Source organism: Mytilus edulis, chromosome 3 (assembly GCF_963676685.1).
Source record: "Mytilus edulis chromosome 3, xbMytEdul2.2, whole genome shotgun sequence".
In the NCBI taxonomy this organism is placed as follows: domain Eukaryota; kingdom Metazoa; phylum Mollusca; class Bivalvia; order Mytilida; family Mytilidae; genus Mytilus; species Mytilus edulis.
In genome coordinates, this window is record NC_092346.1 from 87,363,742 (window position 1) to 87,507,920 (window position 144,179).

The 144,179-nt window shown below is 31.7% G+C and overlaps 6 protein-coding genes and 1 long non-coding RNA gene across 14 annotated transcripts; 3 read left to right on the forward strand and 4 right to left on the reverse strand.

Annotated features, from left to right (window-relative positions):
* Positions 1-3,937: 3,937 nt before the first annotated feature.
* Positions 3,938-23,175, reverse strand: LOC139517701 (deoxyribodipyrimidine photo-lyase-like). 3 transcript variants are annotated; one of them, XM_071309009.1, is made up of 10 exons: positions 23,094-23,175; positions 20,582-21,124; positions 19,391-19,536; positions 18,247-18,429; positions 17,728-17,886; positions 14,715-14,913; positions 13,055-13,207; positions 10,365-10,486; positions 6,539-6,698; positions 3,938-5,999 (listed from the first exon to the last, which is right to left on the reverse strand). In XM_071309009.1, the coding sequence occupies exons 2-10, from the start codon at positions 21,105-21,107 to the stop codon at positions 5,851-5,853; spliced, it is 1,797 nt and encodes a 598-aa protein (XP_071165110.1). In that variant the 5' UTR covers positions 21,108-21,124; positions 23,094-23,175; the 3' UTR covers positions 3,938-5,850. The 3 variants fall into 3 exon arrangements, with proteins under 3 accessions (XP_071165110.1, XP_071165112.1, XP_071165111.1); XM_071309011.1 differs by having other exon boundaries at positions 23,059-23,142; XM_071309010.1 differs by lacking the exon at positions 23,094-23,175 and adding an exon at positions 22,847-22,866.
* LOC139517702 (integral membrane protein 2A-like) lies at positions 22,929-40,471 on the forward strand. 3 transcript variants are annotated; one of them, XR_011663186.1, is made up of 7 exons: positions 22,929-23,342; positions 25,819-25,980; positions 26,746-27,018; positions 30,403-30,513; positions 35,882-36,032; positions 37,682-38,603; positions 38,653-40,471. XR_011663186.1 is itself a non-coding variant. In XM_071309012.1 (6 exons), the coding sequence occupies exons 1-6, from the start codon at positions 23,268-23,270 to the stop codon at positions 37,771-37,773; spliced, it is 864 nt and encodes a 287-aa protein (XP_071165113.1). In that variant the 5' UTR covers positions 22,957-23,267; the 3' UTR covers positions 37,774-40,471. The 3 variants fall into 3 exon arrangements, 1 of the variants encoding a protein (XP_071165113.1); XR_011663187.1 differs by having other exon boundaries at positions 22,957-23,342; positions 37,682-39,180; positions 39,240-40,471; XM_071309012.1 differs by having other exon boundaries at positions 22,957-23,342; positions 37,682-40,471.
* A 3,185-nt stretch (positions 40,472-43,656) lies between these two features.
* LOC139517703 (methionine--tRNA ligase, mitochondrial-like) lies at positions 43,657-75,814 on the reverse strand. 2 transcript variants are annotated; one of them, XM_071309014.1, is made up of 13 exons: positions 75,790-75,814; positions 73,865-74,044; positions 55,333-55,448; positions 53,975-54,046; positions 51,442-51,528; positions 50,674-50,802; positions 49,915-50,020; positions 48,762-48,889; positions 47,986-48,095; positions 46,796-46,895; positions 45,832-45,943; positions 44,766-44,963; positions 43,657-44,034 (listed from the first exon to the last, which is right to left on the reverse strand). In XM_071309014.1, the coding sequence occupies exons 2-13, from the start codon at positions 73,992-73,994 to the stop codon at positions 43,664-43,666; spliced, it is 1,659 nt and encodes a 552-aa protein (XP_071165115.1). In that variant the 5' UTR covers positions 73,995-74,044; positions 75,790-75,814; the 3' UTR covers positions 43,657-43,663. The 2 variants fall into 2 exon arrangements, with proteins under 2 accessions (XP_071165115.1, XP_071165114.1); XM_071309013.1 differs by lacking the exon at positions 75,790-75,814 and having other exon boundaries at positions 73,865-74,047.
* A 3,201-nt stretch (positions 75,815-79,015) lies between these two features.
* LOC139517689 (m-AAA protease-interacting protein 1, mitochondrial-like) lies at positions 79,016-85,227 on the forward strand. The gene is made up of 5 exons (XM_071308985.1): positions 79,016-79,370; positions 82,014-82,085; positions 83,272-83,398; positions 84,089-84,239; positions 85,065-85,227. Exons 1-5 carry the CDS (start codon positions 79,074-79,076, stop codon positions 85,162-85,164), a joined length of 747 nt encoding a protein of 248 aa, XP_071165086.1. The 5' UTR covers positions 79,016-79,073; the 3' UTR covers positions 85,165-85,227.
* Positions 85,228-92,852: 7,625 nt separating this feature from the next.
* Positions 92,853-120,215, reverse strand: LOC139517690 (uncharacterized). Its single transcript, XM_071308986.1, has 3 exons — positions 119,762-120,215; positions 95,989-96,067; positions 92,853-94,681 (listed from the first exon to the last, which is right to left on the reverse strand). Exons 2-3 carry the CDS (start codon positions 96,036-96,038, stop codon positions 93,988-93,990), a joined length of 744 nt encoding a protein of 247 aa, XP_071165087.1. The 5' UTR covers positions 96,039-96,067; positions 119,762-120,215; the 3' UTR covers positions 92,853-93,987.
* A 4,208-nt stretch (positions 120,216-124,423) lies between these two features.
* LOC139514973 (uncharacterized) lies at positions 124,424-125,687 on the reverse strand. 3 transcript variants are annotated; one of them, XR_011662778.1, is made up of 3 exons: positions 125,541-125,687; positions 125,106-125,184; positions 124,424-124,542 (listed from the first exon to the last, which is right to left on the reverse strand). It is a non-coding gene; the product is annotated as an uncharacterized lncRNA (long non-coding RNA). The 3 variants fall into 3 exon arrangements; XR_011662779.1 differs by lacking the exon at positions 125,541-125,687 and adding an exon at positions 125,333-125,475; XR_011662777.1 differs by lacking the exon at positions 125,541-125,687 and having other exon boundaries at positions 125,106-125,326.
* A 16,180-nt stretch (positions 125,688-141,867) lies between these two features.
* LOC139514975 (keratin-associated protein 6-1-like) lies at positions 141,868-143,986 on the forward strand. Its single transcript, XM_071304548.1, has 2 exons — positions 141,868-141,921; positions 143,506-143,986. The coding sequence occupies exon 2, from the start codon at positions 143,512-143,514 to the stop codon at positions 143,887-143,889; it is 378 nt and encodes a 125-aa protein (XP_071160649.1). The 5' UTR covers positions 141,868-141,921; positions 143,506-143,511; the 3' UTR covers positions 143,890-143,986.
* The last annotated feature ends 193 nt before the right edge of the window (positions 143,987-144,179 follow it).

Sequence of the window (144,179 nt, forward strand, 5' to 3'; positions counted from 1 at the left end):
TTCACTATGAACAATGCTTGCTCTGTCCAGTCACTTTAACCAATTCTTGATTTTATCAGTCACTATAAACAATGCTTGCTCTGTCCAGTAACTTTAACCAATACTTGTTCTAACCAGTCACTATTACCATTGCTTGTCCTGACCACTCACTATAAACAATGCTTGTTTTGACCACTCACTATAAACTATGCTTGTTCTATCTAGTCACTCTAACAAATACTTGTTCTTTCCACTCACTATAAATAATGCTTGTTCTGTCTAGTCACTATAAACAAAGCTTGTTCTGACCAGCCAATATAAACAATGCTTGGTCTGTCTAGTCATTATAAACGATGCATGTTCTGCCAATCACTATAAACAATGCTTGTACTGTCAAGTCACTATAACAAATACTTGTTCTAACCAGTCACTATAAACAATAATTATTCTGTCTAGTCATTATAAACTATGTGTGTTCTTACCATGCACAACAAATAATACGTGTTCTTACCAGTCACTATGAACAATGCTTGTTCTATCTAGTCACTATAAACAATGATTGTTCTGAACACTCACTATAAACAATGCTTGCTCTGTCCAGTCACTTAAACCAATACTTGTTCTAACCATTCACTATAAACAATGCTTGCTCTGTCCAGTCACTTTCACCAATACTTGTTCTAACAAGTCACTATAAACAATGCTTATTTTGTCTAGTCCCTTTTACCAATGATTGTTCTGAACACACTATCCAATGCTTGTTCTGACTACTCACTCACTTTAAACAATACTTGTTCTAAACAGTCACTATAAACAATGCTCGTTCTGTCTAGCACTATAACCAATGCTTGTTCTGTCTAGTCACTATAAACAATGATTGTTCTAAACACTCACTTTAAACAATACTTGCTCTGTCCAGTCATAAACAATGATTGTTCTGAACACTCACTATAATCAATGCTTGCTCTGTCCAGTCACTTTAACCAATACTTGTTCTAACCAGTCACTATAAACAATGCTTGCTCTGTCCTGTCACTTTCACCAATACTTGTTCTAACAAGTCACTATAAACAATGCTTATTTTGTCTAGTCCCTTTTACCAATGATTGTTCTGAACACACTATCCAATGCTTGTTCTGACTACTCACTCACTTTAAACAATAGTTGTTCTAAACAGTCACTTTAAACAATGCTCGTTCTGTCAAGCACTATAACCAATGCTTGTTCTGTCTAGACACTATAAACAATGATTGTTCTTAACACTCACTCTAAACAATACTTGCTCTGTCCAGTCATAAACAATGATTGTTCTGAACACTCACTATAATCAATGCTTGCTCTTTCCAGTCACTTTAACCAATACTTGTTCTAACCAGTCACTATTAACAATGCTTGCTCTGTTCAGTCACTTTCACCAATACTTGTTCTAACAAGTCACTATAAACAATGCTTATTTTGTCTAGTCACTTTAACCAATGATTGTTCTGACAACACTATAACCAATGCTTGTTCTGTCTAGTCACTATAACCAATGATTGTTCTGACTACTCACTATAAACAATGCTTTTTCTAAACAGCCACTATAAACAATGCTTGTTCTGTCTAGTCACTTTAATCAATGATTGTTCTGATCAGTCACTATAAGACCTGGATGCTTCATACTTTGTTTATGAACGCCTCATGTTACGAAATTTCCGTTAGTCACATGTCCAATGTCCTTGACCTCATTTTCATGGTTCAATGACTACTTGAAATTTTTTTTTGTGTAATATTAAATTCTCTCTCATTATAAGTAAGATAACCATATGTGGTATGTGTGTAGCTTGCAAGGTCCTCATGCCCGTCAGACACTTGACCTCATTTCATGGATCAGTGAACAAGGTTAAGTTTTGGTGGTCAAGTCCATATCTCAGATACTATAAGCAATAGGTCTAGTATATTCGTTGTATGGAAGGATTGTAAGGTGTACATGTCCAACGGCAGGTGTCATCTGAACTTGACCTCATTTTCATGGCTCAGTGGTTATAGTTAAGTTTTTGTGTTTTGGTCTGTTTTTCCTATACTATATGCACTAGGTTTACTATATTTGGTGTATGGAATAATTGTAAGGTGTACATATCTAGCTGACAGGTGTCATGAGACCTTGACCTCATTTTCATTATTCAGTGGTCAAAGTTAAGTTTTTGAGTTTTGGTAGATTTTTCTGATAATATATGCAATAGGTCAATTATATTTTGTGTATGGAAATATATTATGATCTATATGTCAGTCGCACAGGTTTTATTTGACCTTGACCTCATTTTCATGGTTCATTGCTAAGTGTTAAGTATTTGTGTTTTGGTCTGTTTTTCTTAATTTATAAGCAATAGGTCAGCTTTATTTGTTGTATGGAAGTATTGTTAGCTGTACATGTCTACCTGGCATGGTTCATCTGACCTTGACCTCATTTTCATGGTTCATTGATCAATGTTTTTTCTTGGTTAATGTTGAGTTTATGTGACAGTTGTAATATTTTCTTAATGGCACATGCAACTCCATACGAGGATTGTCTTTTTGGAGGCATTGTCTGGAATATACTAATGTTAACTTAATACAATACTTTCAATCATAAATACTATTATAATAGGACTATTTTGTTTTATTGAAGTTGTCTATTTATTTTTCTTTGAATTTCAGCTTGATTATTCATGTTATTGTTAACCTGCGATACTCATCCGTTAAATTGTTTGTTTGTATTCCATAATGCAAGTTTCTGCTTTGTGTTGTTATCTTGTATTAATTTATGGTTAGTGCCACTTGAACAAGGATTATGCATCATTGTCATTTTGTTGCGATTATCCACCAGAAGTTTACAAAATATTACAAATTTTTCGAGTGCGGTTCAGATACATGTAAATTTTTGTTCTCTAATTTAATCTCTTTGCAGGCATTGATATAAACTGCTCCTCTTATTGACTTGTATAAATGGTATTGACCTTTCGTATGCAGATGAATTCCATCGGAAATAAATTTATGTTTGCATGAATATCTATGTGTCGTGTCATGATCCCGAAATATGAATTTCGATGATTTTTCAACCTCATTTTTTAACATTTTATTTATTTCTTGTGCTTTTCCGAAACACATATTCGTGTATGCCCAATCTCTGATACTTGTATTTTCTCGTTTGTATCCATCTTTCTTAAATCTGAAATTAAAATATTTTATGAAAATTGAATGTCACCAAATTTCTGTGTGTTCTTCCTTTGGCAGCAATTTGGAAAAGAGGCTGGATATTAAAACATGCACTTGAAGTAGTGCCCCCTTATCAATTGCAAAATTCCAATGAGTTTCAAGTTAGATAATCACATATTTACCATCCGTAACTATTTTCTACATATTTCTAAAATTTACAAAACATGATAAAACAAGACTGAATACAATTAAAATTTAGTCTTTCATTGTACCATAAAGTCACCTATGCTGCACATAAGTGTATATATTTAGAACTATCAACTTAATATCAATGATTAGTAAAGGAGGCGACACATTTCAGCATGTGCACTCTTGTTTAGGCTTTGGTCTGGTCAGGTTGTTGTCTCATTGACACATTTCCCATTACAATTCTCTAGCTTACTTTTCTGACAAGTCACTATAAACAATGCTTTTTATGCCCCACCTACGATAGTAGAGGGGCATTATGTTTTCTGGTCTGTGCGTCCGTCCGTCCGTCTGTCCGTTCGTTCGTCCGTCCGTCTGTCCGTTCGTCCGTCCGTCTGTCCCGCTTCAGGTTAAAGTTTTTGGTCAAGGTAGTTTTTGATGAAGTTTAAGTCCAATCGACTTCAAACTTAGTACACATGTCCCCTATGATATGATCTTTCTAATTTTAATGCCAAATTAGAGTTTTTACCCCAATTTCACGGTCCACTGAACATGGAAAATGATAGTGCGAGTGGGGCATTCGTGTACTGAGGACACATTCTTGTTATAACAAGTTTTTTTACTTTAATATTTCAATACAAAAATAGATTATTTACATTAAAAGTCACTAACATTAATAAAAATGCATCCTAGTTTAATCAATCATAACAGATATCATGTATGCAAACAACCTCCAGGGGCATATCAAGCTTTTTAGAAAAAAGGGGGAGGGGTGTTCCAACCATATGTCCACTTTCAAAAGCATTGATCTTCAAAACCATATCTGGACCCCCCTTGATCTCAATTCAGCTTTATTAACATATACCTTGCTATAACCAAAATTATTTTAAATCAAAAATATATAAAAATATGAAATGATCGAGTATGAAACTTTGTGAATTATTTGATAATATGAAGTGAGTGATATGTATTTAATACAGCCTTTTTCTGTTTTTAATGAAAGTTTATATGTATTCAAAACTCAATGAACTGCATTTGAACTATCAAATAAATTGATTTATGTAGAACTTATATTTTTAGAGATACAATCAATTAGAAGGTTATGAATTAGACCTATAATGCATTGAATGCATGTTACAATCAGCAAAAAATGCTGTTTTGTCACTTTTTATAGCAATTTCCCACATTTCTGTCTTCAGAATTTTCTATTAAACTGAAACATTACTTTTGTTTTAACAATATGAAAATGTAAGGTGATAACTATATTTGTTTTTTTCTGTCTTTTTAAAACATTAATGTTTCAATTATTTATGAATGGTTATTTTGACATTTTGACCAATTTTTCACCTTTATATATTATAAATCAGTTTTACTTAATGTTTTGAGACTATTTGATTTGTGTTGCAAAATAAAACCTGACGACTTCCTAATATTTTCATATCTTTAAACAAAAAAGTTCAATGCAATATCATTAAAAATAAATTTATCTTGGCATTTTGTTGGAATTGCTTGTGTTACAGTCTCAACAACATTTAACCCTTTCCTCAATAATAAAGCCTACATTTATACTATTCTGTAAATGTTTAACTAATGAATCAGTTTCTGGCTACAATTCCCTATTAATTTGAGAGAAATAATACAAAAACAATTAAACCAGTTCATCTAAATCTTAACCAAAATGTGAATAGATCAATCAAAACTCTATGTCTTTAGTTTATTCAGTTTTTCCATTCTAAATACAAAATCTCAGCTTAAAATATAAAAGGATATTTGTATACTTCAAAAAGAGGATACATTCTGAAACTACATACAATATTACCTAGATGGTAAGTACTGTAAATTCAGAAATGATTGCGATGTTTTTATTATTGCCAAAAATGCAAAGGAGTTAAAATCGCAATAAATTAAACTTACATTTTGCAATTTTTTATATGAATTTAAACAGGATTTTCTCAATATTGCATTTAAGTCTTAAATGAAATTGCAATAATAAAATGATAGTTCGGTTTGTGTTAAGAAAACTTAATACATTCAGACTTAACATATAAAACAAAAAAAAGTAAGAAACTATTTATGATGAATATCAACAATATAATATCATGAAAAAAAGGTATAATGAGTACCAGTGATTAAAACACATGCAAACAGGAAAAATAATTTTCTATCAAAGCTGCCATCATCTGAACAAAAATCAAAATGGTGTACTGAAAACATTTAACAAAATCATTGATACAATTTGTAAAATGAAATAAACCACTAAGTCAATTTCAAAATAGCAAGATTACAATCAAAGTGTTTTTTCCTTCTATTTCTTTAATAAGATACAACTAAAGTAATATCATGTGTAATGACAATACAATCTCCTAGCATTCTGACTTTAATTGAATGGCATCTGATACCAACTTGTTTGATATATAGATGAGACCAGCATGCATGACAGGATTGAAGCTAGTCTAAATTTACAGAAATATTTCCCTGAGATTCTCTTTCCTTCTGTCATTTGTTGAGAATTTACAACTTTTTTCCTCTATATTTTCTAACAAAAGCAGCAACATCAAATTTTCTTTTACAACCATCATAATTCATGTAGCGAATTTTTCCAAAAATGTCTCTTTCCTTCCATCCTTGATCATGGATACCACAAATTGACCACATACAGCCTATAAATAACAAATCAAATAAATAGAATAGATTTATATGTCAAAAATTTCATATTACTGTCTCTTCCACTGGTTATACTTTATCAAATAAGAAATTGAGTTATAAAATTATCCAATAATATATTGTCAGAATAGTATCTTAATTTAAACTTATACTTTTCAATTTGACATGAAGTTTAATATGGGATGAATGATACAAGCTGATTTTCTTTTGTTATCATGTTGCATGTAAAAATATCCTCATTAAATATGATCATTTTGTCAAATCATTAATTTCCAAGGTAAGTAAGGCAATAAAGAAGATAATTCACTTCTGTACTCATAGGGAGAAAAGAAGCGCTCAACTGTAGACTGTCATTATTATTTCCATTTTACACCTCTTTTTTTCATACTAGTATTTCTTACTTTGAAGGTTGTACTTTGACCTATAATGGTTTACTTCTACAAGTTGTGACTTGGAAAAGTAATTGTCTCATTGGCACTCATACCACATCTTCTTATATCTATAACAAATTAATGCATGTATGTATATGACTTACCAACATAGCCATTAGGATCTCTGCCATCTAGATTAAATCTGTCATTGAGATATATTGCCGTCTCTAAAGCTTCTGTTGGACTTCCTGTCCATTCTAAGATTTTCTTGGCCCAATACATTCTCAAGAATCCATGCATCTTTCCTTCTATTGTCATCTGAATCTATTAAAGGATTCAAGTTCCAAATAATACTATTAACTTTCACCCCAAACATTTCATAGATATTTTTGAAAAATTAAAATCAATTGAAATCAATTGTGAATAAAAGTACCAATTGGATTGACAAAGAGGAGCTGTGTCAATTTTCTATTACAAGTGACTGGCAACAGTCTGTTTTATTAGAAAGACCTCTTTCTTGATCCTCAGGTCTTGTTTTTATATGCACACATCTAAAAAAATGTATGATATGCATCAATTGCCAATGTGATGATCACTAATTAGAAAGTAGAAGAGTGTTGTCAGATCCTTGTTAGCAGACAATGGACAGCAAGACAGGAATTTTAATGGATTTGAAAACTAGAGGCTCTAAAGAGCCGGTGTCACTCACCTTGGTACATGTGAATATTAAACAAAGGACACAGATGGATTTATGACAAAATTGTGTTTTGGTGATGGTGGTGTGTTTGTACATCTTACTTTACTGAACATTCTTGCTGCTAACAATTATTTCTATCTATATTGAACTTGGCCCAGTAGTTTCAGTGGAAAATGTTTTATGAAAATTGTTAAAAATTGACTATAAAGGGCAATAACTCCTAAAGGGGTCAACTGACCATTTCGGTCATGTTGACTTATTTGTAAATCTTACTATGCTGAACATTATTGCAGTTTACAGTTTATCTCTATCTATAATAATATTCAAGGTAATAACCAAAAACAGCAAAATTTTCCTAAAATTACCAATTCAAGGGCAGCAACCCAACAACAGAATGTCCGATTCATCTGAAAATTTCAGGGCAGATAGATCTTGACCTGATAAACAATTTTACTCCATGTCAGATTTCTCTAAATGCTTTGGTTTTTGAGTTAAGCCAAAAACTGCATTTTACCCCTATGTTCTATTTTTAGCCATGGTGGCTATCTTGGTTGGTTGGCCGGATCAAGCCACACGTTTTTAAAATTAAATACCCCAATGATGATAGTGGCCAAGTTTGAATTAATTTGGCCCAGTAGTTTCAGAGGAGAAGATTTTTGTAAAAGATTACTAAGATTTACGAGGGCCAGGTGAGCTAAAAATCCTAAACTTCTAATATATATATTAAATGAAGAACTATATTTTTTTAATGAGAAAAACATCTTTTAATAGTTAATTTATATTTTGAACACTTTCAATCAATTCTAAGATCTGGTGTTGTTGAATAATTTAGCTCTCAAAGTGTCTGTTATTCTATTAAAGTTTTAAAACAGTAATATGAGGCACACATTACCTGTAAAAGGGGATGAAGTCTGTATAAATTATTAGAATTCAAACTTGACATTCAAACTTTGTAATCTGTTGAAAAGAAACCAAAATACTGAAACATTTTTGATGTTAGGGATTATAGTTGTCACATCATTTTCAATGTAAACAAAGGAACGCTATCATTAGGAATAAATTTTTGTTTTTCTTCAAGTATATGTTCATTAGTGAGGGGGGCAGGACCTTTTTCTGGACTACTGCAGTTTTAGAGGAGAAGCATTTGGTAAAAGTTTACAAAAAAATACAAATCAATTGTTATAATTGACTATGAAGGGCAGTAACTCCCTTAAAAGGTCAATTGAAAATTTTGGCTATATCCACTTATTTGTAGCTTGTACTTTGCTAAACATTATTGCCGTTTACACTTTATCTCTATCTATAACAATATTCAAGATAATAACCAAAACTCTAAAAGGAGTAAGTTCGGTAAGGGCCATATTTGGCCCCGATTATAAAATTGAATTGTAGAAGAAATATGTTTTAATTTGTCTTAAAGACAGGTTAGAAATTAAAATTGAACTATTAGAATCAAAGTTTTTATTATAAAGCGTTGATTTCTACATCCAAAAAAGGTAAAAAAATAAGAGATTTTGACGAAATTTGACAAAATTGGCCAGATTTGAACTAAATTTAGGACCCGGAAACATAAAGCGCAGGCGTCGACAAACTAAATATTCCAGTTAAACATGTAAAATGTCATTACAAACATCGTTAAAAAATCTTTTTTGTCGACGTATGTGCTCTATGTTTCCTGTCACATGATCAATGCAAAATTTACCAATTTTCATTGATTTTTCGTGGAAAATCAAAATGAGTACTTTTTGTGACGTCATCAGTAGAACGCAGGAACCTAAATTTTCAACAAATAGGTTTATTTCCTTTCTAGTCAATGTATTAGCTATGAATCACTGTGATATTGGTCAATAAATCCTAATTTGATATTTGAGGTAAAAAAGAGGGCCATTTTAGGGTCTTATCGAACTTACTCCTTTTTTGAAAATTACCAATTCTGGGGCAGCAACCAAACAACTTGTTGCCTGATTGGTCTGAAAATTTCAGGGCAGATAGACTTTGACCTATCAAACAAATTTATCCTTGTCAGATTTGCTTTAAATGCTTTGGGTTTCTGAGATTTTAGCCAAAAACTGCATTTTACCCTATGCATAATGACCCTATGTACCATCTTGGTTGGCAGACAGGGTCATCGAACACATTTATTAAACTAGATACCCCAATGATGATTGTGGACAAGTTTGATTAAATTTGTCTCAGTAATTGCAGAGGAGCAGATTTTTGTACAAGATAACATAACTTTACGAAAAATTGACAAAAAATGACTATAAAGGGCAATAACTCCTTAAGGGGTCAACTTACCATTTTAGTCATGTTGACTTTTTTGTAGATCTTACTTTGCTGAACATTATTGCTATTTACAGTTTATCTCTATCTATAATTATATTCAAGATAATAACCAAAAACGGTGAAATTTCCTTCAAATGACCAATTCTGGGGCAGCAACGGGTTGTCCGATTCATCTGAAAATTTCAGGGCAGATAGATGTTGACCTGATAAACAATTTTACTCCATGTCGGATTTGCTCTAAATGCTTTGATTTCAGAGATATGAGCCAAAATCTACATTTTACCCCTATGTTTCAATTTTTAGCCGTGGTGGCCATCTTGGTTGGTTGGCCGGGTCACGCCACACATTTTTTAAACTAGATACCCCAATGATGATTTTGGTCAAGTTTGGTTAAATTTGGCCCTGTAGTTTCAGAGGAGAAGATTTTTGTAAAAGTTAACGACGACGGACGACGCCGGATGCCGGATGCCAAGTGATGGGAAAAGCTCACTTGGCCCTTTGGGCCAGGTGAGCTAAAAACAACTTAGTCATACCTACTTATCATTTATTTCCAGAGCAGAAGGATTAAAATCATTGAAGTATATACATATATAAACTGTTTTGCTTTGGAAACTTGCTTGAGTATAATAAGCAGCTATACTTATTGATGGTGAAAAAAAGTTGCAAAAATAGGGTGTCACTATAAAAGTTTAATTCTTAAACACAAATAACATGAAAAGATCAGTCACTCTTATTGTTGTGATTCAGCCTTTTTGTGCTGATACTGTGTAAAGCAATCATCAATCAATCAATCAATCAATCAATCAGTCAGTCATTCTTAACTTTTATATTTAGTTAAATTGAAAGAGAAAACTGATGATTAATATAATAATTAATACTTGTCATACTCAGGAATAAGCGTTTGAACTTCTGAAATTCCTGCCAATATGATTAAAGAAACAATGTTTATCTGGTTATTGTTTTGAAAAAAAAACAGTATTCAGGAAAAATTTGTAGATGAAACTAACCTGAGCCGCATTCCAAAGGTCATCATGAGTTTGACCTTTTTCTAGCTTTTCTCTAGTATATAAATACTTCCGTTTATCTTTTTCGTGCAACTTCAGTGATGTTTTAGCCCAGTCATAAGCACCTGTGAAAGCAAACAATAATTTTTGATTAAAACAAAACCCAGATGCTCCGCAGGGCGCAGCTTTATACGACCGCATAGGTTGAACCCTGAACGGTTGGGGCAAGTATGGACGCAACATTCAAGCTGGATTCAGCTCTAAATTTGGATTGTGATTAAATAGTTGACACAGCATAGGTTTTGGACACAGAATGAATGTGGTCTAATGAACTTAAAATAATTTTTTTGCCTTTGAGCAAATCACTATGCTGTTGAATATTAATCCTCTCAAAAAAATGTTTGAAGAAATTTTCTTTTTATTTATGAAATCTGAAATGAGAAAAATTAAACCCCCCACCATTTTTTTTTCACATACCCCTTTCCCTTTTTTCAAAACTGATCTCAATTCAAATTTCTAATGGAGTTTGCAACAATAACTACTCATTTAAATACATCATACAATATTAAAATGTAACAAAAAGTGCTTGTTATCACTGAATGGTAAAAGTGTTTTAATTTATCAGTTGGTAGTAAAAGTGAATACACATTGTGCATTGTATAAAACAATGATTTAAGTTGATTCAACTACTATTCTGGACAAAGAAAGATAACTCCAATCAATTGAAAATTTCTTGCTATTGCACAATACAATACAAAATGTATTGTGCAAGTAGATATTTTTTGCTATTGCGCAATACTGTGCAATTGAAAATATTTGCTATTGCACAATACTGTGCAATTGAAGATTTCTTGCTATTGCACAATAGTGTGCAATTGAACATTTTTTGCTATTGCACAATACTGTGCAATTGAAGATTTCTTGCTATTGCTGAATACTGTGCAATTGAAAATTTCTTGCTATTGCACAATACTTAATAAAATAATTTTAGATCCTGATTTGAACCAACTTGAAAACTGGGCCCATAATCAAAAATCTAAGTACATGATTAAATTCAGCATATCAAAAAAGCCAAAGAATTCAATTTTTATTAAAATCAAACTTAGTTTAATTTTGGAACCTTTGGTATTTAATGTAGACCAATTTGAAAACGGGACTAAAAATTAAGAATCTACATACACAGTTAGATTTGGCATATCAAAGAACCCCAATTATTCAATTTTTGATGAAATCAAACAAAGTTTAATTTTGGACCCTGATTTGGACCAACTTGAAAACTGGGCCAATAATCAAAAATCTAAGTACATTTTTAGATTCAGCATATCAAAGAACCCCAAGGATTCAATTTTTGTTAAAATCAAACTAAGTTTAATTCTGGACCCTTTGGACCTTAATGTACACCAATTGGAAAACGGGACCAAAAATTAAGAATCTACATACACAGTTAGATCCAGGATATCAAAAAACCCCAAGTATTCAATTTTTGATGAAATCAAACAAAGTTCAATTTTGGACCCTTTGGACCCCTTATTCCTAAAAACCTGTTGGGACCAAAACTCCCAAAATCAAACCCAACCTTCCTTTTATGGTCATAAACCTTGTGTTTAAATTTCAAAGATTTCTATTTACTTATACTAAAGTTATTGTGCGAAAACCAAGAATAATGCTTACTTGGGCCCCTTTTTGGCCCTTAATTCCTAAACTGTTCAGACCTCAACTCCCAAAATCAATCCCAGCCTTCCTTTTGTGGTCATAAACCTTGTGTTTAAATTTCATTGATTTCTATTTACTTATACTAAAGTTATTGTGCGAAAACCAAGAATAATGCTTATTTGGGCCCTTTTTTGGCCCCTAATTCCTAAACTGTTTGAACTAAAACTCCCAAAATCAATCCCAACCTTCCTTTTGTGGTCATAAACCTTGTGTCAAAATTTCATAGATTTCTATTTACTTAAACTAAAGTTATAGTGCGAAAACCAAGAAAATGCTTATTTTGGCCCCTAATTCCTAAAATTTTGGGACCAAAACTCCCAAAATCAATCCCAACCTTCCTTTTGAGGTTATAAACCTTGTGTTAATATTTCATTGATTTCTATTCACTTTTACTAAAGTTAGAGTGCGAAAACTAAAAGTATTCGGACGACGACGACGATGCAGGACGACGACGCCAACGTGATAGCAATATACGACGAAAAATTAAAATGTTTGCGGTCGTATAAAAATAAATACAAGTATCTTTTATTCACCTGAATTGCTTAGTTTTACTATAGAACATATGTACATAGATTTTTTTTAATATAATCCTTTACTTTATCAAAATTCTTCTGTAACTTCATGAACTTACTGTTATTCAAATTTTGTCTTTACATACTTTAATTTACATACAGATTAACCATATGCAGTTAAATTAAGCATGACACCTGTTTAGAAAGCTAGCAATATTTCACAGAAAAAAGGACGACTTATTTCTGTAACTAAGAATAAAAGGAATATTAACAGTCATTTATTAGTCATTCTGATGTATCCATGATAATCACACTGTGAGCCAATCTGAAAATTAACAAGTCTACCACAATAGCAACTTATTTTCATCATTACAGAAAAATCCTAACAGTAATAGTACAATTATTTGTTCTACCTGTGAATCAAAGTATACATTTTGACTTTCTATAACGCTTACAACTAATATATACCTTCTATGGAATCATAGTTTTTATTGTAAAAACAGAAATTATCAGCTAGCTCTCTTCTAATGATAGCTTCTTCTATATAAGCCTCTACCCCCTCCTTGTATTTACTTCGGTACTGCTTAACAATTAGAATACTTCGCTGAACTGAGATTTGACCTGTAATATTAATAACCATCACATTTATAAAACATACACAAGGAGAAACAACAAAGGATTGGTTAACTTGAAGAAAAATAATAGAAAAAGAGGATTTTAAGGCTTTAATAAACAATAATGAGATGTAAGAAATTCAGTCATAGGATAGGTGATTGGCATTCAAAAACAGCAAGTGCATTTACTTCATAAGAAGTTTTACAAGTATTCAATGTAGTGTTGTTTGGTCTTGAGTTGAATATTTTTTATACTTGAAGGTGGATCATCATAATATATTTCCTCATATAAATTTTTTCTTATACTTTGCCAAAATGAAGATTTTACTAAGCTTTTAAAAAATTTATAATAAAAAGTATGGGTCACCAGTCATAAGTCGTGCAAAATTGCCCAAATTTGTATAGATTGTTCAGATTTTTGCAATTTAAAAGAAATCTTAGAGACAGGACTTTGAAATAAATAATGAGAAGATAAGTTTTATAATATGCTTTTACAAAAATAAAAAATAAATAAATTGCTTCGCCAAAAGCAGATGGATACGACTGAAGGGGTCCAACCCTGAACAGTTGGGGCAAAAATGGACACAATATTCGCACTTGATACAGGTCTGAATTTGGATTGTTATTAAAGGTTTCTGTCAAAGAGCTTGAAATAGTGACGTGATTTCAACTTATACTATTTTTTGCTTTTGAGCAATACTGTAAATTTAGAAATTATAACAAGGTTTTTATTATTGCAAATAATGCGACTGGGTGAGAATTGCAATAATAAGAACTAGCATTTTGATATATGGTACAATTGTCTTTATGTACACCTTCTTGAAATCGCAATAATTGATCTCTCATTTTTGTTCTTTCTTCAAAAATCGCAATAATAAATGCGCGCAATAATTTCTGAATTCACAGTTCACTATGCTGTTGCAAATTGACCCCCCATCCCTCCAAATTTTGTTTAAAAAAAATTACCCCACCCAACCCCTTTTTTTAGGCAAAAATAATAAAAATATTTGAAGAAATTTTCTTTTCAATTTCTGACATCTTGAGAACAAATTGTACCCACCCCAAGATTTTTTTTAACCTCCCCTCTCTTTTCCAGAAAAATATTGTTTCCTTAAGATATGGTCATAATCTCAATTCAAATTTCCAATGGAGTTTGCAACCATAATAACCAATTTAAATACATCATAAAAGTCTGAAAATAGAAAATGAAATTGACAGATATTCACCTCAAGACAAAACAACATTTCCCTATACATAATTTAAAAGCAGTGTACACCGTTCCACAAGTTATTTTCTGAAAACTAGAAAAATGCTTTTTTGGGCCCCTTTTTGGCCCCTAATTCCTAAACTGTTAAGACCATAACCGCCAAAATCTATCCCAACCTTCCTTATGTGATTATAAACCTTGTGTTTAAATTTCATGGATTTCTAATTACTTATACTTAAGTTATTGTCCGGAAATTGATGCTGATGGTGACATGATATCAATATATGACTTTAAAATACCATCTTACCAAAGTGAATCCAAGGAGATAAATTACTCAAAGCTATCTTATTTGGATTATTTCTATCTTTTGAAAAATACTTCAGTCTTTCTTTACAAAAAGATTCCAGCATTTGTAGACCAGCCGTTGAACCTGGTACTGCCCAATCTACTGGTCCAACCGTTCTGTCAACTGTCAAACTGGCCTCGATTTTGGCCCAATCAATGCTCTGTTAAATAAAACAGAAAATTCTTTAAAAAAGTTTACATTCATTTGGAATGTCTATATCATGTCAATTGTTTTATGTGATACAAATACATTGATAGTAATAATAGTGCATTATATATAATAAGCATATATTTTATTAGAACATAATAATTTTCCACAATATCTATTTCCCTAATCAAAGTAAATTTTGGTAAAAAAAACCAAGAGGCTTCTCAGAGCCTGAATGGATCACTTGGTTGACCAGTCAGGGGACTTACTGAAATAAGTGATTTTTAAATCACTTATTTGAGTAGCAAACTCCAAGTTTTGTCACAAATTGGGATTTTGTATTTTTTTCAAAATTTTAAACACATAGGTTTAAATAATATCTTTTAATTAGTAAAATTAAAAAAATATGAACTTTTTGCTTCTTTAAGTAGCAAGGTTTATGCCTTTGATGCTATCAATTAGCTGAAAATTCTATTTTAGTTGAAAAAATGCTATAATAATGGCTTTACATAATGCAGTGATACTTTCTTCAAAGATTTTTCACAGCAGTGGGAGTATTTTTCCTGTGAAGTTCAAGGTTTCATCTTTCAGATTATGTAATAAAATTCTACTGTTCGCGATAAAAATTTCACTGTTCGGGGGTGTTGAAATTAGTGGGGGTTATTAAAAGAATGATACTTAAAGAAGTGACTTTTGGGAAGGAAATTGAGGTCTGATACTTAAAGAAGTGATTTTTATGTCATTATCCTAGATTCAGTACAAGGTCATCACCTGAAATGACCTGGTCATCCTAGACAACACAGATGTTGGTTCTGATAAGTTTAGAAACATAATTAGTCCCTGGATCATTAGTATTCTATATTTAAAGCTACAATAAAATTAAATCACTTCTTCTAGTGGTTAATTTGTACTACTTAAATAGGTGATTATTAAAGAAAGACAACTCTAACTTCCAACCTTTATGGAAATAATGTTACTTGAATCTGACAGTGATTAAGAAAATCACTTGTTTAAGTAAGTCCCCTGACTGCATTGACATGTATATTGCAATCAAACATGTTTCCTTATTAGTAAATTTTATTTTTAGTGTCAAATATAAGTGGTATGATTGACAATGAGACAGCTACCCAACACAAGTCTTTATTATTGTATAATTGACATAAGTTTGTTATTATCATTTCTTTGTATTAAAATGTGTGTCATTCAGTACTGATATATGTATTTTCATCACTAGTTTAAAAAAAAACAATAGTTATCTATTAATTAAATGGGACAGTTAAATTTGCTAAAATTTTAATACAAAGAGAAACATAAACACATTCTATGGAAAAGTTAAATTTCCTTTGCAATATTTATGGACAGTGTTATACTTTTGCACGTTCCTTTAAATCAAGGTTTATTCTGAATACAATCAATTAAAATAACCTCATGTGGTTATTTCTACAGGCATGCCAGTATATAAGGCCAAAAATAAAATATTGTCTGTTTCCCCTCCCACCACCGACCCAGTATAATTCCGCGACTTGTCCAAAACTTTTTTTTTTGCTATGTTGGTTTTTGGTGATATCTTTCTGATGCTGTAGTAAACGTGCATTGTTTTTTTGTCATAACTTTCCGATGCTGTAATCAACAAGCGTTTTAAATCAAGGAAAACAAACTGCCTTGCTACACGATTTGTCTTGTGTGCAAGGGTGATATTTGAAAATAAAAAATCTGAAGCATCTTTCAATTCACTGAGTGCACCTTGATTGGCTTTTTCTTTTACCTCTGTTCCTGTTTAAAGGATAAAATATTTGAGTAAAAATGGTTTGAATAGTGCTTTGAAATCAATCTACTTTGTCTTTGACTTCCAACAGGTTGGGCACAAGTCAGAAAATGTTGGATATGTGAATTCCCTGCTTTCACCTCTTGTGTAAACAAGACCAGTATAAATGTGTTTTTATTATTTTTCAATTTATGGCATGAAATTTACAAAAGGGCACCTTCTACTTTATAACTGCATCCGTTGAATTTGTAAATACTTAAAGTATTCTAGGAACAACAAAACATATTAGTGAAGCCTTGTTATTTCTAGAACTCGAAAAACATACAAATCTTTTGTTTAGGAATTAATTGACCAAGCTGCATGATCCAGGTGCAACTGAACATAACTGAATTATGTTCACTTCTATTGAAAATTTTTATTCATTAAATTTTAATTTCCAAGTCATTAACATTTCTTTTTGTCATCTCATAATTGATGATCAAGGTAAGAATTGGTGTGAACACAGGAATTGTTTTGTTGCGAGTTATGCATCAAATTAGACTTGAAATAAGCTTGATTTTTAACTAATTAAAACACTTGCTTTCATTACACATTGTTATCACATGAAGGATGTGGGCTTTTGTAGATTTCATACCATAAAATGAATAGGAAAAAGGAGGTCCCTGTATACTGTTTTTAACAACAGAAAACTGGGGTGTACACTGAATACAGGGAATACCCCACTTTTCTTGACTTATCTTACCTGTTGAATACTGTAAAAATTTAATATAGAAAAATAATATAGAGAAATAAAATAAAATAATTTGCCTACCTACCTACCCATACCCTGATAACCTCAGTCGGGGAGGGGAAACAAAGATATTTTTAATGTTGGCTTAATTAATTAAAATAACCTCATATGGTTATTCCTACAGGTATGCCAGTATATAATTAATTTGTAAATTCTGATTTACGGGTTATTATAATTAATAACTTTACGAACTTGTACATGGTAAATATATGATGGTAAAATGTATTTCGACATTTATATTAATTTCTGTGATTATGAGACTGTGACTTTACCTGTGGTTTCTCTTTTCGAGTAAAAGGGTGAACACAAACAGGAGGGAACTCTGTTAAGTAACCAGACAGCTGATTATGGATTTTATTTCTGATTGTTCTAGCTCCATATTCTAGTTTTGGAGAAGCTTCCCAGCAAGGTACTATATTATGTGCATCTACCTAAATATCAAAAATTTTAAAAATCAACATGACTGTATGCATTAATAATGAACGTCTTATTTGGATTATTTCTATCTTTGGAAAAATACTTCAGCCTTTCTTTACAAAAAGATTCCAGCATTTTACGACCAGCCACTGAACCTGGTATTGCCGAATATATTGGTTTAAGTGTTCTGTCAACCGTCCAATTAATGTTCTTTTCAATAAAAAGAGGGAAATCAGGTAAACCTTACAAAATATATATTTACATTACATTAGCATGGACTGATCTTGTTGTAAATCAATGTATGTCACTTTCATGACTTTGGTTTATATTTTATAATTGCAATTATTCTTGTTGAAATACTCTAAATACTGTACCTGACAAATGGGTATATTTTTAGGTATGGCTGTTGTGACATCATCGACCCACTGCATTGGCATACGTAAGGGAGAGAAATCTGTTACTACACCACCAATATCATGATCTGTAACAAACTGTGGCAACACATCTTTGGCATAACCAATCAATAAATGGAAAGATATTTCCAACTTATTGCAATCCTGTAACACAAAAGAAATCTTGCTACAATGATGAATACATATTTTACATTTTTATATTGAGAAGGATTACAGTAGCTTACTTATAATATTCCATTCGTTTATAGGAATTAGAAGGTTTTTTTTTCATTTTTTTAAGGAGATGGTCTTGAAATCTACATTTTTTTTTACACTTGGCTTAAGGGCATACGATACAGTTTTGATCCCATATTTAAAGTTTGATGAAAATTCCATTTAGGCTATTTTTTGCCTGATTAAATCAAATATATAATAAAAAATTTACCTTCATGTGCTACTTTTTGAGTTAAATGGGGTCGAAATTTTGTGTATTTGCTCAAAATTCAAATTTGTGGCCGTATTTTTCCTTTCGAAAGAAAGACATAACTTTTTTGTTTTAAAAGATAAACACAAATTGTTTTTTGTTAAATAATTTGTAATTTATGTAGTTTATAAGTATCCTAAAAATTATTTTTTATTCAGAAATAACTCATATTTATCAAATGGTCATGAATTAAGAAAAAAACGTCACTGCTTGCTGTATATTTTTCAAAATTAAAAAAATTGGACTATTTACAGTTTTGTAAAATTTTGTCCAAATAATCTCCCTGCAAAATGAAACAAAATGTTGTTTTAAAAAATAGGGGTCCATGCACTCGTTTTCAAATGAAATCAGTTTGAATGATAAAAATCAGTCGAAAAATGCATCTTTTCCTGGTATGTCACAGTTTGACGTTGCGAAAATAACATTTTATGTTAGCAACGTCATTACCTCCCCTGTAACTGTATCCTATGCCCTTAAGCTCTCCACACAGCTCGAGTCAGATAAAAATGCTTGGTTTCAATCAAAAATAAAATCTGTAATGGTAAGGTACGTGTATTTATGATGCAACACACCACAAATAATTCACAGATTCCATATGCACATTTATAGTTGTAAGTACTTAAAAATGTATGAATAACTTACTTGTTCAACTTCTTTGAGACCCTCCATCATAAAATGATAATGTCTGATAGTTGCTTCTAAGAACTTTGGTACCAGACAGAAACAAACAATTAATGGTACTTCCATCTTCAATGCAAGTTTTTGTGCATACAGGAAAGCCCAATTATCTGAAAAATGTAGGATATACATCTGTATTATTAATTATTTAATATTTGATGACACTTAGTATGACAGGTATATATTGCTCTTCAGTAATTTTGCTATACTTTTTTATATTCTCCTTCTACTGCTGTGACTTGACAGTTAGTGTTGCTCTCCACCTATTGCAACTTTTTCAAATTTCTGACCAAATTGCAGTTTGTTTTATTCATAAAACCAAACTTGTCAATTCAACTGGTCAGAAATTTTAATAATCTGCTGAAGAAAACACCAAATTGCAATTTGTTTTATAATACCAAACTGTAGAAGTCAACTGGTCAGAAAATTAAATAAACTATTGTAGAAACCACAGTCAGGTAAAATATAAAAGTGCAAGGTGTTATAAAAAAGCATGGTTACAATACTATAAGACTTTAATTCCACTTTTTCAATGTTCTTATGAAAAATCAGTGTATATTGTACGAAATATTCGGCAAATTGAATTCTCAAAATTGACAATCAGCATTGCTATCAATAGGGAATTGTCATTAAGTACCTACAGAACAATCATTATTTCTAGTTTATCCTGCACAATGACGATCACTAAGACGCTTGATGAACATAAATAGTGCAGGGATACAGGCGACTCCCTCTATCTGGTAAATGACGTCATAAAGGCACGCATAATTGACAAGTTTTTTCCGGTGACGGATGAACTCGCAAGGGGTCTATTAAAACATCTTGCATTCAGTAAAATTTATGTGAAATTACATTACGTTGTTAATAAGTTTCCATGGTAGATCTATAACCAAAAACATTATTCTTTTAAATATCATGAATATAAAAGGTTGTTTTTTTGAAAGAAAAGTTAATAGCTCTCATGGAAACTTCCTTAAAATGTATTTTAATTTGTACTTTCTTTAAAACATTTGTGTAACTGTAACATGTATATTTCTTACAAATCAAAGGGACAACTTAAAAGAGAAATCAAAATACCTTTGTCAGGTTTCGGGAAGATTAGATTGATGTCTTTATATATGTTTAAAAATATTGACCTTCACCATCTGTAATTACCTTGAACTCTTTGATCCCTTGACATCCAGTATACAACTCCTTGACTGTCCTCAGGAAAATCTTTAGCCTTTGATAAAATACGCACTCTCTTCTTGTTAAATTTAAATTCAGATATCGATTTACAGACATTGCTCCTACTTGTAGAAATTTTTTCAATAAAGTTATCTGATTTGATGTCACTTGTTTCCAATTTTTGCTTCTTTTCTGTTAGAGGATTCTCGTCTGAATCAACTTTACGTTTTGCAGACAATGCTTTCTTTTCAGCCATTCTGTCTAAATTAGGTAAAGATGAAAAAAATCTGACTTGCGGTTGTCTTACACTTGCAATATGATGTGCAAATTTTAAATATATTTCACTATAAAACAACTGAGAGTTGAACAGAACTGATTTCAATTTTTTAGATGAGAGTTTAAATGGTGTTAATGACTGCTGTGTTGTTTGTAATTTAAAACAGGTCTCCTTTAAAGTTGTGCAGATAAGTGATGAATGGGTATGATCAAAAAGACGTTTAATATTTCTCAACATCAATCTGTATAACAAACCTAGAAAAAAAAGAAAACTTTATATAAAACTCTACAAACAATGACAAAGTTAACAGTGCCGAGACAGATAAAATCAATTTACCAAACTTTCCTATTATCTATGTCCCAGACCATAAGAGTATTTGGACCATATAAAGGGATGTGAGTGTTGAAGTTGGGGTACCTCCATGACTAATAATGGTAAAAAAATTGCAAAATGATGTTAACAGTAATTTTTGGGGCATGACAATAAATTGTACTCTTTCTTTAAGTCTAAGACTTTTAAAGAAATTATTCACTGATTTTGACGATTCACGTTTTTAACCAATTTGATGCTAACAGTTGCTGAAAATAACTGTATGACAGCAGACATTAAAGAATATTCCCGAATGCTAGTCAATTCGTTCCAAGTCCGATTCGTTCCAAGCCAGTTTGTTCCAGATTTGGACAATTCGTACCAAGTCAATTGTCAATTCGTTCCAACTGATTTATTTCATTATTAATCAGACTTAACAATGTGTTCCACCTGATTAAGTTCATTATTAAATCAGACTTAACAATTTGTTCCAACTTTTTTATAATGTATATGTCCGTATATCACTGTATTTGTGTAAATCAACCTACAGTGCACGGCAAAAATCGGCAATTCCTTGTCCATTTTTTCTGTATATTTCATATAAAAGATCATTATTCAATAACATATGTTCATCCTAACAGTTCATAGATAATTGTTCAATACTCTTTCAGTATTTCCATATTTCATTTTGCTGGTCAACGGATGGCACAATGATAAGTGCAACAGATGTCATCAGTTGGGTAACTGTAATTTGCTGTCTTCTATAGCTGTCCCAAAGCTCCATCATCTTGGACTGTGATCTGTTTGTGGCTGCTTACTTTTTTTTCGGTTTCGTATGTAAGAACACTGAGTAAATTTTTATATTGTAAAACATACACAACCAGTGCTAATGAGTAGTAACGATGCACGTAAGAAAAAACATAGCAAATGTGGTATGTCAGCCTTCAATTATTATTGAAAAGCGTTTATATTTTTTTAGATACGTATTTATATTCATTTTTTATAAGTACAGCATTAAAAATTTAAATAATGAGGCTATTTAAATGGTTAATATTGTTTAATACTGTTCTTAAATAAGTTGGAACGAACTGACCAGTTTTTGGAAAAGTTGGAACGAACTGACCAAGCAACTTGGGACGAATTTGTTGGTACGAATCAGAGTTGGAACGAATCATCCAGATACCATATTCCCACCCTCTGTTTTGTGTATGGTCATGACCATATAGTATAGTAGATTATACTCATATAGCAAATGTATGGTCTGTAATTATCACATCAAACATTTAACAGTTCTTGCATAAAGTGTCATAGAAATTTAAGAAATAATTCATGGAAGCCATAAATTTGTTGGAAATTTACACATGGCCTGCAGGACTGTGATATTAGAATTTTAAGCCGAGAGTTTAACGAGGGATAAAACAAATGAATATCACAGCTCGTGTTCATAACTTCATAGGGGGTGATAACGTTGTTTTAAAGAATAATGTTGGTGTTACCAACACAATTTTGTGTGTGAAAAATTTGAACCAACACCATGAACACCATCAGCTGATAAATAATGACCATTCCCTAACCAGGGGCTGATCTGGCATTTATGATTCATTTATCTTTCTGAAGATATTGTTTGCAAGGATATGTATAGAAAATTATCAAATCGTCAAACTAACTAAAATTATGTCACCGCACTCGCTCATTTTTTTTTATATGCTTGGTCGCTATTAGATTATACTTTGATGTTTGTATTTATTTATGAGTGGTTACGCAATCCAAATTTGGCGGGTAAACTTTAATTAGTTAATTGAGGTGTTTTGACAAGTGTTAGTCCGTGTACCGGTGTATTTCTGACAAGTAAGTTGTAACACATTCACATAAAACTGACAATACAATTGTTTTTGTAGACAGCAGCATCATTACCTAAGTAAGCACAACACGCAATCAGCTGTTATACAATATTAGGGGAGACAACTATTTCTGCTTTTTTTTTAGTACAACGCAGATGCGGAAGTTTGAAAGGTCAACAAGGAAATCCAAGGAGCTACATAATCAGACAAAAACTTTGTTGTAGAAAGACATTTTATAACAGTCAAGATGACAATCATCAAAGGTTCATCACTTAAACCAGATAAAACCATTCTTGAGAAGAAGCTACTACAGGATTCTTTGGTAATATGTCAATTTTTTTTATTGTCAACAGTCGGAAGAAAATTTTCCAGCATATTTTGTTTACAAAATAAAACTGTCAGCCATTACTCAAAAGTTTTAAAAATTATTTTGAAATCTGATACTTAAAAGCTTCCTTTTCAATTTTAAATATTTTGTTTTGTATAATTTGCCAGATGTCATTCATTTTTGTTTTTGTTTTGGAAAGTTCAGTCGGATGATAATTATATTTCTGTACTTTCAGTTTCACTGAGGGTGGTAAAGGGGGTGCTTGCACGAAAAAAACGTGAAATAAGACATCATTTCACGTTGAGCGTGAAATGATTTCTGTCATGAACGTTGCAGGAAAAATAAAGACTTTGATGTGAATCTTTTTTGACTATGTCACTGACCTCTTGAATATATAAACTCTCTGTTTCAGACTACACAAAATACGTCGGACTGTCGGACAAATCCATTGAATAATGGATTGGTTTGGTAAAATTTTGTTGAATTCCCGTCCGAATGTCCGGTGGTTTTTTTTCATGGATTTTTCTAACATTCTAGCAAAATTGCCAAACCATCTCAAATTCATTTTCATCTTTATTATTCATTACAGCGATGTTTATTTTGTTCAAACGCCAGCTTTATGCTGAACATTGCCAACCAGTAATGTGTAAATCCGGGTGAAAACATATCTGACTGTCAAAAACAACAATGGATATATATGTCATCATTGGCACAACCGGAAATGTAAATAAAACCGGATCAGATTCTGGGAACGGATAAGGATAATTCCGGGTTTGACGATTAAATACGAGAAATGAATACAAATCCAAGCAGATCACAAAATTTAGCTATGAAATGTAAACACTAGAATTGAAAACCAAAAGATTTATGAAAAAGAAAGAAGAAACAGGAAATAATATTTTATACAGAAACTCTAAATTATGTTTAGTTCACAAACATTGTCAAAATCCAGTAAAATGGGACATTACTCTTCACTGAAATGCATTCAAGCAATTGTGCACAACTTTCATAACAATATACCCTCTTGTTACATCATTTTGTTTTAATTTGTGCATTTTGAGGAGGAGTAGGGCACTACAAAGTCATACGTTTGTTGTTTTTTGTCGAATAATATACAATAAGATGTAAAAAAAAATTGGTCTGGTAAAATTTCATTCGGTCTGGTAAAGCTAGGATGCTTACCAGACCGAATGTCCTGTAAAAATAAAATTCATTCGTGTAGTCTGCTGTTTATATATTATTCCCTATTTAGTATACACTTTTATGCTAGAAATGATTTATGGCTTTTAAAAAAGTATTTATCAATATTCTGAACTTTTAAAATGCAAAATAAAGAACAACATAATAGGTCTTTCCACCTTAATGATGGGGCAATAGGGGGTCCGTTAACAGGTTAACAACACCTCGATTTTGGCAAAAACAGTTAAGAAAAAATGCAAAAAGGCTGATAACAGTTTTAACAAAGTCGGTTGAAAACAGTAAACAGCTTTAATTGATCTAAGATAACAAATAAAAACACCTAGAAAAGGGCCATAACAGGTTAACACAAAAAGGTATTGCCCCTCCCCCTTCCTTTATCATTTTTTTTCTTCACGATCGCTGTCTAGTGTTTGAAGTTTATTTGAAAATTACCGAGCATGCAAAATAAGCATTTGATAATCACGATGCACGTAAAATTAAATAAGAAGAACATGTTTAACAAGGCAACTGTCTTGCACGTCTGAACGTCAAATAAAAAACGGTGACCACGTTGCACGAAAATAACCCTTTACCACCCTCTTCACTCTCTGAATTTGTTTACAAATTGCAGTCATGGTACAATTGCACTAAATATGTAGGAAAAAAAAATGGTTCTTATAAAAAAAAAAAGGGAAGAGAAGAGAAAGTGTCATACAATGTATAGCAATAAAATTTAAATTAAAAAACTTTCTTTATCATGTCTATGAAATATTGTATATTGGTTCATGGTCCAGTTGTTTCTTTTTTTTCAAAATGAAATTTATTTTTAACAAAGTTATCTAACAAATAGTCTATTAATGCTTAGTTTCTCTTTAGGTATCATTGTTTCTGTCCTCTGTGCCATTTGTGCATATGTAGTTATTATCCTAAATTGCAGATTTTTGTCATATCTGGTCCGGTTCCAATCAGTAGTTTACACTAAAATAATATGAGGCAGGCATTACCTTTGAATGGGGACGAAGTCTGTATTATTTTTTTTTAAATTCAAACATGTTGATAAAAGAAACGGAAATACCGTAACGTTTCCAATATTGGTTCTGTTGTTAGGGATTTAGTTGTTACGTTATTTAAATTATGACGTCATATTTTTTTTTGAAGTGTTTAAAACACAAGTGTCATCACTAGTCATGCTAGTAATTCAGTCTACTTTGAACCTACAGTTTTAAATTTATTGTTGAATATGAAAAATGAGAGATGAAGACAGTAAAACTGACTTTCCTTTAAAATTTAGGAAGAAGGAGGAGAGCCAGCACCAGAGGTCCATGTTACACATTTTCATGTACAACAGAGAAGGAGATGTTGTTTCAACTTTTTCCTGATTTTACTTGCCTTGTTAGTACTGGCTGCTGGTATTGTGTCTGGTGTCTATCTATACAAACATCTGTCTAGGAAGGTAAGTCATAGAGTTCCTACATGTATCTGATTTGACTAGCCTTATAAGTTATAAAAAGTAAAATGTGGTACAATTGCCAACAAAGACAATTCTTCACACAAGACCAATGACAGAACCAAACAACTAAAGATCACTCTATGGCCTTTATCAATAATCAAAGCTTATACTGCACTGGCTCTAAAATGATTAAATTGTCTGCTGGTACGATGTATTGTGTCCAATGTATCTTTACTAACGTCTGTCTAGGAAGGTAAATTCTATTATTGAATGGTACAACTTTGTCATGTTTACTAAAGCATTGTTGTGACATGTTTTTGTATTGTACAATGAAGTCATTATTCCTAATATCTTGCATGATTAGATTGCCACAACAAAGTTGGGAATTTAGATAATTTTTGACAATTTATGCACAGATATGGATCCAGGATTCTGAAAAGGGGGCAGGGCTAAATAAAAAGGAAATCATTGAATTGCAAGTTTGTTTAAAAAAAATAAAATAATTCAGAAATTAAATTGTGTGACTTTGATCTATAAACGTATGATTCCATTACATAAAAAACTAAAAGTAACAACATGCTTGAGGAGACATAAACTGTCTTTTAAAAGCACTCCGACACCAGCTCACATTTTGATTTAATTGGTGATATTTGAATACATTTTTATTTTGCCTGTTTTAAACCAATATATATATTCCGAATTTCATCGTCATAAATATACATATATAATCAATTATCAAGTTCAACGTGAGATATATATGACTTTCAGCATTACAAAGGTTCAGTGACCTTTGAACCTACTGAACCACACTATTCAGCAGAACAACAGAAAATGATGGAACCACATCCAATGGACCATTTTGGAAAGGAAAGATCTCATATGAAGCATGTCCACATGAATTTAAATCGTTTGAAGATGAAACCTATGAAACCTTTCAGAGTTCAGCAAGATGTGGAAGTTGAGGACAATAGTTACGAAAAAATTCACATGCCAAAGTTTGGCATCTTTAAAGAGACTCTAGTACTTCATGATTTCACAAGGGTAGGTACTGAAAACATTTGATCAAGGTAGACATATTCGCAGATGCTTAAAATGTATATATGGATTTTTTTTTCAGGGATAACTACAGGTAAATTTTCAAGGGGGATGCTTTCAAAATAATCCTTTTTATTTTTAAATTTGTACCTTTTTGTCATACTTACATGTACATGTACATGGCTAATATCAAAAACCATAAAATATTCTTAGATTGGTATCAATGGTGTAGAGTGTTCCTGGAAATGTAATTGTTTGAAGTGAGAATACACTCAGATCAGAATTTAAAATTTTAAACCACTTCCAAATAAGAGAAAAAGAATAGACATTTCCCCAGTCTTAAAAATACATACACCAAGATAACTTCTTTTGAAAAAGGGAGTTCATGCAGATTTTTTTCTTTTGCATTTAGTAGAGCTCTGTTCCTGAAATTGTACATTTTGAATACAACAAAAAATGTCAATGAATTAAAAAAAAAAATCTCTGGGTACAAATTTATTTATTCTCAATAAACATGATAAAAGCTGGTTAATCTTTAATGTTTATTATTGATAAAAATTGCAACAACAAAAATGCCATTTTGTTTTCAATGTTGTAGTTCAAATTACACTAATTGACATTTGATGAAAATAGTCTGTGTATTAAAACTGACATTTACATTTAGACAAGCCTTGACTTCCTGAAAACTGCAAACAAATTTATTGATTTACATAAATAATAGCACTATCTGTATCATTTTAATATCATAGCATCTGGAAACTGTGAAATACAGAGAAGATAGGAAAACCCAATCAGAATCATGACTTATTCCGTTCTTAAGATTATATATATTTGTTTAACAGATTATTAAATGATATGAACAAATCAGCCCTAATACGGATAAATCAACATGTGTAATACTGAAAACGTTCCACTGTCGATATAAATCAAAAGTTAATATTGCTTTTCGAACAGGGCCTATACGGAAAAATTTGTATTGGCCCATTATACAAGATCACTTCCGGTTTCAATTTTTTTTGGCAATTACTTTGGTGGTATTGTTATTATGCATAAAACATTTGTTTTATATTTTTCAAAACTTAAAATCATAGAATAAACAGGTTAAATGATGTTCAATGTTTTGTAAAGTCTTTTAGTCTTGAAACAGAAAAAAACAGGACCATTACTGAAAAAAGCTGTATTGGCCGTTGGCAAATACAGTACGTTCACTTCTGGTTTTAATTTTCTTAAAATCATTTAATAAAAGTGTTATGAACTGGCTGCTTCTGTATTGCCCTATTATAGATACTCGATGAGCTGTATTGTCTTTTGACTCTTTGAGTCTCGGGTCCTATACAGCTAACCTCGAATCGATAACAGGGCCAATACAGAAACAGCCAGTTATTAACACTATATATTATAAAACATATCTTTAGTCTGGACGCTTGGTATTATTGTATGGAATAACCTCTGTACAAAGTATAAAAAGAAATTTTCATCACAAATTTTCATGAGATTTAAATATTCTACAGCAGCAGGTCTTACTCTAATTTTAAGGTTTTGTGGTCACAGCTATTACAGTTTATCTTGATGTGACTGTCTTGAACACAGATGTCCTTTTTATTTTTCGTTCAGTTTGAATACATTTTTTCATCAATTTTTCTTTGCCAAGGTATCATTTATAGCAAGTCAATCTTGTTTTATTGATCATTTTAGAATGATTTTTTTTTTCTGAAAGACCTTTTGGTTATGGTCCTGCATGGTTAAACATGTACTGTACATTTACATATGACATGTATGATATTAAGAATAATTCTATGGCCCTTTTTAACCATTTCTGAGAAACATTCAGTTATATATACACAGAAAATTAAAGTACAGAACTGATTTAACATTAAAAAAAATTGTATTTATAACTAATTCTACAGGATACATGTTTAAGAAAAATGACTAGGAAGGAAGGTCTCATAAATGAGTTACAAGTACTTTTTAAGTGGAAAGTGACAAATCTCTTAGAGATAAGATACATGCTAAAACTAACAACATCCTTTTGTGTCTAGTTATTAGTTTAAGTTATTGTACACTCTGTAAACTTTATACATTGGGGAAACAAATTTTGGTATACAGTGAAACCTATATTATCCAAAACCATTCAATTAGAATTAAGATGAGGTGTAATTGTCAATGTCCATCAGAGACCAAATTACTTAGAAATACAGTGTATACTATACTATTCCATCATTTACCAAGTATACAGAACATTTTTTACAAGATGGTGATGAGCCAAATCTGGGCCAAATCTGAAAGGAAGTAATTTGGAAGTGGTCTTATCTTTTTCACTTAATAAATGTAAATATAAATAGATTTCAATGTAACACACTTTTTTAGTTGGTTGACTATTAGATGCATTCCTGAAATTTGTCTCAAAAATGAAACTGTGGTACAAGTCTATCAGATAACATAATACATAGTACTCATGGTACTAGCTGTCATCTGTAAAATATTTGACTGTAAATTGATAGTTATCCACTAAACTTGATATTTTCAATGTTAAATATAAAAATAAGATGTGGTATGATTGCCAATGTAGTGTTTCCTACCACTTTTGAAAAGGGCAGGGTATTTTTTTTCAGAGAACACTGATCATACTTTAAGCGAGTATATCTTGCAAAAATACCTGTTTCATTTCAAAAAAGGCTTATATGATTTACAGCAAATTTATAAATTTGGACTCTTATTTCAAATAAAAAAACATAATATATATCCTTGTGTGTCTAGTTATAACACACATGGGATAAGGGATAAGATTGTGTGGAAGTGTAGTATAGAAAGTCTAAACTTTTTATATCTATATAAGTAATTCATCTTAAAACATTGAATACATTATTTTTTAACTCCAAAACTAGATAAAATTCTTTTATTATTTTTGATCAGGCAAACTCAAATGCCTGATAAACAGTTTATAATGTACTCTATGCTCTATTGTAAAACTTAATACTGTACAAACAATTTTATTTCTTTATACAGTGGGGGGGGGGGGGGGGGGTGGCAATTTTGCTATGGCTTTGATTCTATTAATTTACTCCTGATTTACTTAATGGATTCCTGACTTCAACCCCTGGGCTTGTAGTAATTTGGATGAATTTGCAAAAAATAATGACATTTCAGTTGCTGTACACAACCCTTACTTCTACAATTGAATTGAAACTTTAAAGATATATACTGTGATGCAAGACAGGTTGGATTGAATGATATACAATGTAGTTCTAAGGAAAATCTGGTTATAACGTCATCATAATGTGTACAATAGTTTCAGTGACCCGAATTTTTAAATATCTTTCTACTTATGCTTGTATATATCATACATTTGTAGATAGATGTAAAAATGCAATGTGTGTTTATTACTTTCAGAACTACTCTGGAATTGTTGACTTTGATGAAGGAGTATGCTATGTTATGAGGCTGAATAGAGACAAAATCACACCACCAAGAGATTGGTTTGACTTGATCAGAAAGTTTGCAGTATGTATATTTGCATGTTAGAATAATGATAGCATTATCATCCCATCAGTTTATTAGCCTTTGGATTCCTTTAGGACATGTTGGTTTACAGCAGATATTTCAAAGAAACAAATAAGAGAAATCTATTAATCTATTAAAAGTATAGTTAGGGAAATTTGTCAAATCTAAATACAAAAGAAATCATAAAAAGTATCAAAAACAGTAAGATACCATTGGGCAATGTAGTCATTTTGGTCAACTAGCTAGTGTAACACAAAAAACAATAAATTGAGATTTATCTATATCTATATATACACACTAAACATCAAAAGATATCTTGAGTACTTCTAAAGAAACCTACATATTATATTCTAACATTTGACACAAGTTTGTGATTTGATTTTCTTTCTGTACATTTCTTGATTCTCAAACCCAATTAAACAGCTCAGTTTACATTGTTAACCCAAATGTTTGGACAGATTGTGAACTTATCAATATACTGAGGGCTGGAGACATGTTTTTGTACAATAAAGTTGATATGAATTTTTTGGGAGTTAAGTTTCAGCAGTAAGGTTATTTTTAGCTCACCTGGCCCGAACTTTTACAAAAATCTTCTCCTCTGAAACTACTGGGCCAAATTAAACCAAACTTGGTTACAATCATCATTGGGGTATCTAGTTTAAAAATGTGTGGCGTAACCCGGCCAACCAACCAAGATGGCCGCCATGGCTAAAAATAGAACATATGGGGTAAAATGCAGTTTTTGGCTATTAACTCAAAAACCAAAGCATTTAGAGCAAATCTGACATGGGGTAAAATTGTTTATCAGGTCAAGATCTATCTGCCCTCAAATTTTCAAATGAATGCTACAACCCGATATTGGGTTGCTGCCCCTGAACTGGTAATTTTGGGGAATTTTTGCTGTTTTTGGCTATTATCTTGAATATTATTATAGATAGAGATAAACTGTAAACAGCAATACTGTTCAGCAAAATAAGATTTATAAATAAGTCAACATGACCAAAATGGTCAGTTGACCCCTTTTGGAGTTATTGACCTTTATAGTCAATTTTTAACCATTTTTCGTAAATCTTAGTAATCTTTTACAAAAATCTTCTCCTCTGAAACTACTGGGCCAAATTAAACCAAACTTAGCCATAATCATCTTTGGAATATCTAGTTTAAAAAATGTGCGGCGTAACCCGGCCAACCAACCAAGATGGCCGCCATGGCTAAAAATAGAACATAGGGGTAAAATGCAGTTTTTGGCTTATAACTCAAAAACCAAAGCATTTAGAGCAAATCTGACTGGGGTAAAATTGTTTATCAGGTCAAGATCTATCTGCCCTCAAATTTTCAAATGAATGCTACAACCCGATATTGGGTTGCTGCCCCTGAACTGGTAATTTTTGGGAATTTTTGCTGTTTTTGGCTATTATCTTGAATATTATTATAGATAGAGATAAACTGTAAACAGCAATACTGTTCAGCAAAATAAGATTTACAAATAAGTCAACATGACCAAAATGGTCAGTTGACCCCTTTTGGAGTTATTGACCTTTATAGTCAATTTTTAACCATTTTTCGTAAATCTTAGTAATCTTTTACAAAAATCTTCTCCTCTGAAACTACTGGGCCAAATTAAACCAAACTTGGCCATAATCATCTTTGGGATATCTAGTTTAAAAAATGTGCGGCGTGACCCTGCAAACCAACCAAGATGGCCGCCATGGCTAAAAATAGAACATAGGGGTAAAATGCAGTTTTTGGCTTATAATTCAAAAACCAAAGCATTTAGAGCAAATCTGACATGCGGTAAAAGTGTTTATAAGGTCAAGATCTATCTGTCCTGAAATTTTCAGATGAATCGGACAACCTGTTGTTGGGTTGCTGCCACTGAATTGGTAATTTTAAGGAAATTTTGCTGTTTTTGGTTATTATCTTGAATATTATTATAGATAGAGATAAACTGTAAACAGCAATAATGTTCAGCAAAGTAAGATTTACAAATAAGTCAGCATGACCAAAATGGTCAGTTGACCCCTGAAGGAGTTATTGCCCTTTATAGTCAATTTTTAACCATTTTTTCGTAAATCTTAGTAATCTTTTACAAAAATCTTCTTCTCTGAAACTACTGGGCCAAATTAAAATAAACTTGGCCACAATCATCATAGGGGTAACTTGTTTAAAAAATGTGTGGCGTGACCCGGCCAACCAACCAAGATGGCCGCCATGGCTAAAAATAGAACATAGGGGTAAAATGCAGTTTTTGGCTTATAACTCAAAAACCAAAGCATTTAGAGCAAATCTGACTGGGGTAAAATTGTTTATCAGGTCAAGATCTATCTGCCCTCAAATTTTCAAATGAATGCTACAACCCGATATTGGGTTGCTGCCCCTGAACTGGTAATTTTTGGGAATTTTTGCTGTTTTTGGCTATTATCTTGAATATTATTATAGATAGAGATAAACTGTAAACAGCAATACTGTTCAGCAAAATAAGATTTACAAATAAGTCAACATGACCAAAATGGTCAGTTGACCCCTTTTGGAGTTATTGACCTTTATAGTCAATTTTTAACCATTTTTCGTAAATCTTAGTAATCTTTTACAAAAATCTTCTCCTCTGAAACTACTGGGCCAAATTAAACCAAACTTGGCCATAATCATCTTTGGGATATCTAGTTTAAAAAATGTGCGGCGTGACCCTGCAAACCAACCAAGATGGCCGCCATGGCTAAAAATAGAACATAGGGGTAAAATGCAGTTTTTGGCTTATAATTCAAAAACCAAAGCATTTAGAGCAAATCTGACATGCGGTAAAAGTGTTTATTAGGTCAAGATCTATCTGTCCTGAAATTTTCAGATGAATCGGACAACCTGTTGTTGGGTTGCTGCCACTGAATTGGTAATTTTAAGGAAATTTTGCTGTTTTTGGTTATTATCTTGAATATTATTATAGATAGAGATAAACTGTAAACAGCAATAATGTTCAGCAAAGTAAGATTTACAAATAAGTCAGCATGACCAAAATGGTCAGTTGACCCCTGAAGGAGTTATTGCCCTTTATAGTCAATTTTTAACCATTTTTTCGTAAATCTTAGTAATCTTTTACAAAAATCTTCTTCTCTGAAACTACTGGGCCAAATTAAAATAAACTTGGCCACAATCATCATAGGGGTAACTTGTTTAAAAAATGTGTGGCGTGACCCGGCCAACCAACCAAGATGGCCGCCATGGTTAAAAATAGAACATAGGGGTGAAATGCAGTTTTTGGCTTATAACTCAAAAACCAAAGCATTTAGAGCAAATCTGACAATGGGTAAAATTGTTTATCTGGTCAAGATCTATCTGCCCTCAAATTTTCAGATGAATCCGACAACCCGTTGTTGGGTTGCTGCCCCTAAATTGGTAATTTTAAGGAAATTTTACTGTTTTTGGTTATTATCTTGAATATTATTATAGATAGAGATAAACTGTAAACAGCAATAATGTTCAGCAAAGTAAGATTTACAAATAAGTGAACTTGACCGAAATGGTCAGTTGACCCCTTTAGGAGTTATTGCCCTTTATAGTCAATTTTTAACCATTTTTCGTAAATCTTAGTTATCTTTTACAAAAATCTTCTTCTCTGAAACTACTGGGCCAAATTAATCCAAACTTGGCCACAATCATCTTTGGGGTATCTTGTTTAAAAAATGTGTCCGGTGACCTGGCCATCCAACCAAGATGGCTGCCATAGCTAAAAATAAAACATAGGGGTAAAATGCAGTTTTTGGCTTATAACTCAAAAACCAAAGCATTTAGAGCAAATCTGACATTGGGTTGAATTGTTTATCAGGTCAAAATCTATCTGCCCTGAAATTTTGGATGAATCGGACAACCCGTTGTTGGGTTGCTGCCCCTAAATTGGTAATTTTAAGGAAATTTTACTGTTTTGGGTTATTATCTTGAATATTATTATAGATAGAGATAAACTTTAAACAGCAATAATGTACAGCAAAGTAAGATTTACAAATAAGTCAACATGACTGAAATGGTCAATTGACCCCCTAAGGAGTTATTGTCCTTTATAGTCAATTTTTAACAATTTTCATAAAATTTGTAAATTTTTACAAACATTTTTTACTGAAACTACTGGGCCAAGTTCATTATAGATAGAGATAATTGTAAGCAGCAAGAATGTTCAGTAAAGTAAGATGTACAAACACATTATCATCACCAAAACACAATTTTGTCATGAATCCATCTTCTTCCTTTGTTTAATATTCACATAGACCAAGGTGAGCGACACAGGCTCTTTAGAGCCTCTAGCTTAAGATGATATAAGCAACAAGTCAACTACAATTGGTTGTATGGAAAGATTGTTAGATGAACATGTCTTTCCTTGCAGGGTTCATCTGACATTTTAACGTGTCAATCCTGTTCTTATCATCAACTTTTCAAAATTTATGAAATTGTTTAGTAGGAAAAACACCAACAATATGTTCCAATTCTGTTATCTTTTTTTATTTTTTTTTAATTGCACTTGATAAATGAAAACAGATATGTGAGTTGCACATTCCTAATTAATTTCTTTATTTAAATCATTTAGTCATGTTCATATAATTTTCCTTATTCAATTTTATATATTTAGTCATGTTTATATAATAATATCATACATGTGATGTTAGAAGTAATTACAGATAATAAGCATGGAATTTCCATAGATGTTCTTTGTGACATCATTTATACATGTTATATGTACATGTACTAACAAGGAAGTAAAACAAAAGGTGAAGTTATTGTTTGATGTTGAATGGGTTATTTATAGCTTTTTAAGTTCATTTAACCTCATGCTCATTCATTATTAGATTAGAAAGATAATTAAGAATAGGATATTATACAAATACCTGATTTTATGAAATATTAAAAGTGCAGTGTGTTTATTGATTTTTTCAGGACATTTACTTTTGTCATTATAATTATCAATTTGCTTAAATGTAATCATAATGTTGCATAAGGTGTTTCTATGTATTTTGACTTGAGAGCGGTTGTGTATCAAGAAAAGTATGTTTGATAAAATATAGAATTTGGCAAAAATATTTCTTTTGATAAAAATGTCTTTTGTATATGAGATGGGAGAACATTGTAAGCTGATTATTATATCATACTTAGATAATTCTTAATGAAGTTTTCCAATGGAAATCTGGTTATTGATTAAGGGTTGGCAATCATACCACATCTTCTTTTTTTATGACCAATGCTTTTCAAAAATGGTGGTCCTGCTGTACATATGCTATATTGACAAATTTCCTTTTCTTCTTATATCCTGTCATTGTGAGTTGCATAGAGTTTATCATTTTAGATTATCTGGTTGACTATATAATTTTGTATACATTGTTTACAGACTGGCTACTACATGCCCAAGGCATCAGTACTGAAGAGGAAATACAGAGTAGCAGAAGGACCTCTAGAAGATCTCTCCAGATTTGGGGTCTACATTGAAAAAGAATGCAGCAACTACCGTACCTTCTGGCTGGAAAAGAAAGTTGGAGATGGTAATTATTATACAAGGAGTCAACAAAACAAATTAAAGTTGGTTCTAGGTGGGCGTTAGGAAAATGGGTAGTAGGTTTTAACCCAATACCATAAAAACATGTACATAGTTATCTTCAGATATTTTAAATAGTGTAAATAGTTTAGACATATCCTTTCCTTTCTATAACTGATATTACTTTAGTATGAAATTTAACTATAGTCCAGAATTGTATACATCTAATCGGGGCGTAAAGGGGGGTATCTGCATGGAAGAACGCGAAATAAAAATGCCATTTCACGATGAACGAACAATTAAAAATGTCTTGTAGTTGATCTTTTTACCGATTTCACAAAACACGGTGAATAACGAACCTTTTTCATGGCTGCACGTGAAATAAAAATGGCAAAACACGTTGCACGAAAATAACCCTTTACCACCCTCAACTTAGTGGAAATTTAAATAAATCCTTTTCACTTCCTCCAAAAATTTTCAAATTGTAACATACTTAGAAAGACGGAATCAACTTATTTAATATTGTGAAGTAGAAACTACCTGGAAGAAGGAACTTGTGAAAATATCCTTATCTAAAGTATAACTTAAGTCTCCTAATCAAAATTTAGAAGTCTTGTTGTTTTCACTTGGTTAATCTTCTTGATATCCACAGCTTTCTCAAACTTTTTCTGCTAACTGCTAATAAGATTTTCTTAGGGTTCTTAACTATATTAGGCTAACATGTCAAGTGGTGCAATTAAGGTTTTGTTTATACAATGGGTCTATTTATGGGCACTTTGAGTGACATATAGAACCCTTTTGGATAATTATATATAAAGAACAATAACTTATAGTCATTCAAATGGGGAATTCAGTAATGATTATCAGTCGTGGATCCAGAACTTTTCCTAAGGAGGGCCCGCTGACTGACCTAAGGGGGGGGGGCTCGCTCCAGTCATGCTTCAATGATTCCCTATAAAATCAACCAAATTTTTCCCACAAAAGGGAGGGGCTGGCAAATGTCAATGTTCATGACCGTGACCTTTGGAACATTATTTTTCAACTTTCACTCAAAATTGCATTCAAATTGGAGACTCTTTAAACAAATCAAATGAAATAAAGAGTTAGTTCCCAACGGTCATCCCACCCTTGCCATTTGAGAATGTTCTGATATCTTGTAAAAAAATTGAAATTACCACACCTGAACCACATATATTCCTGTTGTTATGTTGAAATGATTTACAGGGTGTCTCCACAGTCACCCCGAGCCAATGTCATTTGAGAATGTTCAAATATTGTAAGATGTCAAGATCCCTTTCCATGAACCATATGTATCCCTGTTTCTCATGTTAAGATGATTTGAATGATTCTATAGAGCTAGTTCCAAGGAATCAGTCCCATCCCATGTCACTTGAGAATGTTTAAATATCTAATTAGTGGTCAAGATCCCCTCCCCTAAACCATACATTTTCTGGTTTGATATGAACATGATGAAAACATGCATGATTGATGTTTATGCACTTTGATATTTCTTGTTTCTTATCAAACTTTAAAAGATAAACAAACCCCAGCCCTGTCAATTATTCTCATTGTATGGATTTCATACTTAAACACAAAGAAATTAATATAAGTTGATAATACTTTAACTTGTTTAAAGGTTAATGAATATGATTACAGGTTTGATTGAGAAGAGAAGTGCCTCCAGTGAGAATTGTTACGGAAACTTCAATGGAATTGACACTGTTGTAGAATATTGTATCACACAGTAAATATGGAGCAGACAATTTGTTATTTGTTTTCTTGTTATAACGTATACAAACTTCATTGCAAAAGCTACATTATATACTGTTTCATACATTTATGTAAATTCATATTTGATAATTGGATAGAGGAGAATCTATAATGAATCGAAGTCCATACAATAACAGAGTAGTGTTCTGTGAGATTTGTTAATATGGATAGCATAATTTCGTTTATCTGTGGTTATATGTTTTGAACAACTGCACAAGTTTTACAATTGGTCAGATTTTTTTCAGAGTTAAAATTGTATATATTTTAAAGTAATTGTCAAATTTTCTCATTATAAATGATTATATTAATTATTATTCATGAAAATGAGAAAGAATCACAGAAAACATCGCATATAAAATCTTTTACAGCAGACATACAGCGATTCTCTACTGAAATAAGTATGAAGAACTTTGTGAAAGTTAAATGAGAAAATATGTTTTATACGTTTATTTCTGTCTATGTTATAACGGACCCTTTCTTCAGTGTTACCATTTGGACTGTTGTTAATGTTATTTTAGGGCTGTTCCAAAAATTAATTGTGATGGGGCATGGGAGGCAATCAAATAAATTTATTATGGGTAGTTAGTTGCATTATTCTACTGAATTTGTAAAAAATAATAGTTAAATAAAAATTGATGTTATGGTTTGTTTGGGTTAAAAAAAAATGCCTCCAATGCCACACGATTTTAATCCTGGAACAGCCCTTTGGTTTCAGTGATTAACACTTATAATTCTACCCGTTAATAGCCAATATGAGAAAACATTTTAGTACAGTATGGTTTTACCACTAAAACCATTTCCAAAAAAGGTTGCTATTTCTAAAGGACTAAAAAATTCAGTTTATTTAAGAAAAAAAGGTTGTTTTTCTGTAAAACTCTTATTAAATAAGAAATTGAAATTAATACCTGTACATACAAAAAATTCAGTACAATAGTTTATAATATCAAACACAGAAAAAGGAGGAAAATTCAATATTTTAGCGAAGAGCAGTACTTGTACTGAGAATGTTTCTTGTATTTATCATTTATTCCTTTTCCAAGGATATATTTCATTTCCTTCATTTTTAATTGTCAGATTCAAAATTTATCCTACAAGATTTGTATATATGAACAATGATATTTTGCTTTTTCATTTATTTTTTTCAAATCATAAATATTGATATTGTTTTTTGTTAACTTTCAACCCCTCTTTTTTTTTAAAGTCTTGTATTATCCTGCATTAAAATGCCTTCAGCTTGATATGCTACATAGCAAACCACATATTTTGCCTTGCATTGTATGTGTATTTTTATAATTATTTTATAATTTTATTTGCGTTATTTATTATTTAAATGTAATTTTGTGATAGTTTAAAAACACAATTACTAGAAAAAACACATTTTTTTTGTCTTTTACAGAATTTAGAAAACTTCTTTCTTTATTTTGCTTTGGAAATTATGGTACAGTTTTTTCTCCTGAGATAAACACTATCTGCATTGCAAACTACAAAATAAATTTGCTTTTTAAAAATTCCAATTTCCAATCTGTTTCCCAAATCCCTAAATTCCTTTTTTTGGGGTAGTTTCACTTCTTTTGTAAAGCTGTACTTTCTGGACAAAGGGGAACAAGTATTACCCAGACATGAAACTTATTACAGTTTTAGAAGGAAAAGCCTAGATTGTTTTGATAGCTGTATTCTCCCAATTTATGTTTAAATATGTTTATATTTTGTTTTGTATATTAAGTCGATGTTGTCTTTAAATTGTATGTTTAAAATAGTTACAAATAATTTTTTTCGGTTGATACATCTTTTCATGCTATATTGAACATTAAGTGAATTATTTTTTTTAAACAAAAACAAGATGTGTAAACAAGTTTACACTTTTTACTATTTAGTCCAGACAGCTAAAGAATTGTGTTAAATTCTAACTGACCTATTTTACTGATATCATGCCATATAAAAGTGAACAAATTTTGTATACAGCTTAATTAATATAGCTTAGTCCAAACAGATTTGTAATTATCACTTGTCACACCAAAAATAGGGAATGAAGTCACAAAACTTATAATAATTCAAAGACAAGTGATGTAGCAATCTTACACTGTTAATTTACAAACTGTAGAAAGAGATAAAATGAAACTCAACAAATCATTTTAAATTTATCAGTTAAACATTCAGTTTATTTTTATTTTATTTGACAAAAGACACCACAGTAGTGTCTTACGTTCATTGTATTATAGATATATATATATAAACTGTAAAGGCACAAATTACCATTGAGGTTTTAATTTAGTGAATGTCATTGATGGACATTATCCACAAAATGAAAACATGAACAAACTTGTTACCTATAAAGATTTTTTCTACTTTTACATACTGGGAAAAACAAAAATAAGTTCCCATGAAATCAAGTTTAGAGACAAAAATTCAAAACAATTTAAAACAAATAAATGTTTCTTCAGTATTATACACATATTAGGCTATGTTTAATACACATGATGTCTTCATTAAAGATATATTTCTATTAATTTCATGATCCATTGTTTAAAAAATAACAAGTTTTTTGTTTTATTTTATTGAAGCCTAACAGATTAATAAAGAAATCAGAATTTCTAAGATATAGAAAACTTTTTGAATTTTGTACATTTTTTAATGTTATTTGTTATCATCATATAAAAAATAAAAGTATTCATAAAACATGTATGTGACTTTATTCTGAGGTTCGGTAGTTGTTTACCGGTAAGTGGTGGTATTTAGCCATGAGTCAGGTGAACAGATAGTGTGATGTCTTGTTTTTATTTCACAGAATATATAAAAACAAGTGAAATTATCTCAATGTTTGTGTCTTGGTTAACTTTCCATATTGGTTGTTTGTATGATACTTGATGAAGGTTTCTGTGTTAAATTACTGCAAAAAAAATGGCATTGGAAGTTGTTATTTTCAAAAGCAGCAAAGAATAAAGTAAAAAGCGAATTGTAAAATTGCAAAAAAAATTATGTTTTTTATTGGCTTTTTTGTCTGTTGAGGACTTGTAGAATGCAAATTACAAAATGCACATTAGAGTACTGTTAATTCAGAAATTATTGCGATGTTTATATTATTGCAAAAAATGCGACAGGGTTATAATCGCAATAATTTAAACTTGCATTTTGGAATATTTTATATGAATTAAACAGGTTTTTTTCTCAATATCGCAAAAATAAATGCACACAATAATTTCGAAATTTACAGCAAAAAATACAGTTATAGTCGATCTTCATCACACTGGTAAACAAATTCTCATCCTTCATAGATTAGGTTTTGCCTTCTTATTGAAATTCTTAATGTGTAACTTGATTATTTCAAAGATAATTTAAAATAGTGATGCTATCAATAATGATTGAAAAAAAGATTAAACTAAGAATTAGGAGTTCCAGTATGAAAACCAGTTGATAGACAAGTATCCATTGAAATTAGAGCTGTCAAAGAACATTACATATTAGGTCTTCAAAGATGGAGAAAGGTCTGTTCTAAGTGGACACTGGCAAATCCTTTAAATATGAAATAACTAGATAGATAATGAAGAAAAAAAAACAAAATTCAATTCCCAAGATACTGTGGTTGGTTCAAAACAAACCATACTGCACATGAATACAGGATGTCATAAAAGCCCTCACAATATACAAATAAAAACGTCACTGGGCATTAGCATACAACAATCAACTTTAAACTAATACCTTTGATCCATAACATTTCTGTTACCATATTAAACAGCGGGGTTGGTTGTACTCCAATTTGCAATTTTATACACCTGCAATCAAAGTTTTGGAGATAAATAGGAAGCCCTATGCCTTTAGTTTGCCTCAACAAAAAAGTTTTAAAACTTACACACACTGCTTATTTATACCGCAAACATATCAACTTTGAATTTTAATGGTTCACTTTTACCATTCTAAGAGTTATGCCTCTTCACAAATGTAAAGATAGCTGAATTTGCCTCATACACATGTAATGAAACTTATACACAATGCTCATTACTTCAAAAAAAGATCAAGTTTGAATTTTTGTGGCCTCACTTTTACCGTTCTAGAGTTATGCCCCTTTAGTGTGTAAAAAATGCTGAAATTTTTGTTTCTGTTCTCTAAATTAAGTTTGCCTCAAGCAAATGTTATGAACTCATACACAATGCTCATAACGACAAAACACATCAAGTTTGTTGGCGTCACTTTTACTGTTCTAGAGTTATGCCCCTTTAAAATGGAAAAGTTTATGAATTTTTAGTTTCTTTAAAGTTTGCCTCAACTAGATGTTGTGAAACTTATACATAATGCTTATTACCACAAAATTAAAATTGAGGAAAAATTTAGGTAGCATCACATATATGCAAGTTGGGGCATTATCTGTGTCCGATGGACACATTCCCCTATCTATTTTTTTAAGCAGTAACTGAACCATGGAAATAAGGTCAAGGATAATTGACTTATGACAGATGGAAATTTCTAGACATCTGCATACGGTATGTAGCAACTTGTCTTTTACCTAAGGAAAAGAAGTCGTTATTATCGGTATTTATGTTGTGCGTCAATTTGTATCCATCTGGTCAACAATGCTCTTTTCAACTGATTTTTTGTTGAGCCTGCGACTTTTGTCGCAGAAAGCTTGACATAGGGATAGTGATCTGGTGGCAGCAGCTACGATGGCGGAGGCATTAGCTAACTTCTTAAATGCTTTATATTTTAGAAGGTGGAAGACCTGGATGCTTCATACTATGTATATGGATGCCTCATGTGACAAATTTCCGTCAGTCACATGTCCAATGTCCTTGACCTCATTTTCATGGTTCAGTGACTACTTAAAAAAGAGTGTTAAACTCTTATTATAAGTAATAGGATAACTATATTTGGTATGTGCCTACCTTGCAAGGTCTTCATGCCCATCAGCAGTTTTCACTTGACCTAGACCTCATTTCATAGATCAGTGAACAAGGTTAAGTTTTGGTCAAGTCCATATCTCAGATACTATAAGCAATAGGTCTAGTATATTCAGTGTATGAAAGGTGTACATGTCCAATTGGCAGGTGTCATCTGACCTTGACCTCATTTTCATGGTTCAGTGGTTATAATTAAGTTTTTGTGTTTTGGTCTGTTTTTCTTATACTTTATGCAATAGGTCTACTATATTTAGTGTATGGAATGATTTTAAGGTGTACATGTCTCATTGCTAAGTTTTTGTGTTTTGGTCTGTTTTTCTTTATTTATAAGCAATAGATCAACTATATTTGTTGTATGGAAGAATTGTTAGCTGTATATGCCTGCCTGGCATGGTTCATCTGACCTTAAACTCATTTTCATGGTTCACTGGTCAATGTTTAGTTTTCTTGGTTAATGTTAAGGTTGTGTGAATGTTCATAAACCTTTATATTTAGGACTATCAACATAATATCAATAGTTAGTAAAGAAGGCAAGACATTTCAGTGTGTGCACTCTTGCTATACTTTGTTCATATCTTTGTATACTCTTAGATAAGGATTGGCACCAGAAAAATCCTTTATGGCCCTCTTCCAAGTCCGGGATATTTTATCCAATGCTTTTGTTTTCGTTGCTGTATATGATATTTGTTTTTCATTAATTGTTTTGTCTTTAACTCAGGCTGTTAGTTTTTTTTCATTTGAATTGTTTTACATGTCAGTTCAGGGGATGATGTATTGGTATTGCCCATTGTTAAGGCTGTACTGTGACGTCTAGTTATTAACTTCAACATCCACTTGATCTCTGTTGGAGAGTTGCCTCATTTGCAATCATAGAACATCTTCTTATTTTTATACAAATAGAACTATAAATAAAAACAAACAAAACTATTCATAAAATTAATAAAAAGATCTTTTTTAAAATATACATAACACTCAATTTTCAAGATGGTTTATTAGATGTTACTATTTTTGGATACAAAACCCCATCAGATTCTCCTAATCTTCGTTCACTAATTTCTTTACTTCCAAAGTGAATATTTTTTACCATTCTTTCATTACTAGGAATTCCTAATCTTCCTAACAATTGATCAGTTAAATTAGGCACAATTGGTTGTAGAATGATTCCATTCACTCTTAATGTTTCCATCACTACATGTATGAGGCATTTTAAGAACTGGAGATCCTCCTCTTTTTTCTTAAGTTGCCATGGTTTATTGTCTGCTATAAGTTTATTGGCCCATTTTATATACATCATTACATATTCTATCACTTTGTATATGTTGTACTCATTATAATGTTCATCAACCAAATCTGAAAAAAAGAATGAATCTTTAATTAGTATATTTCTTTTTGTAGACCAAAACAAAATATAAATAGCACTGAAAAGTATTGTTTTGGTGCATCTAAATTTGAATTTTCGAAATCATTTACTATCAGCTAAACAGTTAGCCTTATATGATCATCTGGATGCTTATACACAATATTGATACATTGATATAATCTCTGATGACCAACTTCTTTTAGTCTTAACTTGCAAAAAGTAAAACTCTGACAGGGTAAAATTCAAACATAATATACACAAGTAACATACAATACTTGAAAAAGTGTTAAACAAGTCAAGTCGATACAACATGTACTAATAATACATTTAGTCAAAACAGGCAGCAAACAATTATGTGTGTGCTACCTGAAAACATGTCTAAGTCATATCAGTTGAAATAAGTTGTCATATAAATTGAGGGATCAAATCATCTCAGAGGAAGCCTCCCCGAGGATGACTGAGGCCAAGTAAGGTGCAGTTTGATATAGTGGTGTCAGTTTCTTGCTGTGTTGTAGACACATTGGTGGACTTTGGCTGTTTTCTGCTTTATGGTCTGGTTGTTGTCTCCTTGACACATTCCCCAATGCTATTCTCAATTTTATGTCAGTTATGAAATTTAAAAATAATAAACAGTTTATATATCAATGTATGTATAGCATTTATGTAAGCTTGAGTTGTGGTCAGCTATTACCTCAAATCGACTTCAGTTATTAAAGTTTACCTGGAAGTTGTTGTAATGATTTATACATTTTTATATCTTCAGGAGAAAACTTGCTTTCCAAAATTTCCTGATTGAGAGCTGGAAAAAGATCAGGAAAGTTTGTATTTATTTTCCTACTCGTACATCTATTCAACAGATTTCCTAGCTTATCTGCTAAGTCATTGTTCAGACAATCTAATGCCTTAAGATCACTGTAATCTAAAATGATAAAAAAAGATATATAAAGGCTTATATTCATACATATTTGCTTAACTTACTCCACTTTCAAAGTCACATATCCCAGCAAACTTGTAACTTTCAAAGTAGAATGTTTCAATATGCTTGTTACTTCCCAAGTTATATATTTCACTCAACTTGTAATTTTATAAGTTAAATAGTGATATTCATTTTGAATAACAAAATTACTAGGATTTAATATTGTGTTTTCTTTTTGTGCTTTTTTTCTAAAACTTTTTCAATGACTAAATGACTGCATACCTGCCAACTTTTCAAAATCCCCATGGGGTTTTTACGTGCAAGATGGCTCTTATAGTCCTACAAAACCTTCAAGTATATCAGTGTTCTCCCCAGAAATTTTGGATAGCATCACATTTGGCGTAAACAAAAAAATTGTATTTTTTCCAATGTAATTTGTCGCATCGTGGTAATGCTCTATTTCCTTTATGTTATATACGTTATTGTTTATTACAAAATGTATTATATTGTTTGTATGCTATAGGCCCTTATTTGGTGAATAAAATATTCTATTTCACCCTATTCTTTGTGTCTATATTGTTGAATTCATAACTGAGAATACAATTAAACTATAACCATAACAGTATTTTCAGTTTACTAAATGATTACTTGAGTGTACCTTACCTGATTTTAAAGAAACTCATACAGATGAAAGATAAAGGGACGGGGAAGAAGCCTTTTGATTATGGAGTCAATATGTCAAATGGCAGTCACTTTTACTTAGCACATGCAAATGTGTATGCCATATTTTTCATAGTGTTCAATAGTTCTTCAGCAATAAAACATCTTCTTGTACAATGCAGTGTTTGTGAAAGATTAACTCAGTACTTACTACAATCTGCATGTGGTACTCCAGTTTTCAATAAAAAATAACGTAGTCCATCTGCAGTGTATCTGTTTATTCTATCAAATGGATCTATGACATTCCCTCTACTTTTGGACATCTGCATAAGATAAGAATACAAATTTCATATACTATATATATCATTTTCATGGCATATTTAATTACATGTATTCTGTGGTAGGCATACAATTCAAATCTTTATACATATCCCAACTAAAATGGACAAAAAAATAGACATTTTTTAAGTAGCTTGGGTGACTTTCTCAATCTTTGATTTTGAAATAGCAGATAACAATTGGTCTAGATCTTTAATGAAATGTACAAAATTCAAGAGTAGAGTGTAATTCATGTATAAACTTGTATTGTTAATATGGAAAATTCAGTATCTTATTATATTTTGCAAAAAAACAGAATATTTTTGTTTGATTTTTTTTTTCTCTTCTAACTTCCCACATAAGGGGAGATAACTTAGATTCAGTTTTTTTTTAAAGAATGCAAATGCAAAACATCCTACTGATCTAAACCACTTAGCTTTCTACGCAGAAAAAGGTTGAATGACTGAATGTCACATTGTATATCCATTAGATATTCAGATATATATTGTTCATAGTGAGTAGATTCTAAACCTTATATATATATGTCCTGCTTCTTTTATTTAATAACCTTCACTTTTATAAAACCTCAAAGGTACAGAAATATGGCGATTCTATTTGATATTTCTCAGCAGTTAAACCGTTGCTACAGTTGGAAGTCTGTTTGACTGTGCAGGTTGTAAAAATAATCAGTTGGAATGGGCATGTTAAAACGTATATCTTGTGAGAATACCACTCTCTCTGTATGTTGAAGAACCATTGCAAAAACTCTCTCAGGAGTCTGTAGATGGATTGCAAACATTTACCAATTAATCACTTCTAAATAATGAATACCTCTGACACACACAAACAAAACCTACTTTAGTATTATCCACCAGGAAATGGGAATGACTTTGTATCCTTTTTGGAAGTGGGAGACCTGCTGCAAGTAAAAAGGCTGGCCAATATATGGCATGAAATCTGAAAGCATAAAATTCTCTAATACTGAATATATTGTAAAAAATATTTTTTTTATTAAGCTATGTAATGTACAATGATTTATGGTTTAATAACTTAAATGCAGAAAAAAAATAACATTGTGATTATTTTAACAGTAACCAATTGTTATTTGTCATTTCACTTGTGTGCATATTTCCTTTATTTAGACATTTGACTTTAATCTTTTATTGTATGTGCTGAACATTTATTCTTTTAACATACTTATTAAAAAATTTAAGGTCATCACATTTAGCCATTTCAAATAGCAAAATAAAAACCAAGACTGATTAAACTCATAAAAGGATAACCTCATTTTGCATGTTGGACCATACTTACTGGTATATTTCTTTTTGCAAATTCTCATTAAGTGTTTTACTGTTTTCATCAACATCTTTTGAGTCGTTTAGGAGAGGTTTGCTTTGCCAGGGTACATGAACAGACAAACAGTGATTCAAATGTAGCCTCCAAAAACTTTGTTCATAGGGTTAATGCAGTTGTCCATAGGGTTAATGAAGTATTTAAACCACAAAGTGTTACAAAGTAATGATATATGGGACAACATCCCTAATGCACCTCGAAATGAGGAACTCAAAAGTCACGTGTAAAGAAAAAATCTCTGTGTAGTGATATTGGACATGTTTCTATTTTTAACAAATGACTGAACTTAATTATTTTTGGTGATTAGGAAAGTAGAGGAACCTAGAATAAATGTGTAAAAACTATGGAGCTATTGAATGTGTTCAAAGTATTAAATTTTCAAAGAACTTATTGTGTTAAAAAGGGGATATTTTACCACAAGGAGCCGCATCACAAAAGGATGTTCGGGGTTTGCTAATTTACGGAAAAAGTAATCTCACTTCGTACCCCGAAAATTTAACCACATATGTGAAAATGTCACAGCTTCGAAACGAGCTATCATACATATCCAAGTTTACGATATGGACTGAGCTACAGGAAAACACGTTACCATTACCGCCTATGTAAAAACAATTAAAGATATTGAGCCATATGCCTAGTATATAAGGGGATTTAATGGAAATCAGTGAGTAAAAGCTTCTGCAACAATACTAACCTTAAAATGTCTTTTCCAACCACATGACAATCAGGTGGCCAGTCATGTGATTCATTTGGATAACCAGATACAGTTAGATAATTTACTAGAGCATCTAACCATACATAGATCTGTTGCAAATAGAAAATAAAATTCAAACCACATACTTTATCAACTGTATTATCAAGTACATAACTTTAAAAATGTCAGCTAAATTCCTTGTTCGCAGACTTATCTTTTTCATTCAGTATGGAAGCATTTTGTGTAGTTTCAAAGGTGTTGGTTAAAACTGGTGAAGGAATTGATTATACATAAATAACAATACTTCTTAATAAGTTCTTATATCTCAATTCTACATTTTTTTGTTATAGTACCTGCAACTTGGACAAATTCTTAAAGCATGACATTCCAATTTTTTCTTTTACATAATATAATATAAGTTCTGTTTTTTCTTCATTCTTCATTCAATGCATCAATATTTACTAGGGTTTTGGAAATTGTATAATGCATCAATAGGTACAATATCCTGGTAATGTGTACTGTGTTACACAGCACACACAGTACATGTTTTATACATAAATTAGGCTGTTAGTATTCTCGTTTGAACTGTTTTACATTTGTCATTTCGGGGCCTTTTATAGCTGAATATGCTGTATGGGCTTTGCTTATTGTTGAAGGCCAAACAGAGACCTATAGTTGTTAATTTCTGTGTCATTTGGTCTGTTGTGGAGAGTTGTCTCATTTGCAGTCATATCACATCTTCTTTTTTATACTATATACTAGTTTGGTTTGCCTACTGTTTGTGTATCATCACCAGGTACTGGTATACCCCATGTCAATCGATTCCTTTGTCGAGATACTGATAAATCCTCTAGGTCATCAATCCACTGTCTAACCAACACTTCAAATTTCTGTGGGTGGATCACTGAAATAGAATATCCAAAAGTAACATGAAAACTTGTTAATGATTTATGCTGATGTATAGATTCACCATAATTTTTTAAAAGACTGTTATTCAATAAAGGACTGTCAATTCACACCTTACATTTTCACACATTGTCTAATAACTAGGAAGTCATGGTGTGAATAATACTAAGCATTTATTATTGTGATTTGACTTGACCAACCAAAATTTGCTTACAGACATATGTATCTGATATCAAAATGAGAGTTCTAATTATTGTGATTCACAGCCAGAAGAATATCATGTGAATAAAAACCTCACTATAATTTCTGAAGCTACCATTTGCTACCATTTGATTTGATAGGGGGGGTGTTTTTGTAACAGCCACTATGTTCCGTCAGTTACTTTGTTCCGGCGGAACTTTTCAACTAGTTATTTCGTTCCGATGGAACTTTCCAACTAGTTGTTTTATTCCGAATGCAGTCGAAAAGTTCCGGAAAAAAGTAGCTAGTTGAAAAGTCTAGGAACAATGTAGCAAGTTGAATAGTTCTGGCTGATCAGAACAACTAGTTATCAAAACTTAAGTTGTATCTCTTAGCTCACATAGTGACTAGTTGATAAGTTTATTTTGACTTTTGTAATCATATCTTGGTTCCCCTTTGAAAGGTTCAAATATAATATGTTGCGCTTTTACTTTGCGTCAATTCTTCAAATGGAACTTTGTGACTGGTTGATAAGTTCCGTTGGAACTTTTGGGCTAGTTTGTTAGTTCCGGTTTTGACTAATTTGGCAAAAAGGAACTTTTTAACTAGTTGATATGTTCCGTTGGAACTTTTTAACTAGTTGATATGTTCCGTTGGAACTTTTCAACTACCGGGTAGTCACTTTGTTCCGGTGGAATTTTTAAACCAGAGGAAGAACAAAGTAACTAGTAAATAAGTTCCTCCGGAACTTTTCAGATAGTTAGTTCTTTCCGCCCGGAACTTTCCAACGTCGGAACAAAAGAGCATTTACATTTCTGTTCACCTGAATTTGCAAAAACATACCTCCCTGATCAAGCCATTCTGTCAAACCATCTTTAAATGCTGATAATTTAAACATATAATTATCTTCTTTGGTCCAAACTACAGGATGTTTACTGTCATAGGCAACCTACAAACATATTACCGTACATTATTTACTCCAATTAAAAAATTGAGTCTCATCAAATTGAGGCATGTTTTACACAAAGTAAACAGTATTGTAAAGTACACTCAAAATGTTGGTCAAGAGGTATCAAGGACAACATAATAATGGAATGCATGTAATTGACAATATAACGGCTACAACCTTTGTCCAGGTCAAAACAACTCCTGATGAACACACAGCCTACCAGAAAGGTTTATATGAATAAAGTAAAAACATCTTTGTGTTCTATTTTTAAAACAAAGTATATGAAGATTTACTATGTGACCCAACTTTAGGTATGTGGTAAATTATTAGAATTTGTTGTTGAATGGCATGGTAGTGTTTATATATATGGACCTTTTTAAGTCTGAAATAAAGATTATCTTATCTTAATATTGCATTGTCATGAACTTTCACCTGCTTTTAATCGAGATTATTTTTTATATGTATTGACAAGTCATTATTCTCTATGTAAATTGTATATACCTGTTAGGTATAATATTAAATATAATCACTATAGTATAATAATTACGCGTCCCGCTCGATTTTCATGCATCCAGGACATATATACATGTCTTAAGGAGAACCCTGCTACACTGTATATATATGTAAAACTTAACACTACAATACCATGTTACCTTAACTTTGTTCCCATCTTTATCATCTATTTCAATAACTTCATTTTCTGATAAATACGCTTCATCTGCCACAGAATACCATCCTTCATAAACACCTTTGTAAATATAACCATTCTTAATAAGGGTTTCCTGTAGAAAATAATAAAAACTTTAAGGGGTGTTCTCACATTTCAACTCATCCTTAGGTTAATTATTTGTTACTTTGTTGGTCTTACATTGCTTTCAGCTACATCTAGCCTTATTGCCGCTTTCAGTTTTAATGGTTGGAGGAAGTCAGAGTATCGAAATTGAACCATCAACCTTTGGAAAGTAAAAAGGCTCTCCTAAATATGTTTTCCTATCTCTAGACTCATGAAGTTTTATGCAGTATCACTGCTTTATTAAATCTATTGCTAGAATATTGGAAAAGAAATTTATAGTGCACATTAAAATAAATATATACTTCACAATCCTAAAGTGTTCATATTTTCTTTCTTTTTTTAGCTTGAAAATGTCCTGTACAGTCATTTGTGACAGTAACTTATAGTTGTTAAAACTTCTTCATTAAAGATCTCTGGTTGAGAGTTTTCTCATTGGCAATAATAACTCATTTTTTATTTCAAATTTTAGTTTTATGAACACTCTGAAATTAGCTGCAAAGAATATCAGTGGCCTTCCGTGGTTTGATGCTCTTTTGCCAGGTTCTTGTCTCTTTGCATTTACACATTCCCCATTTCCATTGTCAATTTTATTACCCAGACTACTGGTTCTAACTGTAAGTCTACCTACCCAGAAATGACTGACCACTTCTGTATGTCTATATTCTGTAGTTCTAACAAAGTCTGTATACTTAATATCTGTTACATTGAATAAATCCTAAAAAAAAAAGTATGCCACAGAATTTCAATACCTTGTCAGTTAAAAGTCAAATGAAACTTTTAAATAAAATAAGTTAAAAATGTTTTTTATTCTGACATGTACTTTCTTGTAAAATAACATTCTATATCTTATTAAAATCTTCATAAATGTACTACTATTGAATTATTGTCTTAGTTTAAACAGTATTTATTAATGAAAAATTACAAGATATTCATCATATACTTAGCATTGATATGATAGCTTTTGCATATGTGTAATGAGCGGAAGTACACAAGCCATAATTTCCCACCCGGGCTGATAACCCATATCAGGTGCATCTCGTGCACAAAACCCATAATTGTGCTTCTGTAGAAAAACATGCCTGAGGATACCTTTAGAATCAACAGCTTGTTATGTTCACCAATTCAATTAGTGTGTAAAGTGTCCACTAAATCATTCAAAGCAAACTCAAGTTTTGGTACAAAATGTGATCTAACAATTAAAGTCAATAACTCTGGAGCAACACAAAAAATAAAATTAGTCGAAAGCAAGCTTTCTTTTGTCTTTTCTAATGTAATGATAAAGTTATATAAGAATTAGTTTAGGTGTATTTGAAGTATCCTGCAAAGTTTTGACAGACAAATGGGTATACCATAACACATCACTTCTTTGACAGGTGTTTACAAATTATAATATAAATTAATCAGAAATAGCACTCACTGACTTACAATCTTGGGCCATATCTTCCAAAAGATTTTAAAAATAAGTTCCACAATTGAGTATTTGAAGGTCCTAATAGTATCTCAAGTGCCATAAAATATTCATTTTGCAAGTCTGATTTCAACATTTGAATTCATTATTTGGGTTAATTAGCAAAGAAAATGCATGTATTATCAGCAATTTGTACATTTTCCCTTTGATCCTTCTGACAAATATTTGTTCAATTCATGAACAGGACCTGATACCAACAACAATGACATCACGTAAAACTGTAGCACATTTTACATCCATCCAAATTATCTATCAAGAAATGCACACATCTTCATTCATTCAATTGCACAACTATCACAACCTATTGTACATGTAAAAATAGTTTCATTAAGTATTTCAATTTTCATTAAAAAAAATAAAAATCCATATTATTTAGAAAACTTTCCTATAAAAAGAATAATAGCATTACATTTTATACCAACTTTATCAGATCACATGTCAGTTTGCCCTAGCAGACATCTTTGATATTCTTGCAGATAAAGTCAGAATTAACAAGAATGTGTCCAAAGTACACGGATGCCCCACTCGCAATATCATTTTCCATGTTCAATGGACCGCAAAATTGGATAAACAAGAATGTGTCCAAAGTACACGGATGCCCCACTCCCACTATCATTTTCCATGTTCAATGGACCGTGAAATTGGATAAAAAATATAATTAGGCATTAAAATTAGAAAGATAATATCATAGGGAACATTTGTACTAAGTTTCAAGTTGATTGGACTTCAACTTCATCAAAAACTACCTTGACCAAAAACTTTAACCTGAAACATGCACTTTCATTTTCTATGTTCAGTGGACCGTGAAATTGGGGTCAAAAGTTTAATTTGGCTTTAAAATTAGAAAGATCATATCATAAGGAACATGTGTACTAAGTTTCAAGTTGATTGGACTTCAACTTCATCAAAAACTACCTTGACCAAAAACTTTAACCTGAAGCGGGACAGACGGACGAACGAACGGACGAACGAACGAACAGACGGACGGACGAACGAACGAACGGACGCACAGACCAGAAAACATAATGCCCCTCTACTATCGTAGGTGGGGCATAAAAATATAATTAGGCATTAAAATTAGAAAGACAATATCATAGGGAACATGTGTACTAAGTTTCAAGTTGATTGGACTTCAACTTCATCAAAAACTACCTTGACCAAAAACTTTAACCTGAAACATGCACTTTCATTTTCTATGTTCAGTGGACCATGAAATTGGGGTCAAAAGTTTAATTTGGCTTTAAAATTAGAAAGATCATATCATATAAGGAACATGTGTACTAAGTTTCAAGTTGATTGGACTTCAACTTCATCAAAAACTACCTTGACCAAAAACTTTAACCTGAAACATGCACTTTCATTTTCTATGTTCAGTGGACCGTGAAATTGGGGTCAAAAGTTTAATTTGGCTTTAAAATTAGAAAGATCATATCATAAGGAACATGTGTACTTAGTTTCAAGTTGATTGGATTTCAACTTCATCAAAAACTACCTTGACCAAAAACTTTAACCTGAAGCGGGACAGACGGACGAACGAACGGACAGACGCACGAACGAACGGACAGATGGACGAACGGACGGACGAACGGATGCACAGACCAGAAAACATAATGCCCCCCTACTATCGTAGGTGGGGCATAAAAACTGAAATGCTATTATTCTATAAATATAAATTATCTATGTGTATACAAACCCTGAATTTCTTTGAAATATTAGTGCAATGATGCTCGGGTGATAAACCAAATTTTTCAGCTGCCTGTTGTATCTGTAAAATAAAGGTTGGTATGTTTTACATGTACAACAAGTGAAACTGTGAGCTACTGCTCACTGATGATACCCCCGCAAGTGGATAATTTAAATAGTGTAAAAATATGCAAGTGTTTGGTAAACAGGAAGTTGTTGAGTGATGAATCTGAAAACGCATTACACCGTATAGCTGACTTGTATAAATCCTGAAACCAAATTTCAGAAATCCTTGTATAGTAATTCCTGAGAAAAATGTGACGAAAATTTTCAACTTGGCTATCATATGTAAAATCATACAAGTGTTCGGTAAACAGGAAGTTGTCAAGTGATGAATCTGAAAACGCATCACACGGTATAACTGACTTATATAAACCCTGAAACCAAATTTCAGAAATCCTTGTATTGTAGTTCCTGAGAAAAATGTGACGAAAATTTTCAACTTGGCTATCATGTGTAAAATAATACATGTGTTCAGTAAACAGGAAGTTGTCGAGTGATAAATCTGAAAACACATCACACGGTATAGCTGACTTATATCAAGTCTGAAACCAAATATCAGAAATCCTGGAAGTGCAGTTCCTGAGAAAAATGTGACGAAAAATTTTCAACTTGGCTATCAGGTGTAAAAATGATACAAGTGTTCGGTAAACAGGGAGTTGTCGAGTGATGAATCTGAAAACGTATCACACAGTATAGCTGACTTATATCAAGCCTGAAACCAAATTTCAGAAATCCTGGTAGTGTAGTTCCTGAGAAAAATGTGACGAAAAATATTCATGGGACGGACGGACTGACTGACAGACTGATGGACTGATGGACTGACGGACGGACAGACAGAGGTAAAACAGTATACCCCCCTTTTTTTCAAAGCGGGGGTATAATAACATGAAAATGAAGTTATCTTTTGTAACAGTTTATGACATTTTGAGGTAAATTGTTTATGATATTAGGTACAAGAATATCTTTATTACTTTTGAAGTTCCATTAAACCAAAAAATGTCAATAAGATATATATTTTCAAATCCAAGTCAAACCTTTTCATACAATGTTCCTCATAAAAAAGTGCAAATGTAGGTGGTTATTTAATAAGAATTTCATGACACATTATAAGAACTGAATAATTCTTTCCATTTGTTAAGTTTTTTTTTTTCATTTGTGAAAGTATTGACCATGTTCATATTTGTAGTATCACATGCACTTCCGTAAATGCTTTTACAAACCAATAAAATCATTAGAGAAGAAGCATTCAATTCTTAAATATACAGATTGTAAAACTGAAATTCTTTCAGTTTAATAGAAACTTACCTTTAATCCATGTTCATCTGTTCCTGTGGTAAAAATGACATTACCTCCCTTTAATTCATGCCACCTAGCAACAGAATCTGCTAAAACAGCTGTGTACAAATGTCCAATATGTGGGTCTAAAATATATTTATAAAAAATGGTATGAGCGATCAAATTAATTTCTTTGTAAATTGAACATGTTGGTGGTTTATGAAGGAGGAGACTAAATCCATTTTATCAGATAATCTTTACATGACTATAAAACTGTACTAGAAGATAAATATCTGAACAAAAAGTTTAACAAATTATAGGTGAACTGTACACTATGTTCATTTACATTTTATATTCATTGATATTGGACTCCTTCAATTTTTTTTTATTAAACTACTTTTCCACTTAGTTAAGCTCTTGCCACACTTTAACAGATAGCTCGAACCAATGCCTAACGGATAACTTTTTTTCAATCCGTTCATGTCCATTAGATGTCCATTCATATCTGTTAAACATCCGTTTTTATCCATTAGACGTCCGTTCATATCCATTTCATGTCCGTTTAGCGTACGTTTTATCTGTCAACGTACGTTCTGTCTGTTGCAAAAATTTTGAGCATGTTCAAAACTTTGAACAGACGTCCAACGGATGAAGTGTCCGTTTAAGCCCGGTAGGCGTCCGTTTTGTATTCGTTACTTGTCCTTTATACATCCGTTGGAGGTCCGGCAGGGTTTGACACTAACATTAGAGGTGATGTAGTCCACAGGTCTACCAAGGAAAAATTTTGGGAAGTCCTGGTAGTCCACCTCCATCACTGGTGAGGGCCGCAAAGCGGCCCAAACTAGCGAGGGGGGTTTGGGGGCATGCCCCCCCAAGAATTTTTTTCGAAATAAGTAGACAAATTCACCAACAGATTTCTGGCGGACGTTTAACGGATAAAACAGATGTTGAACTAATGTGAAACAGACTTCTACTGGACATATATAACAGATAAAACAGTTGATGAACGGATCTGAAACAGATAAATGCCAATTATTTGTATGTCAGATGTCTTGAGGTTCATGAATTCTTATTATTCATAATCGATCTTAGAGTAAGGGCATGTCTTCACATTCAAGCAGCTCTTATTCAGGCCAGACACTGCCGTTTGAACAAACCAAAACCAGTTACACAGAAATGTTTTGAATAGTTATATGATTTACATGTATTATTATTGTTGCCTTTAATTTTTCCATTCATCTTGTTCATTCATTTTAACCGGTACGCTTCCATTAGGTGTCTGTTTAATGCGGTATTCGTCAGTCGAATGTATGTTCGACATCCGTTCTGTTCGGTACGTTTCTGTTTTTCGTATGTTGCCTATCCAGTGTGTGTCTGTTATGCATTTTTTTTCCTGTTTTATTTGGTCAGTACATCAACAGATAACAATTTTGTCAACGGAAAACTTTTATTTTCATCTGTGAGGCGTCCGTTCGTGCTACCCAGTAAGGTGTGACCACAGCTTTACATATATTCCTTCTCTTTCATTTTTCTTATTATTCTAATTCTTCTTGATGTGGTTTAAAATTATTAAACAAGAGTGCACACACTAAAAAGTCTTGCCTGTTTTACTTAAAATCACGAAAATTAAGTTGAAAGTCTGTAAAATGAAGGTACAACTACAAGTATCACATAAACTAAACATTACCAATGTTCTATGGAAATGAATTCAAGGTCAGCTGAACCATGCCAGAAAGACATGTTTCCTTACCATTTCTCCATACACTAAACTTACATTTGTAGTTGACCTTTTGCTTAAAACCAGACCACAAAATCTAAATATTGGCAAATGAACAATGAAAATGAGATCAAGTTCAGATGAAACCGGCTAGACAGACATGTAAACTTTTCAATCATTTCATACACCAAATATAGTGGCCCTATTCAGCACTCGCACCCGCAAAGTGGAAAGGGATTAATATAAGTTGCAAAACTTGTTTCCCAATCCACTATAAATAAATATGTTTAAACTAAACTATTAATATATTGCTTACAGTATCTGTGAAAAAGATCAAACCACAAAAACTAAAACTTGTCTAATAAACCATGAAATTGAGGTCAAGGTCAGATGAAACCTCCCAGACTAACATGTACACCTTACAATCATTCCATAAACCTAATACCATACTTATTGCTTATAGTATCTGAGATACAGACTTGGCAATGTAACTTAACCTTGATCTCGTATAAATGGAATGAGGTCAATGTCAGGTGAACCTTACCTGACAGACATGTACAGTAGACATTGCAATGACCTATTTATCAAATATAGTTATCCTATAACTCATACATACATTTATATTGTCTATTTTATTAAGCATCCTTAGATATTGGATAACTTTAGAAAAATCTGAAGACATTTTACTAAAAGAAGCACTGGCACTTTATCTAAAAGCCTACATGAAAAAGGTCACACTTCATGGTATAGTTATATTATTAAAGTTTTGGAGCTTCTGGATCTCACTCCCAACAGTTAACTACATAAGAGTAAATATTGTATTAAAAAATAGTCATGGGAAAACTTAAAGGATTGTATATCATGTATATAAAAGAATGGAAAATTAACATTTTTAATGATGTAAGAAGTATTAAAAACCTAAAAAATAAACTTCGTACATTTCATTTACTCAAAACACATTTTAATTTTGAACCCTATGTCATGTATGTAAACCTGCTAAACTCTAAACAAAGGCAGGCATTAACAAAACTAAGAATTGGGGACTATCAACTTGCAATTGAAACAGGGAGGCACAAAAACATCCCAGCTCTTGAGCGTATTTGTAAACTTTGTGAGGAGGAGGTGGAAGATGGGATCCACTTTCTCCTATGATGCAAAAAATTAGAACATATAGAATAACATTTGTTAAGGGGGCTCATGGGTATAAATCAAATTTTTTTTCTAATATATATAGGATTTCGCTATATTTTTTTATAAATGAACTTTATCATATACTTAAAAGAAAAATGAAATAAAAAAAATGGGGTCACCGTTCATTTAAGCTCACAATCTGCCTCTGGAAGAAGCATACATTTTTGTTAATGTCCTTTTTTTCTGTTGAACTAATCTATATAGGAGAAATAAAGGTAATATCGAAATAAAAAAAAAAACCTAATTACAGAAATCACTTAAATTTTACAATTATTTAATTTATGTACAGCTTATTTGATAACAATAATAAAAAATATAGGTCACAGATGATTTAAAAAAGATATTTCAAATTTAAACCAAAGGGAGATAATTTGGAGCTTTTTCAGTGATACAATGTACAAACACTTTAAAAGTCATCTGGGGCAAAACCAGAACATTTTTGGGGGTTGATTTTTGTACCATATCATAAAGTAATAACTAATAATGTAATAAATAAAATTTGTAATAAAAAAATAAAGGTTTAATTTTTTGCTGAAATTTTTGTACCCCCCGAGCCACCTTAAAAAACTTTGTATTTCTTATCCTAATCTAAAGAAATGTAACAATGAAAATATGTTTATATGGCTAACGGGTTGTGTGAATCTAGAAGTTCTAAAACACCTATGTAATTTAATAATCAGTCTCTGGACTGAGAGGGATAATTTGTTAAAAAATGTAAATGATGCCAATTTACTGACTCAGTGAATCATTCATAGACCAAATTTAAATTTTATGGCACTAATGGTATCCATAAACAATTGAATAACATTTTTATATGTTTAATATATATAAATATCTGGGGTTTTAATTTTTCTTTTGTGTTTATTTTCTCTATTCTAATTCTATATTTTGTCAGTATATATCATTAAAAATTAAAAAAAATCATTGTAATAAATTTTTTTGTAATTATACTGCTCTCTTAAGGCGTCCTTGATTGACAATAAAAATATTGTATTGTATTATAAATAGTAATTGCATAGGCGGATCAGCGGAGGTCCTGCAGGGCCTGGGACCCCCTTTCAAAGGGAAAATTTGATTGATTATATAGGGAATCACTGAAGCATGACTCAAGCGAGGACCCCCCCCCTGGTTGGCCAGTCAGCGGGGCCCCCTTTTGAAAAGTACTGGATCTGCCACTGAACTGGTCATTGTATCCATGAAATTTCCAGCAGTAAAGAAAACAATAGTACCCCACTTTTCACTGTACATGTATACATATCTATATTATATACATTTGTAGAGATTAATACATGGCCTTTTTCATATCAGCCTGGGTATCATCCCGAGACCCCCATATCAGCCCGAGACGAAGTCGAGGTGCTGATATGGGTCGAGGGATGATACCCAGGCTGATATGGAAAAGGCCATGTATTAATCGCTTTATCACATACTTCCGACAATAGTTTTATGTAAATAAACTCATCATAGATACCAGGACTAAATAAGGCAAATAAACAAATGCAATAACTACAGCATCACTACATCCATATATATACATGTATATGGTAACATTTCCTATAGAGGCATTTTGAAACCTTGAAAATTTGGAAGAGTTTTATGATCATTATTACTCCATGTTTGTTGAACTATAAAATGATTCTTAAAATTGTCAAGGGCATTTGTTAGCAAGTACTAAACTGGGGACAAAAGTTCCTGTAAATTTTGACGTTGTCATAAAAAATATCTGACGTCACAATGGAAAAGTAAAAAATCGATACCAGAAACACCGGAAGTAACTTGCACGAAAAGCACTGTTATTGGTTTTTGCACGAGACGCCCCTGATATGGGTTATCAGCCTGGGCTGATATGGGTTATCAGACCGGTGTCATATGGTATTTTGAACCCCATGGTAAATTGACCCCGGGGTCAAAATACCGCTATGGTAAATTGAACCCCCCCTGTATGGAAAATTTTTTTTTTTAACTTTTGATTTTTTTATTTCCAACAAAAACAACATATACATGACATACATACAATATAATACATATAAGATAAATACAATGTCATTTTTATAAATAAATCTTAATTGGAAATATTTTACATTTTCTATGAAAAGATAAAGAAATAAAAAATTAAAAAATTAAAAATAAATAAATAAATAAATAACGAAGGAAAACAAAACACAAAAAACAAAAACAAAACACAAAAGGATTATCCAGTTACATCCCTATCTATATTTTAAATATCAAATAATTATGTTGAACAAAAATTGAAAATTTACGAGACATATTTCTTTCGTAACAGCCATCAACACTGATCAAGTACATAACACGACAATAATATTTTCTTTAAAAAAGATTATAATTAAGTAGTCATAATTTATTGTAACAACAACAAACTAGAGGCTCTAAAGAGCCTGTGTCGCTCACCTTGGTCTATGTGAATATTAAACAATGGACACAAATGGATTCATGACAAAATTGTGTTTTGGTGATGGTGATGTGTTTGTAGATCTTACTTTACTAAACATTGTTGCTGCTTACAATTATCTCTATCTATAACAGTATTTTCTGTGGAAAATGTTATTGAAAATCTTCAAATTTTAAGAAAATTGTTAAAAATTGACTATGAAGGGCAATAACTCCTTAGGGGGTCAATTGATTATTTTGGTCATACTGACTTATTTTTAGTTCTTACTTTGCTGTACATTATTGCTGTTTAAAGTTTATCTCTATCTATAATAATATTCAAGATAATAACAAAAAAACAGCAAAATTTCCTCAAAATTACCAATTCAGGGGAAGCAACCTAACAACCGATTATCCGATTCATCTGAAAATTCCAGGGCAGATAGATCGTGACCTGATCAACAATTTTACTTCCTGTCAGATTTGCTCTTAATGCTTTGGTTTTTGAGTTATAAGCCAAAAACTGCATTTTACCCCATGTTCTATTTTTAGCCATGGCGGCCATCTTGGTTTGTTGGTCGAGTTACCGGACACATTTTTTTAACTAAATACCCCAATGATGATTATGGCTAAGTTTTGTTAAATTTGGCCCAGTAGTTTCAGAGGAGAAGATTTTTCTAAAAGATTACTAAGATTTACGAAAAATGGTTAAAAATTGACTATAAAGGGCAATAACTCCTAAAGTGGTCAACTGACCATTTTGGTCATGTTGACTTATTTGTACATCTTACTTTGCTGAACATTATTGCTGTTTAAAGTGTATCTCTATCTATAATAATATTCAAGATAATAACCAAAAACAGCAAAATTTCCTTAAAATTACAATTTCAGGGGCAGCAACCCAACAACGGAATGTCCGATTCATCTGAAAATTTCAGGGCAGATAGATCTTGACCTGATGAACAATATTACCCCATGTCAGATTTGCTCTAAATGCTTTGGTTTTTGAGTTATAAGCCAAAAACTGCATTTTACCCCTATGTTCTATTTTTAGCCATGGCGGCCATCTTGGTTGGTTGGCCGGGTCACCGGACACATTTTTTAAACTAGATACCCCAATGATGATTATGGTTAAGTTTAGTTAAATTTGGCCCAGTAGTTTCAGAGGAGAAGATTTTTGTAAAAGTTAACGACGCCGGACGCCGGACGCCGGACGCCGGACGCCGGACGCCGGACGCCGGACGCCGGACGCCAAGTGATGAGAAAAGCTCACTTGGCCCTTCGGGCCAGGTGAGCTAAAAAGACATTAGCTGGTATTCAATAACAGTTTTTCAAAAACATTCCATACATTGTCAAATTCAGTTATCTTTTTATTTTTTACAGCTATCATACTCTCTAATTTATACATATCTTTCAGTTTTATTATAATTGCTTGCAATGAGAGATTCTTTTTAAAGCATCTAGAATTATACACATATTGTTTAATATAAAGAAAAATCATGTTATATGGGTTGTTGGGAAATATCTTGGATAAGTCTCCAAAAAGAAAGTTTAATTTATTCATTGGGAGACTTATTCCACCGGAAAGGAACCAGTTATCAACATCCTGTAGAAAATCTTGTACAGTATTGCAATTCCAAAATAGGTGTTCTATAGACTCATTATCTGATTTACAAATGTACATAAAGGATCATCAGTCAATTTTATTTTAACTAAATACTGATTTGTGGCAATAATGCTGTATGGAAAATTGAACCCCCATGGTAAATTGAACCCCCCTGTTTTTTTTCATCCTAGATGAATATTAGAACACTTTACATTATTCTAAAGATTATCATAGATTAAAAAATCATTCATACAAGAAGGGAAGGTACATTTTCCATGCTTAATTAAAGAAATATCTTTGCTTGGTATAAGTGCTCTGAAGTCTTTACCAACAAAATGTCATTCAAAATACTTATTGACACATTATAACTAGACCATATGTAGCTTGAATGCTTTAATTATTTGTAATTATAACATATGTATATATAAATATAAGGGTAGTTTTGATTTTCCATGGTAAAAAAGGGGGAGGGGGTCAAAATACCATGGCAAAGTAAAATTTTCAAAATATCTTTCCCAGCAAGTTAAATACATACAAACTACTTATTGGTGACTTGTAACTACATAAAAGAGTTAGAATTGCCAGATTTTTGGAAATTAAAGGTCTAGAGTAGGGGGTTCAATATACCACAAGGGGGGAGGGTCAAAATACCATGTCAAGTAAAATTTTCAAAACAACTTTTCCAGCAAGTTTGATAGATGCAAACAACTTATTGGTGTATTCATACAACATAAAAGAGTTAGATTTTCCAGATTTGTTTAAATTAAAGGTCTAGAGTAGTGATTCAATATACCGCAGGGGGGTCAAAATACCATGGCAAAGTATAATTTTCAAAATATCTTTTCCAGCAAGTTTAATAAATACAAACTACTTCTTGTTGTATTCTAACTTCATAAAAGAGTTCAAATTGCCACAATTTCTGAAATTAAAGGCCTAGAGAAGGGGGTTCAATATACCGCAGGGGGGTCAAAATACCATGGCAAAGTAAAATTTTCAAAATATCTTTTCCAGCAAGTTTAATACATACAAACTACTGATCGGTGTATTTTAACTACATAAAAGAGTTTAGAATTGCCAGAATTTTAAAATTAAAGGCCTAGAGTAGGGGGCTCAATATACCGCAGGAGAGTCATAATACCATGGCAAAGTAAATTTTTCAAAATATTTTTTCCAGCAAGTTTAATACATACAAAAAACTTATTGGTGTATTCCAACTACACCAAAGAGTAAAAATTGCCAATTTTTTTTTGAATTAAAGGTCTAGAGACTCAAGGGGGTTCAATATACCGCAGGGGGGTCAAAATACCATGGCATAGTAAAATTTTCAAAATATCTTTTCCAGCAAGTTAAATACATACAAACTACTTATTGGTGTATTCTAACTACATAAAACAGTTCGAATTGCCAGAATTTCTAAAATTAAAGGCCTAGAGTAGGGGTTCAATATACCGCAGGGGGGTCAAAATACCATGGCAAAGTAAAATTTTCAAAATAACTTTTCCAGCAAGTTTGATACATACAAACTACTTATTGGTGTATTCTAACTACATAAAAGAGTTAGAATTTCCAGATTTTTTTAAATGAAAGGTCTAGAGTAGGGGGTTCAATATACCGCAGGGGGGTCAAAATACCATGGCAAAGTAAAATTTTCAAAATATCTTTTCCAGCAAGTTAAATACATAGAAACTACTTATTTGTGTATTCTAACTACATAAAAGAGTTAGAATTGCCAGATTTTTGGAAATTAAAGGTCTAGAGTAGGGGGTTCAATATACCACAGGGGGGTCAAAATATCATGGAAAAGTAAAATTTTCAAAATTTCCTTTTCCAGCAAGTTTAGTACATACAAACTACTTATTGATGTATTCTAAATACATAAAAGAGTTAGATTTGCCAGATTTGTTTAAATTAAAGGTCTAGAGATAGAGTTCAATATACCGTAGGGGGGTCAAAATACCATGGCAAAGTAAAATTTTCAAAATATCTTTTCAAGCAAGTTTGATAAATACAAACTACTTATTGTTGTATTCTAACTTCATAAAAGAGTTCGAATTGCCAGAATTTCTAAAATTAAAGGCCTAGAGTAGGGGCTCAATATACCGCAGGGGGGTCAAAATACCATGGCAAAGTAAAATTTTCAAAATAACTTTTCCAGCAAGTTAAATACATACAAACTACAAATTGGTGTATTCTTACTACATAAAAGAGTTCAAATTGCCAGAATTTCTAAAAGTAAAGGCCTAGAGTAGGGGTTCAATATACCGCAGGGGGGTCAAAATACCATGGCAAAGTAAAATTTTCAAAATTTCTTTTCCAGCAAGTTTAGTACATACAAACTACTTATTGGTGTATTCTAAATACATAAAAGAGTTAGAATTGCCAGATTTGTTTAAATTAAAGGTCTAGAGTAGGGGTTCAATATACTGCAGTGGGGTCAAAATACCATGGCAAAGTAAAATTTTCAAAATATCTTTTCCAGCAAGTTTAATACATACAAACTACTGATTGGTGCATTCTAACTACATAAAAGAGTTTAGAATTATCAGAATTTTGAAATTAAAGGCTTAGAGTAGGGGGCTCAATATACCACAGGAGAGTCAAAATACCATGGCAAAGTAAATTTTTCAAAATATCTTTTCCAGCAAGTTAAATACATACAAACTACTTATTGGTGTATTCCAACTACACCAAAGAGTAAAAATTGCCAAATTTTTTTGAATTAAAGGTCTAGAGAAGGGGGTTCAATATACCGCAAGGGGTCAAAATACCATGGCAAAGTAAAATTTTCAAAATATCTTTTCCAGCAAGTTAAATACATACAAACTACTTATTGGTGTATTCTTACTACATAAAAGAGTTCAAATTGCCAGACATTTTAAAATTAAAGGCTTAGAGTAGGGGTTCAATATACCGCAGGGGGGTCAAAATACCATGGCAAAGTAAATTTTTCAAAATAACTTTTCCAGCAAGTTTGATACATATAAACTACTTATTGATGTATTCTAACTACATAAAAGAGTTAGAATTTACAGATTTTTTTAAATCAAAGGTCTAGAGTAGGGGGTTCAATATACCACAGGGGGGTCAAAATACCATGGCAAAGTAAAATTTTCAAAATATCTTTTCCAGCAAGTTAAATACATACAAACTACTTATTTTTGTATTCTAACTACATAAAAGAGTTAGAATTGCCAGATTTGTTTAAATTAAAGGTCTAGAGTAGGGGTTCAATATACTGCAGGGGGGGGTCAAAATACCATGGCAAAGTAAAATTTTCAAAATATCCTTTCCAGCAAGTTTAATACATACAAACTACTGATTGGTGTATTCTAACTACATAAAAGAGTTTAGAATTGCCAGAATTTTGAAATTAAAGGCCTAGAGTAGGGGGCTCAATATACCACAGGAGAGTCAAAATACCATGGCAAAGTAAATTTTTCAAAATATCTTTTCCAGTAAGTTTAATACATACAAATTACTTATTGGTGTATTCCAACTACACCAAAGAGTTAAAATTGCCAAATTTTTTTGAATTAAAGGTCTAGAGAAGGGGGTTCAATATACCGCAAGGGGGTCAAAATACCATGGCAAAGTATAATTTTCAAAATATCTTTTCCAGCAAGTTTAATAAATACAAACTACTTCTTGTTGTATTCTAACTTCATAAAAGAGTTCAAATTGCCACAATTTCTGAAATTAAAGGCCTAGAGAAGGGGGTTCAATATACCGCAGGGGGTCAAAATACCATGGCAAAGTAAAATTTTCAAAATATCTTTTCCAGCAAGTTTAATACATACAAACTACTGATCGGTGTATTTTAACTACATAAAAGAGTTTAGAATTGCCAGAATTTTAAAATTAAAGGCCTAGAGTAGGGGGCTCAATATACCGCAGGAGAGTCATAATACCATGGCAAAGTAAATTTTTCAAAATATTTTTTCCAGCAAGTTTAATACATACAAACTACTTATTGGTGTATTCCAACTACACCAAAGAGTAAAAATTGCCAAATTTTTTTGAATTAAAGGTCTAGAGACTCAAGGGGGTTCAATATACTGCAGGGGGGTCAAAATACCATGGCATAGTAAAATTTTCAAAATATCTTTTCCAGCAAGTTAAATACATACAAACTACTTATTGGTGTATTCTTACTACATAAAAGAGTTCAAATTGCCAGAATGTCTAAAATTAAAGGCTTAGAGTAGGGGTTCAATATACCGCAGGGGGGTCAAAATACCATGGCAAAGTAAAATTTTCAAAATTACTTTTCCAGCAAGTTTGATACATATCAACTACTTATTGATGTATTCTAACTACATAAAAGAGTTAGAATTTCCAGATTTTTTTAAATCAAAGGTCTAGAGTAGGGGGTTCAATATACCGCAGGGGGGTCAAAATACCATGGCAAAGTAAAATTTTCAAAATATCTTTTCCAGCAAGTTAAATACATACAAACTACTTATTTATGTATTCTAACTACATAAAAGAGTTCGAATTGCCAGAATTTCTAAAATTAGAGGCCTAGAGTAGGGGTTCAATATACCGCAGGGGGGTCAAAATACCATGGCAAAGTAAAATTTTCAAAATAACTTTTCCAGCAAGTTTGATACATACAAACTACTTATTGGTGTATTCTAACTACATAAAAGAGTTAGAATTGCCAGAATTTCTGAAATTAAAGGCCTAGAGAAGGGGGTTCAATATACCACAGGGGGGTCAAAATACCATGGCAAAGTAAAATTTTCAAAATATTTTTTCCAGCAAGTTTAATAAATAGAAACTACTTATATTTGTATTCCTACTACATAAAAGAGTTCGAATTGCCAGAATTTCTGAAATTAAAGGCCTAGAGTAGGGGGTTCAATATACCACAGGGGTGGGGAGTCAAAATACCATGGCAAAGTAAAATTTTCCAAATATCTTTTCCAGCATGTTAAATACATACAAACTACTTATTGGTGTATTCTTACTACATAAAAGAGTTTGAATTGCCATAATTTCTGAAATTAAAGGCCTAGAGTAGGGAGTTCAATATACCACAGGAGGGGGGGGGGTCAAAATCCCATGGCAAAGTAAAATTTTCAAAACAACTTTTCCAGCAAGTTTGATACCTGCAAACTACTTATTGGTGTATTCATACAACATAAAAGAGTTAGAATTGCCAGAATATTTTGAATTAAATGTCTATAGTAAGGGTTCCATATACCGCAGGAGAGTCAAAATACCATGGCAAAGTAAATTTTTCAAAATATCTTTTCCAGCATGTTTAGTACATACAAACTACTTATTGGAGTTTTATTACTATATTAAGGAGTAAGAAGGCTTGAATTTTTGCATATGGCATATGGGGGTATATTGAATCCCTACTATAGACCTTAAATTTCAAAAGTTCAAGCTATTCCAACTCCTTAACATAGTTATAATAATCCAATAAGTAGTTTGTATGTATTTAATATACTGGAAAAGATATTTTGAAAATTTTACTTAGCCATGGTATTTTGACCCCCCTGCGGTATATTGAACCCCCTACTTTAGACCTTGAATTTCAAAAATTGAAGCTATTCTAACTCCTTAACATAGTTATATTACTCCAATGAGTAGTTTGTATGTATTTAATATACTGGAAAAAATATTTTGAAAATTTTACTTAGCCATGGTATTTGACCCCCCTGCGGTATATTGAACCCCCTGCTATAGACCTTGAATTTCAAAAATTGAAGCTATTCTAACTCGTTAACATAGTTATAATACTCCAATAAGTAGTTTGTATGTATTTAATATACTGGAAAAGAAATTTTGAAAATTTAACTTAGCCATGGTATTTTGACCTCCCTACGGAATATTGAACCCCCTACTATAGACCTTGAATTTCAAAAGTTCAAGCTATTCTAACTCCTTAACATAGTTATAATACTCCAATAAGTAGTTTGTATGTATTTAATATACTGGAAAAGATATTTTGAAAATTTTACTTAGCCATGGTATTTTGACCCCCTTGCGGTATATTGAACCCCCTACTATAGACCTTAAATTTCAAAAGTTCAAGCTATTCCAACTCCTTAACATAGTTATAATACTCCAATAAGTAGTTTGTATGTATTTAATAAACTGGAAAAGATATTTAGAAAATTTTACTTAGCCACGGTATTTTGACCCCCCTGCAGTATATTAAACCCCCTACTATAGACCTTGAATTTCAAAAGTTCAAGCTATTCTAACTCCTTTAATAACATAGTTATAATACTCCAATAAGTAGTTTGTATGTATCTTATATACTGGAAAAAATAATTTGAAAATTTTACTTAGCCATGGTATTTGACCCCCCTGCGGTATATTGAACCCCCTACTATAGACCTTGAATTTCAAAAATTCAAGCTATTCTAACTCCTCAACATAGTTATAATACTCCAATTAGTAGTTTGTATATATTTAATATACTGGAAAAGATATTTTGAAAATTTTACTTAGCCATGGTATTTTGACCCCCCTGCGGTATATTGAACCCCCTACTATAGACCTTGAATTTCAAAAGTTCAAGCTATTCTAACTCCTTAACATAGTTATAATACTCCAATGAGTAGTTTGTATGTATTTAATATACTGGAAACGATATTTTGAAAATTTTACTTAGCCATGGTATTTTGACCCCCCTGCAGTATATTGAACCCCCTACTATAGACCTTGAATTTCAAAAGTTCAAGCTATTCTAACTCCTTAACATAGTTATAATACTCCAATGAGTAGTTTGTATGTATTTAATATACTGGAAAAGATATTTTGAAAATTTTACTTAGCCATGGTATTTTGACCCCCCTGCGGTATATTGAACCCCCTACTATAGACCTTGAATTTCAAAAGTTCAAGTTATTCTAACTCCTTAACATAGTTATAATACTCCAATGAGTAGTTTGTATGTATTTAATATACTGGAAATGATATTTTGAAAATTTTACTTAGCCATGGTATTTTGACCCCCCTGCAGTATATTGAACCCCCTACTTATAGACCTTAAATTTCAAAAGTTCAAGCTATTCTAACTCCTTAACATAGTTATAATACTCCAATGAGTAGTTTGTATGTATTTAATATACTGGAAAAGATATTTTGAAAATTTTACTTAGCCATGGTATTTTGACCCCCCTGCGGTATATTGAACCCCCTACTATAGACCTTGAATTTCAAAAGTTCAAGTTATTCTAACTCCTTAACATAGTTATAATGCTCCAATGAGTAGTTTGTATGTATTTAATATACTGGAAATGATATTTTGAAAATTTTACTTAGCCATGGTATTTTGACCCCCCTGCAGTATATTGAACCCCCTACTTATAGACCTTAAATTTCAAAAGTTCAAGCTATTCTAACTCCTTAACATAGTCAGTGCTCTAGCTAGAAATCAAAAGGGGCAGGGTGCCAGTGGAGGGCAGGGCACTTTTTATGATAAGAAAAGGCACTGCTCATTTTTTTGTCTACGTTTCCGCGTGTATCATGAGTTAACGAATCTCTTTTTTTTTTTACTGTATATGTTTGTTTTTTTTAAATAAAGATGCTTTTCAACTACAGTCTTTATTTCATTGTTTGTGTAGTTATGAATGATATAGTACATCTTCATCAACATATTATGTTTTTACAGTTTAACTTCACTCTACCCATTATCAAAGAATATGTGAGCTTTTTGGTTTTTTTTTTTATCTATATAGGAATTGTAGCTTTTAATACATCATATGAACTGAAACTGAGAGCATTTTAATGCTAATTTAATAATGTTTAGAACATGGATTGCTAAAAGTATAATTAATCAAGTAGAAATTGCAATATATATTTTTTAATATGTTCAACGACAGTTAATATCTTTAAGGTAACATTAATATGTTATTATATATTCAATTGGTAATTTATTCCTTTTTTTGATACTAGATAATATTTTTAGAGCACAAATTTGTAATAAGCTAAAACAGGGGAAGTAACTCCAAAATCAATTTCCACCACGTTTGGGTTAATTAAAAACTGTGCTTGTCGCTAACAAGTTGAGATGAAAGGCATTTCAGTAAAGGCATAGTTTTATTTTGATGACTTAAATTCAATTCTAAAGTCATGAAAGTCTTCATTTATATACCAGTGGCAGATCCAGAACTTTTCCTAAGGGGGGGCCCGCTGACTGACCTAAGAGGGGGCCCGCTCCAGTCATGCTTCAGTGATTCCCTATATAATCAACCAAATTTTTCCCACGAAAGGGGGGCCCGGGCCCCCCAGGGCCCCCCCCTGGATCCGCCTATGTATACGCTCTTCCATTGTGACTTGGAGATCGAAAATGCCGACCCAAGCTAAACACCTGACACATTCATCAAAAGTATGACAAAAAGATACATTGTCCTAATTAAATTACCTAGTTATTAACACCTTTGAAGTCTTTATCATTGTAATTGATTGTAATGACATGATTAACCTGGGGGCAATCACACAGGTGTCATATATATGTAATTAACTTGGAGATCAGAAATAGATGAAACAAAATTTTACCAAAACGGCACAAGATAATTTGGGAAAAAGACGTCAGGGCAGAAGGGCGCGGATGAAGGCACCCAGGGCGCGGCGCCCTTCTATTTTGGGCTAGCGAGACCACTGATAGTTATAATACTCCAATGAGTAGTTTGTATGTATTTAATATACTGGAAAAGATATTTTGAAAATTTTACTTAGCCATGGTATTTTGACCCCCTTGCGGTATATTGAACCCCCTACTATAGACCTTAAATTTCAAAAGTTCAAGCTATTCCAACTCCTTAACATAGTTATAATACTCCAATAAGTAGTTTATATGTATTTAATATACTGGAAAAGATATTTTGAAAATTTTACTTAGCCATGGTATTTTGACCCCCCTGCGGTATATTGAACCCCCTACTATAGACCTTAAATTTCAAAAGTTCAAGCTATTCTAACTCCTTAACATAGTTATAATGCTCCAATGAGTAGTTTGTATGTATTTAATATACTGGAAATGATATTTTGAAAATTTTACTTAGCCATGGTATTTTGACCCCCCTGCAGTATATTGAACCCCCTACTTATAGACCTTAAATTTCAAAAGTTCAAGCTATTCTAACTCCTTAACATAGTCAGTGCTCTAGCTAGAAATCAAAAGGGGCAGGGTGCCAGTGGAGGGCAGGGCACTTTTTATGATAAGAAAAGGCACTGCTCATTTTTTTGTCTACGTTTCCGCGTGTATCATGAGTTAACGAATCTCTTTTTTTTTTTACTGTATATGTTTGTTTTTTTTAAATAAAGATGCTTTTCAACTACAGTCTTTATTTCATTGTTTGTGTAGTTATGAATGATATAGTACATCTTCATCAACATATTATGTTTTTACAGTTTAACTTCACTCTACCCATTATCAAAGAATATGTGAGCTTTTTGGTTTTTTTTTTTATCTATATAGGAATTGTAGCTTTTAATACATCATATGAACTGAAACTGAGAGCATTTTAATGCTAATTTAATAATGTTTAGAACATGGATTGCTAAAAGTATAATTAATCAAGTAGAAATTGCAATATATATTTTTTAATATGTTCAACGACAGTTAATATCTTTAAGGTAACATTAATATGTTATTATATATTCAATTGGTAATTTATTCCTTTTTTTGATACTAGATAATATTTTTAGAGCACAAATTTGTAATAAGCTAAAACAGGGGAAGTAACTCCAAAATCAATTTCCACCACGTTTGGGTTAATTAAAAACTGTGCTTGTCGCTAACAAGTTGAGATGAAAGGCATTTCAGTAAAGGCATAGTTTTATTTTGATGACTTAAATTCAATTCTAAAGTCATGAAAGTCTTCATTTATATACCAGTGGCAGATCCAGAACTTTTCCTAAGGGGGGGCCCGCTGACTGACCTAAGAGGGGGCCCGCTCCAGTCATGCTTCAGTGATTCCCTATATAATCAACCAAATTTTTCCCACGAAAGGGGGGCCCGGGCCCCCCAGGCCCCCCCCTGGATCCGCCTATGTATACGCTCTTCCATTGTGACTTGGAGATCGAAAATGCCGACCCAAGCTAAACACCTGACACATTCATCAAAAGTATGACAAAAAGATACATTGTCCTAATTAAATTACCTAGTTATTAACACCTTTGAAGTCTTTATCATTGTAATTGATTGTAATGACATGATTAACCTGGGGGCAATCACACAGGTGTCATATATATGTAATTAACTTGGAGATCAGAAATAGATGAAACAAAATTTTACCAAAACGGCACAAGATAATTTGGGAAAAAGACGTCAGGGCAGAAGGGCGCGGATGAAGGCACCCAGGGCGCGGCGCCCTTCTATTTTGGGCTAGCGAGACCACTGATAGTTATAATACTCCAATGAGTAGTTTGTATGTATTTAATATACTGGAAAAGATATTTTGAAAATTTTACTTAGCCATGGTATTTTGACCCCCTTGCGGTATATTGAACCCCCTACTATAGACCTTAAATTTCAAAAGTTCAAGCTATTCCAACTCCTTAACATAGTTATAATACTCCAATAAGTAGTTTATATGTATTTAATATACTGGAAAAGATATTTTGAAAATTTTACTTAGCCATGGTATTTTGACCCCTCTGCGGTATATTGAACCCCCTACTATAGACCTTAAATTTCAAAAGTTCAAGCTATTCCAACTCCTTAACATAGTTATAATACTCCAATGAGTAGTTTGTATGTATTTAATATACTGGAAACGATATTTTGAAAATTTTACTTAGCCATGGTATTTTGACCCCCCTGCGGTATATTGAACCCCCTCCTATAGACCTTGAATTTCAAAAATTCAAGCTATTCTAACTCCTTAACATAGTTATAATACTCCAATGAGTAGTTTGTATGTATTTAATATACTGGAAAAGATATTTTGAAAATTTTACTTAGCATGGTATTTTGACCCCCCTGCGGTATATTGAACCCCCTACTATAGACCTTGAATTTCAAAAATTCAAGCTATTCTAACTCCTTAACATAGTTATAATACTCCAATAAGTAGTTTGTATGTATTTAATATACTGGAAAAGATATTTTGAAAATTTTACTTAGCCATGGTATTTTGACCCCCCTGCGGTATATTGAACCCCCTACTTAAAAACACAAATTAAAAAAAATGATAGCCAATAAATTGTAAATTAGATTATCTGCAATACTATTTATCAAAAACAGGGGGGTTCAATATACCGCAGGGGGTTCAGAATACCATATGTGAAAAATGACCCCGGGGTCATTTTACCGCATGGTATTTTGACCCCGGGTTCACTTTTTAGGGGGTTCAAAATACCATATGACACCGGGTGGGAAATTATGGCTTGTGTACTTCTGCCACGGGGGGGGGGGGGGGGGGGGGGGGGGGGGGGTCTCTTCCTATATAAAGGTATATACATATGTGCCGCTGGAATGGGTCCCTTTTTTGATCCGTCAAATATATCAATGGGCTGCACACCTGTACCCAAAATCCCATGTTGAGACCCCCCCCCCCCCCCCCCCCCGTGACTTCCGCTCATTACACATATGCAAAAGCTATCATATCAAATTATGCTAAGTATGCTAAGTATATGATAAATATATATAAAGACACATGTAATTGTTTTACATGTTAGTTTTGTTACTATACCTGCATTTACGTAGAAAATTGGTGTTGTCACAAAATAGTTATTACACGTATAAAACCTTATTTGCTTGAATACTCTCCCACATCTTGTAAGTACAATTTTCTTTCGGAATAACAATGATTTTGTCAGCATTATTTACAAAATTATACAGCTTTAGTTTTGAGAAGACGAAATATCAGGGCCTATCTGTAATCTGTAATCTGTATAATAAATTCTGCCAGTCAAGGCACACCTCCAATTATAGCTGGAGTGACATCCACCACCACGAATATATATATAATTATCACACAAATAATGATTCCATCCACCGGAATATTATATACACAAATGTCAATTTATACTATACGCAATAGGCAATTTTAAAATCTAAAATTATCTAAATAAGAAGTGATAATTTGGACTGTCTTATGCTGAGTCACTTACATAACACTTTAATTATATACAATTATATATAATTTTAAAACTAATAGTAATAGTCTTAAACTTTCCTCCTCCTTTTGAGTTGTTTAGTATCCAGACCGAGAATTAAGTCTATATCTTGTTGTATGGAGTAGGTGTAACATTTTCCTACATTGAGGTTCAAGAATTTTTGATATATTATCAAATATTTGATCACTGTTATTTTTGCAATAGTTGTAAGGATCGCAAATCAATCGGAGTAGTTCAATGTTATTGAGTCTGTTGCTCTCAGAGAAAATTCTACCAGCAGTTCTCACTATTTTTTCCAATATGGGTTTTCTTACAGCATCTAGAGTTACACAAGTAAGCAGGAAATGGGATAATGTTTCTTCTCCATTTTTGCATAATTGACATGTTGGGTCCACTGCATTAGAGTTATATTTGGCTCTTTGTGATTGTAGGATGTATACCCCTGTTGCAATTTTCACTCGTGGTGGCAATTTTTGTATTATTTTTGGGTCAGAAGTAGATATACTGATCAACGGATGACAATGACCAAGGCTGTATATTGGAGATAAATATTGTAGGCTATTGAAATGTTCTTTCTCATCCAAGATCTTTCTATGCCAGTATGTTTTAATTTTATTCACCATGCTTCTTTTCCATGTTTCTTTTGTTGTTATTGTATCCAAAAATTCTACTGGGTCTGTTAGTTGATATTTAAAACAAATTTTCTTTGCATCTATGAACCAACTGTTGCTTTTGCACGATTTAATTTTCAATTGACGGTTTGCTATTTTCCATTCAACAGTTGATTTGTCAGAACATAGAATATTTCCAAGTAAAGTTATAATTTTTATATCAATTTCAGCATTTATGGGTAGTAATCCAGATAATAAATATATAGCCGGGTCTGCAGTTGATATTGGTAAAGATAATATTTGCTTTATCGTTTTCTTGTAGAAGGATTGTAATATTTTCAAAGATTTGCTGTTGGTCATTACAACATCTAGTCCATATAGTAGGATAGGCATAACATATGTTCTGAAGGTGGATATAGATGTGGATGGGTCTAGTCCATTTTCTCCATGCAAGCCACTTGCCATTAAACTGTATAAAGCTCTTCTTGCCTTCTTAATGTTTTCCTCCGCAGTTACTAGTTGTGTGTTACAGTTCGATCTTTGTATCCCAACATGTGTGGTTTTATCAACTGTAGGCATTTCCCTATCATCCATAAGAAGTGTCATATCATTATGGGCATTGGTGTTGGTTTGGATAGGTAGTACAACGCTTTTAGTAGGTTGTATTATATATGACTCTCTTTTGCTGTAATCGTTAGCTATGTTGACTAGTATTTGTGCTTCAAACTGAGAATTACTAGTTATGGTAAGATCATCAGCACAAGTAGGCGCACTACAGTTGATCGTTCCAATATGTCCTCCAAACCCAGTGTTACATATTTCGTTTAATAGATCGTTTACATAAACTTTGTAAAGGTCGGCACTAAGAGTACCTCCTTGTCGGACACCTTGTTTAAGGACGGGGAATGAAACGAAAGATTAATTTCATTTTTCCCTTCCAGATTCTGGTCCTTTTCTGGAGCACTACCTATAGTGAGTTTATCAGTGAATTGAATTAGTTCATCTTTATAAAAAAAAGTATTTCAATTAGGTACAACAAGGAATAAATATCATGATTAGAAAATAAATTTATCATAACTGCTTCAAGACCTTCAAGTTGAAAGCCTTTGTTTCGCAAATTTTGCCTAATGTATAGTAAAGACTTGTACCCAGTTTACACTATGTTTCTTCTTAAATTTTAGCACATCTCCTTCCTTATTATACAGCTGATAATCCTTCTGCAATTTATTAAACTTATTTTGTTGTTCAAAATTCACATGTGGCACTAGGTGCGTTCAACTGCTGTCTTTTTATGCTAATGTCAGTGGTCAGTCACTCCTGTCAACCCGGCATCGTCTACCAATAAAAATCAACCCTGGTAGCCATGATATAGCAAATACAGAGAGCCAGTGAATTCGATGGTAAACAAAAACAAAAACTATCCTTTTCTTTTTTTTTGTTACAGAAAACCTTTTTTTTTTTCATTAATTTAAGTGAAATGATGAAATAACAATTAATTTTAGCAACCAACTTGGTTCCATTCTTTTTTATTCTCATTGCGCTATTAAAACTGTAATTATGTGTGCATGAGTTATCAAATTTTAAACAATGCCTTAGTTTAAAATATTTAATGAATGGCTTGTACCAGGGGCTGATCCAGAATTTTCAGTCATATAAGTGGGGGCCCACTGACTGCCTAAGAGGGGGCCCGCTTCCGTCACGCTTCATCAGTGATTCCCTATGTAACCAAAAAAAAAATTCCCACAAAAGGGGGACCCGGGCCCCTGGCCCCCACTAGATCTGCCTCTGTGTACCAACTGTCAGCTTAAAGATAATAAGTTACGTTGTTTTTTTAACTTCATTCTTAGGAAGACGGAGTTTTCTAAAGCATAAATGAGATGGTTTTAACACATAACTGTATGATAGTCTTAGAGCATAGAATTATTTAGTTTTAAAGCGAATATCCTCATCCTGATCTTAAGGTCAACATATATACTTGTCTCTTTGTGTTTGCTTGTTTCATCTTATATATATACTATAATAGTTTCTCTGAGTAATGTCACGCTATACTTAGGTTAATTTGTTTAGGCGCAAGATATGGATTCTTGTGGGATAAGCGTGTCTTGAAATCGTCACGAACTCTTTAAATATTCTCCTATAGTATCTACTGTTCTCTCGTATATCTTTTTTTAAGATTGGATGTGACCTTGAGAGATCATACCGGTGTTATGTTGCCGCAGAAATTTCTGCACACATCCCTTACGCTTTTGACTGATAACCTTACCGAATGTATAAGTACGCGAATACTATTGAGTACAAAATAACATTCCTAATGGCTGTTGTTATTCATAAACTCATTTCTTCAATGAATACCCATGCACACATTATTAAAGGGGTACTAGCTATGCGATATACTAGTATGAAAAAAATAGAATATGATTTTGTTTGGTTCAATCATTAATGATCATTAATATATGTGAAATGATGAAATAATAATTAGTTTTAGCAACCAAATTGGTTCCATTTTGTCAAAATAAGCATAGAAACATTGCTGATGAATTAAAATTTATACACTTGCAAGTGAATAATTCAGTCAACATAATTGAATCCGTATGCATGTGACCTTCAATTTAACCCAAAAGCTAAAGGTTACGCATGTATGGTAATCGGTATAAATCGTGGTCATCCATTGAAAGGAAAAGAGTGTCAACAATGAAAGTGAACAAACTGAGGTGAACCATTTGTTGACGGATTCGATTAAAACGGTAAAAACGATAATTAACTTTTTTATTTAACCTATAAGTCCTATAACATGAGATCAAACAGAAATATCCAATTGCACGTTTTTATGTTTATATCGGGTTATATGAGAATCGATAATCTCTGGTGGTCATCTCGAAAATTAATTAGATGACGTCTAAACTAAAATACACACGAAATTCTGATATATATTTATAGATTATCGTTTCTTATCTCAACGAGATTGATTTTATCACTTAAGCCGGTACGGCGAAAATGAAAAAAAGCAATCGAGTTGAGATGACCAATGATAATCTGTTTATCGCTATTTTACCTATATGACGACGTTGTTAATTTCACTGACAATAAAACGCGCCTCTTTAGTTTCTAGCGAGAATTTTTTATTTCACCAGTCTTTTGTGCTGAGAAAGAAAATTATCAGTCAGTCAACTGAAAGATTAAAGGAAAATTTCGTTAAATATCGATAATATCGGGTACATGAAGTGTTAACTATTTTATTTCAGACTTATTCAAATTTTAATTAACGTTTTAGTATGTTATAAATCAAATATGCGAATATGAGTCAATCAAATCGTTGAACATGAATTTGACAGCTAGTGCCAATTTAAGAACTTAATAAAAATAAATATGAAAAATGTTTGTCGTGAGAAATATATACAGTGAGTAACAAATCATGAATACCGAAAATGTGAAAAAATTTGAATGCCTATTCAAATGAAACCTATAAGAAAAATAAATATTTAAAGAAGAATGTCCACCAAGCACTTGCACTAGACTTTCATTAGAATGCGTTGAATTCCACGTCATTTATTCATCATCCACACTAGAACTTGTCTCAGAAAAAAAATGTATATCTTTTAACATAACTTTCAGGTATAGAGATATAATTTTCCCTAGGCAAGTGCCTGTGACTATCGACGTCACTATCCACTAGAACTTGCGCTCATCCGATGTTCAGTACCTCAGTACTTTAATTTTTCTTGTGCTGCCGGGTAGGGTAATATAATAATTTTATAAAATAGCTATTTCTAAGTTACTAGTATTTGGTAACCTTTTTGGTAACCTTTTTGGTGTTTTGGGGCTGGGAACACAGTCAACATATATATGTTCCTGTCTGGGGTGACTATATGATGCTTCGTTTTAACTTAAAGTAGGAAATGTGTTTTATAGACAGAATGCTAAGACTCAAGATTTCATAATTTGGCACTGGTCATTGTTGGTATTAGTAATTGGAACCAAGTGTGTGCGCATCAGTTGTGTATAAACCCTTTTTTACTTTAATTTTACAGGACAGTTGATATTCCGTACTATGACACAAAAGTAATGGTACTCCAGATAATGGAGGGAATAATCAAAAGAAGAACATAGAATACTTTCACTAGTTTCTCTCCTATTCCGAAAATGTCTCCTTGAACTTGGCCGAAGTTACAAAATGAAACTAACATTGCCATTACGGCTGCTGTTGACAAAGCCGTCTTACAAATCAGTAATTCCAATCTGCTCTTCATTTAAAAAATGTCCTTCACACATATCAGAGAAATTTCGTGCATTTTCTACGAACAAATCTCTATTGATGTCCAATGAACGACCTTTAAAATTAATGAAATTGCCAAAAATAGTTCAACCTAATGTTATATTATGGCTAAAAAATAAATATTTTGAATTTTTAATAAGGAACTACTATGATGCATCGTTTTCACAGTCAGAATTCCTAGCAGGAGCAACACAAGTAAGTTTATATAATCCGTTTTAATTTATTATGTAACTTGCTAATTTAATTAAACCTATCCAGATATATATATATATATGTCAATGTGTTTGTATTTACAGATATCAGGTATGCTCATGTCCAATACACTTTTGCACCCTTTACATTCACACGTTCACCCCTGAGGTCAGTTTGCACCCTACGCGTTCGCACCCAATTTTAAATCAAATTCCAGTTGAATTATTAGAAAATCCTGATTGATTAATTAACTTGCTGATATGTTAATAATGCATACATTTAGCTCAGTTTGAGTAAAAGTTTAAAGATTTTAACTGAATAGCATGAAAGATAATTGTTTTTAACAGCTTGGTCCCTCAGCATGCTCAGTGTGATCACACTTTATATTGAAACAATGAAAACAAAAATTTACATTGTATATGTAATAGCAAGGACGTATATGTTAGTTATACGTCCTTGGTAATAGCAATACCTTTTACAAAAACATGACAATACTGTCCTGATAACGATTTATTCAACACAATAAAAATGTTGTTAGAATCTCACTTTATTTTGAAACAATGAAAAAAAAATGTTTTAACAGCAATATACTCTATTACAAAATTATTAAACACAAAACCAATAAATAGGGTGCAAAAGTGTAGGGTGAGAATGGACTTTGGGTGGGAAGATGTAGGTTGCGAAAGTAAAAGAGGCGAACGAGAATGGGCGTAAACTTTTTTTTTTTTTTGGAAAAGACCCAGATTGGTATTTAAATGAGCAACATTACAGGTGCTACTAGTGGTGTAGGTTTATTTATGTTAGTTGAATTGTGTGTTTTGTGCAGATCTGATGAGTCGAACCCTTTTCAACTTATTTTTACATCATGTTGTTTTTTTTGTTTGTTTATATTTAACAGTCCCAGATTACACTTAGGGTAGGGCCGAGTGTTTTTACCCTGCTTTATAACCCAGCCACATCAGACATTGCCTGTCCTTTGTCCTTTCACATTACTGAAAGTCTACATTTTAAAAGGAAGTGGATTTGAAGATAGGTTTAAAGATTTGAGTGTCATGAGAACACAGAACTGAGGAACAGACACAGATTTGAGGCTTGACAAAGGGCAACAAATTTTATTGTCATGACATCAAGGGACATAGATCTAAGTCCTAACATTCTGGATATTCATAAAATGTTTTAAAAAAACATTGAAAAGCAATAACAATAATAGTAGACATGATGTTATGATACTCCTATTAAATCTACTAACTCTTACAGATTCATAGGCAGTCAACAAGTGACAGGGATAAACCAATCATATCGTCACTATTTTACCCAAGGTGGGATAATATTAGTTACACAGTGTTCAATTGTCCTAATACGAGAATTTATCGGGTCAATAAAATTCATATCGGGTGAGGCGAAGCCAAACCCGATATGAATTTTATTGACCCGATAAATTCTGTATTAGGACAATTGAACACTATGTAACGAATTTATCCTGATTTTGTTTATTAAATATTATTATATTCAAATTCAATTTTTGGACAATATCAACAGTCAGGGGACTTACTGAAATAAGTGATTTTTAAATCACTTATTTGAGTAGCAAATTCAAAGTTTTGTCACAAATTGGGATTATGTATTTTTTTCAAAATTTTAAACACATAGGTTTAAATAATATCTTTTAATTAGTAAAATTTAAAAAAAAATTAACTTTTTGCTTCTTTTAAGTAGCAAGGTTTATGCCTTTGATGCTATCATTTAGCTGAAAATTCTATTTTAGTTGAAAACATGCTATAATAATGGCTTTACATAATGAACTGATACTTTCTTAAAAGATTTCCCCCAGCAGTGGGAGTATTTTTCCTGTGAAGTTCAAGGTTTCATCTTTCAGATTATGTAATAAAATTCTACTGTTCGCGATAAAAATTTCACTGTTCGGGGGTGTTGAAATTAGTGGGGGTTATTAAAAGAATGATACTTAAAGAAGTGATTTTTGGGAAGGAAATTGAGGTCTGATACTTAAACAAGTGATTTTTATGTCATTATCCTAGATTCAGTACAAGGTCATCACCTGAAATGACCTGGTCATCCTAGACAACATAGATGTTGGTTCTGATAAGTTTAGAAACATAATTAGTCTCTGGATCATTAGTATTCTATATTTAAAGCTACAATAAAATTAAATCACTTCTTCTAGTGATTAATTTGTACTACTTAAATAGGTGATTATTAAAGAAAGACAACTCTAACTTCCAACCTTTATGGAAATAATGTTACTTGAATCAGTGATTTCGAAAATCACTTATTTAAGTAAGTCCCCTGACTGATCAATAATATATTTTAGATATTTAATATAAAACTGTGAAAAATTAAAAATATTATGACTATAGCAACTCAATTTTTTATTTTTTTAAATTTTTGTCAATGGTATAAGGGAGATAATTCCAATTGACGTAATAAATAAGGGAGATAATTCCAATTGACGTAATAAATAAGGGAGATAATTCCAATTGACGTGATAAAAAATTTATTAGGACAATATCAGCCAATCAAAATGCGAGAAATTACTCTAAATCAGGATAATAACCATGAATAACATATATATATATCATTTGATCATTAGACATGTTGCAAGACACTTGTTTATTATTTTAATTTTAGGCTATCACTCATGTGTCTAGTCTTATATCAAGTGGACAGTTTGAAGATTTAGAAGAGTTAGTTGATCCTGATGTAAGTTAGATATCTCTATAGAATAATTGTACTGTATTCATAACATGTTTGGGATTTCATTGATACTAATGCAGGAGATGATTTAGGGTATTTAACAAATCTAACAAGCATTGATACTATTGTTAACAAGTCTGTACACAAAACGGTGCAAAGTGATAGTGATTTATACTATATCAACAACAGAAACTTACCAATTTTGAACTTAATTTTCAGTTATAAGTGAAGTATGGAAATCTTATTTCATTTCTAGTTCATTTTTTCTTTAGCTCAAAGCCAAAATGTGGGTGAAAAACCAAAAGCCAAAAAGTGGGCGATCTGATCATAATTAATTAAAATGTATCGTCTTATATGCTTGATTCATTTTGATAACCTGACAAACTATACTATATATCCATCGATTTTTTTTCCATCATATCATTTACACATTTTAGTTACTGTACATGTCATTGCATGTAGGTCAACTGAATCCCTCTCATTTTTTGGACTGTCCAAGTCATTTTGTATGCTTGAAACTGCACATCAGGTTTTCATATGAACATAATTCAACACCACCCACAGAAGCATGTTAATTTTATCATGTATCACATTTAAGTCACATATAAGTCACATTTAAGTCACAATATATACATTAATGGTATTCCAATTAAGAAATGTATCCCTTTTCTTAACATACTGATGTAGATTTAAACCCAACTAATGTGCTAATTAGGTTAAATAACACTGTCAATTTAGACCAAATATTATGAAAGAATGATAATGATTAGAATCAAGCTTATTGTATTGCCCTTTTATTGTCTTACAGCGACTGTGAAGGTGAATGTCAGATCTTTTGTAGGTATGCATGCATTAGGCATAAAAAGAAACCTTTAATCATTGAAACTTTTACTGTTAGATTTAAGGCATTTTTTTCAAATGACTGTGCACTTACTCCAGTTCTGCTGGATTGATTTCATACAAACTTTACATTATTGCAGGGATTAATAATTTTAGGAAGTTACCTTTTGATTTATTAAATTTTTAGATATGTTATTCTAAAGTTATGAGACTTTAATTGCTGATTAAAGTAAATTTGTTTTTGTAACTTGAGTTTGCTTTGATTGCGTAAGTGAAGAACAAATATAAAAAATAGTTTGTTGCTTTGCTTATGATTTTATTCTGATGTTCACATTATAAATTTTGCTTGCAGTCTGTTGAAGAAATAAAGAGGAATTACAATCGCTTAAGTGACAAGCAACACAGAGACTTGAAAATAATGGAAGACCATATTATTAAAATGTTTGTCCATCAAATTGGTATGATGTTTGGAAACTCAGGTATGTATCAACAGATATATTGATTTTGCATGAACATAGCATGCTTGCAGTTACAGAAACCAAGCACAAAATACAATGTACTAATTTAAAAAAAAAAAAAAAAAAAAAAAATCAGGATTGTTTAGTTTGATGTATTTATAGAAAATCTGTCTATTGTTGAAGACTTTATTTTTACCATTTGGTTATGTGTGTGTCAATCATTACATTGCAGATGTTTTGACATATCTTTATATTTATATTGATGTCATCTGTTGATCATGAATAAATAAAGGCATACCGCTGTTCACAAGTTATAAATAGATTGAGAGAAAACAAATCCTGAGGCAAAACAACAAAAAGAAAAGCGAAGGCAACATACATAAAAATGAAGGATTTGATAAGAAATGTCACATTCCTGACTTGGTACATGACATTCAATAAAAATGGTGGTTTAAATTTGGTTTTATGGCCAGCCAAACCTCCTGCTTATATGACAATGTTAAAAAATATCACTAAATGACATCAATATGTAACAGAAATACAGCACAAACAATCTTAGAACTTCCAGCACAGATAAATGTACAAACAAACAATACAACAGTCACTACAAAAATGTAAAGAAGAAGTGTCTGTGTTTGGACTTAAATGTATTGTTTTACAAGGCATGATATATTTTTTTGTTATTCACATATTTTCTTTTTTGCCATACAGGGAATGTATTTGTTGAAATAACTGTTGTGCTTCATTATAATTCTCCTGATGATAAGTCACTAAAAGAAACCACTCATGAAATCAAGACAGCAGAGGATATAATTAAAGCCGCCTTGGAAATAACAAAGAAAGTTGTCAATGCTAATTACAGGTAAACAAGTGAACAGTCGAAGCAATAAGTTCATCTAAACAGCTTTCACATTTGTGCCTGTTTGACTGTGTGCTTTGTCAGACAGATTAAGGATTTACTAATAGAAAGGAACTTGTATTTTACATACTTACAGATATGTCTTCTGAGATGTTACATCCCATTTTTGTCTGGCCTTTTGTCAGGTCTTTACGACACAGATTTTTTTTTTAATCAACAAAAATATTTTGCTCTGATACATGCTTTTAAATTTCATAAAATTCTATCCTTGTTATAAAAAGTTTTTTATGTCTAAAAAATCAATTTAACCACAGACTGGAACTAAATGTTGAGGCCAAAAGAATGTAGGCTGTCTCCCTTCTTCCACAGTTTTCTTGTAGTAAGATACACAGGGGATATTATTTTATTCCCCTGCTGTAGTGGAGGGCACATTAACTTTTGTCTGTTAGACATCAGTAATTTTGTCAAGCCTGCTTTAAATGACCTTTACAGAAGCCATTTATGATTAAGAGTTAATATTTGAAGGAAAATTTCGAAAGATTTTTTTTTTCAATTTGTAGCATTTTACTGATAGATGGACTAAGTGTTTTTGTAGTTTACATTTACATACAGTATTGGAATAATTTTTTTTTGACATCAATTAATTTGTCTAACCTTCATGAAATGACATGATAATTGTCTGAATTTTTCTTTAAGATCAAGAAATAACTTCAGAAGTATAATTTAAATTTAAAAAAACTATTTTATAATTTTGTATTTCATTGATAAATGTTATTTTTCACATGTGCCAAATTAAATTTTTTATAAAACTTTTCTTTCTCTTTGCAGATTTATCAAAGAGTGTACAAAGGGTTCAGAGAGTGACTGGATCATCAATGGAGTGAACCATTTTTCTATATTTAGAAATGAAGAGGAAGAAGAAAACTGATATATGATTTTTTTTCTAAATGAAATGTATCTTTGTTTATAAAATATTAAAATTTGATATGTGTTTTAAAATATTCATTTGACAACAACATGTAATAAATACTGAAAATACATTTAAACAATTACACAAAAGATTTTTGTATTTGTAACAGTAATTTAATAATGATTGCTGCAACCCAAAAATCCTCATATATCACATTTAAGAAGGAAAAGCTGATATATTTCAAAAAATAAACTGACCAAATAAAGCAAGTAAAAAGCAATATGAGAAAGACAACCACTTATCTTTTACTTAACGAACTAGGAAAAAGGTTTGTTCAGCTTAAAGGTATTATATGAGGATAGCAAAATTAAAAAGAGAGATGCATGGTAGAAATACAAATTGAAGAAAGAAAACAATTAGAAACATGCAGTGTCCAGGCTGTTTAAAAATAATAAACATGTAAAGTATATAACCATAAAACAAGAAGAAAAAAAAACAAAGTGTTTCATGATATTTTGTTGAAATTTTTTTGTTGTTGTCATGTCCTAAAAAAACCAGGTGGTTTATCATCATATTTAAATTATACAACAAGACCTTCAAATTCTTCAGAGGATAATTTTAAGAGAGATAATGGTTTACAAACAGGTTTTTATTGCGTGAAGAAATTGTTGTAAACATAGTAGATTTTTTTGCACAACCTAATGTTGAGTTTGATTTAATTGACAAAGAAGGTGAAAAGTGTTTGTAGCAACTAGATAATATGCAAATAAAAAGTGCAAATAAAATAGTGAGAGTATTAATAATTTAATTAATAGCCCAGAACTCATGTGTAGATGAATTGGTATTTTATGCATGTTGGATATTTCAGATGCATTCATATACGATTTAAATTTGACTGTCAACCTAGTCAATACATAATTTTGGCCGTTTTTAAAGCTGTATGTTACATTGCAAAGAATTTCTATAAAGTCAACACTATTATTCATTAATGGGGATGTAAAGAGAACTATTTTATAGTAATATGACAAATTTGAAACGGTAAATTTTACCTTTAGCAAAACATAAGATTGAAGGCCTGCTACCTGTTTAAAATATTGATGAATTATTTTTGATACAACACAAACAAAATCTAGGCTACCTATAATAGATATGCAAATAATAAGTAAGATTATTTACAAAATATTGTAAAAATCCTCGGGTACAAAGAATACTGCAATTGTCGGGTCATTTGTACATTTAAGCAAATGGGTTGCAATTACTAGAAGCTTAAATATACTATTAAGATTGAGAGGAAGGAATATTGGTATATAATATATTTAAGGTCATTTTACAGCACAGTTCATGACTGAATTAAATTTTATGTCCATTTGAATGATTTTTCATAGATTATTTGTAATATTATTTTTAAGGAAATTTTCAGGCTTGCAATAAACATGTTTATTGATTTCATACAGCAACTTTGAACAGAAAGCGAGAGTTGTTCATCTTACGCCATTGCAAACTGCATATATTTAAATTTCTAGAATGTAATTGTACAAATAGTGCACGCCTGAAACACAAAAACAACAAATTGCATTACCTACTTGATAAATGAATTAGATATTGACAATTCACTTGGAAACTTAACATATATCTCCACGACACTTATTAAAGAGGAAATCATGGATAACCATGGGTCTGTTCTATGTTCCTTTGGAATTTAAACCAAAGATGAAGAACTGGATCTCCCATTAATGTATTGGATACCTAAACTACACGATTTTCCTTACAAACAACGGTATATTGCAGGGTCTTCCAAATGACACCTCTTTCTAAATTATATACATCAATTTTATCAGCCGGGCTTCATCTAGCTATAAATAGTTATCAAAGGTACCAGGATTGTAATTTAGTACGCCAGACACTCGTTTCGTCTACATAAAACTCATCATTGACGCCCATATCAAATGTTTATAAAGCCAAACAAGTACAAAGTTGAAGAGCATTGATGATCCAAAATTCCAAAAATTTGTGCAAAATACGGCTAAGGTAATCTATGCTAGGGATAAGAAAATCCTTATTTTTTCGAAAAAATCAAAGTTTTGTATACAGGAAATTTATAAGAATGACCACATTCTTGAAACCAGGTTTAAACCACCATTTTCTACATAGGAAATGCCTGTACCAAGTCAGGAATGCGACCGTTGATATCCATTCGTTTGATATTTCGTGTTGCCATTTAATTGGGGACTTCGTTTTGAATTTTTCTCGGAGTTTGATAATTTTGTTATATATTATTTTTTCAAAGTTATGATCTTTTAGAGTAAATACAATTTGAGAATTTTTCACCTTGCAATAGTATAAAACATTTGACTTTTCTACACCTTACACAAGTATTCACAACCTCCCCCAAAAATCGCAAGATTTGGTCTTGCTTTGCCTTGTAAAAAAAGAATGTTCAAAGTAGATACAAGTATCTTGTCTTAGGAAGGGATAAAACCTACTTGGCAAAACATCATTCTGATTCAGATTTTTTTTCTCTGAAACTGACATTATCGATATGCTTTATTGACAACATATTAGTTAAGTTTAGAGGACATGCTTTTCAACAAACACTCGGCATACCCATGGGAACCACCCGTGCCGCTCTTCTAGTCCTATTCCTGTATTCTTACAAGGCTAAGTTCTTCGGTAACTTTTAACGGAGAAAGAAAAGAAGTGTCCTTTAACTTTTCTTGCCACTATAAAGGTAATGTTCTCTCTCTCTCTTAATAATTCAAAATATACCGACAAATGTTGAACGCATCTTTCCCAACTCGATACAACAGATACAAGTTTAGCCTGCCTTATATATTTACTTATATATAGAAATTAACAATCAGGATCGGTTGAAAACAAAACTTTGAGATGATTTCAATTTCCAAATTGTGAACTTTCCATTTCTATGTAGCAATATTCCATCAGTAATATTAACTCCCCCCCACACAAAACAGTTTTCGTGACCTAGATAAGAACTTGCATCTACGATAGACGATGCGATTCTGTCAAACTTGCAGTATAGCATGGAGAATAGTACTGTTAAAATTTGATATTTTGCAAAAAAAGGATGGACGAAGCTTTAGGTTCTGAAGTCTTATTTGATTGAAAGTATTGATTTAGTATACATAATCACTATTGTGTAGGCAATATACTATTGAAGAAAGAATGATATTACTAATTTTAGAAGGATGTTTCGTTGAAAATCGAGACAAGCTGGGGATATATATTATACTTTTAAAAAGTTTTGGTATATTGTATTAAGGAATGATATTTTTTGTCATGTTTATGTAAAAAAAACCAAAGGATGAAAAGGCACTCTTTGGTGTTCTTTACTCGTTTCGAATGGTGTAGGTTAATTTCCCAGATTTTCGGTGAATTTGCTTTTCTTTTGTTTTGTGATATTTGAGCATCTGTACTACTGCTGTCTCAAGTTCTGGACAGTGACCAATGGAAACACTGTCAACATTGAAAGACAGAATATCACAAAAACAACACGTATAAATACAAGAAGACATCACAAATAAAAAGAAATGAACTTGACTTTAGTATAAAAAGAAGGGATAGTACAAATAGAAGATTAGATTAAAAGTTGCAACTGGTTGTGTAAACAAACAAAGTAGAAGAATAATACAATAAGCAAGAAATTAAAAAAACAAAACAAAATTAGAACCAGAGAAGACTGTGTTTGAATCAATAACATAATAAAATAATTTACTCTATGACGCTTGAAAATTTGAACCGCTTCCAAAACTGACAATTCATAGCAGGACTTTTTTTTTATCGATTGTAAGAAGTGGAATGAATTAATTAGAACAGAAAAAAACTATTGTAAATGTCTAACAGAGGATATTGTAACGAAAATTCATATGTGCCGCTTATGGGGTTTTATTACTTTCTTGGGGTTTTTTCCCCATTAGGACATCGCATGTGAAGTAGAACCTGTTATATTAAAACTGTATGTTGAAATGTCAATCCACCAAACTCAAATAAGTTGTTTATCCTGTAGTCCATCATTTTAATAATATTATATCTAATAACTTTGGTGTATTGTCGTGGTTCTTCGCAAAATGTGATGTTTTCCCTACTGAAAACGAGGAGCTAAAAGTACTTTTGGCACTGTTTTCCCTGTCGAAGTATTTCCAATTATTCCACGTCAGAACTTTATTGATATATATCACGCCTCGAAAGAAGAACGACGAGTATTGTCCGCGCGTTATCTATTTGTAAAAGCTTAAGATTATGTCAGTTTTACTCTATGACTCAGTTCATTAATAAGATTTGAGTTTGGGGCAACTTAAAAAAGAACGACATAGCTAGATAATACATTTGATTGTATAATTACTAACACAATTCTATATTGAAAAAATTGTAATTTTTATATTATACATCAAATACCATAATTACAAACATTGTTCAAAATATTTTGAAATATATCTGGGACGTCACTTTTACGTGGTGTATTAAATTATAAGAATGGTAACAATTAGCATGTCGAAATGTTCTATCGTAATGTTTATTTCTCTGTCCGTAATGTTCTTGTATTTATTTGTACTGTAGTCCTGTCATGTAATGTTATCATTTTAGTGTTATATTTAATACTGCCTTAAAAGCGAGAGGTTTGACTAGGCGCAAAACCAGGTTCAACCTACCAATTTTATTTTATTAAAATGTCCGGTACCTAGTCAGGAAAATGGCAGTTGTTATCTTATAGTTCGTTTCTGTGTGTGTTGCATTGTCGTTTTTTGTTGTTGTTGTAGTTCAGTGTTTCTGTTGTTTCATTGTTTTTCTCTTATAGTTGATGTGTTTACCTCAGTTTTAGTTTGTAACCCGGATTTGTTTTCCCTAAATCGATTTATGACTTTCGAACATCGGTATGCTACTGTTGCCTTTATTTAGGGAAACCCCGATGTATCTGGCTGACAATTCTGTTAGCATATATATAACATATCATTTCTATTGAGATCATTTGATTTCGCTACTCATTTAAAATGTTCCACTTACATTAAAACTTCTACACAGTTCACATGTGAAAGGTGAAATCACAAAAAAAACTCGGAGGAAAATTCAGAACAGAAAATTCCTAATCGAATGGAAACATCAAAAGCCCACACACATCAAACGAAATGATAACACCTGTCATATTCCTAAATTGGTACAGGCATTTTCATATGTAGAAAATGGTGGACTGAACCTAGTTTTATAGCTAGCTAAACCTCTTACGTGTGTGATAGTCTCATAAAATGCCATTATGTTGACAGTGATGTGTGAACGTTTGTTATTAAGTTAGTAAGAAGAGAACAGGTAATGGTATGTTAAATCTGTATATTGATAATGCCACTTTTAATGTGTAGGATATTCACTGACCCCCATGAATTTTTTTAAAAGTTTACATTGTCACTGTGCTACCCCATGGAATACATTACTTAGCTGAATTTGACAAAACCTTTCAAAATGTTGGGTCTTCAATGTTAATCCACTTCGTATTTTATTTGGCCATGTTAAAACATTTTTTTATTCGAGCATCATTAATGAGTCTGGCGTACAATTTTTTTTATAGAAGTATTCATTTAAATTACAACATAAGCATTGTAATTACTGACAGGTGAGCCATATGTCTGTGTCAACCTGACTACTTTGTATTTTCTTTTATATATATATATCTACACATTGTTGGGTTGATGTTTAGACGAGTTGTATATACATTATGTACACAGCCATGTATCACCATCATTGATGGCGATCCGATGGATACATCTGTTGTAGGGTTGTCACTGACTCAGACGTACTTATAAATATAATTATTTTCTGTGACTGTATCTTATATTAATTTGTAGGATCCTTTACTATAGATAATTTAGCTGATCTGTAACAATAACATCTTCATGCCTTATATATCATGTACTGCAGTACGCCGCTAGATTAAAACTGACGTGGAAAGGTAACACACGGCCAGCGAAAGCTCTTTTTTTGAGAGCCCAGGTGGTCGTGTGGTCTAGCGGGACGGCTGCAGTGCAGGCGATTTGGTGTCACGATATCACAGTTGCATGGGTTCGAATCCCGGCGAGGGAAGAACCAAAAATTTGCGAAAGCAAATTTACAGATCTAACATTGTTGGGTTGATGTTTAGACGAGTTGTATATATATATATATATATAATGAAATATATATATTCATTTCAGTTAGTCATTAAAGATACTACAGAGTTGAAATGCGTTTTGTATTTAGATACTTTCTTGAAAGTATCTAAAGTATTTACATACTTTCTTGAAATTCGGGTGCCACATGTGGAGCAGAATCTGCTTACCCTTCCGGAGCACCTAAGATCATCCCTAGTTTTTGATGGGGTTCGTGTTGCTTATTCGTTAGTTTTCTATGTTGTGTCATGTGTACTATTGTTTGTCTGTTTGTCCTTTCATTTTTGGTCATGGTGTTGTCAGTTTATTTTCGATTTATGTGTTTGATGTCCCTCTGGTATCTTTCTTCCCTCTTCTAAAAAGTGGGATCTATGACAAAGGATTTAGTTTTTTCTTTCCTTTCACAGACAACCCAATTCTTATAATAATATTCAATATGAAATAAAATGTGGCATGATTGCCAAACAGACAACTATCCACCAAATGAAGTAATTCAAGCAATTACTAATATATGTAATTGTAAGGCCTTTATCAATTAGCAAAACCCATACGTAATCATGACTAAACTATAAAAGGCTTCGACATAGCAAAATGTAAAACAATTCAAAAGAGAAAACCAATGCATGATTTATGCACAAAACAATACACAAAAAAAAACAATATAATAAACACCAACTAACGAACTTCAATGGATTACAATGTTCTGACAGTCAAATACAGGATGTGGCTGGGTTTAACATAATTGTGAGCTCTCAACCATCTCCTTACTTGGGACAATGATAAAACAGCACAACACAAGAACAAATCATCTATCTGCCACTGAGGAAAATATGAAATGTTACAATTGCATAAACCTGGGTATTAAATGTACATAAGACTTTAGCAATGTGTTCTACAATATCAATCAATACCCTTAAACAATGTTCATATTGTAATCATGAGTTGATGAGATCCCCTAGTTTTTGCCGGAATGTTTAATTTGCCTAATGGGATACCGATACTTGCTACAACTGACGGAATACTATATTAACTTTTGTTTTGCCTGCAAAAATCCGGAGGCAGCAGCGTTAACCTTTTGTATAAAGATTTTTATTTCAAAGGTTAGACATCCGGATGCTTCATACCTTGTATACAGATGCCTTATGTTACGAACTTGACATTGATCTCATGTTCATGGACCCGCGACTGCTTAAGTTAATGTGAATTTCTCACTTATTATGAGAGACCGGATACAAATATTTGGCATATGGAATCCTTGCGAGGTCGACATGTCCGTCAGGCAGGGTTTATTTGAGCTCGACTTTATTTCATGTTAAGTGATCAAGGTCATATCTTATAAGCAATAAACCAACTACATTTAGTGTATGTAATATTTGTAACTGTTGTTTGTAAGGAGACTCCTGTGAATACAACAAAAATAGATGAAGTTTAAAGTTGCCATTTGCATTATTGTAATAAGAAAATAGATAACTCTGACTCGAGGTTTTCTGTAGCATTTTTGGTTGATGTATTGGGCTTTTAAATGTTATGGTACAGATATCAAACAGACAGTGCTATAAATGTTATCAGAGATTTATTCTTTAAAAACATTATATTCACCAACAAGATGTAACACAATCAAAGTACGTGACGTCTTTATACTAAGGCTTTTGTAATTATTGAAACTTGAAGGACACAAACGTTGCCTTAACAGACGACTATAGTCTGAGAAGGTTGGAACATCTTCTATTATCATTTACAGAAATGTGTTTCACAATACCAATCAATAGTTTGAATTGTTTTAAGAGTTATTGCGTTAAGGCAAACCGTATTATAAGAGCCTTGAACTTTATGTATTACATATGTTTATATTGTAAAACTTGTTAAATTAGCAGTAATAATGTCGTCTTAAATACTACTAATAGACAAATTACTGGATGATATAGAATAGTCGAGTGGTTTCAACTTATATTCTTAGATTTCTAGATCTTTGATGTAATTGACAATGAGAAAATAAACATTTAACAAAGATTACAAAGTGAACGAAAAATTACAGGTCACCGTACGCCCGTCAAGAAGGAGCAACCAAGTCCATACCGTATAGTAGGCTATCAAAGAATAGAGAAAACGAACAGTTTAATTTGAAACTTACCACTGGATAACAAATTCGTAATATTGAACATAAAAATACGAAATGCAGTATAGTTAAACATGTTTTCGAGCGCTTAATCCTTCACGATTCGGAGATATTGCATGCCAAACATGATTTTAATCGAAATTCTGTCTTCGTTTGATTGCACTTTGGAAATATAAGATTTAAAGAAGTGTTATTGCAACGTTCTTTATTTCATTTTATTGAATATAAGAATAAGACTTCTGTATTTAACTTTTATTTTATGTTTATCAAAATTTTAACATTTTTGCATATTTATACGTTTAAGGTGGATGCTGAACTTTCGTTTTTCAGAAGAAAACATACATAATTTCATCCTCATGAACCTACACAAATCAATAAATCGACATTTTTCTCTTCTGAAGTATTTGTTTTAGACAAAAAAATTATAAAGTTTGTTTTCGAAAATGTCGTTCAAGATTACATTTAGAAACCAAATTCAATTTTGTTTCCAAGTATTAAACGTTGTAAAACTTTTATTTTATATATTCAACTAACTTAACCAGAAACGGGCTAGTTGTTACATTAATCGTATTTTCACTGACTGTCTCGCTTGCCAACAAGTGAAGAAGCTAATGGGTCCATGTATCGTTTTCCTACTAAACCGCTGGCTAATCTGTCGAAAGGCCTTTTACCAACAAGTCCACTAGCTAAACGATCGAAAGGTCTTTTGCCAACTAAACCACTTGCTAGTCGGTCAAATGGACGTTTTCCGACTAAACCACTTGCTAAACGGTCGAACGGCCTTTTACCAACTAAACCACTTGCTAATCGATCAAATGGACGTTTTCCAACTAAACCACTTGCTAAACGATCAAATGGTCTTTTACCAACTAAACCACTAGCTAAACGGTCGAACGGCCTTTTACCAACCAAACCACTTGCTAATCGATCAAATGGACGTTTTCCAACTAAACCACTAGCTAAACGGTCGAATGGCCTTTTACCAACTAAACCACTTGCTAGTCTATCAAATGGGCGTTTTCCAACTAAACCACTTGCTAAGCGATCGAATTCACGTTTTCCTACAAGCCCACTTGCTAATCTGTCAAATGGCCTTTTCCCTACGAGTCCACTAGCTAATCTATCAAAGGGTCGTTTTCCCACAAGTCCGCTTGCTAGTCTTTCAAATAAACGTTTATCTATGTCTCCTGTATCTATGATATCTTCGTCCATAAATTCGTCTCCCACATCGTTGTTAGATTCTGTGGAAGCAGTTAGTACTAGACATCTGAAAAGAATAAAAAAAAACTTATGTTATCTAATTCATGTGTCATTGTTACTGATAGCTTCTAAGATTTATATTTGTTAAGATAAAATGAATGATCAATTGTTCCGAATTTTCATGAATAACACGACAAGGAGGAACTGGTCATCCTTTCATACCATATCTTTATACTTAATTTTTTCGTTTTCCGTGTTTTGTTTTTATGACTGCTTGTTTTTTTTCGTGTATTTTTCTTTAAGGTACAGTATCATATGAGTCGTGTAAATAGTTCACAGGACCTAGTAAAGTAAATACACCTATATCCATAATTCGTGAATTATTTTAAAGATAGGCATTACATTTTGCACATTACTAATTTCTATATCGATTAGTCAAGAGGGATATCCAATATTCATTTATCGCGGGTTTCACTCACATTGTCACCATAAAAAAAGAAGTAGAATAAAGGCAACAGTAGTGTACCGCTGTTCAAAAGTCATAAATCGATTGAGAGAAAACAATCCGGGTTATAAACAAAAACTGAGGGCAACACATTACATATAATAAGAAAACAAAGGAAGAACAGAAACATTGAAGTGAACCAAAACCAAACGGCGATCCATTATACACAGACACGAATTATTTGATAACAAAATATGCCTGTAAAATCCAGATGTAAAAGCGTGCCTCTAAAGTTGCACTTAAAACATTGTTCAAAGTTTAACGCATTTTGAAAATATAAAAATTTATTCAGCGCTACATATTTCTGCATGTTGCTGACATTTTTTTCATTTGTAATTTTACATTTTTTTTTACATTCATCGATGGACGTCTTAAAACGTCTGTATGAAACTAATAATGATACTTATTTTTGATCTATTGAGTTAATTTATTTACAGTTTGATCTTATGTTGTACTGTTCCACCACTGTTCAAGGCTTGGGTAAGATTAAGCAGTCACAAATATGTGAATATCGCTGTTTCATGTCTATCAAATTTGTTTTTCGTTAATTTGTTTGGTAATAAATTATGCCGATAGCTTTGTTATGACCGGTCCTCTTATAACTGATTATCAGCATGCAGTTTGTTCATTGTGAACGTACAGTGACCTCTGATTACTTTCATTCACGTCATTTAACTCAGGTTGATTGTTTTCTCATTGGCAATCATACCACTTTTACTTGTTTATATCTTATGTGATATAAATCCAGCAGAATTTGTCCTTTATTTATTTCATTTATTTTATAATATGCAAAAAAGTCTTTTATTTGTGCATTATCATATATGTCATATTTACGACTATTCTTAAAACGAACAAAAATAGTTACTTACAAAATAAGAAATGAAATGTAACCCATTTGTAGAAAGTCAAACTGTGACATCTGTATTTCTATATCAGCACTTGTTTTACCTGAAATATAAACCATAACATGTGTATTAATTTACCATGCAAAGTTAATGGTTTATCCATTGATTAAAATACTAGAGATAAACTGACAAAGTGACCTATGAAATATGAGAACATAATTAATATATCAAAGGATATCTTTGAAAGTAGAATTCTGCTGGAAAGAAAGCTACTAGAACAAGGACTTGAAATAAAAAAAGTTGAACCATCGCATTGAAAGCTCTATGCACGATATGTTGAACGATACGACAGAAAGGCCAGTTTAAGTGTAGCGTTTAAAAATTCCAGGGACGACCATTTAATATTCTGGGTGAATGAATAAACATGACTCGGAAAAAAAAATGAAAATTTTGGTCAGAAAAAAGTCCTTCGGTACCCATTCCAACCCTCCAACTCGAACATAAATATTGTTAGAATACAATATTAATGTAATAGTATTAAAAGAATAAAAATTCTTAAAATAAAACAGAAAACTGTGATTTTTTTAAGTGAAAAGCTCAGGTATAACAAAAGTTTAAAAACAAAAAAATGAGAGGATATATATAAATATATGAATAATACAAATAAACTCTTTTTGAGTGGAACACAGTATAAAAAATAAAAAAGGTAAGACGCGTAGCTGATGTGAAACGGAAAGTCAAAATACAAAGCTCAGGTATAAGAGGGAAGTAAAAAGTTCTAAGTTAAAGTAAAAATAACAGTAGACATACACATCTAAGGTATTAAGGAGAAGGTAGTTTACCGATGTTAAAATATCGTTAGTCGATTATAAAGACTCAAATTAAGAGTAACAGAAAGTAAAAATACAAATCTGAGGTATAATGGTCAGTTAAAACTTAAGAGGAAAAATAGATATATATATATATATATATATATATATATATATATACAACTCGTCTAAACATCAACCCAACAATGTTAGATCTGTAAATTTGCTTTCGCAAATTTTTGGTTCTTCCCTCGCCGGGATTCGAACCCATGCTACTGTGATATCGTGACACCAAATCGCCTGCACTGCAGCCGTCCCGCTAGACCACACGACCACCTGGGCTCTCAAAAAAAAGAGCTTTCGGTGGCCATATGTTACCTTTCCACGTCAGTTTTAATCTAGCGGCGTACTACAGTACATGATATATAAGGCATGAAGATGTAATTGTTACAGATCAGCTAAATTATCTATAGTAAAGGATCCTACAAATTAATGTAAGATACAGTCACAGAAAATAATTATATTCATAAGTACGTCTGAGTCAGTGACAACCCTACAACAGATGTATCCATCGGATCGTCATCAATGATGGTGATACATGGTTGTGTACATAATGTATATACAACTCGTCTAAACATCAACCCAACAATGTTAGATCTGTAAATTTGCTTTCGCAAATTTTTGGTTCTTCCCTCGCCGGGATTCGAACCCATGCTACTGTGATATCGTGACACCAAATCGCCTGCACTGCAGCCGTCCCGCTAGACCACACGACCACCTGGGCTCTCAAAAAAAAGAGCTTTCGGTGGCCATATGTTACCTTTCCACGTCAGTTTTAATCTAGCGGCGTACTACAGTACATGATATATAAGGCATGAAGATGTAATTGTTACAGATCAGCTAAATTATCTATAGTAAAGGATCCTACAAATTAATGTAAGATACAGTCACAGAAAATAATTATATTCATAAGTACGTCTGAGTCAGTGACAACCCTACAACAGATGTATCCATCGGATCGTCATCAATGATGGTGATACATGGTTGTGTACATAATGTATATACAACTCGTCTAAACATCAACCCAACAATGTTAGATCTGTAAATTTGCTTTCGCAAATTTTTGGTTCTTCCCTCGCCGGGATTCGAACCCATGCTACTGTGATATCGTGACACCAAATCGCCTGCACTGCAGCCGTCCCGCTAGACCACACGACCACCTGGGCTCTCAAAAAAAAGAGCTTTCGGTGGCCATATGTTACCTTTCCACGTCAGTTTTAATCTAGCGGCGTACTACAGTACATGATATATAAGGCATGAAGATGTAATTGTTACAGATCAGCTAAATTATCTATAGTAAAGGATCCTACAAATTAATGTAAGATACAGTCACAGAAAATAATTATATTCATAAGTACGTCTGAGTCAGTGACAACCCTACAACAGATGTATCCATCGGATCGTCATCAATGATGGTGATACATGGTTGTGTACATAATGTATATACAACTCGTCTAAACATCAACCCAACAATGTTAGATCTGTAAATTTGCTTTCGCAAATTTTTGGTTCTTCCCTCGCCGGGATTCGAACCCATGCTACTGTGATATCGTGACACCAAATCGCCTGCACTGCAGCCGTCCCGCTAGACCACACGACCACCTGGACAACCATGTATCACCATCATTGATGACGATCCGATGGATACATCTGTTGTAGGGTTGTCACTGACTCAGACGTACTTATGAATATAATTATTTTCTGTGACTGTATCTTACATTAATTTGTAGGATCCTTTACTATAGATAATTTAGCTGATCTGTAACAATTACATCTTCATGCCTTATATATCATGTACTGTAGTACGCCGCTAGATTAAAACTGACGTGGAAAGGTAACATATGGCCACCGAAAGCTCTTTTTTTTGAGAGCCCAGGTGGTCGTGTGGTCTAGCGGGACGGCTGCAGTGCAGGCGATTTGGTGTCACGATATCACAGTAGCATGGGTTCGAATCCCGGCGAGGGAAGAACCAAAAATTTGCGAAAGCAAATTTACAGATCTAACATTGTTGGGTTGATGTTTAGACGAGTTGTATATACATTATGTACACAACCATGTATCACCATCATTGATGACGATCCGATGGATACATCTGTTGTAGGGTTGTCACTGACTCAAACGTACTTATATATATATATATATATATATATATATATATTAGTTATAGCTTTGGTTCAATGAAACATATATATGAAGCTTAGATATGAAAATAATACAGCAACATAGCTATAGCTTTAGTACAATGAAAGATATATGTATCTGAGGTATAAAATAACTGCAATATAGGATATAAACAATATAGCTACAACAACCTAGATGTTCAGAGTTGTGGGAAAGTTTCTTACATCTTTTCAGAGACCAGACAGTCGAATTAAATTTATACTTTAAATTTCAAATTAATCGAAAAATGAATATGCCTGAACGCTGGGAACTTTCCCTTGAACTATATTTACTTGCAATCATCATATTCTCAGGGCACTTATCTTTCCAAGAATAAAATAATAAGACGATATCAAACAAAGGATTGCGACGAATTCATCAAATTATTGAGATTAGATCTAGTCTTAATTCATTTTATTATTTACAGTACAAATTTAATCTAACAAAAGTGTTGTTTTTAATCAAGATTGTTACATTTGAAACTAGTTTTTCTTTTTCTACCCTAGTATGCCATTAGTTGTACACCGTCAATGGAATGGTGAAACGGTGATTCATATTTTTCAATATTAAGCAAGTCCGTTGAGTACAAAATACACATTCACACTAGATATTTATCATTGAGTAGTCAGAACTCATAACCGTTGAAGAAGAAAAAATAATTTGTTAATATTTCAGAACAAAACTAGCAATTCACTATTCATTATGATTCATTCAGAGTCAGGGGTCTTCTGACTTCATTTGAATAAGAGACCATCAACCATTTGATAAAGAAAAACAGTTTAAAAAAAGTTAGTCACACTTAATTCTATTCATAAAATTATACTATGTTGATCTCTTTTTGATAATTAAGCAGTTAACAGTTTTCGGTTAATGAAAGGGGAAATCTGATTATAACTATATTTATAATTATATCTGCAGAAAATAATATATTCTTAAAACTTTGAAAGTCTCATCAAATCCATTATATTGACCATTTTAGATGTCAATGTGACGTCGTACGCATATCAAAATTGATATGATTTATAAAAATGTAACGTTTACTTATAGTTCATAGTTAGATTCATATATGAAAGCATTTTCTTTAGCTGTGTTCATTTTGTAGTTATGTAGTTCTGTTCTATTAAATTTATAAACCTAAAGTTTTACGCTTTGTTTAATATTTCATTTAACACTCATTTTCCTGTGTATAGACTTGGAAAAACATGCCAAATTATACATGCCATAAATACGGCTTTTTCCAAAGTGTTACTCGAACAATTCGGAAGATATATATCGTATTCAGTTCAAAATGTTACAAAATACCCATATTAGTATCGGTATATAACCTCCCTGACAAAATGTGTCAGAAATATGACAGTTGTTACTCATTCGTTTTTTTTTTTGTTTTTTGTTTTTGTGATTTTGCTATTTTTATAGCCTTTTAAAGCCTTTAATTTTGCCATTTGATCAGCATATTCTGTTTTGAATTTTGAATTTACGAACTTGGAGTTTTGTATTTTTGTTATTCATCTCTTCATTACCTCGTTAGCTCCATTTAGCTCCGAATAAAAATTCACGGTTCATTCACATTTATATATCACTAGTATGTTTTAAGTCGGATTTCTTTCATCAGAAACTTAAAAGTCAAGCTACAGCTACTATATGTTATAAATATTTAGATGAAAGGATGCACCTTTATAAGTACACATCCGCCCTCTTTTTGCATGTTTTATTGAAATGTAATGCTCAAAATATCAAAAATATAATTTCATATCTAATTCAAGCCAACAGTAAACAAACAGTACACTGCTTTATATAAATAAAAAAGTGATCAATCGGCTACTGGTGACGGCCATGAAATTTCGAACAATTAATTCATTCTTATTCAATTGACCATGGCTGCAAACGTTATACAAATATAACACTATTGAATATCGGTCGTCTTTATAAGAAACTTTTCAACCTAAGGAGGACAGTTCTACTATAAGTACGAAGTGATGAAAACCAGAGAACTAGAATAAAATATTGCTTAGTTAAGAATGCCAATCAAGCAATCCGATCACAGATAACCTGCTTGAGAAATTAGACTATTTTCATTTGTTTCCTGAAATCTTTGCAGTTAAAACTCGTTTGGTCTGTAGAAACATCCAAGATTTATCAATTTGTTTTAATTTCCATATTACATTTGAATGAACTTATTCTAATATACCACAATCCTCAAGGTGTGTCTGATCTTAAGTAAACTTGTTTTAAATGTTTAACATATGTAATATTATCTGCGCCTGATAACCTCTACCGTGATTAACGCTTTGGCTTTCCACTTTGAATATAAAAATAAAATTAAAAAAACGGGAGCCACGGACGTTATTATATACTTTAAAAATCATTAAGTAATTTTTGTAACCAATCATCGTTCTCCTTTTCACACATATATACACACATTTTACTTGTGTTCTTTGATTAGTATTTTTCAGTTAGCTTATGTTTCATGGTAAAATGGTCTTGAATTATTTTCCAATAGACAAAATCCTGGGTCCACAACTATCTTTAGATGTCCTTCGAAGCATTCTTAATATATATCGAATTACATGGTCAAGTATATCACCTGACTTATAAAATGACAAGTCCATCTATTGATCACTTGATTAACGATTATCTAATTAGAAGATTCTGACTCAACGAATGGATCACAGTTACAAATGTATATAGAGAAATGTTCATACTTGGTCCGTAAGAACTATAATCTGATGTTAAAATCAATGTTATGTGACATGCTACAACAATTACATTACAAATAAAATGGTATTTGATTGAAAGAGACAGATTATAAAGTTTTGTCTGCAACATAAAATCAGCAGACACCTGATAAATTGTTATTTAATGTACACTAACTCGAAGAATTAACTGATTTTTTGTATTTAAATTTGAAATTATATGTTTATGTCACAGGCCAATATTTATCTAATATTTGATAAATACATTTTTTTTTGAAGTTATATGTGACTTTCTATTTCTTTCTTTCATATACTTCAGTGTATAAATGAAAGCTTTACAGATATGGACAGAAGATACCAAAGAGGAATCACAAGTCATAAGTTGAATTAATACCTACAACACGATGTTCAAAAAGGAAAACGTCAAACACGATTGCCCCTGTCAAATTTATTATGTCAATAATCAAAATTGAAAAATGTGTTCCTGGAAAATGGATGGAAAACCTGTAAACCCAATAAATTGAATTTGTATTGTTGAATGTAGCGACATAGTATTTGATTGTTTGTCATTCTTGTTTCAGTATTTTAGAGTATGACCATTGAATGTGAATGTGTTTGTTTCAGTATTTTAGAGTATGACCATTGAATGTAAATGTGTTTGTTTTCTGGATTTGATACATATTCCAAACTCATTTGGTACCTGCAAACTAAATTGAAGTACATTCAAAATAAAAAGTAAGTTCAAGTTTCGGTTCTCTTTCTGAAAGAAGAGTGTACTTAGATTACAAAAAGTCTTGGCGGAAGATGCCAAAGGGATAAACACACTCAAAAATACACTGTCTGACAATGGAACAGACAAAATAACTCATCATGGAAAATCAAAGACTAAGCCAGACGAATCCCAATAAAAAACTTTGGATGAGATCAGGTACATTAGTTGAATATATGTCATTCATTTGATATTATTCCTATAAGTTATGGTTGCAATTGTATGACAATTTTTCATCATGCTGCCACGTTTTTAATGAAAAAATTTCAAGAAATGCAACCATATGGATAATCTAAAACACCTTAAACGGTTATATAATACATTGATTATAGGAATAATGAGATGTGAAATGATTGTCAATGAGTCAACTGTCCACACAGAATGGATTTCTATAAACCATAGAAGATCTCTCAAGCTTTAATACGATAATTACGATTACTATCATACATTATGTGTTTATATTTAGACAAAAATTCAATATGTGTAACATTGTCAATTATGTCATCTTGAAGACACTGGTTACTGACTCCGTTAACCGGTATAACGAAGGGTAACATGTATTAGAAGATGTTTTTTAAAATTAACTTTGTAATTTTTTTTTAATTTCCTTCTATTAAACGTACTTTAATTTCCTACTTTTAATTCTAACGATGACATAAAAAGAAATGTCAATGTATAAAGAAAGAACGAAGTTTTACAAACCAATATTTTAGATTTGCTTCCTTACTGCTATTTAGGCTTGTGGCTGAACCTCTCAACGACATACTGTTATAAAACATCACTATAGTTAGAAATTTCAAAAATTGTCTACAGATTTTAAAAATTTATATTCTTTCTAAATAATCCTGATTTTTTCCTAAATAAACCACAAATATTTCTTATACAAAATCTATTATTGAAAGTGATATGTGTTTCACATGTAAATTTGGCTTTGTGATCTCTGCACCGAATCTTTAGACAAACAAGACAAATCATCATAACCATATTTTCCTATCGCTGATGTTTATGTTCTGTCTGCTTCTTCTAATGGAGGAAAATATTGCCAAGATTGTTCATTGGTCGCATGTTTGCTAATCACAAGTTGAACTTTTAATCACAAACAATTTTACTGCAGCGATACAGATATCAAATATTAAATTTTTAAGACCGAATGATGATCTCTCGATGCTGTAGTTTGTTTTATATGGCGTGGTGGTTGACGATTACCTCATATATTTTTCATTCATCTTATCCATCTTTGATCTTTCTGACAGGTATTCTTCTGATTGATATAAACAACGTGTCTGTTATTCATATTAATTTGCATTCAAACCTTTCTTAGTATTCCAAAGGAAATGTTGACTGTAATTTGCTTGATAGACAGTAATAGAAACATTTGATAGAAGACATGCTACTACTGTTAAAATTCAATTTATTCCATATCCGTTGTTTTGAATATTGATTTATATAAATGAAATCATCATTGTTTAACGAAAACAAAATCAGTTTATTTACATTAAGTAGTAAACTAATTAACTTATCTCAATTTCTTTAATCATGACTACTTTGTACTGACATACCCGGTGCGATTTTAGAGGTTTCAATTGTAATCTTCCTAGAAAAGGTTCTTCAAGATTTAAAAAAAAGTCCAAAGACATTTGATTTTAACAACTTCTGGTTCTGCGAATGAATCTGAAAGCCTTAATTACAACTCTTTTTCATGTGTGTTACTCGCATATTCAGCAACAAAAGTCAAAGATGTAGATATACAGTAGGATATGACAATATACTGAGAACCATAGCATCGATGTTGGATGGAATAGGCGCACGACAGAATAATGGTAAAATAACAGCAACCATTAGTGGATTATCAGAAGCGTTTTGAGATTGAGGTAGGTTGTAAAGACGTTGCAAAATATGCAGACATAATGGCGATCCCATATGATTTTATGAGGAGTGTAAGGATTAGAGAAGAAAAGTGTAGTTTCAAAAGTGTAACTCAGGAATTTTCTCAAGGAACCGAAATCAAAGATAAAAAATAGAACTAAAATAAGTGCTGAGGGGCATTTCGAGTAATTAATGCACTTTAAATAATAGACAGAATTCAGAAACAGTAGTTACAAAGCTGGAAAGAAAATGTTTAGAAACATGACATCAGTTACACCAACTGTGACATCGTGAGTTATGTAAGCTATCTAGTGAGCACTATGTTAAGCTTGATCACCACAGTAGATTTACCTTTGGATGTTATTATAATAGTTATCAGAAGTACCAGGCTTATAATTTGATACGCAAGACGCGCGTTTCGTCTTCATAAGATTCACCAGTGACGCTCAGATCGATAAAGGTAGAAAGCCAAACAAATATGAAGTTAAAGAACATTGAAGACCCCCCCCCCCCCCCCCAAAAAAAAAAATGTACCAAATACGGCTTAGGTAATCTATGCCTGGGATAAGAAAATCCTTAGTATTTCGAATGATTTACACTTTTGCAAACAGTTTATACATAACAATTACCATATAATTGGTATTCATGTCAACACCGAAGTGCTGACTACTGGGCTGGTGACCCCTTGGGGTCGAAACATTCCACCAGCAGTGGTAAAAATGAACCAGGGCTATAAACAATACACAGACAGCCAAGGAAGGAGGACTCTTCCCGATTTTAAAACTGCACCAGCATTAAATTGATGTTAAGAAGGTAACAAACACTTAAATGTGGAAACTAAAAATTGACGACCTTACCGGTATATTAAATGTTTAATGAACTTGGAATACGTATTTCAAAAATTTAGAATAATTTTCCATAATAAATGTTATATGAGATTTTAAGTAATCCATATTAAAGAAACTACAAGAGTTTACAACAAGGATAAGATATGGCTGAATGGTCTGTACCTATTTACTAATGTGCTTTGTCTAAATACCCTTTTTTGTGCTTCTTTGTTTCATATTTGTTTGCTTGTATAGAGATAAAGATTAAAGCGCAATGTTGACTGTTGTCTCCCTTTTTTGAAATTTTGACATGTGATGTCTATTTGTTTTGTTCAAACATCGTTGTCAATATAATTGGAATTTGATGCGACTGTCATACTTGTTAGAGTTTTAGCTCGCTATAAAAAGCAGGTTTAATCCATCATTTTCTACATAAGGAAATGTCTGTATTAATTCAGGAATATGACAGTTGTTATCCATTCGTTTGATGTGTTTAAGCTTTTGATTTTGACATTAGATTAGGAACTTTCCTTTCTTCAATTTTCCTAGGATTCGGTTGTTTTGTGATTTCACATTATTTATACTCATATTTGATCATTTTTATAGTGAGGACTGTATATTTAGCCCAGGATGTCTGTTCGTTGTTTATAAACTGATGGTTTCAGTCGCATTACTGTATGTCACAGATTTTCTTTATACCATTGTGAAATGGATGCATTGTTCTTACAGTATTAACCTTAATAATACAAACTTTATCTGTCCTCGATAGTGTATCAAGGAAATTGTATGCCATGTACAAGGGAATTACATCTTAGTTCATTTCAAGGATTTAACTGCTTTCTTTTTTAATAAAAGACCTTCCCACATTTTGCTCTACGAGTGTATGTAAATGTTCATTCAATAGTTACTCATATGTTGCCCATTGAGGACCTCACAATGGTTAAGACAAAGGGTTTCCTAAATTCTGCTTTTTGAGTTTCCGGTAAAGGTAAGTTCCTATTATCAATTTATCAGAAGGATTTTGTAAATTATGAGTAGCATAGGATCTTTCTGATGTTTTGTGAGATGATTGGCCGGTAAAGGTTGATCCATCGGGTTTTCCAACTTTTGATCTATGTGTTACTTGGGAATGTTAGCACAAATAAAGGCAACAGTAATATACCGATGTTCAAAACTCATAAATCAATAGAAAAAAACATATCCGATTCACAAACCAAAACCGAGGGAAACGCATTAAATATAAGAGGAAAATAAGGCCACAACATTAAAATGTAACACACAGAGAAACGAACTAAGCATTAGACAAAATCCGAAGAGAATAACAAATATAACATCAAAACTAAATACATGAGTTTGCGATAGAAAAAGTACCGTGACACTTCTTATAATAATGTGAATTCACACTCAAATATAAGAGGAAACAAACGACACAAAAGAAACACAACGGACATCGAACATTGCAAATCCAGTACGTACTGTTTTATTGATGCTGACCATTAAGGACATTCACCGAGGACATAACTCTTAAAGTTAATTGAATTGTTTTGCTTTTACGGCAGCATCATAATAGTTATTTACTTTTATTGCGCACTTTTTTTTTACCATAGTAAAGTCACATGGGCCAATTTAATGAACACTTCCAAATCATTTATATAAATACGAACAGCATAGGTCAGACAATATTAGCCTCGTTTGAAAACGAAAATTCTCGGTATTGATGACGAAGTTAATGATGTAAACAGAGAAGCAATCTGAATTTTGGAGTTAATTTGTAATGAATACACTGGAATCACTCTAATGAAATCAGCCACAAGATGTTACGAGCAAATGAATGAGTTTGAGGTTCATTTAATCATAGCTGGCTTTTCATTCTCAAAATAGTCATTAAGAAACGAAGTCGATTTACTGCCTTCATCGAAAGCACCCTAGTATCAATCTGTCAAGAAAATTGATGATCAGAATCATATGTCTTATTCGTAAGAAATTAACACCTCTCTGGTATATCTTTCATCAAATTATCAGATTTAATTCAATTAGGTGTTCTTTGCAAATTAACTGATGAGATTACTGCTTGATTCCTAGCTTCTAATTGATGCTATATCATACTCGTGGTCTAATTAATGCTATATCATACTCGTGGGTGAGAATATTTCTAAATTGCTTTCAATTTGAACACATGCCGAAGCAATACAAATATATACTGCGAAAGCCTAAAATGTTAATCCATAACATAAAAAGTGGTATACGTCTCAACTGAAAATTTTGTAAAAGGATGAATTCTTTAAATTTTAACTTCAAACCAAAACGCTGTTTAAAAACGTAGTATTTTTATCGCTTGTTATATATTATTTTGGTCTTTGTATTAAAATAAAATTGTCAAAAATCTTTAATTGAAATGAACTTTAAAAAAACACCAATTAATTATAACAAAAATCTAAAGAGCTCTGATTATTCACAAAAAGTGTTTTTGCTTTGCAGTTGTGAATCCTTACTGGTGTACATTTATACACCACGCTAAATATGCTCTTTCGATATCATTACAAATTTACAACTTTGAAATGATATGTTGTTAAACCTAACATTTCTTTGTAATATTAATAAATTCATCTGACTTTTTATGGAATGTTGTCTTCGCTAAATCAAAAAACGCACATCCGATCTTAGTGACACGCGGTACATTGCTAAAATACTTGTACCGTGTTGATAATGAAGTACTTCAGTGCGGGTATTGATGACCTGAGATAATACGTAGACAGTTCGCAGTTTCGTTTACAAAATGTAATGCCTCTTATATTTGTGGATCATTGTTTTGTCCCATGGATCTAACTTGTTGTATAACTGTTGCCTTATCTAAAGATAGATTGCACCATGGAATTCTCTTTTGTCGGTTTATTTTTGTATGAATGTTTCATTTTGCAATTTCACCAAAACTCTAACTCCCTCAAGCAAATTTGACCATACCTGATGTTGGTTATAGATTTTTTTTAATATTTCCGTATGTTCATATGACATTTGTCTAATCAAATGTTTTCCTTTCCTCGTTCTCGATTAAGTTTCTTCGGTATAGCGCTTAGAATACAACATCAACTTTGTGTTTGATTTAGATTTTTTTCTCTATTTTGTTACCCCGAGTTTATTTTTTTGTCCATGGATTTATGAGTTTTGAACAGCGGTATACTACTGTTGCCTTTATTTGTCACTCCATCTTTTATGATACAGACAAATATGACATTGCTTACTTCAATCCGTCTAAATAAAAACTTATAGCTTACATTATTAATAGAATGATCTACATGAGTGTATTTAAAAATACAATTTCCTATGTAATTATTACATGAAGTTATTAAAAGTATGATTCAGTTGCATCCATAGCACCTTGTTTGCGATAACCATCGGAAGATAATCATCGATACGTATCATATAAAAATATATAGTTAGGTCACACTTGTTAATCGTCCCTGGAAAGTTGGAAAACGAATGTCACAATGAACACTTAATTACGTTCTATAAAACATTGCTAATAAAGGAAGTCATTGTAAATTATTAATGAGATAATAAGGATATTTTTTTTTAGAATAAATGGGTCTTTAACTTAAATGGTTAATAAAATTATTTTTACTCTAAAGTCATTAAAATGGGGAATAATAGTCTATGTAACTAGACTATACATTTCGAATAAGAAACTCCATTTTAAGTTTCTAAAACAGACTGTAAACGGGCACTTTTGATGCAGAAATGACTCTTTTATGTTAGTCCTATCATTAAGCAGTTTTTGTTATTAAGTGTTGAAAAGACCAGAATGTCTATAAGAGTGTGTTGCATGATAATTTTCTCGTCAAGATAAATGAGGAATCCATATAAACAAGTAATAATCATGGAAAGTGCATACATGCTATAGCTTTAATGTGTATACTGTTCAACAATTTCCTCTTAACTGCTATGATAAAAATCCAAAGTGTCTACTAATAGTGTCACAAAACAAACGCGTCGTCGATGTATTATCAATGAAAACTGGCAATCTTTCATACTTCTTATGAAAGACATATTTTTATTGCGTTACATAACTGTCATAATGTGGTAGTTTATCTTGCTTGTCTTAGTATTGAAATTGTTATTTTATTTAAAAAGTGTATAGAAATTATATTTTTAATAATAATAAGTAAAACATAAAATTCATATATCATTAATATCTGCATAGATCAGTTAGATGTTTTAGTTTTGATTTAAACATTGGAATTAAAATGGAAACTAGTGAAAGTAAAGAGGATGAAGAGATGTAAAATAAAATATTTCAATCATTCATAAATGGACAAGGGGAATATGTAAAAGAGACAACAATTCGGCCAAAAAGCAAATAACAGCCGAAGGCCACCAATTAATATAGTTAAGCTTAAACGGTATATTAAGCAACGTTAAGTAACCAACAATCAAAAATAAGATATATTGATAATATCAAAATAGGATTACAGGAATCCTCTTTCCTTCCCATATAAATGGATAGAAAAACAGACAACACTTTCTACCAACTTTAGAATCCTACTTGAAAAAATTATATAACTTTGACGCGTCTATAACTAGTTGGTGCAGAGAGTTGTTAGTGAAGAACAACTCCAAACATTTTCGGCTTTACGAAATGTAGCTCTTATACTCAAATTTACTAGAAAATTATCCTATATGAAATGAAAATAAACAATTGATATTAGAATGTAATGCTATCCTATAAACCATTTTATCAGTGTTATTCGTCCAGGAAAAAATATGTAATAAAAAGTGGTACCAAAATTTGTAGATTTGTTGAAAATACCGAAAACAAACATTCTTTCGGTAATTTTCCGTCCTATGATTTTTAAAGAAAGACCATCAGCTTGATCTATCAATTTTAAGTATAGTTCAAAAGGAAACAAAACACTGGTTTAAATAAAGGCAACAGTAGTATACCGCTGTTCAAAACTCATAAATCGATAGAAAAAAAAACCGGGTTACAAACTAAATCTGAGGGAAACGCATTAAATATAAGAGGAGAATAACGACACAACATTAAAATGTAACACACACATACACGAACTAAGCATTAGACAAAATCCGAAGAGAATAAAACCTGCTCCTTATGATACAGTAATCAATATTGTAATAACAAAAGTAGTAACATATTTTCCTTGAAAATGTGTAAAAAAAGAAGGCAATAATAATGTATTTAACCGATAATCAAGACTCGTACATTCGTTTGGAATGTTCCGTCCAAGAGAAAAAAAATGTTGTCGTAGGATCTCTAAACGAATACAATTCGTGTGGGTCGTATCAACTTTAAATCATGGACGTTGGAATATAATGGTTTATCATTGTAGGCCAACCGATACCATTATTGATTAATGTTCCTCGAGAAAGCGATGATACATTCGTAATTCTGTTCTTAAAATTAGACAGAAATCAACCGTTTAATCGAGTCAGAAAGAACACCAGTTGGTCATTTATTCGGTTTGCATGAACTCAATTAGATGTCGGTTAGCACTTGCTGTGCATTGTAGTGACAACGATTTTTGTAAAATTAACTCTGGATCAATGACTCGTTTAAAACAATCACATTTAATTCAAGTGGGCCACAAAGAAGTAATTTTTATCAAATTAAAAATTCTTTTGTTGTGTTGTAAACAAGTGCGTAAACAGAGTTTTACCGTAACAAATATTATAAAAGCAACTATGTACACGATTTTTGCGTCAAAGCATTATTCTTCAACTGCAAGATGTATAAACTCGGACAGAACAATTGTATTATCTGCCTTTTGATGAAGTGCAAATACAAAATGTAAAGCAATAAGCGAAAACTTAACGGAACAAAGTTAAGAAAAGAATTAAAACTTATATAAATAAATTAAACTTTGGATACACAGCTGATAGAAAAAAATCAGATCATCGGAAAATGTATGTCATTCGATCGTTAATGCTTTTATTTACCTCTCTAAAAGAGAAATGTAACTTCATAAACATTATACTAATAGGTCCAAAATTTTACAACTTCCCCTAATTCAAATGACTTTGAGGGAATTCGTTTCAGTGTATCTTTATTTTACTTTATAAATGATTTACTAATGGAATAATGAACCTAGTTAAATCTTAAAGAAGACATTATTTGAAGTATTTGTGGCGATGAAGATTGATTTTTCTGCATTTATCAATTTCCTGTAACGGACATCGTGGTACAACTTATTTTGTAAAGTTATCAATAGACACAATAGATCTTACCAATGTCACGATTTTATGTTCTCTGTTTTGACTTTGGTAAACATATTTGTTGACAGTGGGGCTCACCTTTTATTCTATCAATGATACTTATGATCTTACCGAATGTCAAAATGATAAAAGACCATGCAAATATAAAATTTACAATTGATAAAGTCTAAGAACTAGGAACTTTCAAATAAATGGTTCAATTTTTTTTTTTCTATATTCATAAGATGCGATGTCAAATACATAGCCTTGAAAATCTTCTTTTTTTTTTTTTTTTTTTTTTTTAAGTTTTATCAACTAGATGTTTTTCGTTTTAAGACGTTTAAAAGAAAAACATATAAAGAAATATATCAAACAATTGGATGTTTGAAATCCCTTAAATGAGTGGCTTTTAAATTGGTTAAATATGTGAATCGTGAAAAGCAATTAATTGTGCCGTTAGAGTCAAGTACACAGCATAAAGATTTCAAAATAAATAGATACATTCATTTGGATGCTAGCATACGTTTAATAGAATATTTGTTAAAAACAATCAAATTAGTTTTAAAGTGGTGAATGGATGTCATCCGCCACATTGATGTCGTAGTTTTTTTTTTATTGTTTGCGTACTTTAGGGGTGTAAATAAAGGCAACAGTAGTATACTAAAACTGAGGGAACACATCAAATATAAGAGGAGAACTACGACACAACAGAAACACAACATTATAATGTAACACACACAGAAAGAACAATAATATAACAATGGCCATTTCCCTGACTTGGTACAGGACATTTTAAGAAAACAATGGTGAGTTGAACCTGGGTGTGTGGCATGCCAATCCTCCCGCTTTTATGGCAATGTTAAATATAACATTAAAATGACAACATTACATGACAGGACTACAATACAAATAAATGGGAGAACATATAGAACAGAGAAACACACGAATAATAGCTTACAAAAGGTACCAGGTTTAAGATTTAATACGTCAGACGCGCGTTTCGTCCACACAAGACTAATTAGTGACGCTCAGATGAAAAAGTTCGAAAGACAAAACAAGTACAAAGCTAAAAAGCATTGAGGACCAAAACATCCCAAAAATTGTGATTAATACGGCTAGGGTTTTCTGCCTGGGATAAGATCATCCTTATTATTTAGAATAAATCATACTTTTGCAAACAGTAAATTTTTATAAATGACTATACAATAGATATACATGATAAAACCGAAGTGGTGACTAACTACAGAATAAAAACGAATACATAAAACAACATAAACCAGCATATAAAAATTCACAGTCGAGTTAGCCAAAGCGATTAACGAACAAAGTGACGTCACATTGGAATTTCTAAAAATTTCCCTAAAAAGGATAGAATTAGGATAGAATTCAAGATTAGGTTTGTAATACTGATGTACCATTTATTAATAACAATGAAAATAAAATACTTATTATTATCAAAGTGTGGTAGTAATAAGATAATTAATTGTTTTATCTAGCTATGTCGGTGTTTCTTTTAAATCAAACTGTAAACCAAATATATCGTATAAATTTAGTTGACCCAAACTAAAATCTATAAATGAACTTGGTGATTAATTATCTTTACCATAACACAAGAATACAATAGAAAAAAAAGAAAAGATTCACAACTACAAAAGATAAGACATTTGACAAAATCCGAGGAGAATAACAAATATAACATCAAAACTAGATACATGAATTTTTGATAGAAAAGTACCGTGACACGTCATATAGCAATGTGAATTCACACTCAGCAAAACAGTCACAATCGGGAATAAGACACGTTCGGTAATTAAAAGATCAGATGACGTAATGACGAACCACAATCTAACACGTTGTAAAAATGTCCTTAGTTAGTTTGGACAAAGACGCATCGTAGGGATCAACCAATTCATGATGATGTCCGTAAAATTTTCGGAGTGTCATTTTTAAAAATCTGTCCTCCTTATATCTTTGTTGGAGCAGTTTCTTCGTAAGGAGCACACTAATGTATATGAAGTCCGTATAGTGTGAACAAGCACGAGCATAACGTATCAATTGAGATATGTACCATACGAAGGGGCAGAGGGTATGTTACTGCTGAGAAAATTGAAATTGATAATTGGGAAGTTGAAATCATCCCGTTTATCGTGTGATTGAATTATTATAAATAAATTATAGCAGGAAAAAAAAACATATTGTGACCCAATTATTCTTTTTATTATCAACGAATGTTAACAAGAGCTATCTCCTCATATTTTTTTTCAATTTGTTTTGATCTCATGTGTCTTCTATTCACATTAAGATGCTTTTTCTCTGTATAATCAAGGCAACATCTGTCAACATATATAGTCTGACAACAAGGTTGATGACCTATCATACTTTGGAACACATAACACTGTATGTCACATTCCGATAAAGTACTAAAAGTCGACCATTTTTTGTTAATACTCTTGTACCAACACAAATGATTTTATTCTACTGCTTTTCTCTTTTACATTGGACGTTCCTAGTTAAAGGATGAGGGCGAATGTTTGTATGTATTGATTTATGAATACAAGTTACATGTTTAAATATGAATTCGTTGACGTTTTAATTTATCATATCAAAGTTCCTAGGCACTGTACATTAGTTTATGTAATGGAATACGATATCCTTTACAATACAAGTAGATTCATTCGATGTGATGTAATATTAAGGGGACATATGAATTCATGAATTATTTATTTTTGACGAGTTGAATTTCTTAAAAGTAAATCAGCTATACAATAAGACAATATTACATGCATTAGCGCTAATGTAAGTATTCAATATTCAAATGGTTTAATATAATTTGTTTTAAAGACCAATCCACTCATGAAACAGTAAAAGTAAACAAGTTTTGTATAGTAGTTTCGTCAGCAATGTAATATTTGAACCGCAATTTTTTAATTCCTTTCTTATGTCTTATAAAATTTAATTCAACCTGGTCTATTTTGCTTAAAGACTAATCTAAAGCGATAGTTTATTGCCCGATTTTTTGTGTTTTTTTGTAGTCGATAGTTTGCATGTTCTTTAAAATAAATTCATGTGTTTAGAACATCGGTCAAACTAATGTTTAAAAGGAAGGAGTGTCTTATTTTATATAAATTTCACTTTAAAGAAAACAATCGTCCGTGATAATTACAAGAATGCTTTGAAAATGAAAATTGATCTGTCTTAATATCCAATGTTGCAATTTACATACACCTTAATGAAGCTTTGAACTCAAATATTGACATTGAATCACTATTTTATCAATATCTAAGGAAGTCAGAAATATATAAAACCGACATTTAACGGTAGTAACATTGATACAAATAAATTTCTAACTTGTTACAAGTATTTTCAATCGGCAATGACAGTTAAAACCTAATTTCTTGACTTCCGACCTGCGAAAATGTATATTATGAAGTCTTGTTGAAAAAAATGTAAAAGTAAAACCGTCAGTAAAATTAAACAGTGCAATAAAGCGAGAGTTAAATTGCTAAGTTCTCCAATTCAGCTTACTAGATTTGAGTCAAAGTGTTGAATAATTTTCTACCCTGATCAGCATATATGTTACAAAAAGTTTCAAACAGCTCTAACAAATGTGATAAAAAGCACTAAGTGGAACAATTTAATGATACAGCAATGAAACAAATTCGTTTTCGTAGACGTTTGTGTAATCAAATTCATCTGAATAACAAGACAAATGTTATACATGTCAACATGCTGTCCCCTGGAAGAATTGAATTATGTACATTGTGTTCCCCAGTCAATTGTAATAAAAGTGGGGGTTGTAGAGCACCTACTCAATAAAATATAATCTGTCTTTGGAGGTTTATGGATGTGACTCCAGAGTGGAAATTTGGTCTTGTGGTAGCAATAAAGCATTCCCTTGCGAGTAATACTTCAGTTCTACGTCTAGAGTAAATTAGGAAATAATCTGCTGGTGTCAGACTGGCAGTCTTAATCAACAGATTTAATTGTGAATCATTTTCCCTTCCACCAATGGTCATTTTTCCGTCCGCTTAATTCTTTCGAAATTATATGCAATCCTTTGTATTCTATCGAGAGTGACAGAGACAGAACTAATAGTATTTTCTTTGTTGTTCTTTGTTTGATAAAACAATCAAGAGGAAAACATTAAAGCTACTTCTGAAAGGTTGTTTAGTTAAACTTCAAAGTATTTTATTTTGGATGCAAACTAAACGAAGATGATCAATTAAAAATTGATAAGCATTGAACTGCTATGTGCATAATAATAATAAGGTGTTGTACAAAAGTTGTTTACAAATTATACGTATTAGTAAAATTACAATTCAAGGACATAAACACATTTAGATTGCTCTGAGTGATATCAGTAAATCACAAGTGCATTCCATAGATTTCATTTCCAATATAATTGTTATTTTGTTGGTATCAATGGCAATAATTTGTTAATTATAAATTTTTCAGCATTTTTAAGATATGAATATCGCTTGAGATGTTATTTTGATATAATAATAAACACGCCTGTGGTATATTTATCATGTTTGTTTTAATTTTTTTTTTTTACAAGAGTTGATTAATTTTAAGCTATGTTCAACTCTCAATAGGTGTTAAACCTATTTTCCTAAAGCTAAACATTGTTTTAATCGGACTTCGAATGCATGGAATAAAGAAATATTGTTTTATTTTTTTTCTCTGTTTTGGTGAACATTTTTTTAAAAGTTTTATTTCACATACAAGTCCTTATACTGCATTGGGTATGACATGTCAGGAATCGAGACAACTGTTCACATTAGTCGTTTTCAAGCTATTTGTTCGCTTCAGAATGAAAGCATATACAGGTGAAACTTGTGAGTGTTTGGTATGTCATTGAAGAAAAATTGAAAATCTCCATTGACAAGTTGGAAAAGTGACCTTTTAAAAATCACAATAGACCTAACGAATAACCATTGAAAAGTAGCACCAACCAAACACATGTTTTGCGGTTGTATTAATTATTCATATCAATTTCTGCATAGTGTTATACGAGAAGTATCTCTTTGGATTTTTGCGGAAAATAGATGACAAGCCACAATATTCAGATTATAAACAAGTTTCTTCTTAGTTAAGAATGAAAAAAAAAAATGAAAATGTTGATGGCATAGTACAGCATTGGTACCTCGCTTTAATATCAATAGTTGACAAAATATTGTGATATAACTACTAATAATATCGGGAAAAAATAGTTTAAACAACAGCTCATTCCATAAGGTGAATATCAACAATTTGGGTCAAAATGAGTTTGGCTAAATAACGTGTTGTACAAAAAAGTGTTGCGTTTACCTGAATATAGATAGGAATAACTCAAAATATAAAACAAAATAGTAAAAAGTAAGCTATGTAGATAAAATATGTTTTTATCTGCTTGCACGTGTTTATGGTCATCTTTGGTGTTTTTAGCCAAACACTAGATACTTTAAGGATATCCTTTTGATTTTGCCATGTGATAAGAGACTTTTCGTTTTGAATTTTCCTCGGAGTTCAGTATTTTTGTTATTTTATTTTTTAAACACCTGCCACAATTCCTTACTTTCTAAATGCATGCAGTTTTAAGTTATACGTCTGTGTTGCTGCTCTTTTAGATCTGTGTGGGTTTATGATTCCAATGACTTATCCGATTATGGTCTACATTTTTGCAATGTTCCAGAAATCCTTTATTCATCATCAATATCTTGAATTTATTACAAAAATTTAAATCACCGCGTAATAAAGTTCTTGAGTTGGAATCGCTTTGTGTATTAACCTCCACCAGGAACGCTTAAACACCAATAGTTGGATGCCAAGGATGTATAAGAACGGAAACAATTGGAGATTTTTATGACATAAAGGCACTAAAAAGCCAAATTCGTCCAAGGTGAACTGTATCCGAGAGAGTTGAAACCATTTTTTTGTTTATAAATTCAAAATTTATTAACGGAATTTGTTTAAGAGAGGATTGTTATAAATCATATTAGTAACGAATTAATTACTACTGAGTTGATGATACCCTCAAATGTCTTTAGTGGTAAACATTTAAGAAAATAAATTTAAATTTCCTTATTCAGATACTGTCCGGGTTTGATTATACCTGCAGTATTTCTTTCAAATATGTCGGCGTCTAGTGTCAAGAAAGATACATTAATTGTCGGAAAGTGCATCTTGTGCATTACAGTTGATACCTTTTGTGTTACATTTCATCAAACGGACGTAATAATTATTTATATAAAATAGGTCAAAATGTCAATATTTGAAAGGTTTTTCACAAAATTAAAGTCAAATGAAATTTCAAATCATATATATATTATGCATATGTTTTTATAACTAAATGGCAGGTTTTATTATAAAATTTATGTACATACTTTTTTCGGAAGAAAATTCTATAAATTGTCCAAATTTAGAAGAAATTTACTTTTTTTAATTGTTTGCTTCTATTAAACGATCCGCCGATATGTTTTCCGTATGCAGTGAACTCAGAGTGACCTTTCTCGTAAAAATCCGGTGTTCACAATACATATGGATCTGTCATTGAAATAAACTATTATCTTAGTGTACATGTTATACACGTGCTCAATAAACATGCTTCTTTGTTGATTGTTTACTAAGGTTATAACTACAGTTTCAAAACACGACAATTAACTAGCCGTATTTTTTCACATTATAACACACCGACATACATTTTTTCTCATGATTATAATATAACGATGCGTAAAAAATGATAAAATCGTGCACAGAGACTTAACTAATGATATATACATGCAATGCTTCAAGAATTCGATAAAAAAAATTTACCAGTCACTCGTTTCATATGACTTTAATTGTCCTTGCATGACTGTCCGAACTATATCATATGAGTACTTCAATATGTCAATTTTAATTTATGAGATAGATATTGCTTCGGAGTAATCTTTGAATTATGATCCATATTAAAGTGAGAGAAAATTGTATTTCTATCATATATACAAGAATTTAAAATATCAAATTATTAAGTATGATTTAAACTTAAATCTCTGAATTGTATTGACCTATCGTTTTAAGAAGCATTAACTTAACAGATAAATATGTTCATAGTGTGTTAATTTACGTTTTTTGATTGAGTTAAGCCTTCCAATTGATATTTTATCGTGTAGTTTTCTATGTTGTGATGTTATGCTATTGTTTCAGAAAAAGGGAGAAGGTTTGGTATCAATAAAACATTCAATCCCGCTGTCCTAAGTCAGGAATCTGATGTACAGTAGTTGTCGTTTGTTTATGTAATTTATACGTGTTTCTCGTTTCTCGTTTTTTATATAGATTAGACCGTTGGTTTTCCCGTTTGAATGGTTTTACACTAGTAATTTTGGGGCCCTTTATAGCTTTTTTGTTCGGTGTGAGCCAAGGCTCCGTTTTGAAGGCCATACATTGACCTATAATGGTTTACTTTTATAGATTTTATTTGGATGGAGAGTTGTCTAATTGGCACTCACACCACATCTTCCTATGTCTATTATAAATACGTAATAATAATTTATACATGAGAAAAGAATACTCTAAAAAAAACAGCCAAACACGTCACATGCCCGTACAGAGTTGTAACCTTAGTGCAAACTACGGGCAGATGATACTTAATGTACTTTATTTGAATAAAACCAACAATTCATACAATATAGTTCGAATTTCCAAGCTTGCCTTTAAAATGATAGAGTGCATGCACGCACCCACATTGTTAAAAACTATCAATTTCAATATTATAATCGATTTTGATGGTTTCTACTATGTATTTCTTGAACGTCGCTTAATGAAAAAGTCATTGAAAAAGAAAATGCAGAAGTGCTTGATACGATTATCTCTATTTATAATAAACAAAACCATGGCTGTTATGTCTTTCCAAACTGACCATTCTTGTATAATTCACTATCTGGAGTGACTTGAAATGGTTTAATAAAAAAAATATATATCAAATGTTAAAAAAAGACAAAAAGTCATAGCATAAATAGATGAAGAAATGTGACTTTCATTTAACAATTACGACATGATGAGAGAAATATTTCGCAGTAACAGCCGATTTAATTTTAGTTCTTCGTTGATGGTAAGTTAAACCCTCAGCGCTTACACATGGAGATGTCCAATTTATAACAGAACAGTAAGTTTTTACAGATTGGTCACACAATAATGTGCAATTGCAATATACGAGCACAGAAAATATTGTATTTCCAACATTTGTTGAAATTTTGATGATAAAATAAAATTGTAATGTCCACTTCATTTCAGCTCTTTATGAAAATTTTAAGTTTGTAGATCTTCTGTGTTTAATTTTTTTTAAGGCTATTGGTATATATCAATTTATATTTTATCCTTGATTATTCAATAATTCACAAAACATATTTCCAAACTGAATAATATAAAGATGTGAAGTAAACCTACCTTATACCTCCCGTCTGTTTACTGCCTTGATTTTAAGTGAACGTAACTGCAGCTAGCGATAATTTATATAGTATCCTTAATTATGCGGTAACGTAATAAACAGCTAATTAATCGTTCTATTGCGAACACTGTGAATAAAGTAAGTACCGTTACTAATATTTGAACATTAAAAATTTTACTATTAATCTAACATGAAAAATGTTTCTAATTTTCCAGAACCAATTCTTCTCTAATGACATAAAATAAACTTAATGTTTTGCTGTTGACGACTTTAGGTTGTTCCGTTGTATATATATCATATGCTTAACGATGAAATAGATTACGCTATCGTCACCCAACGGTATTTGTACTGTATTTCTTTGCTATAATTAATTGCCAATAGGATGGCCAATAGTTTTTGATTCTTCATTCATTATAGTTGTGAGCGACATGTTTATTGTTCAGTTGACTTGTGGATTTATCTGTACAATTGATCATGCTGGCATAAACCACTTCCTCAAAAGTAGTAATGTGCGGTGAGCATACAAAGTCTGCTATTGACTTTGTTATAACAGGCTAGCGTCCAACTTTGATATGATAATAAAATGTGTTTTATGGGTTATTTTCTTGGTTTGCAACAGTGTTATGAATTCTATTACAGTTTTGTTAGATATTGTGAGGTTTGTTCCGTATATATATTGCTAGAATATGTATTCAAAGTCAATAGTTAGAAGGCGTTTATCGTTTTTCTGTAAAACAAACAAACACTTTGGTTTTAACAACAAATATCATGATAAAAGTTGTCAATTGTCACTGATAAAAAGTGCGCTATGTTTAAAGTGAGTCAGGGATAACACAAGGTAAGCTTGATAAGTCTTGCGCTATAAGTAACATTCAACGTGCTACTTCTGCTAAAATACGTTGATGATTCGTGTCAAGTGATCATATATCAAACAATCGAAACTTGACCGAATGTGATGACAAACCTTAAAAACTAGTAAATCACAGAAGAATGTTTTAAAGCGGCGATGATCAGTCTAGTGCAGATAAAATGCATAAGCATACGCCTGGTATCTCTGATAATTCCATAAATTACATTAACCTTATTTCTCACAACTTTTTTGAATTTTCGGTACTTGATGTTGTTCGTAATCATTTTTATTTAGGTTTTTCAACTGTTTTGATTCAACCACCACCCTGATAAGTCGAATGAAGACGAAATGCGCAAGTGGTGTACCAAATCTTAAGCCTGGTAACTTTGATGTATTTTCTACAACAAATGGGTTGATAGCCGATGGAAGTTTCGTTCCCTCCGGGTAAAGATTGCGGTGACGTATTTTCTGTGTTTGCGATTCCTAATGCTTCTTTAAATTCGTCTTTACTTCCGCCTTCGAACAGTTTTGATTCGAGCGTAATTGATAAGCATCTTGTAGACTAAGCGATCGTTTTATGTACCAAATTGAAGGACTTGTATCTATGATGAAGCTTTTGAACCACTTGGTTGGTGCCTCTGTTGGTAAACGTTTCGCATGAGAGGCTATTACTAGTACAGTAGTTAGCTCTTTGTTTTAACATACAATATCGTTGATATGATCATTTTTGTAAATATACTGTTCATGACCTTCCTCCTTTTGTGTGAATTTTAGTCTTAACACAAAATAATTAACTATCGAGATGACTTCCTAAGACTGCCGATGGTCACAAAACCTGATATAAAAATAAACATAAACATGATTACGGAGTCAATGAGGTGAGAGTGAATAATTCATCAGAGATGTTTCCTTCCTTATTTTCACAATATTGAACCTAAGTGGCTGCTAAAAGCGAATCATTACTTCACTATTCCACTTTTTCTAATGATTGACTCAAACAAAATCATATTCTATTTTTGTTTCATATCTCGTAGCCAATGCCAATTTAAAATGAGAACACGATTTCAGTTGTTGATCGCGTAAAGTTATCATGATACTATAGTGCATTTGTATTACATTGATATCAAACGATACAACGTACAAAGCGTCAGTGGCTGTTCAATATTCAATTCTCCTTAGACTCATGTCGAAATCATATTTTATTTCTTTTTTAATCCAATTTCAAGCATATCTCAACTGCATAACGTCTGATGAAGTGTATTCCAGGAACTTTAAAAGGAATGCCGACAGTGTCAAAATACGTGCATGCATGACATAAGACCAATGACATGAATACAAGAGTTATTTCATTATGAGAGTTAACGTTCAGTTGGTGCTGAAAACCTGTTTTCCTGTTAACTTTTCCATAGCTAAATTTAATTAAGATAGAGTAAAAATACAATTTTCATTCCACTTAAGCTAAATAAATTCTTGCTTCCAAATGTTTTTAATGATTTCAGTCATATGATTAAATAAAGGCAATTGCATTAATGTTTGCTGTTCAAGTCTGAACTTTTTCATCAGACCACGCTAAAAAACAATGTGTCATATTACATATGTAAATGAAAATAGTTTAATTGTTGAAAATATAAGACATATAATTAATAAATGATTATGTAAAGTAGTCATGATGTTTTGTTAAGATGAAAACCATGCGAAAACTGATTTCTTGTTTTGCTAACTTATACATTCATCAAAGGAAACCAACAGAAATGGCTGTCGACGTACACATATTAACAATTTCGATTCTATTCTTTAATGAAATGTTTAAGAAACTAAACATATTGCAATGCATATGGTGTGTTTTAGTTTCAAAGAATTGAATAACATGTTTTCTTCAAATGAATGTATTAAGACCCGAGAAAAGTAAAGAAGAAAAAAAAACTCTCTAGATCTGTAATGACTGTATGTGCATAAAGAAAAATTGATGCAGCCTTGATAAAAAAAAATCTGAATTAATTTTCTGCTTTTGTAGTATAAACAAGATTACAGTATTTGAACCGTATTTGAAATATGAGCTGTATGAGCTTCATTAATTTTGATCAATTGTGATTTTAAGTAAATTCTAGTGTTAGCTGAACATTATTTGCATTTCAACTAAATTAAATGCCATACTTATGATGTTTCAGACAAAAGAGATTATTTGGTGCATAAACAAGGATACTTAAAGATATAACAAGATGGAACTACAACTGCTATGTGATATGGGTAATTTTGTTGCGATGTCAGACAAACACGGTCACACACATTTCTGTCTGTTTCATTCAAATGTTTTGTTGGAATTGATATTTTTGGTAACTGAATTTTAATAGAACCGATTTGTTTCCATCAGACAAGTGTACTTCATAGTCTTTTTTGTTATAGGTTCACTAATTTATTCTATTCCTCCGATGTTTTATATTTCTTTCAATTTTGAAAGATAATGATATATATGAACATTCGGGCAATATAAGTTGAGTTCTATTATTTGAAGGAAATAAACGGAAATTAGCTGAACATATTTTCACAAATTTAGCTTAAATACACGGTAAATAACCCAGGAGATGTGTGAATTCCAACATGTTTCTTAACCGTGCAAACAAAATTCCGTTCTGTAATATTAGTCACATGATGTGTTAGTGACCTAATACAATATATATGAGGTCAGTAAATTTCATATGGGGTGAGAGCGAATTTATCTTACCGAAAATTTTCACATGTGGTATTTACAGATCTTTAGACTAGGGCCACTCAAAGTGGTTAGGTCTTCAATACTTAGTTTTAACATGTTTAAGATCCTACTTTCAATTGTCTATACAAAAACAAATGCCAACATAACAACATGTTAGCTTTAAATTTGTTGTGTGAGTGCATTTCAATCGTTCATTATCAGTTTCTTCGTCAGTTTAAACCTTTCATATTTCATTTTTGTTTGAAAGGTCAGTAATTCCTTACTAACCCCATATGGTAACTAACCATATATTTGTTAGGACACCCTACATCAAATATATATAGTAACCACGTGTAGTCCATTAACCAATCATATCCCATACAGGTGTAATACCACCATTGATTTTTCCCTATTAGTCTTTGTTAAATTGGCACTTTTAAAAAAATCGTACAGTATTTACCTTTATTTCAACCAAAGAAATACTTTGCATGTGTAAAGTTCAATCCTTTCCAGTGATACAGTGAAAATTTCACACTACATTTCATTGCATATAAGAAAGTAACCACCGCCGAGGGTAGACAACCCAATTTTTACACTGTTATTTACTGGTTACCTGCTTTGGTAACCATGTAACCTTAACGTTCCAAAATATTTTATAAGACCATCAAATAAAAAAAGAATGACGCTTTCAGACACCCAACATACATATTTACGACTCAGAAAAATTTAAGTGCATTGAAATGCAAGGTTAATTTTCTACAACTGTCAAATTCAAGGGAATATTTTTTTAGGCCTACTTTCGTATGCAACCGGATGTGACGTACCATGATTTGGTGGTATTACACCTAAAGAACACCTAAATGTCAAATAAACTTAATGCAATTTTTTCCCCTCCAATTGCAAGTTATTTCAAGCATAACTGTCAAGTTTTGTCTCAGTCAGAACTATAGTTTCAGAGAAAATCACTATAATGTAAGGCCATATCCTACGGCAATTTCAGTCCAATTTCTTCGAAAAAATCCTAATTTTAGTGTATCATTATAAAATGCAGTGTTGACTAATATCTGATCATGAACTCATGATATATGCATTCAAACAATTAAATAGAATACAAAAGACAACTTTAAGATGATAAACAATTTTATTGCACCTTTTAGAGTTCATTTGAAGGTCTGTTTTGGTCTGTTTTGGTCCATTTTTTCTCCTTCCTTCCTTTTTCATCAAAACTTGATATCTTTTGTCTAAAAAATAAAAGAAATGTGATTATTTTCCCACAAAAATGAAATAAATGTAATGTTAAATCAATAATTAAAGTGTTTAAGCTGAAAGAACTGTCTCTATAAATGTTAACAGTCTACACGGAAGTTTCTATAAGCCCTTATGTGTAACTTGAGTTCTTGGTCTGTTCCCCTAGTGTGAGAAATAACGGTTCCCTTTCAGTCAATCATTTATTGCTACTGGTATCAAAGTCTTTTTATTTACTCGTAACAGTATATTTCTAATAGATTTACACAAAAAGTCCACTTTCTTGTATTTTACATTAGAAAATGGGGAGAAAGAGTAATAAAAAAATACCTCAAAATGTTTTTAAAAAGGGTTATGTCCCTTGGAATGCTGGTACAAAAAATAATTGGTAAGAATTATAAAGTTTAAGTATGTGAGACTGGATTCTGGTGTGTATAAATCCAGGACAAATAAGTGTTTAGATGAGTTATTGTCTGTGCAAAATGTAGACGGCACAATGGCAAATTGTAAACTTTTGCGGCCAAAACAAAAAAAAACCATGATGATAGTTGATACATACTTTAATGCTGAAGTGTCATCTGCAGACCAATTCACATATAAGATTTTTCAACAGAATGCTCTTCAGAACATGGTTAACACTGAAATAAAAAATTCACATGTTGTATAAACAAAACAAAAACTGTAAGGGTAATTTAAAATTTAACACAGTAATCTAAATACAGCTTTGTCTGTCCACCCATTTGACTAAGAAAACACCCGTAAACCCCCATTTCAAAGCAATTTTACCTCAAACGTACTTTCTGTGTCTAAATCCATTCCGAATAGTCCATGTTTACAATGTATGAACTGGGTTATTAATAACTTTTAAAAATGAAAGTACAATAGGGTCACGAGTGCACATTTAGTTTCCCTAAATAGGTGTAATACCACCATTGATTTTTCCCTATTAGTCTTTGTTAAATTGGCACTTTTAAAAAAATCGTACAGTATTTACCTTTATTTCAACCAAAGAAATACTTTGCATGTGTAAAGTTCAATCCTTTCCAGTGATACAGTGAAAATTTCACACTACATTTCATTGCATATAAGAAAGTAACCACCGCCGAGGGTAGACAACCCAATTTTTACACTGTTATTTACTGGTTACCTGCTTTGGTAACCATGTAACCTTAACGTTCCAAAATATTTTATAAGACCATCAAATAAAAAAAGAATGACGCTTTCAGACACCCAACATACATATTTACGACTCAGAAAAATTTAAGTGCATTGAAATGCAAGGTTAATTTTCTACAACTGTCAAATTCAAGGGAATATTTTTTTAGGCCTACTTTCGTATGCAACCGGATGTGACGTACCATGATTTGGTGGTATTACACCTACATCTATAGGGGGTAAGATAAGGTGCCTTTTTATCAAAGATGACAGCAGCGGTATACATATCTTCAGATATACTAGACCCATTTAGAATATAAAGATTGACATTTTTTTACGGTTGATGCATTTTTATTCAGGAAAAAGAAAAGAAAAAAATATGTGATCGGTCCTAAAACTGAACAAGTATCGCACGGATCAATGAAATTGATATATATGATAGTATATGTACATTTCGTTGTTAATCTTTCCTCCCTCCTTCACCATAAGATTGTATCATAAGTAACATCATGCAGTGCGAAACAGTACAGCCAATCTTTTTACGCATCAAGGAGCAACTATTGCTTATCATCAATCAATATGAGGCAGGCATTACCTGTGAATGGGGACGAAGTTTAAAAAAGAAACGGAAATACCGTAACGTTTCCGATTTTGGTTCTGTAGTTAGGGATTTTAGTTGTGACGTTATTTAATTTATGACGTCATATGCAATGTCAACAAAGAAACACTATCATCGGGTAACGTTTTTTTCATATCAAGGAAGTATTAAATATGAAATTGGAATTTCGTTCCTTCCTATTTTATACTAGACTGATAAATATATATTTTACTCAAAGTTTCATACAAACGAGACCGGGAAAAGGAAGTACATTGTAGATTTCTGCGCAGATGCGGGAATTCAAATCACGACATAAAAACGTTTGAACGATTTTGAGTTCATTAGAACAAGGAAAATTTTCCCGATTTTTTTTTCTACTGTTATTGGGGACGAAGTCCCCATACTAAACGGACCTTTCTTTCCTTTCTATGATAATACAGGGTGTATTAATGAACTCTAATTCAGTTTGATTGCGCGCAAATACACAAACACACTTTTTTTGTATTATATGTGGTGTTTCAAAACTTGTTAATCGTTTATCGTTTTTCGTCTTAAATTATTAGCCTGGTACCTGAATGTTGTTATTTTAGCCGTATTTGGCACAACTTTTTGGAATTTTGGATCCTCAATGCTCTTCAACTTTGTACTTGTTTGGCTTTATAAATATTTTGATATGAGCGTCACTGATGAGTCTTATGTAGACGAAACGCACGTCTGGCGTACTAAATTATAATCCTGGTACCTTTGATACTTAGTTATACGAAGTTGTATATGAATAAAACGAACATCATAACAAAATGATGTTTGTCGATGACATTGTTTCAAATGTTGTATAACACAAATGCTACCAAACTTTGGAAAACAAATTGTCAGAACTAAGAGGATTAATTTGACGTCATAATGACATCATTATAATGTTATGTATCTATGATTAGTTTATCTATTTGCATCTAAGCTTGTCAATTTTGTATTTCCAGATATCTTCATTATTCTTTCCATGAATGTTATTTATATTACTCAACTTAAATTTAAATCAAAATGTCATAGAATTTCAGAGTAAGTACTGGTTCTGATACATATTCCTTTAGAATGTATCTCGAAAGTGTCCATATTTTCTTATTGGTCAGACTTTTATACGATTATTACCAGTATTATCTAACCAATACATCTTTTTGGCATAATGTTGGTTTTTTTTCGACGGAGTTCTTATTAACATGTTTTATGATAAACAGTTAGAAGAAAATGTTGCATTCTTTTATTAAAGGACCATCAACGATAATTTGCGTGTCTTTTATATACTTCATTGTATTCTGATATTCATGCTTGATATTAATCTTTTGGTCGCAGTGTTTGAACAAATTTCCTAAGAAACATGTAGGTGGACGTGAACTTCTCAAAACAAATTAGTAGGTGTAGGAATGGCAAAACATACGAAAAAACAGTTCAACGTTTCATTACAACATCTTTTGCACTTCTAGATGCACAATAGTCAACGTCTTTAATTGGGCTCAATAGTGTATTCATTTGAGAACAGTTAACTTGATAATTTTTCCTTACACCTACCTAAATGATAGACGTAAAATCAATCATCCATTCAATTATCTATGTCAGTTTTCTGATTGAGTTATTACAGAAAATTGTCAATGACAGAATTAGTTATATAACTTGATTGTTTGACAAATACTTCTGCCCGATTTTTTTCTCTTCTTCTTTTTTTTAATATTTATCAAAATGTTTATACAAGTGATGAGCAACATTTTTTGAATTGCATTTTCTAAACATTGATTTTTTTAATTACACTTTCTATGACGAGTAAATCTGTAGATTTCCTGGATGAAATCCCCTTTTGCTCTGTGCTAATTTATATTGAGTATTTTTTTTAATAATAATTTTTAACCGAGGTGGTAAGGACAGCACATGTCGTCATTTATTATTAATATTGTTTAGCTGGATTGTCGTTTGTTTTTGTTGCACTTCAGTGTTTCTGTTGTTTCGTTGTTTTGCTCTAACAGTTGATGTGTTTTTTTCGGTTTAAGTTTGTAACCCGTGTTTGTTTTCTCTCAACGATTTATGACTTTTGAACGGCGGTATACTACTGTTGCCTTTATTTATTCTAGTATATATTGCTTTTTCTCTTCACCTCTATTGGCAAATATTTTACATCTTTTTCCTTTACATGAGTAATATTGTCATCTTTCCTTTTTTCATTTTTGTAAACATAAAGTTTTACATAAGTTTTAAAAAAATGGGACAGTCAAAGCATATTTTCCTTGCATACACAAATCGAGTCCAGTCATATCCTTGTAGTAGTGCACACGTCGGGAACATAAAAACCGGTAATTATGTCTATTGAAATAGCGTTAACATGTAGAATATATTTTCGAAATAAATGTCTTTTGTAATCATGTGTGGCTCTTTCAAATCATGACATTATTCACGAAATCATAAAAGTACTTTTTACCTTTTGTCGCATTTAGAGTGATTGTGTATAGGAGGAGACGCTTACTCTATCGACACTAACGGTCTTGCTACTTGTGGAGATCACGTGATTTCCTCAGTTTTTGTTTATTACCCTGATTTGTCTTCTGGATGGATTTATAAGAACTCGACATCGGTCTTAATTTTAACAATTACTATCTTCGTGCAATAGATAAATACACATTTTACACTTCTACCGTCCAACAAGTATTCCTAAAAGACAGAATTAGTCCTTTTTTGTTAAATAACAAAATAATGGTCATTGTAGATGGATATATTTTGTATTAAGTAAAAGCAAACCAAATTGTAAAAATTAACAAATTTTATTCATGAAACTTACAATATCAAAATGCTACACATAATGTTTGACAGCATATTTATCAAATTTTGAGGAAATGTTTTCCAAATGTCATTCTGCATTTCTTTGCGAACCAACCGCACTTCTTCTCTCAATTATCGGCTTGTTCCCTTATTCCTGAGAGGTAGACCTGATACAGTTTCTTCTCATAAAAAAAATGAAAAGAAGCTTGCAATTAGCCTTTTACGTTACGTTCAATAATACAGATGATGTCCTCTCACAGAATATTTAAAGTTGTATAACTATGTTGATCGCATCTTTCCCATTGTATTTTACATAAGGGATACTATCGATATTAAAGAGTCTGACGTACATCTCGGCTTGAATCTTTAAATTTACAAGGAGGGTCGGTAAAAAAGTAGTCTTGATGACAAAAAAGGTGGTTTCAATTTTCCAATTGTTAACTTAACATTTCTTTGTAGTAACATTCCAGCAGTAATTGCATATGGAGAAAAAATATTTCAGTTGATATGTTAATTAAAGGATAGCGTTTCCTGTAATAATTTCTTGATATAAATCAGAGAAGATATTGAATCAAGAGTTTAAAAGGCTAAATCTAAACCTGAAGTAATAATGTAGGTTTTACGACAGCCATCATGGTTTACCAATAACCACAAGTATATTTCATTTACCGTAGCCAAAGTCCTTCTTTTTCTCGATTGTTATATGATCAATTACAACTTATCAACGAGTTTTCCCTTGTCATGAGTAATATGATACGGTTGTTGCGAGTCAAGCAGGAACTGTCTTTGCACGAGAGAACTTGATTTTGCTGTAATTTTCAACGTTGTATTTGTAAAAATGTATGTATTACCGCTATCAGTAAAATAGAGACGAAAGATGCCAAAGGGAAATTCAAACCCATAAGGCGAAAACAACCCGACAATGCCAAGGCAAAATATGGATAGCGAGCAAAAAAACCCATTATACATAACACACCATAGTAAATTAAAGACTTAGCATACCCACATAACTAGGGAACACTCAAGTGCTCCGGAGGAGGAGAGCAAACCATTCTCCTCATTTTATAGGAGCCTGGTTTATCCTTTGCCATTGAAAGTCCTATTTCTACTTCAAACTTTCATATTCTTTCAAGTTTTAAAATAAGATAATTTACATGTACTTATGGTGGCTTTTTTTATCTGGTGATGGCTTCTGGTTAGACTAGCGACATTTATATAAAGTAAAATAACAAAAATACCAAACTCCAAGGAGAAGACAAAACGGCAAGTCCTTTATCAAAAGACTCAACAGCTCTTATCAAACGAATAGAAAACACAACTTTGGTACAGGCATTTCCTTATGGAGAAATTGGTGGATTAAACTGTGTTTCAAAGCTAGCTAAACATGTCACCTGTATTACAGTCACAAAGAATTCCTAGGTTACTATTGTAACCCGTCTGATCACTGAGTATGACTCATCAAACTAATTTGTCAAGAGTAACAAGATGGATGTCACTAGTGCATCATCATTTATTAACCCTTCTGGGGCACCTGAGCTCATCTTGGTTTTTTTTTTTATTCGTATTACTCAGATTTTGTTTTATTCATTACTGCTTTGTGAACTTCAAAGAAAATAAAGTTTTATGAATACTATTGAATTACATTAAATGGAGAAAAAAAATGATTTAGACATTTTTTTTAAATTGAAAAGTAAACTTATGTATTGATTCGTAATACAAGTAATGTTATTGCTGTCATTTGTCATTATTTGTCGAATACTTCTTAATCTAAATATTTACACAAATAAGTAAATTAAATAGAAAATACAAGTGCCTTGATACTTTTTCAATTCCCTTAGATTGACAACACCTTTTATCCTTGAATACATTTTTTACTGAATGAATGCTAACTACAATTAGTGTTTGAATAGGTTGGTTGTACATTTAAATAATATATCATAAAGATAATGGTATTACAATCTTAAACGACTCATACTACACGTTTTATAAAAATATATGATGAAAATGGATTTCAAATTGAGCCGATCATTATATAAATCACGACAACGCATTTAACTTTAACTGGTGAGCAATCATTATCACACAGTGTTGTGAAAATAAGAGTTTTGTAGCCTTAGATTTGATTTACAAAAATAAAACCATGCATAATTCATTTCATTTAATGGAGACAGTGCAGTAATAAGTTATTTATGTTGTGGAACAGGAGTCGACAGGTTTGTTGCGTACCAGAATACCAAATAAGTATACCATCCAATCAAATTAGCTGACATTCTCACTGTTGAAAGTAGAAAAAAAGACAAGTGTTTTTTAACATTTGTGAAGTGTTATCTTAGACACAATTGATTTCTTATGAGATACCTAGGTCAAATTACTGATTTACGGTCAGTTCAACTTTAATGTCAGACTTTCAAGTGCAAAAACGTGTTAATGTTAACTGACGAATGTATCATAAGGAGTGTACCCTTGGGATATGTTATTTCACCTTAAACAAATAAACACAAAACTCATCTGGTTTTTTTTTTTCATTTTCAATATTCGTGTCCAACTGAAATGTATGTCTGGAGCAATAATAAGCGCATCGAGCGTTCACCTCATACAGACTCAATTAAACACATCAACGGTACAATTAGTATAACAATTGCAATCGTACCATTAAAATCACAATATAAAAGACACAAAAGTAAGAGTTACCTCTGTTTATTGATATTTTACACAATGTAAGTTGGTTTTTACACAGTTTGGGGCGTCTCAAACGTTTTTCATTCGATCACGGCAAATATTTTCGCTATTAATGTAATGACGACAATTTTTTTTTTTAAATAAACAGCAACTGTCGAACACGTTTCACATTAACAAAACACATGTCATCTCAGATTGTCTTACTCTTTTTTTGTGGGTTACACCACGAAAGTTTATGTCTATGCTACTTTCATGATAGACCAATCTCAACCAGCTGACTACCACTAACACCGGCTTATCGAGGTCAAATGACTGAGTGTATGTGTTCCAAATATTTACTTAACATCAAATTCAATGGAAGTTCACATGACTATCAAAGGAAGATATAATTCATCTAGAGGAATTTCTGAGAAGGCAGTTAAAACTTTATAGACTGCATCAATGAGGAGATGCAATCCGCAATGTATAAGACAAATTACAAATATCTGAAAAATGTATAGAACAAATTACAGATGTCTGCAATGTATAGAACAAATTACAGATATCCACTATGTATAGACCAAATTACAGACCTCAATATACAGAACAAATTACAGATGTCCATAACGTATAGAACAAATTACAGATGTCTGCAATGTATAGAACAAATTACAGATATCCACTATGTATAAACCAAATTACAGACCTCAATATACAGAACAAATTACAGTTATCCACAATGTATAGAACAAATTACAGATGTGTACAATGTATAGAACAAATTACAGATATCCACTATGTATAGACCAAATTACAGACCTCAATATACAGAAAAAATAACATATATCCACAATGTATAGAACAAATTACGGATGTTGAATGTATAATGCACATGGAATGTATATAGAAATAACTCATCAATATACCAGGCGTGTGGTGTTAACATTAATAAATTTTTAATTGAAGCACTGCTACTGATTTGTTATATAAACATGGAAATCGGTACATTAAGTAAGATAAAGAAATCTATGGTCAGATAAACGCATTATTTAATTCAAGTTTTAGTGGGTTTAAAAAAAAAACCATGAATGTACAATTCACTTCTAATGATGTGTAATGATGTAGGTTCACTTCTAATGATGTGTAATGATGTTCTGTTAAATTGTTCCTTTTAAAATTGTTAAACGATGATGACTGATGTACCCATATTTTGACTATTATATTTATTGTGTCTGTTTATTTAACGCATCAATGTAAAAATATCGGAAATTGATGAGACTATCATTAAAGTGAGAGGGTTAGCGCTATAGAACCAGGTTTAATCCACTATTTTCTACATTTGAAAATGCCTGTACCAAGTCAAGAATATGACAGTTTTTGTCCATTCGTTTTTGATGCGTTTTGTTATTTGATTTTGCCATGTGATTATGGACTTTCCCAATTGATCTTCCTCTAAGTTTAGTATTTTTGTGATGTTACTTTTTTCTAAATGTGACAGTATGCATACTTTACATATAGTCTGACAGATATTTCGTGTAGATAATATTTTTGCACCTCGTACTTGGTGTAAATTATTTTTTATTATTGATTAGATTAGAAATTATGATAAAAGTTACCTTATTATCTACTTTTCTAAATGAATTTTATAGTTGTATATATAATGAATTATTTTATTAGAACCGTTTTTCTGTTGAATGACTATTAATATTAATCCGGAATAAAAGGTTCGATTTATCTTTTGAATATTTGTAATACATAATGTTTTATTATATATTGTGTCATATATCAAACTTATTCGTTCAGTGTATGTTTGCTTGTTTTTGTTTAGATGTCTTTTTGATCTAGTTAAGGAAGTTTGGCGCCAGTTGAAATGGAAAATGTTTAAACCCGCTGTATTTTTATGAACCTTTCATAAGTCAGGAGCCTGTTATTCAGAGCTTGGTGTGAATTATAGGTGTTTCTTGTCTCTCGTTTTTTTTATATATAGATTAGACCGTTGGTTTTCCTGTTTGGAAGGTTTTACACTAGTCATTTAGGGGCCTTTTATAGCTTTCTATTCGCTGTGACCCAAGGCTCCGTGTTGACGTTGACCTATTGTTAACTTTTTATACATTGTGACTTTGATGGAGTGTTGTCTCATTGGCACTCATACCACATCTTCTGATTGATATCATCTTTACACCTACATCATTACACATCAATAGGTACATGCGTATTTTTTTTCTGAGATTTTGTAAAATAGGCCGGCTGAGTGGAATGGTTTCGGGTACCACTTTTTGACGTATTATTATTATTTTTCTTCCTTTTGTCCAGCTCGTACTCAACTCCAAAGGTAAAATTAAAAATGACATGTTTTAAACAGCTTTTTGCAAGTATATTTTCTATTTTGATTCGATATTCCTGGATAGAAATGTTTCATTAAAAGATGTGCAGTAAATTTTGAATTTAATTTGCATTTATTTTCAAAAAAATGAAAATCTATAGTTTCGGCTTTATCTGTAGTATATGAGTTTTACCAACAAGGGATATTTACCTTTAAATTATTTTTTTTAAACGAGATAAAAAAAATTACAGAGGATATTAAAGAACTGTATAATTATGTCTCCGTTTAATAATTTAAAGGAATCCATTGACATCTTTCTATAAATAACATTAAATCACAAACTATTATCAAGTTTATCAGTGGCGGATCCATATGGGGGGGGGGGGGGGGTTCCGGGGGTTGGAACCCCCTTTTTTTGGCCGATCAATGCATTTAAATTAGGACATATAGTTGAAACCCCACCTTTGTCCTGGGTGAGGACCCCCCCCCCCCCCTTTTTTTTAAATGACTGGATCCACTCCTGTTTATACATGCATTTTTCTCCTTATTTAAGAAATTAGGAATTAATTGTATGATTGCCGATGAGTTTAAAAACTATCCACCCAACTTTATTGTTGATTATTGACAAAAATGTTATTTCCTATGATTCTCAAAATAAGAAACATTTTTTAACAATGACTTGGTTAAAAAGTTACATTTTTTTCAATCATGAGTGTAAACTCTTAGTTTTTAAACAAATTTTAAGTTGTGTTCTGTTACTTTTGATGTTTCATTGCATTTCTCTTTGAAAGAAGTAGTTCTTAATATAATAATTCCTACTATCCTACGATTAAAACAAATTTAACTTACAAAACTATTACGTGTGCATCAATATGTAAAGCCCTAAAACCTTCTATGAGTAGCTTGATAACTTGTGAATAAAATATCTGCTGATCTGCTAGTTACTTAAAAATCCCTTAATGACAAAATCATTTAAATTTACCAAAAGACGAGCTTCCTGTTTGGGACGGGCACCTAAATATCGTCGCGGAAAAACTTTTTCTTTATACTTTCGTTCCGTTAAAATATATGTTCCTATACGATTTAATTTAGTCCTTCTATGTTAGAAGATATTTTTGGGAAAATAAATTAATTTTTTTTTTCTGAATTCATATATAATAACTTATTAGTATATACAACATTTGTTCCTGATGTTTGGTTCTCGTAGATTCAAAGCCTGACATTAATAAATGAGTGCGGAAAGAATTTATATTCTTCCTCTGTCATTCGATCATGTGTTGTATCATTTACTTCTTTTGTTTGACAGAATTGACACCATTAATAACATTTAAGCGCTATTTTACGTTTATTGAAGTGTCTATACATTTTTCAATTGTGACAATTTTGTGAGGTTAATATTAGTTTAAGATTGAAAGTCGTAATTGCCTCCTCTCTTGAAATCAACTTCCGGTGACGGTCTTATATCAGAAATAGAATTTTCTGTCTCTCGTAATTTGATTGTCTGTCATATAAACAGATAATGGACTAACTGACAGTTTGCAAAACCACCGTCAGTTTCATTTGATGTCAAAGTAAATAAAGAAACAACTTATGCAAATTATTTTACAATGGAAGTTCAATGTATAGGCCTTTTGTTTTAAGAAAGACGAACTTGTGATTAAGCAAAAATTTCATTTATGTTAATCTAAATTTACAAAAATATTACATTTGAAAACAATTAAATATAAAAGAAAATTTTAATTGTGTCGTCAATTTTAAGGATTGTTACAGCGGTCGCTGGAGATTGTTAGCGACTCCTTTTTATACTACAATTTCTTGTAATATAATTCCATTTTCATGATAACGGTTAGTTTTATCTTGATTAAAAGTGCCTAAAACAACATTTTGCTTTCAAAAATCTAGTCAGACAGTCACTAAAATGTCTTAATCTACCACGCAAGTATCTGCACAATCATCTGCACTGTAGTAAATATTTAAAATTATATCTTTATATCGTAAACCAAAGTACAATGGTATAGAGACATATACAAATCCATTAACATACATAGTATAAAATTGAAGTACAAATGTAAATAAGGGACAGGAGTGGAAACTTTGAAAAAGCGAAACAGTCCATAGCCAACAAAGCTACAAAGGCTTCATATGAGGTTCTGAAATGTGGCAGAAATTACGGATTTATGATCAAAACACAGCGATAATTATTTGATGAAATGATAAAATCTATTTTACTGTATGGGTGCAAAGTAAAGGGATGAAGCAATAACGAAATAAAAGAAAACAATCCACTTAACTTTTTTGTAAATTGCTGCTGCATTTTAATCTTCTACACCATCGTGTATCATAAATGTACGATAACAAATGTTCTTGATTAATGTGGCTTAATGGCACAAGATACAGTTTTGATCTATATTTAAATTTCAATGACAATTTCCATATAGGCTATTTTTTGACTGATTAAATCAAATATGTAATAAAAAAAAATATACCTTCATGTGCTACTTTTTGAGTAAAATTTTATATCTTTGCTCAAAATTCGGATTTGTGGACGTATTTTCAAATTACTTATATTTATCAAATGTTCACGAATGTAAAAATAAACGTCATTTGTTGCTGTATATTTTACAAATGAAAAAAAAATTGCACTATTTACGAATTTCATGAAAATTGGCACACATAATCTTCTTACGTAATCAAACCAAATGACATTTAAAAAAAGGGGGCCCATGAGCTTGTTTTCAAGTTATATTAGATAAATTTGAATGATAACAATCAGTCGAAAACTGAATCTTTCCCCGATAAGTCATAGTTTGACGTCACAAAAATAACAATTTACGTTGGCAACGTCATTACCTCCCCTGTTACTATCATATGCCCTTAACATGTATTTTGAATACACAAACTTTTATGAATTTAAATTGGCTGCGTCTGACAGTTAGTAGAAACCCTAAATCAATTTGAACAAAATTGACATTTGTTGTTAATAGAATGACCCAACGCTGTACATCACAGGGTATTTAATGATAATTTTAGTTTGGAAGTTTATTTAGTTATTTTAGATAATAAAAATCTTGTAGAATCTTTCAGAATTAAAACAACAAATCATAAATTACCAATTGAAGCTGGTAGATGGTATAGCAACACTTATTCGTTTGAATTTGTACAATTGTTTTTTTTTAAGTTCTGACAGATTGTTGCCACACCTACTAAAAGAAGCGAGATTTTAGTCATCTAGAATATCAAAATAGGTATCGAAATTTAGACTTTTGTGGAATTTCTATTAGTAAGAGCTTTTGGAGAGCTCTGTAGTGGATACAATGACCGTCTGAACTGGTCAGTTAATTTTATTTAACAGTATCATACAACCAGTCTTTTCTTAAAAAAAACATTTAGTGTTATAATCCCTCTACTTGATAATCAACCATTATAAATCGCATATTTTACATTCTTACATTGAACTAATGTTTTCATTGTAACTAATAGTAACTAGATTGTTTTGAGTAAATCGATTATAATATACAATGGAAATCGACCAAGTTCTTAAATATCATGAAGTCGGGAGTGGATTTTTTTTTTTTAGATTGAACAGTAGTTTAAATAAATTTTAAGATGAACACGTTCTATAACAGAGGTGTTACAAATTCCCCAGATGTTCACATTCGTACAGTAATACCGACTGAACTACTTTGTCAAATAATTCTAATTGACATAATTGTTCAAATTATGTAATATTTCCCTTTTTCAAATGTTGTACATTGCCCTTATTAATTTCTCACCATGTGTCTGTTTTTCGATTTAAGAATCTTCCTGTTTGTGAAATTAATACAACAAGATAGAGGGGTGAAATATACCAGAGGGACAGTCAAACTCATAGATTGAAAATAAACTGACCACGCCATGAATAAAACAATAAAAAGACAAACAGACAAATAATAGTTTAAAAGACACAAAATAGAAAACTAAAGACTAAGATACACGAACCAAACCAAACACCGGGGGTAATCTCTGGTACTCCGGAAGGGTAAGCAGATCCTGCTCAACATGAGGCACCCGTCCTGTTACTTATGTAATTACAAATCCGGTTCATAGTCTTATTCTGTAAGTCACATTCGTGAAAAGGGAAGGGTATTGTAGTTACGACATAAGAAACATATCCGATATTATCTGTGATACGGTTATTCCATAACGTTCAACCGACTCGTGATGGCGTCCGTAAAATTTACGAAGGGATGAATTCAACTTTAACATTTTGAACTCTTGGTTTAATAGCTTCTTTGTGAGCAGCAACCCTCAATCAAGGAAATCACTTTAGGAAATACAAGCCCGGGAATATCGTATCAATTGGGATATATACTTCGTATGCCGGCCTTGTTGGAATGTTGCTACAAAGAAATTGAGAGTTCACAATTGGGAAGCTGAAGTTATCTGTTTTGTTGTAAAGTATTGTTTTCAACCGACCCTCATTGTCAATTTCTAAATGTAAGTCAATATATGAGACATACTTAACTGTATCTGTAGTATCCTTTATATCTAGTTCGATGGGATAGATTCGCACTTGGTAGACCCAACAATATACCGTTGTTTGTAAGGACACTTATGCAGTTTATGTATCCAATACAGTGATGGAAGACCCAGTTCTTCATCTTTGGTTGCAATTTCAAAGGAACATAGAACAGACCTATGAATGACTGATGCCTCTTCTACAATTGGGTTCGGAGTTTTTTTGTCAAGGAAAATGGTTTTGCTAAACGTGGCCAAAGGAATTACCTTCTTTAAACGATAAATCGTTGTCCATGGCATTTCTAGAACTATATCCAATAGTAGTAGCTGCTCTTTTATGGGGCAAATAATGTCAATGCAAGAAATTCCTCTTTTTTTGTGACAATGAGGCTACCGTAGCAATTGTTCAAAAGGGAAGATCAAAATGTATCGAAACTATGAAGCTTATGCGACAGTTAACGTGGTGCACATGTGTTCACAACTTTCAGGTAACTGCAAAACATATTGAGGGTCGTAAAAATAACATTAATGACGCTTTCTCTCCGGTTGCAGATAGAAAAATTCCACCGCCTCGCTCCACATGCAGAAAAGGTGACACACAACTGCCCGAGTGTCTACGAAGTAATGTGTGGTGTTGAACAGTCAAACAATTATGGACACATTCGGTTGCTAATACAACAAGATCTTTGTATAAAATGGGGTTTTCTCACTTTGTTGGATTTTTGTTGCTGAATGGTATTGAATAGAATTCCCATGATCTACCTCTTTAACTATTGGACATTCTCATCTACTTTAAAGCACATAGTTTTAACGTTTTGAAACTCAAACACACTACTATAAACATTTATTTATGTGGTAAAAGACATGCTTATTTGAATATTACAGGAAATTTGGCTCAGAATGAGAAGGGGCGTATATAATAAATAAATTGATTATTTAATAGAAACAACTTGCATAGTTGCGTTTTTTGCCTTTTTGAGATATGGAGAATCTACCGTCACGAATGCCGATAAGTTTGACCCTTTAACTAGCTTTTGTATATCTGATCTTATTTTTAAGATTGATAATGCTATTCTGAGACTCAAAGGTGTTTAAAACTAATCCATTCTGAAAGGGAATAGATATTAAACTTTTTAAAATAAATAACTCTATTTGACCTTTTTTGGCGTTAAAGAGATGGCTTTCTGAATTTTGAATTTGGTTTCTATCGGATCCGCTTTTGAATACTACTATATTTCTGATATTGATTACATGGATAAACCTTCATACCATTTCATAGCATCTGGGTTTGATCCCTGGTTTGTTTTGTCATTTTGTATATTTTCTAACAGTAATATAAAAATAAGGGTATGTGGTATGCATGATAGTAAGACAATTATTCTCTAGAGTTCCAATAGTGTTGACATATATAATTATTGTTCACAGTATGGATTAACACTTGAAAAATACCTTCCGCAGAGTCGGCGTTATGAAAATTGTGAAACAATTCAAACGAGAAAATTAAAGACATAATTTATAACGATATAATTTACAAAAAGCAAATAAAATAGACAATAATAACCAATAACCACTGCATGGAAGTTTTCTGACTTTTAACAGTCACATAAAGAATATGGCAGTTTTAAACATGTATGCGAGCGCTCAATCTTATCATTAACCTGGAACAGTGATGTAACAGCACACCATCATACCAAACTATATTTATCAGTTGCAAATTGCTTAAGGTGGTACCTAACACTACAGGGAGATAACTCTGTAAAATCAGCTAAACGTTTTAATAACGTTGTGTTGGTAAGGGAAAATTAAGCTTCTCAATGATCAAAATAAGTGTTGTCAAATTGCTATGTAACCAGTGTAATTTGTCTGATACATTGGTTGGTTCTAATTTTTTGAAATTTTTATATTTTTGTCAAAGGGTCAAAGTAAATACTATGTCAAAATTTTATGAAAATTAAACGAGCCAAATTAAATTTAGTGAAAGTTTTCGGTACCACCTTAATCTAATAGTCGGTACCAAGCATAGAAAACAACTAAAACAAAAACAAAAGACACAACGCATCGATATAACATTGTCTAATGAAATATCTTATGGGGAAAAAAAGTAAAATGTAATATCTCGTTACTGATAGTAATTCAACAGATGTACAGCCAAAATTCTTATCGAAATATTTGTATGTATTGAAGGATAAGTAAAAGTCCGAAATGTCGTAACGAAATCCACAGCTTAATAATTTACAAGTTATACATACACTACGCAACTGTACAAATGCAACGATACGTCCTTACTTTCAACTTTTTACTTAGTTTATCCAGTGAAATCATTGTACTAAAACAGAAAAATTGTTTCGAAATACTGACGAAGTAGTACATTATTAAATCCGAATGTATATCACTATATTTATATATAAATGAAAGTACACATGCAAAAGATGCTGTGTAGCAATCTATAAAAGATCCCGGTATGACAAAATGTAAAGCAATACATACGAAAAAAGATTGTTTCATTTTTTAACTTACATCTAGAAATGAATAATTATCAAAACTACACTTTAAGAAAGATGGTTTTAATGTTTCCAATTGGTGTATCTTTCCATCATCGTGCAGCACTTTGCACCACACAGTAATATTAATAGTATATAGCAGTCAAAGATATTAAATTTTGTTCGTTGGTGTTTCAAAATATTTTTCTGTCTAAAAAGTTTCCTTGTTTTATCTGTAGAACTTGTCTTTTGTGTCAATAAAAATACAAGTGATGCAAATTGGCATGCCTACTACTCGTGATAATCAGCACTCATTTTAATGATAAATTGCTAATTGCCAACACCTTTTCATTTTCTTCAGTCCCCTATAAAAACCAAGGATTTAAAAACATATGCAGTTATATAAAATCTTTTTTTTTACAAAGCAACGTTTGTATCATAAATAGTTTGGAACCATTATATCGAAGTACTATGTATAAATATAAATCACAAAATAAATTGAACACTATTCAACTTTTCATTTAAAAACAAAAAGTAGCATTCTTCGTCTGCGTGCTCATCAGTCAATGTACTTACAATTTAAAATTAGGATGTCATAAAAAAACCAACTGAAAGTTATTCATATTCCAGAAAAAAAATTCTAAAGGTCGAACCCAATACTTACTGATACTACGATCGGAATATATTGTAAGTCATGTTGATAAATGAGGTTTAATGAGCGGTTCTTTTTGTTATGTGTTACGTAATTAAAAGGGTAAAAACCAAAATAATGAAAATCGTATATTTTAATATAAAACATTTTTTGTGTGACGAGTATATAAAGCACTAAGAATTCTTCCTCTGCACAGTTCAACGTCTTCAAAAGGTAAGTTAAATATCTTGTATTCTGTTTGAGATTATACATATTATCCTCTCTCTTTGATTTAAATTACTTGCAGTTAATAATAATAAGATTAAGCAGACAGCAATCTTTACAGGTGACAAAACGATGTTTTTTGGTATTTTGATATAGGAGAGGAGAAAAATAGTCTCATGAAATGTAAAGCTTCGAGTATATTGAACAAAAGAGATTGAAAAAAGAAAAAATGGCCAAAAACTTTAAAACAAAATAATACAGAAATATTTACTCCCAATTTAGATCCTCGTGTAGTTGAAGACTGTAGAATGGGACTTTTCATTATTCATTAGCATGCTTTTATTCTGTTTTTGTTCACCGCTATAGGTTTTGATAAATTATTTTAATCGTACAAAATTAAATAAATAGTATGTTTTATATCAAATGGATTTTACAAAATGAGTTGTTAAATCAGACATAAATTAAGACGAGTTCATAACATGACGCATGTCTCTACTCTCAAGACTGTATGTTTACCTTTTCACTTTTCTTTTGGACATTCTATTATTGACTATCATTCTACAATTCTTTTTGATATATGTATTTCTATGGACGATTGTGAACTCCTTTTTTTTATTATTTTAAACTATTTATAAAAAGAGGTGTCAACATTCCATTTGTATTTTAATCAAACTATGAAATACTTCGGAAATTGATTTATAAATTATAATTCAGCCAATCTCTTTAGGGTTTACATATTGAGCATGAATTGCTCACCCTAAGCAGTCCTGTTTTCATCAGTCAGGTTTTTGGGCCGGATTGCTCTGTTGAATCTTAAGTATTCTGTATAGAGTTTGGTAAACTGTTTTTCTATCGTTTCATTTTTCTTTCCTTTTGACAAATGCATGGTCTGTCCTTTTTCGTCTTTAGATTTCGATTGCCTACGTTTTCTGCGTACGCTATCTGCCTACAGTTCCAAAAAATGTGCGGCCAACCAAATTTACCACATAAAACACCGTAGTAAACAAGAATCAATAAGACGATTTCAACATTATTTACAATAATAAATTAATAACTAGTTTTCATATTAATTTCTTTTAAAAAGACGGTGTAAGATTATTTACAAACCAGACCACCAAACTTGTTTGAAAGGCCATTTAACATTTCTTTAAACAAGACTAATATTCATCGAATTTTATTGTTCTACGGTTCACAAAACTGAAACATCGAGTCTCAGAGCATACAAAATCCAAACTACAGGGACGTCTTCTTTTTAATATTAGAGGTATAAGGTTTAGGGCAAATATTCCTTTTAAAGGTTTCTCTCACAAGCTTTAGGTGACAATCTTTAAGTACTCAAATCCTATGTGAAATTCAATATTATAGAGTCTTAATCAAATGCTATAAATAAATACCTTTTAATTATTCAACATTAGTCCATAAGTTCAAAGTGGTATTCAGTAAAATGAGCAAAACACGCAATGGCAAATAAACCAATTACATTATAAATGTACATAACAGTTTCTATTATGTTAGTGTTCTATATCCAGAGAAAATATCAAAGTTTACTGCTGTGTACATTTTACTATCATTTGTCATATTATCATATTTCAGCTAACAATGAAGCTCGCCATTGCTCTAGTCGTACTATTGTCAGCCGTGTGCATTAATGCACATGCTCCATGTTATGGTAAGGGTTGTGGATATAGAAACATTGGCTATGATATCGGACATGTCGGCTATGGTTTAGGATATGGCGGTAATGGTTTAGGATATGGCGGCGTTGGATTAGGATATGGCAGCGTTGGATTAGGATATGGCGGAGTTGGGTTAGGATATGGCGGGTATGGTTTAGGATATGGCGGAGTTGGTGGATTAAATTTAGGATATATCGAAGGATATGGTGGATTAGGTTTTGGATATGGTGGTGATTATGTTGGATATGGTGGCAGATCTAGTGTGGGTGGCGGATACCATGCAAAGAAAGGAGCTTATTGAAGAGATCTCTACTCGAAATGATGAAAAGGACATGACATTACATTACGATCCCCGCATTTATTTCTCTATATATAATGCAATAAATTTATAGCCGTCAGATGTGTTTTGTGTTTTCTATAAACTATATGAAATTGCGTTTGTTGGGGAAAATTTATATTATCTCATTTTTATCTGCATATAATAAAGCAATCTTACTTTAGGCGCAAAGCTTGAGATAAGTGGCTTGTGCTGCTGCCATCATTTCATGGTATTGGATCGGTTTAAGTTTGGTAGTCTTTAAAACGCTGGCC

Coding starts and splice junctions, on each gene's coding strand:
- LOC139514975 (XM_071304548.1), top strand. CDS start 143,512: ATGAAGCTCGCCATTGCTCTAGTCGTACTATTGTCAGCCGTGTGCATT.
- LOC139517703 (XM_071309014.1), bottom strand. CDS start 73,994: ATGCTGACAAAATCATTGTTATTCCGAAAGAAAATTGTACTTACAAGA. Junction 50,021..50,673: donor AAGATGGGAACAAAGTTAAG/GTAACATGGTAT, acceptor ATATGTTTGTAG/GTTGCCTATGACAGTAAACA. Junction 46,896..47,985: donor GTTGGAAAAGACATTTTAAG/GTTAGTATTGTT, acceptor TTATGCTTTCAG/ATTTCATGCCATATATTGGC.
- LOC139517702 (XM_071309012.1), top strand. CDS start 23,268: ATGACAATCATCAAAGGTTCATCACTTAAACCAGATAAAACCATTCTT. Junction 30,514..35,881: donor ACTTGATCAGAAAGTTTGCA/GTATGTATATTT, acceptor CATTGTTTACAG/ACTGGCTACTACATGCCCAA. Junction 36,033..37,681: donor GGAAAAGAAAGTTGGAGATG/GTAATTATTATA, acceptor ATATGATTACAG/GTTTGATTGAGAAGAGAAGT.
- LOC139517701 (XM_071309009.1), bottom strand. CDS start 21,107: ATGTTGAGAAATATTAAACGTCTTTTTGATCATACCCATTCATCACTT. Junction 18,430..19,390: donor GTCTCAAAGAAGTTGAACAA/GTAAGTTATTCA, acceptor TTTGTGTTACAG/GATTGCAATAAGTTGGAAAT. Junction 6,000..6,538: donor AGATCCTAATGGCTATGTTG/GTAAGTCATATA, acceptor TGTTATTTATAG/GCTGTATGTGGTCAATTTGT.
- LOC139517690 (XM_071308986.1), bottom strand. CDS start 96,038: ATGTCACAGTTTGACTTTCTACAAATGGGTTACATTTCATTTCTTATT. Junction 94,682..95,988: donor TACATTTCATTTCTTATTTT/GTAAGTAACTAT, acceptor TATTCTTTTCAG/ATGTCTAGTACTAACTGCTT.
- LOC139517689 (XM_071308985.1), top strand. CDS start 79,074: ATGAAACTAACATTGCCATTACGGCTGCTGTTGACAAAGCCGTCTTAC. Junction 82,086..83,271: donor AAGAGTTAGTTGATCCTGAT/GTAAGTTAGATA, acceptor TTTTGCTTGCAG/TCTGTTGAAGAAATAAAGAG. Junction 83,399..84,088: donor TATGATGTTTGGAAACTCAG/GTATGTATCAAC, acceptor TTTGCCATACAG/GGAATGTATTTGTTGAAATA.